General features: G+C 39.9%; 1 protein-coding gene and 1 long non-coding RNA gene across 3 annotated transcripts; one reads left to right on the top strand and one right to left on the bottom strand.

Moving 5' to 3' along the window:
- Positions 1–35,351: 35,351 nt before the first annotated feature.
- On the top strand, positions 35,352–120,034 carry DAPK1 (death associated protein kinase 1). Of its 2 annotated transcripts, XM_048291294.1 has the most exons (25): positions 35,352–35,506; positions 75,272–75,493; positions 85,987–86,125; positions 87,961–88,090; positions 88,376–88,424; positions 88,569–88,595; positions 89,021–89,173; positions 89,314–89,359; positions 91,021–91,110; positions 91,518–91,610; positions 93,183–93,302; positions 94,217–94,315; positions 95,119–95,217; positions 96,381–96,479; positions 97,859–98,056; positions 99,037–99,234; positions 102,562–102,660; positions 105,401–105,478; positions 107,507–107,729; positions 110,094–110,282; positions 112,079–112,276; positions 114,405–114,543; positions 115,439–115,559; positions 116,858–117,046; positions 117,646–120,034. In XM_048291294.1, the coding sequence occupies exons 1-25, from the start codon at positions 35,445–35,447 to the stop codon at positions 118,876–118,878; spliced, it is 4,293 nt and encodes a 1,430-aa protein (XP_048147251.1). In that variant the 5' UTR covers positions 35,352–35,444; the 3' UTR covers positions 118,879–120,034. The 2 variants fall into 2 exon arrangements, with proteins under 2 accessions (XP_048147251.1, XP_048147252.1); XM_048291295.1 differs by lacking the exon at positions 88,569–88,595 and having other exon boundaries at positions 35,360–35,506.
- Positions 120,035–125,363: 5,329 nt separating this feature from the next.
- LOC125320179 lies at positions 125,364–140,650 on the bottom strand. The gene is made up of 3 exons (XR_007201039.1): positions 140,565–140,650; positions 130,691–130,813; positions 125,364–125,597 (listed from the first exon to the last, which is right to left on the bottom strand). It is a non-coding gene; the product is annotated as an uncharacterized LOC125320179 (long non-coding RNA).
- Positions 140,651–144,179: the final 3,529 nt, after the last annotated feature.

Below are 144,179 nucleotides of genomic sequence, written 5' to 3'. Positions count from 1 at the left end.
TATCCTATATTAAAAACAGAATAATGAAACATAGTACAATATTTTATTCTGCTGAACATTTGATTCAAAAAGGTCGGTGGAATACTACATATGGTACCTTAGTGTGGCTCTGTGGAGCAAGAATTTCAGCTCAGGTAATCACCACCAAAATGAGTGAGTCTGATTCTATTCCTTCTCTACTGAAGGCAAAATTCCCATTAAGTAAACTTAATTAGCACCCAATGAAATTTTGTATCTTCTCTATGCTGATTTACATAACTTTTAAGTCTAGCTAGGGAACAGTAAGATAAACACTGAATGTGAATGAGCTAATAAGGGTGCTGCATGGGATCAGGAGTCAGTGAAGATAAACTTCACAAATTTGCCAATCTGTTTCTCTTAATGTCTGATATATTTTCTCCCTGGTTTTGGTTTGTTGTAGTAAAATCCCTGAACTTCAATATTTCAGTGTCTTACCTTTACCTCAGATGTGTTGGCAGAAATCTGCCTTTGGCCTGTTGAAAAGCAGTTGTGCCCTATTATGTGTGTCATGTTTTGGTAGACATTATCTACAAGGCTTACGTGCTGAATAATACTTCAGAAACTAAGGTGTTCTTGTTTCTGAATTGCTGTGTGCTCTGAACAATTACACTGGATGGTGTACATACAGGTCTCCTCTTCCTTCTCCTGATGCAGCAATTCTCAGCTGCAGGTCCTGGCACTCAGATGGGCCTGTGCTTCTAATGTGCAAGGATTCTCCACCAAGCTCCCTCAGTTGGGGGTAATTGAAGCTGCTCCTGGGGTCCCATCACTGTTAATACATTTTAATTGAGAATTGCTTTTTTTCCCACCTCCTTTTTTTCCATGTCCAACAGTAGTTTGCTCATAGTATCAGAGTGTTACATCTTGATCTTTTTCTTCTCTTCCCCCCAATTTCATGGAAACTGATTTAATGTAATTGCTTCCAAGTAACAGTGATTGAGAGAATGTCTAATATTACCATCATTAAAAGGAACATGTTCTTCATTATTACAAGAGGAAAACCCAAGGCTGTCTTTTAGCCCTGGAGAATTTAAACCACTTAAAATAAGGGTCAATTTGGTGGCTATGGAAACTGTAACTATTCCACTCTCTAAGAGAAGCGATGTACCAGGCTGTCAAGTTGGCTGGATAACTGCATCCTAATGCTTACCGTGCTTCATTAATGAAAGCAGAACAGAAGTGTAAGCCAGATGTGGGGGCATGTACTTTGGCAGTCTCTTCAAATGATAGCTATCTAAGAAGACAAGAACAGCAACACTTTTGATGCTATTTAAAAGTACTGTTCTTACAATGATCAATACATGAATTCAGGAATGAGCACTCTTGCTTAAGTGGTAGGGCAGTATGAGCATCCATGTCCATGAGTTGTCTGGATGTGTGCTACAGAAAGGGGTTTCATTAATCTTAGCAGAATACTGGATGTCATTTACAAAAAGCTGTGCTTTCATGTGAACGTGGAAATATGGGGTAGCATATTTATGCCTTATATTAAGTAAAAGTGAGTATCATGTTCTTTCACAGGTCAAAATAGAAACTGACAATCTGTCAGTTGTTTTTAATACTGGGGGGAGGTTTTACTTTTTTCTGTAAAACTTTAAAAGCTTTCCAAAACATTCTAAATGCATAATAGTTCTTTTCAGTAGTATCATTTTAATTTTCAAAACATAAAAATAACTTGTGAGGAGTTGGAAGTGCAAAAATAAGCTTTATTCTTCAATGTTAGTGCTCCCATGGACAAGATGACATGGTCTTTAACGTGCAAAGCGTAGCCATAAGACAATAACATGGAAATTGCAAAGGCGAGGGAGACCTTTCCAGTCTGTGGGAACTCCTCTTCCCATATTTGGTATTAACTCATACATGCAGGTACGTAGAACCCAAGGCCTCCCAACTCCACATTTTGATTTTAGAATATGCAGCCTCACTTTAGACATCTATTTGTTCAATCCACAATTAAATACATACTGGTCTTAGCCTTCCATGGCATGGGTTGTTCATAGCTCACTTTTAATGCCTGCAGAAGTTACTCATTGCTCTTAAATAAGAATCAAAGTACATGGAAAGTTCAGCAGCCCAGTGGTACCCAGGACAGGTGACCCAGGTGTGCTGGAGTGCTGGATGGCCTATGTCTCACTCCTTAGCAACACTTCATTAAGACAGACTTCTTCATTTTGGAGAATTACAAGTGCCACATTGATGCTTCAATGCTTCATTTGCTGTAAAGATGCTTCAAGTGGGCCTATTTCAAATAATCGATTTGATGTACGTAGGAAAACCATTTTTTTCTTGCACTATACTGTCTCTGTCAGGAATAAAGAGGCCGGTGGGTGGCAGAGCAGCACATCAAAGGGCAGGAATCAAGTAGCACTGGTGACGAATGGGGGAGCTCAGGCTGTAGCAGAAAGTCTCACATGAAACGTGATGCTTAAATGCATCTGTGTGTCCGGGATTCAGAGAAAATGGTACTTTGCACTGAGCATCCAGGTTGTCTTCATTATTCTAAAGACAGCTGCCTAATTTCTACATAAATTAGAATTTTTTAAGTATAACTCATGGTTTTAAGAGAATTTTCTTCTTTCCATGGTTTACCTGCTAATGTGACAAAGAGACAAGCGTAATAGTAAGTTTCCTAACAATCTAAGGCAGAAAAATACTGTGAGATACTGTTTAAGCTTCTGATGAGTTGTTGTATTCAGCATAGCATGAAGACCCCTCTCCAGAAGACTGTGCAGACAGTCTTGGATTTCTTTGTGCAGGGCAGAGTGGATTAAAGGTTTTCAGAAATATTGTCACTGGAGCATTAGATGTTAAATTAAGTACTGATTTCCATGAAATTATTTCAATTTTTGTGTTAAACTCTGATACTAGTTTTTATACACTCTCATCTATATAGCTGCAGAAGGGATATTTTTGGTGGAAATACATGTTTTTCACTGGTTAAAAAAATAACAAGCCCCTGCTCTAGCTTCAAAGCTTAAAATATAAGCATTTCTTTTCTATCTTTGCCACAGGCAACTGACTTCCTTCACCTCCCTAGTTCCATGGAAAATAATACCTTAAGTCACAGTTTGTCTTTTTCTTTCTTCCTCTTGCTTAAATACTTTTAGTTGTTCTTCCTACTGTTCTTTACCCTGAAATATGTGATACCTGGCAGTGTGTTTAGTAGCAGAAAGGAAGAAGTTCAGTAGAAAGACTGAACTGGATACATGTACCAGTCCGAAATGCTTTTTAAGGGAATGAGAAAAAGCACCTTTTCTTCCACAATTAAGATCATTTAACAGAGAAGTCTATTCTGGTTTGGAGGAAAATCAGTACTTAAGGAAGTAACAGAGCTACCTTTCTGCGGGGTGGAACACTGACATTGTCCTGAACTTTTCTGTGCAAAAAGTGAAGAACAGTATCTTTACCTTACCCTATACCTCTAGACAATTGCAGTACATAGGGTGCAGTTCTCAAAGCAAGACTGTCCACGTGCAAGTGGAAAATGCTACAAAAATTCCATTTGTAAACTAAATCATCCGTGAAAGCATGTCTTAGTAAAACAATTTCAGTAATGCTAAGGTGATTCTTACCCAAGATTTGTTTCTCAAGGTTGTTTCAGAACATGGAGGATACTAATTTTTTAATTTCCAGTGTCAGAACATGTCCATTTCTGGTAATCCGTGCATTGAGAAATCCACTTACAGAGATCATTGTGGCTAAAATACACAAGTGTTCTTGGAAAGCAGCTGTGCCATGCAAGTGTCTGCGCTATATATTTAAACTGTAACAGGAATTTCTAATTTCTCTGAAGTTCTCCTAAGGAATCATTATGAAATATGGAAACAGATTTTTCTGGTTTGAGATAAACAAGAATTATATATCAGATAGGAATCAGCAAAATAGTAAAAAATACTATTAAAACCCTAAGGATAATAATAAAAGATCTGTAGGTAGAACATCACATATTTTATCATACCATATTTATTATATTAATTTTCTGAAGGAAGACTGGATTGTATGACCTTGTCTGTTTCACACAGTTAGAGATGCAATGACAGCTCTGAGGGCAGAATTGCTGTGGAAGATCCTTAACAGAGCAATGAATGTTGATGACGAAAAAAGGGGACAGTCTAAAAAACATATATTGATATTGTTGCCTGGGCAGAAGTCTCCTTGTCACTCTTGACTGACAAACCAAGTGCACTAAGGCATGGCTGATTCATATCCAGTGGAAGGATGCTGTTTTAGAATAAGCAGGTCCCCCAAAGTCCTATGAGAAGGGAGACACAATTTGCTGGTTAAAAACCTACAGGGTCTGATCTGCAATTCAGCTAAAGAATTTTATGCCAACTGCTTTCACACTCTTAGCACAGTTAGCATACCTTACAATGAAGCACGTAAAGAAAGTAAGAGTGCAACCTGAAGCCAGAAAACAATATTATTTAGTATTGTTTATTTAGTAGTGCAATCACATTGAAAAGATTGACATAATAGAAATGTCCCCTCTAGTATACTGTGACTTAAAAATTATTTGTATATCATCAGCTGCTATTGCCAATGGCAAATATATGTTGTCATGACACTTCAGTTGTCCTTTTTCATTATCTTACTGCCTTTTGGTCATTTAAAGAACCTTCAATAAAAAAATAAACAAAAACAAGCTCTGTACCATAATAGCACACTACACTTCATAAATTTTGCACAAATATTCTTTGATTAACCCATACAGCAATTTTCAAAGACAAGTAATTACTTGTGTCATTTGTTATTCCAGAATGTGTCGAATCTGAGCAGAACATTTTAATTACTATCTGAGGCCTTCAGTCTCCAGTTTGCAGAATGTCCAGTTGTTGTATATCCAGTTTATCAAGACTGGAGATGCTCATAAAATGATTCTATACATTATATATTGGAAACTTAAGAAGTTTTGTATGTCATGCACCAAATGAGTGTGGAAGGCTGCCTATGATTTGTTTTAACTCTAGGTTATGAAAGCCAAGATATGAGCCCCATAATTCCTATAGCATTCTTGTGTGTATTTTGTCATCTTTCTGAGGACTAGCATTTTAACCTGTATTTTGTAAACTGAAAAAAAGAGCTCTCTTTCCAAAAGCAGAACAATAGCAGCTATAAAAAGTCTAAAACGTTCTTCACCTTAAATTTTAACCCTTAATAACCAGCACATACGGCTCTTCATTTCACCTTTCCTGTACTCTATCATATGAAATGCAGAGGATAAACAGAATTGCTTTTATATTACGTTTCAGTAAACTTACAGTAAGTTTCCCCAAGGCTGTTGGCTAGCCAGTCTGGAATATTAAAAATAAACTGCTGTGTGACACAGAGAACAGATTAAATAGCTTTTGTCAGCTAACAGTCTGCAGCTAAAGTCTGCTGCAGAGATCCAGATTTCTACTTGCAGAAAATAGTCGCTTGGATCTGGGCAGCAGGATTGAAAGGGACAACTGTGGAAAGAGCAATCTACAATTTTGGTAGCTGTTTCAAGAGCTGGGTTTTGTTTGTCAAACCAAGCCTAGTTTACATCTGCAGTAGTACATAAAATTGGCCAGGGACCATTCTGGCATTGAGGACAACAGGCATGGCTTGCCTTAAATCCTTACAGCTAAGCTCTTTTATTCTCTGGAGTAGTTTATCTTCATCTATGGGGTCCCTTCAGAGAAGTTAATGTCCTAATATATCCTTTGCCAAAATATTGCTTGGGAAAGGACTAGCTGGTGGCAGACAGCTCATGCCACTACCTAGACACACCTGCCCCAGCCTTGTTCTTTGTACTAAATTTGGGGCAGCTTTTTCACTCCAGTCCCACTCTGTATGTGAATATAGTATATAGAGTGGTTGCAGCATAGGATAGTGAATAAAATATAGTGTTCCTTTTTTTTTCTTTTACTTTTTTTTAAAATGTAAGCTAAAAGACCAAGTGTGAAAAGGAGCAACACCTACTAATCTTTCAATTTCTAACCTTTATAGTCAGACTGAATGTCACAAAAATGGCAACAAGAGCTTTTAAAAACATTTCCCCAGGGTAGGAGCTACTTGACTTTAAAGGGCAAGAGTGGATATCTTTTCCTATTAAAAATACTCAAGGCAATCTTGCACAATTTTAATAAATTAAATCAGAATCTTGTGAACATGCAGATGATTTCAGATGGGGATATGGGGTCCTGTGTACTAAATTCCAGCCCTCTGACAGTAGACATAGTTTCCTCACCTCTTCAGATCCTTAGAAATAGTCCCTAAATCTGCAAGACTAAAATACTGATAATAGAATAGAATAGAATATTATATTTCAGTTGGAATGGACCTAAACCAATCATCTAGTTCAACTGCTGACCAATTCAGGGCTGAACAAAAGTTAAGCAAATTATGAAGGGCCTCCTAAACACTGACAGGTTTGGGATATTAACCACCTCTTAAGGAAGCCTGTTCCAGTGTTTGACCACCCTCTTGGTAAAGAAATGGTTCCTGATGTCCAGTCTGAACCTCCCCTGATGCAGTTTGAACCATTCCCACATCTCCTGTTGCTGGATGCCAGGAAAATGCAAGCACTTCCTTCTGCATGTCACCTCCTCAGGAAGCTGTACAGAGCAATGAGGTCACCTCTCAGCCTCCTTCTCTCCAAACTAGACAAACCCAGAGCCCTCAGCTGCTCCTCACAAGATGTGTCTTCCAGCCCTTCCACCAGCTCTGCCGTCCTTCTCTGGACCATTCAAGGACCTTCCCGTCCTTCTCAAACTCTGGGGCCCTGCACAGCACACAGGACTCAGGGCGAGGCCGCACCACGGCTGCATCCAGCAGGATGATCCCGATCCCAGCTGGTGCTGCCGTGGCTGATGCAGCCGGGATGGGGTTTGCCCTCCTGGCTGCCCGGGCACACACTGCTGACTCACACTGAGCTGCTGCCCACCAGCACCCCCAGATCCCTTGCTGCAGGGCTGCTCTCCACACACTCCTCTCCCAGCTTATCCTTGTGCCCAGCTTTCCTGCGTCCCAGGGGCAGAATCTGTAATTGTTCTTGTTAACCTTCAAGCCACTGATAACTACCCAGTGCTCCAATCTATTCGCATCCCTCTGGAAGGCCTCTTGTCTCTGAATACAGTCAAAGAGCATCTCCTAGTTTAGTGTTGTCAGTAAATGGTGCATTCCACTCCTGCATCCAGATCATTGATAAACTTGTGCAACAGAACTGGTCCAGAATGAAGCCCTGAGGAATACCACTGGTGACAGCTCACCAGGCAGATGTAGCCCCACACACTACAGCCCCTGAAGTTCTGACATTCAGCCAGTTCTTCATCCAGAACACTGTATATCTGATCATCTCACAGCTGGACAACTTGTCCAGAAGAGTGCTGTGAGGGACAGTATCTAAGGCTTTACAATGATCTAGAAAAATTGCATCCACTAATGATGATGAAACACAATCAAATCATCTAGAGGCTTAGGAATGTATGACTACATTGTACTGACTTTTCAAAATTTTTTGAATTAGGAAAACAAAGAAATCCTCATTAATTCATTACTCATCATGTTTTGTTAGGTTTTTTTCTGATGTGCTGCAAGGAGTGTCTGGCAATGTTTTTACCTAGGTGCCTATCTTTCATGTGGTTTTTTCTCCAGGAGCTACTTACTATCTGGCTGTTCTTTCTTGGTTTTCACCTGTCTTACTGAGCAAACAGATGCTCTCAGCCAATCTAAACACTCAGAGCAAGATTTTTTTATTGGTGTTGGTGCTGAGAGGGGAGATTGTCTGTACCTGTGTCATTCAAGAATAGACAGGAGTTGATTTGATTTCAAACATTGCCTAAGACACTGTGATAACTGCCAAGAAAAAACGTATTTCTGCAGGAAATTAATCTTCACCCATTACATAATAGAAATGGCTTTTTTAGCCATTTCTAATGGACTTCCTTCATTGGCACTGTTCTCCATGCTTCCCTTTCATTTCTGACCAAGCTGTCAGAAACCTGCAGTTTTCTTTCATATTTGCTCTTCAGATAAGATTCCTGTTCTCCTATGTACTCCTCATTTGTAAAATAAATTCCCTGAGTAAAAGTAGGAGGTGATTAAGGTACTGATGAAAGAACGGCTTCAAAGTATAAATAGAAGCTTTTTTTATGTTACTCTGACCAACACACTAGAAACTTCTGGCAATATACATTTCAATAACATACCATAGCATCTGGTATATTCCTTTATATTTAAAGGAGCCATCATTCTCCACATGAAGCAGTCATATGAAAATTTGTGTCAGAAAATAAATTCAAGGCATTTTTCAATGCTTTTGGGATCTGCTCCAGAGCCCTGTTGCAAGGATTATGCTAAATAGGCCCAATAAAATGCTGAGAAAGAGAATCCAAGATCTAGAAGTGTTGATACAGAGTGTAATAGCAGCCCTGTATCAGTGATAAAAGAAACTATGCATGCAGTTGAAACAAGACATTCCTTAACATTGTTCTGTTGCTGATGTGTTTTCCACCTTTGCTAGGCCTTGTCTAACAAAAAATGGTGAATGCTTGAAATACTGCTCTTTTACTAAGCTCTCCCCAGCTTTCTCTTTTTAACCTAGGTTCTTCTGATATCTCGATCCTCTCTCATGAGATACACCACATGCCTGGAGAGGAAAAGCTACATAACAGCTCTGGCCCAGCACTTTCTAGTGGAGTCCGTGTGACACAGACTTTTCATGGCTGCAAGGCAGTGTGTTGCAGTTCTCTGTTGCTCTGGGTAGCCAAGCTGCCATATTGATATCTACTGCATTTGGCATTATCCACAGTACGGAAAAGAGGATGTGACCCTGCAAGTACCAGGATGACTCTGATAAAGGCCACCAATATTTCTATCTATCTGCAGCTTTCAAGAAATTAGATTGTATTCATGTGGGGTACAAGGAACCTTGTCAATCAAAAAGGCGAGGTTCTGAAGTGAGGTCAGAATGTATGATGGACGATGGCTCTATATTCAGAAGTACAGGAGATTGAACAGGAAATACAGAAAATTGAGAAACATATGCTATATTGGAGTACTTGTTTAGAGCAAGACAAAGGACTGTGGGTAAAGGGTATGGGGTCTGAGAGTAAAGTCTTATTTTGGGAAGATGCTGCATACATAGCTAGGGCTGATAAGGTAGTGTTTGCTTTTTTTCACAAGTATTTGTGCAAGTTACATGGCTTAGCAGTGAGGTTTGCTTGTCAGCAAGGAGGTAGCTCTTGAAAGGATTTTTCTTCTGTGAGGTTTTGTCTAACCTTCTTCCTATTGTTGTAATGCAAATCAGGAGGAGAGATGATGAGCCCTGCAGCCTGAAGCCCTGTAAAATCACAGCTGCTTTGTGAGAAAGTTATTTATGAAAAAGTTGTTTATGAAATGCAAAAATAGAACAGGGACAGTACAAATAGAAAGTAATGCTGTGTCCTTTAATTTCTATGAATATGCCTTCATGCTCAAGCTACATTTTCAACAGAAAGAGCAATTTGTACCATGTAGAGCAGAAGCACTTGTAATGAAAGCAAATTATTTGTATGGCTTTCATGTCTCTACAACATTAGACCTTTCTTCAACTTACATAACCTTACTCTTCCGAATTGCTTTCTGTCCAGGAGGGTTTTTCTGTAGCAGATCTGCCATGATAACAGTTTCTATTTATGTGTACAAAGAATTTAGTTTTTGTGATAATATCTCTTGAAGGCAAAGCACACACAGTGCTGGGGTATTTTTTTTCCATTTGCCTGTGTTTTTTAGCAATTAATAAGGTGCAGAGGGAAGTATGAGACTGGTAAGTCTTTAAGGAAGAAATCCCTCACCCAGTGAACATCTTAGTCTTTGCATATGTCTAGTAAATAACTAATTACAATATGAGTGGTAAGTTATGGTTGCAATTATATGTAGAAGAAAACTCCTTGTAGAATATTACAGAGAAACATCCAGGTAAAACAGGAACCTGTAACTCCATAAATAATTTTTTTTAAGCAATCAAGCCAAAATACCTAGCCAAGAGATGAGCAAATACGTGCCCGTGCCATGTGGTCACTCTAGACTTGGAAAAGTTAAAATTGGGCAAGAATACAAAGTTAAATGTTAATAAGGCACAACCGTAGTTACTGTTGCCGTGGTTTCTGCTCACGTCTCACGGCAAAGGCTTACAAGGCTTTCTCACCTCAAGGCATGCTGTGTCAGGATGGTCAGAGAACTGCTACTCTGGGATGCTGCCAGCCAGAAGCCTCTGCCACTTTGGTCTGTGTCACCCATCTTGTGAAATGACGCATTTCCATAAGGCCTGCTACTGGTGTTGATATTGTTAGGGAAAAAAACCCACTATCTTCAGAAGTTCCGCGTGATGGTTGACAATGTGATTCACCTTCTGTCATTGTTTTTTGTGCATCTTCTGTGCTTTACAAAACTAAATGTTTTCAACACCAGTTTGCAGTTACCCATGCCAGTGTACAACAGCCTCTAAAGTAAGGACAGGATTAAAAAACAAGAGCAGACCTCATCTAGTCTTTCAGGATGAAAAGACACAGATCAGGCAGTAATTACCAAGGTAATTACTTAACCCCTGCTTTGTGAGCTGGGTGAATGGGGACAGAGCCTAGTGTGCTAGCAGAGATCCATGCAAGGACATCCACCTAGCCAAGAACTTTTAACTGGCTTGAGAAGCACATTGCAGAAGCTGTTATGTCTGCCAGTGTTTCCAGCATGACACACTGAAAGCTGGACGTCCAGCCTAGTTTGTAGACAGTCTGCTCAGATCTCTGCACTGCCCTTCCCATGGCTTCTCATGGGGAGATGGAAGCAGGTTGTGGCTTCTCTGTGGTACTCCCCCACAACCTGATACATGCACAAACTTTTTCTTACTGGGCTGTATTCTAACTTTGTGTCTTTGTAATTTTGGCTTTCTGGCCTTCCAGAAAAAAAAAAAGGCTGGAAGGTCTAAGGTGTTACAAAGTTATTTAATCCATTTGTGTTTTTAAAAGAGTATTCTTACCTGCTAGTTGTTTTGTTGGGGTCTTCTTTGTGGAGTCAGTACTCTCTGTCAATATTAGTAAAGTGAATATGCTCCTCCTCCCTCATGTTACCAAGGTCTGACTTTGAAATACAACCTTGCTATAGGCAGGTGCAAACACACATTAATCAATCAGGCCAGTTTTTAGAGCCAGTACTTCCAGACTTTGATTTGTGTGGGACTGCTTCCTGGCTACTCTGGAGACTGGGCACTACGTAACAGAATTAATTTGTAGCACAGCACCTTTTATTTAATGTTACACTTCAACGAAAATGTTCATGAGCAAGCCACATATAAGTGTTTATTTGGATGCAAGTGAAAAGCTGAGAATTTTATGAGGAGAATTCAGGTGTGTAGGATGATGGAGTTTCCCTATTTAGATCATGGAATCATAGAATACCAGGTTTGGAAGGGACCTCAAGGTCCAACTTTTGGCAAATGCACAGTCTAGACAAGAGAGCCCAGCAACTTGCCCAGCTGAAAACTGTTCAGTGTTGGGGAATCCAACGCTTCCCTGGGAAGATTTTGTCAATGGCTGACCATTGTCATTGTGAAATTTTTTCCTCTTGTGTCATGTGTTGAAATCTCCCCCGGAGTAACTTGTACCTATTATGCCTTGCCTGTTCTGTGTGACTCCTTGTAAAAAGGAAGTCTCCATTTTCTTTGTAGCCAGTCCTTGAAATATTGGAACATTCCCTAATGCTGATGCATCTCTGGGAACAGATAGAACTGCAGCGCCTCTCTCACGACTAATTATAAAGCATGTCAGGAAACAAGGGATCTTCTTCTCTTGCGATATTAGCATGTGAGATTAAATAGGCACATTGCAAGGCAACTTTGGTTTTTGTAATCACATCACATTTTCTTACAATTTTCCAGGGGTTTTTTTATTTTTTTTTTTACTCAGCATCCTGGGTGTAAAATAAATATACCCAGCATCTTGTGTGACAAAACAGATACTCCATTATAAGTTGAGATATGGAAAGGAAGTGTTTCTCTACGTTCTTGTTGCCACAAATACTGTTCTCAGTATGGTGGTTACTATGGTCACCATCTTCTCTCTTAAAGAAAAGGAAAGTTAGTTAAAGAATACATTACTCAATATCCTCTGATAACTCTGCAGGCTGCAGGACAATGGCTGAGGAAGCAAGACATGGGACAGTGACAAATACAGCAAGAATTCTTAGAAGAGAAGGATTGCAAACGCAGGAGTTCTGGTTCTGTCCTATGCAATAACATGCTACATTTGTCAGCACTCATGCTGAACCACTGCTGTCTGCATAGCTGCTGACATACTTCCTGTCATGAGCTTGCATAGAGAGCAAACTTGCCTCTTGAACTTCTCTGGGAGTAAGAAAATTGTCTCTGCATTAATTGTGTATCTCAAAATAAGCTGATAAGCCCTTTGATGATGGTACAGGATATTGTTTCCAGGAGGAAGAAAATACAGTGTCTTGCCTACTTAAAAACTGAAGATCTGTGGTAATAAGGAAATACAAATAACTCTAAATCAGCCCTAATGTACTATCACTTTTCTGAAAAAACAATATTATAGGAAATTCACCATCATTCTAATTGAGGGAGACTGTTTTTCCTGAGAGCAGCTGCACTATGTGCACTTACAGACCAAAAGTACCCATATTCTATAGTTAAAAGATGCTACCAGCTTCATTCTTCATGAAAAGTGAACTTAACTGAACAGAAAAAAAAAGTATCTTTTCTCTCAAATATTTCCCTTTTTGCTATCAAAGAGTGCTGAAAAATCTCAGTGAACAACACTTGAACCTATGTAAAATGCCCCTACTAACAAATTTTTTAAAACTGTAGCTTGTGTTTTCCTGTATTTATGTGTGTAGTGGTTTGGCCCAAAATACTCATTACGTTTATCTTCTGTGAGATAAGAATTAGGAGAAATGCAAAGCAGGCACCAAACTTGAAAGAATATAAAGAAGTTTATTAACAGACATAAAAGAAGGAAAAGGGAAAAAAAAATTATACCACCTTCAGAACTCTCCTCCTCCCCCCACCTTCCTCCCTTCTCCCACTGACAATGTGAAAAGACAACCCTTAAGGTGTTCAGTCTGTTTACCATTTCCGTAATAACCTTGTTCAGTCCCTTTAGAAAGAGAAGTCTCTTCTTGCTCGTGCTATGAAAACATTATCACAACGAGACAGCCGCCCACTTCCAAATATTGTTCAGTCCATTTAGGAAGAGGAGTCTCTCTGCCTGCGTGTGAGTCCCTTCCCCCAACTTGCAGCTTTTCCTGCAACTGCTTTCGAGGGTCCACTCTTGAAACTTTTTGGGGTACAATTTTAAGGTTGAGCTGTTCAGAAACAAGAACAGAGGCCTTTCTCCTTCCCTGGGAGCAAAGGGTCTTCCTCATCTTCATCTTTAGGACTATCTCTGGGAGCATCTCTAGGAACTGAGGTTTCTCCTTTCCCATTTGGAGCAAAAGTCCTCATCGCTTCCATCTCTCCCTGTTCAAACTTCTCATGAAATTACAGCTGCGTCAGCATCTGCCTATCTCAGTGCAGGTGCTTTTGCTCACAAGTAAAAGTTGAACACTCCACCCCCCATATCTTCATGAAATTACAACGGGATACTCTGATATATCATAGCTTCACAACAGACTTTCAGCTTTACGCATCTCCTCTTTCTCTTCCCTCAGGATTTCAGCTCTTCACAGCACTAAAAGGGTTAATCTCACCTCGGCCTTGCAGCTGGAATGTTGCTTATCGAAGTGGAGAAGGGGGAGAGCCGAGCCACTCCGGCTGCTCACAGCCAGGCAGTGGGGGGGGTTCCACGGCTGGAACAGGCCCATGGCTCCAGGATGGCCGTGGCCCGGCCCGGCTTGGCCTGAGCAGGGCCTGGCTGGCCCCACTGGCCCCACACGGGGCCCACAGCCACCTGTCCCAGCACGGGAAATGAGAGAGAGCTTGGGGGGGAGTTTGTCTATTCTTAAGTGTGGATCACAGAGGCGGTCACAACTTTAAGTGGCCCAAAGTATTGTCCATATTCAAACTGGCCAGCTGATAGGTCCTGTCAGGTCATAGAGGAAGCTGTAAGAAGAACATCACTTCCGAGACTCTGCTTGCTAACCTATGACACTTGTGAACAATTTTCCTGAGACCACCAGTGTTTTACCTTGATTCCTTATAACTTGGGCAAACTGCAGGATTAGGAGTTGTCTGTCCATCTGAAAGCTATATCTACATCAAAGCAGATGTGCACTGCTTCATAAGTGACTGTAGCATACTGAAAAAAACAAACAAACAAGCAAAAATACCCAAAGGGAAAAAGCTGCTAGATTCTGCATTCTACAGTTTATTTGGGTTTTGGTTTCATGTTTTGGAAAGATCTAAACTTAGGAATATACATATAACTGTGTGGCCCAATACTCAGATCTTTTCAGACTTCCATTCCCAACTATTAGAGTTATACACCTGAAATGCATTGGAATGGGAATCTCGAACCCATAAGAGTAGAATAGGTCTAAAGAGAAGTAAATGGTATTTGGTAAGAAGTAAATGCTCCTCCATGGGAAGTTTGGAGGGAAGTAAGAATAAGCAATTTTTTGCCATTTGCCTACCACCAAAACGTTCTCTCTCAGAATCTTACACTTGTCATTGGAGAACAGGATGAGCTCAATTGACATGGCTCTTCTCCTTATTTCTTACCCACTAAGGCAGAAAATGTGTTTCATTCTTTTATAGCATTAAGTTTCCTTGCAAGTAATCTCCACAAGGATGGTATACAATGGTGAAGGAGAGTAAAATAGATCCTTTGATTCAGAAAGCAAAATCTCTTAATAAGACAGCCTGAGCAAGTTTCAAGGCCAGGTTGTGCCTTTCCCACTGCTAGCAATTGTCTCTCTTTTTATAAAAAATGCAGAACAACTGCAGGATTCCATCTCGTGTCAATAGGTAACGGTGAAGACAGAATATGATAAATATTTTCTTTAACAAGCTGTTGTCCTGGACCACATAAATGACTCTGATACTGTAATGTTAGGATTGCCTCAAAAGCAAGAAATGCGAGCAGGATGAGAGTTTCTGGAGAAGCAACCATCCTCCTTATATTGCACAATCTCAGCAAGCTGTATCTGGGGTATAGTTTCTTGGAAGTCAAACCAACTCATGCTAGTCCCATGACAGGATGGGGGTCAAGTGCCCCAAGCCAGCACTGGTAACCTTTGTTAGCCTGGATGCCAGTTAATAAACACATTAATTGGAGATCTCTCCTTTCTCTGCTCTTAGGTCTTCAAACTGCATTGCCACTTTGCTGCATTTAACCTGGAAAAACATAAATAACACTTTGAAACACAGTAGCATCTAGCAGTACCCAAACCCCTGGAAGTGTTCAAGGCCAGGTTGGATGCAGCTTTGAGCAGCCTGGTCTAGTGGGAGGTGTCCCTGCCCATGTCAGGGGTTGAAAATAGATGATCTTTAAGGTCCCTTTCAACCCAAACCATTCATGATTCTACTATATGAAGAGACATGCAGCTCCTGGAGAGAATCCAGTGGAAGAACACAAAGATAATTGTGGGACTGGAACATCTCTATTCAGAGGGAAGGCTGAGGGAGCTGAGCCTGTTCAGCCTCGAGAAGAGATGACTGAGAGGGGACCTTACTAATTCCTATCAGTATCTGAAGGGGGGGTGTCAAGAGGATGGATCCAGGCTCTCCTTGGCGGTGCCGAGCAATAGGACAAGAGGCAACAGGCACAAACTGATGCACAGGAAGTTCCAACTGGACATGAGGAAGGATTTCTTTACTGTGCAGGTGACCAAGCACTGGAGCAGATTGTCCAGAGAGGTTGTGGAATTTCCCCCACTGGAGATATTCAAGAACTGTCTGAATACAATCCTGTGCCATGTGCTCTGGAATGAGCCTGCTTGAGCAGGGAGGTTGGACCAGATGGTCCATTGTGGTCCACTCCAAACTTGCCCATTCTGTGATTCTGGGGCACACAGAGGGTTAACAAACCTGTAAATTAGGTTGATAGATTGCACTATCACTACAGCCTGGACAGCTGATTGTTTTCTGGTTCTCAGTCTTTTCCACTACACACATTTAAATAGGTCTTACACTTCCCTGTAACAGAGGTGGAGGCACTTTTTGATCACTGATAATTTCCCCAGGAGGAAGCAGAACATTTTTGGCATACAGAGTTATCTGTTTTTACACAGTTATGCAATTTAATTATTGACCATGACAGCATTTCTTTCAAGACCTTACCTTTCTTAGGTGGATTCACCTTCTCCAGCAGGATGATGTTTTGCTGTTTATTAAGAGGTGTTCTGCTAATCTGGGACAGAGGACTTCTTGAGTTTGGGCAGTGAGAGGCTAATGAGTGGCCCATTGTTTCTTATGGCTTCGGCTTCCTTTTCACCTCCTAAGAAACAAATGTATGTTTCAAAACATCTCCATGGACAAGTGTTCTATTGCCCTTTACCACTTTTCTGCTTCCTGTATCACATACTTTTTTCTTGAGCTCTTTTCAGTGCAGAAGGGTATGGTGACATCCCTTGTGATTCTCTTAAGTTCAGATCTATCACAAGATGATGGAGTGTAGAAATTTTGCTGTAAATAGAAAGGCACTGAGTTCACTGCTGGTGAATAACTTCGCAGTTGTTATCCCAAAACAACAACTAAGATTAGCTTTCACAGGAGGAAAGAACAGGCAGACTCACCACTAAAAAGCAAAGCTACTAATCAAAGGCAACTTTAGCAGCTTCCTCAGTGAGAAATGTTCTCTCCTGCTGGGACAGAATTACAGAACCTAACATAACCTACCTCATGTGGAAGTGAGCTCAATCTTACAGTCTGAACTGCACAGAAAGTAGAAGAAAATGTAGTGTAGAAAGTGTAGTCTAACTGAAGAGAGAAGGAAGCAGGAGTTCTGTGTTGGACTAAAGGATCTAAACTGTATAACTGAGCTACCTGTGGTGGTGGTTCCCCATAACTTCTAAGTACCCAGAATCAAATGATGAAAAGATTCAAGCCTAACTACAAGGAGAGGTGCTGTCTTAATAAAGCTCTGTTCTTGGGAGGAAAGGGTTAAAAGGGGAAGAATGGTGATGAGAATGGTGGATTCATTCAAGTGACCTACAGCTGGGAATGCCATGAGAATAACTGTGGGAAACCATATGTTTAACCTACTGCTGTTTATCCTCTATCTGGATGATAGATAGTTTGAAGAAGTAGAATTTCTGTGTAGAGATAACATAGGTGTTTACAGAGACCTGTAGGCCCTATCCCAGACATGCTTGAGCTCCCTGTTGGGAGAGAGATCAAAGCAGAGACCATAAAAAGCACAGGGAGATCACAGCATGGTGCTGAACTCCGCATGCGCAGGCCCTGGATAAACGGACACAGCAGCAGCCCTGCCGCCCGCTAGGATTGGACTGAGCCTGACAGTGCCGGTGCCCTCATTCTGTGTGTCTCTGCTGCCCAGCCTTGTTTCAGGATCCTCCAGTCAGCGAGGTAATGGAGTAAATCTATTCTTTGCATTTCAGCTGTGGTGGTTTTGGTTGCCCTGTCACCCGTGTGTGTTGATTCACACACCTGCGAACAGGTGTCAGGGGTCTGTTATCAGCAAATTTTCTCTAACAGACAGGACTCATGAACTCCCAGGTCTGGAAACAGGCAACAAACATAGTCTTGTTCTGGACAAGAAAGACTTTTCCAGCTCCATCCTTTCCACTCCTTCTCCCTACCTAACGAATGAAAGTAAGACACCTGTTTTGATGCGGCAAGGCTTTTTAGCTCTTTTCATAAGTTTTGAAATAAGAGTATTTCTGTTATTGCAGGCATTAGCTACACTATATCCACTAACAGCCACTCACAACAATCAAGAATAGGAAAGAACTGGAAATGGACATTACTGTCCCTCTTTCCTTATACAAGGTCCACTGGGGCCTTTTAAAACCAGTGGAGGAGTCTTTGTTGAGGATCTCAATGGCTAAAGTAGTCGAGAGGTAAATCCCGGCAACTATAGGTATGACTTCTGTTATTTTGTTCTTTTATCCAGGAACTATATGGGAAGGCCTTCTCTCTCTTATGGCCTGCAAACTGGGAACATACAGGAGAAACACCAGAAGTAATCTCTTATGTAGAGATCATGGTGTTAGCCATTGATCTTTTCTCTTCTGTTGGAGGTGCCAACTTCATCGATATATGAACAATTACATGAAAACCTGATGCTCCAATGTTTTTACTAATCTTCAAATGCTTAACTGAGGTTGCTCTTTGTGTCCTTTACAACTATATCTGAGGCAAGAGATTCCCCAAAAACTCTTTTGCTGTCAAAGCATATATAACCACTGTGGAAATCTGCTTCATTTGATGGATATGTTTTTGTTACCAACTTCCTGGGTACTATCTACTTTATTCAAGAGGCAACACTTTTTTTCCATGGTCCCATCACCATTACAAGCACCTGTTTGTCTCATTTCCATTTATCTGTCAGCTCCTGGGTTTCCTGTTAGAGTCATAAAGAGACAGGTTCTACAGTGTTCCCTCATTTTGTGATCAAGGACAGCAGCTTCATATAAGGCAAATAGGTTTTCACGACGTGTAAACAGATTACAACCTCAGAGTAACTGATAAATGTCAGGAAGAAACAAGGTCAGGTGTCTGATACTGCCAAGCACTGCAGGGTCACACTAATTAGTCCTGTTAACAGAGGAAATCAGAGGCCAGGAATTCATCATTGTCTTCTAGAAATAATGACTGGAAAGTAGAATTAAAATAGGAAAGGTCTCAACATCCTTTTTACTAGGATTTTCACAGAAAATGCAGACAGGTGCTTGTCAGTGATCTTTCTAATTCCTAGAATCACTGAAAAGAGGGAGAGGATGGCAGGCCAAGACTCAAAGTTCCTTGGTCCCAGATTTGATAGACCAAGAACAGTTCATAACTGATGGTCTAAGGCTAGAGGAAGGAAGCACAGGGCTGTACTAGGCTGCAGCTTTGGACCTGATCTGTGGGATCAGGCAGTGCACTGAGTCTCAGCTGCCTGAGACAGGGCCCAGGGGCTGGGAAGTGTTCAAGGCAGAAAGAGACTCTAACAACCAAAAATAGCAACCAAAGTAAAGGACAGGAAACCAAGCCAGATGAATAGATACAAGGGAAATAAACTGGGTGAGATGGAGATAAGAACAAATGTACTATAGAAATAAGAGAATAAATTTCAAAATAAAGGAGGGTTACACAGTGTTAGGCTCCTCTAGATAGTCCACCAATAATTCCAGAGAGAAGTCCCAGGAGAGTCAGCAAGGGCACCCTGTTCCTCCCTGGAAGACTTCTATCGTCTCTACCATTTCCTCACAATGCCCCTACCTTGTTGAGAAACAATACTGATAGTTCAGACTGTAAGGAACTGCAGCTTACCTGCCACAGCTCTCTACAATATTTGATAAATATAACTGATGCAGCAGATATAATAGACACCTCCACTCCATGTAGGTAAAATCATGTGAAAAAAATTTTCTTTTACCAGTTTCACATCAGGGTGAAGGAGAAAGAACTGCTAAAAAGTCTAGAGCTTTGACCATACCAGAGTGCTCAGCAGTAAAGTATGTTAGCATTTCCATGGAAGAAAAATAGTTGGTTCAGGCACAAGCACAGCATCACTCACATCTTTTACCTCTCTGTTAACTACACAAATGAAAGTGTGAGTACTGTAGAATGACAGGACTAATTTTTAACTACCCATAGCCCAACTCCTGAAATTCTGGAATTGAGGTTAATGTGTGCACATGCGGAGCCACCACCTATCTCTGCACAAGAATGCATGGACATTCTTTCTTGTAGCACTTACAAGAAGTTACATTTCTTCCCAGGTTCTGTAGTTATGATCTGAAATATTTTTTTCCCCTGGAATGATATTTTATGTCTGATCTTCATCTTTACTGTTAATTTCTGTTCCCCTGTAGTTTAGCTCTACTGTCTGTAGTATCAAAATTAGTTTATTGTCAAAGGCCATATTTTGAATTAGGATCAAAAATGTTCTGGTTCCCAGTAAAAGCAATTTTCATCTGGAGGATGAAGAACCCTGAGACTTTTTTGTGTCTACAGCACTCTTTGTCTGCAAAGTTATGAGCTTTTAAGTTAGCACTAGCTTTGTCTTTGCTGTAATATCTATGTTGCCATATGCCAGAATCAGTAATTTAAATTTTAAAAGTCTCTTCCATCTTATGAAAATATATAAGGTATTTAATGTAATATTCTCTCTGTTTTATTTCACAAAGTCAGTATGTTTTTGTTGCCCTACAGATAACCTGAAGATTTTAGTATGTGTTCTTCCTTCTCAGGCCAATACCATCTAAATGCAGTGGCTTTAAGAACTGGTGTTCTGGCTCCCGTCCAGAGCAGTGACAGCAGGTGTGACCAAGATGTCATGCTATTAGATACCATCTTACATCATTGCCGGGGCAGAAGGAAAGGCACTCTCGCTCCTCTGAGAGAAACGGTGGCCCTTTCTGATCAGGAGAGCAAGCATGGCCATGGTTGTGGCAAGGGTCCTTCCATCATTGTTTTTCATTTTCCTGGGCTTGGTGAGCACTTTCCATTTATATCAGCCTTTCTTTGTACACTTTTGCTATTAATATTGTTGCTGTAACTGTTCATTTTCTTATCCCATTGCTGTTTCCAGTATATTGTTCCTATCTCAACCTGTGATTTTCACATTTTTGTGCCTCCAGTTCTCAATTCTGTACCCCAGAGGGAGAGGGGGAAGGGGAAGTGTGGGGAGCAAATGAATAGCGTCTCGTTTTGGGAGAATCTCGGTGGGGGATGCTGAATTGAGGAGTTCTATTCGTAAACCATGACAACTGGTTATTTTACACTTTGAACAAATGTATGAACTAATACCAATGACAGAAGAGAAAATGAAATAAACAGAAATTTTTGGTTACCCTGTCTTGTCCTGCTTGGTCTCTCTGTGCATAGTTGGCATTGTGGTAGATTATCATTTCATAGGAAAACCGTTAATGAAAGCATTTTCTCTTGCACAGAAGTTTCAGAGCCAAATGGAAATGGTATCTTGACCAAAAGTTTTAAGACCAAGGAGTCATGCTGCCATTATTCTCCTACATAGACAGCATTGTCTTCCTGTGTTGCTATGTAAGAGCAAATTTCAACACCACCTTCTATGTGTTTACCTGCCAAAGCAGAGGGTAGAAAAAGCCTCACTGCATCAATTTCACCCCTTTGCTTTCTTGGTAGGCCCGATTTAAAGCAAAATCTCTGTTCCCTAATCCTACTGCACTGGTGAGGGAGGAAGTAGAGATTGGTGAGGGGTGTGTAGACCTGAGGTTCCCTTCTCCAACCTGAGAAGCTCATAAGCAAAGCAAATCGCTTACTGTCAAGTGCTACAGGAATTTTCCTTCTCTTGACTTATGTTCTCCTGAGCAGTACTCACACTCCTGACCTGGTGAGCACAAAGAAGAAGGCTAGCCATATGGCTTTACACCGTGCAGGCACAATAACTCCTTAAATTCCTTCTTATTCTTAGGAAAGCACATTTGGAAAGCATTGTTACAAGTGTTACATCTTTATTTTCTGTGCCATTGCAAAACCAAGCCTTTTCATTATTAAAGCTCAGTGTGCGCTAATGTCTGTACAGGCACCGAGCACAAACTGGTTCCCACCACAGCGGACTCCCCGTGACTCACACTGAAGCTGGTAGGACCACTTTGCAGTCCTTCTTTTCACTGCAGTGAGGAGTAGAAGGGCAGGACTCACATTGACAGTGGTTTTTATATAAACAAGCCTCAGAAACAAAGATCATCACTCATGGATGTTGCTATGATACCAGAATCATGTAGGCTCAGTGTCATTCAAGGGAGTGCAATCCCTGAATGTACTCTAGGGTTTCCTGCAGACAAAATTCCAGCGTTCATGCCGCAGTATTTATTAAAACCTACCAATCTAACAACATGTTCATTTACTGAACGCTAAACAATACTCAATGCTGAAATAGAGTAGCTGCACTATATAATGTGGATTATACCATTGTTTTGGAGTTAAAGACAAGAACGAGCATCCTATTTATCTTCTTTCTACCATGTTAAAGCTGTGATGACACCCCACTCATTCCACCTTTTTTCCCCTGTTATAGTGGCGCTGTTGGGTAAGTGCACCACTATAATGGGATTTAAGTTTTGGATTGTCTTGTGGTCCTAGAAGAATTACACCTTTGTAAGGCAGACTAAATAATAGCTTTTAGTAGTCCAATAAAATGATGGTGCTTGCTAATCCTTAGCATCTACTCCCAATCCCAATAGCTCAAAAACCAGCATTTAGGGGCAATTCCTATGGTGTTTAATAGGGAATGACAAGCTTTTGATGGAATGCTTAGAACAATCCAGAGAACACTATAACAGGGTAATGTAATTCTCCATTCACAGCTATTAGCGGCACTAAATTTCTGTGAAATCATTCTGGTTTCTTCCTTATTCAATAAGACTTTTCCATGGAAAAAACCTGCACACTTACTGCAGCCTACACAGATACAAGGCAGAGTATATCGGTATTGTTTAATAGGAGGTAAAATTGCTACTGTTCTGTTACATACAAGGTGGGAGGTCTCTGCTGCATAAATTCTGAGCTTTTGATATTCAACAAAAATCAGTTCATACTAAACACAATTTGTTTCAAAAAAAATTATAAGTTAGGCTTAACTAACAGCAACATAAAACTACTCCACAGTATTCACAGAGGTCTCTAATGATTATCAGCCTTAGAAGCACACAAAGAGTGGATTTATGCCTGCCATATATTATTGCTTAGGGCATAATAATAGCACAGGTGAATTTAGGTGCTTGTGGTTAGTACTTAAAAAAAAAAAGACAAGTACAACTCTGAAAAAAACAGCGTGAAGTTCTGTACAAACACATAGGAAAGCCATGCTCATTTTAAGCTCCATTAGCAACACAAAGGGATAGAGGAAGCTGATACTCCACTTGACAGTAGCAGCAGTGCCAAGGCTCGCTCACATCAGAGGGTCTGGGGTTCCTGCCAGAAGGCTTGCCAGCAGGAAAACTGGTAGTGGTGTTGTGAGAACAAGAAGAGCAAATAAATATTAAAAGCAGATACCAGGCCAAAAAAGCACATGAGGTTGTCCCTGTTCTTTATGCAGTAAGAACTCTGAGACCAATTTTTCCTTCTTCAGTGTCATGGACGTATAATTCAGTGCCTTTCCATCCAGATAAGAGTGTTCCAGTTTCTGTGAGCAGTAATTATGTGGCAGAATCTTTGTCTGCTGGACAGAATCCTTTGATTGCAAATTCATAATTTTTAGGCGAGACACTTGAGGAGAGAGTAAGAATTGGTCTCAGAAAATTTCTCAGCAGCACTGGTCCTTGAAGATGTTTTTTCTGGACAAAGGTTGACAGATCGCAATTTGCCCTAAAAGGACTTCCCTCTTTGCTCTATATTTTCATCTCAGGACACCTAACACATGCTAAGGTTTGTTTGCGGCCTTGTTTGCCAACAAAGATGAGGAAGTGGATGCTCCAGAGCTGTCTGAGTAAGGTCAATGCCAACCACAGGTTTCTGTATTCAACAACCACAGATCCCTTTATGCAACTCAGGTCCCCAACAGCTTTCTGAAATGGTCCAAAGGTGAGCAGTGCCTGCCAATCTAATCTGCTATAGATGTATGCTAACTATAGTGAAAATGTGGTACCTCGGTATTTCCACACCTCCCAGCCTCATAGGTGCTTCTAAACCAAGTTTTTAACAGAACAGCATCTTTGTCTCATCCTATTGGCACATTGGAGGGGAAAACCCCTTAGGGTCCTATCTCTGTGTTTAGCTTTGTATTCTGTCAAATTGAGTCCCTGATTCTTATTTGCTCTTCTCTGTTCTTGTTTTAATTTTGGATTTGATTTGTTTGTGTTTTGTACAAACTAGTCATACAGAGAGAAATTGCTTTGTTTGAATCAGTGTCTCTTGCTGTAGGTGTGCTTCTTTTCTTCACTAAATTTGTATTTTAACTATCAGTATTATTGTAGCTTGCAGAGGTTTTTGTTCACGGAGCTCAGAGTATCTCACAGCAGCTGCTACCTCTTTTGGAAGATCTGTGTCAGAAAAAAGGTGTGGAAAAAGATTGTTTTAATATTCTACAAAAAGCTTGCTGGTATTTCAAAATACGTGATCAATCTAATGAAAAAAAATTACACCTGATGTAGAGCGAAAATAGCGTCAAAATGAGTGTGCAATTGAAATTAACATAGTATCTGAGCAAAGAAACAGCAAATGTGATTTCCGTAGTGCAGGCATCAGGAAAATAGAGTGAGATGAGGCCTAAAGTCATGAAATGAAGACGTCTCAAAGGGAAAACAGTGGAGCAGATCTCCAGTACAGGCTAATCCTTAGCTCATCTAGCTAGGAGATCACAATGCTCATTTAAACCCTGAAGAGGGAAAGAAACCCAGAACTAGCCACTCGTCCCTGTATCATCAGCTTGTCTCCAGCAGGCAGAGTGGTGAACCCAGGGCTTTGGCAGACACTGAGACACTGCTGGCACAAAGCCATGCAGTATTAATCTGGCCTTCTGACAAAAGGCTTTACTTCTTCCTTTAGAGGGGTGATTAGCACTGTTCCTTTATTTAATGTTACTGCAAAGCTTTGACCTTTCTCACACAGAAAATGTAGAAAATTGTCTCCCCAAGCTCCTATTCACCATCTCAAGGTGCTGCAGTTCCTGAAGTGAAATGCTGCTGCCAGGGTGTCTTGTAATGGCTGTCAAAACCTACTTCAGTAGCTTTAACCAAAAGTAATTATTTTCATTAATTTTTTATCTGTATAGAATAGAAAATGGTGCCAGCCAAATCCTGACCTCAGTTACATCTTGTTATATCTGGAGGAACGCTTCAATTGCTGTAAAAGGAATGTATACTCTAAGTGGTCTATAGCCTGAACATCAAGAACATAAACAGGAATTTTGCTGTCACTTCACACCAAGTCAATAAAGCTAACACAACCATACTTTATTTCTTTTAAGAGAAATGTTAGTGGCCACAAACATTCATTTTTCATACTTACAAATATTCCTGTAACAATACAAATGAACAAAATACAAGCAAAGAGGGGAAAAGGGTTGTCAGAAATGTGATGTCTGCTTTTGTGATACTTTTGTATTGAATCCTATTTAAAAAAAAGAAAAAAGAAAAAAGAAAAAAGAAAAAAGAAAAAAAAATCTGTTCTTTGTTGCCATAGCAATAGATTCCCAGGGTGAAATTATATCATACTGCCTTTCTTGTAGGTTTCTGCTATGTGTTATCACCACCCACTCTCCTTCATTACAGTCAATAATCAGCAAAACCTCCCCACCCCCAGCCTTTATTCATCTGCATGTTTTGGGGTGGAGGACGTACTAGTTATTGTTTTGGCAGGTGTAGAGAAGCCAAGTGAATTCTCAGTGTGCTGAGGAAGCACAGGATGTGCTGCCTGAAATGTTTCCAGTCCAGTCCCCTTTGACAACGCCTGTGAGCAGCCGTCCATCCGCAGTCTAATATCTCGTCTGCACATGCACTAACTGCCGGTGTCAGCTCTACAGCACTGTACTGTGTCTCTTGGGTGGGATGGGAACAAGCGCCTACGCTAGCCTGACACTGCCAAAACAATGTCAAATGTGAAGTAGAGCCCCGATTTTCTTAGGTAAAGTGCTGTTGCATTAACTCAGTGTGTCAGCTTTCCCTTGCACCACAGCAACTTCAAAATTAACACCTCCATAGCAGACCAACAGGCCAAGAGGAGCTTGCAGAACACACTCCAAAGTCTGAACACTGGAACACAATGTAATCTAATTTTAACAGGCTTGTACTGGGAAAGAAAAAAAAAGCATCCTGGCTTCCATGTACTTATTCTGAAACAATGTACAATTTCCACTCTCGCGCTCAGTATCTAGCCCTGCATTTAACTGTATGGATATTTCTCCAAGACTGGATTCACACACGCCTTTTCTTTAGCACTAAATCCCCCCAAGTCAAAGTAAGTGGTTAAGTTAAACAGTTGATTCATGTTACATACTGACCTTGTTTAAATTTTCCTGGTTCCATTACTTTAGAGGACCAAACCAATTTATCATACTAATTAACAGCAGATGAAGACCTAGCCCTGCATGACTTTCTGACATTTAATATTACAGAATAATTTTCACTTCATTTGAAATAGAGGTTACTGTTCTCTGGTGTTTCTTCATGTTCTCACTACTCGCAAAAGGCAATGCAGCTGCAGATTTACTAAGGCCATTGAAGAGACACAAGCTTCCTCCTTCCTCCTCCTCTGGTCCCAATCCTTTTCCATTACCACTCCTTTTGCTCCAGAGTCAGAGGTCCTGGTTGTACAGCTGAGTCACCAACCCACCCACGTCCCTCACTTGGATTCAATGCGGTCTCTCCCCTTGAGCAATATTCATCATGTTTTAAATAGTAATTTCTAGTATTTAATCTGAATTTCTTCATATGTCTTTGTTGTTCTTTCATGTACCCTCACTAGATTTTTCTCTCATTCACAGACTGTACAATACCTTTGTTTTTTAAATACTGGTATGTAATGTTAAAAAAAAAAAGAGAAAGAGAAAGAAAAAGAGAAAGAGAAAGAGAAAGAGAAAGAGAAAGAGAAAGAGAAAGAAAAAAAGGAAGAGAAAGAAAAAGAGAAAGAAAAAGAGAAAGAAAAAGAGAAAGAAAAAGAAAAAGAAAAAGAAAAAGAAAAAGAAAAAGAAAAAGAAAAAGAAAAAGAAAAAGAAAAAGAAAAAGAAAAAGAAAAAGAAAAAGAAAAAGAAAAAAAAAGAAAAAGAAAAAGAAAAAAAGGTGCTTTGAAAGTGCTTTGCACAGTATTATGCATTAGGCCTTTGCAACGGCCTGATAGCTGAAGGTCATGTCTGCATGACAGAACTATTTCTCCTTGCCTGTCAGTTAAATTAGTTGCTGAATATGGTTTCAGGTACAGGACACATCATTGTTAATGCATGTCTCTGTTAATTCAAGAATAAGATGTTTTGAATGCTTACTTCCCATTTAGTAATTCTTTGTGGATACAATGGTATCTATTTGACCATATGAATAGTGTATAATTTTTGTAATGTGATTAGGAATTAATCATGATGCTACTTTTCTTCTGAGAATACTAGAATGACATTCTGTATTTTAATGGTGGACCCAAACTACTCCCTATGTCTTGAAGTTGGGGTGAGATTGTGGATTTGAAAAGCAGTCCCTTTATTTAAGCATGTAAGTTTGACTTTCACCCTTCATTCTACAGGATGCTGCACACTCAGGCGCTCTCCCAGCAGAATAATAAGAAACTCTCCAACCTGTACCTATGTAAGCGGTGTTTTACTCCACCAGATTAAGAGTTCTTGTTGTTATGTCTAGCATCTAGACCTCCAGACCTGCTTTGGTGAATCTGAGCTTCAGATTCCTGCAAGAAGTTTCCATGTTAATGGGGGACTGTGACAATCACTAATAAATAATAAAAAATATATTGGTTTTTGCAATACAGCAGTACCCCCTCTTGTCAGACCTGTTCTGTTTGTAGTGGACAAGCCTCTAGGGTACATGGAGAAGGAAAATCCTGGACTCAGGATATAAAATCCTACTGGCACTGTTGAATACGTAGGTATATGGCTGCTGCTTTTCCTTTGAAAATTGTACAGAAAGAAAATAATCACTAAAATATAGAACAATATATTGAACCCATCCATCCTAGTACCGGAACTCATTAAGTCACTTGTTCAGCTTTATTTGTGATACAATAATAAATCAATTTAAGGGATAAAATACTAAATTAATTGAAGTCATGCTGGAAAGGATTAATTCAGCTGAGTAAAATGGTTTTGACCCTCCTTTTAACACATTCTGAACTACACAACATGTGAAGTGCTCATTACTGGCCCTCAACATCACACATACAGACTGTCTTAATTTGGAAATTATTGTTTTGTCTCAGAGTCCTTCCTCCACCATTTTTACTCCCATCTTACCACCAGCAAAGAGGTGCTATGAGGTAAACTGCCAGACTACCTGATCCTCAGCAGGCTATTGTAATCATCCATAGCAAGGTAGGACATACTTACGTTGTGTTACTTTGAACTAACAATGCAACGAGGGGAAATAAAGTGGAGGGGGAGGGTCTGGGGAAACAAAATTCTGCAGGCAATGGCTGAGCATCACAGCCAGTACCACTTATACCAGGTAAACTTCAAAATCAACCTCAGAAACCAGAATTTCATCAGGACAGACTTTTTCCTATACCACAGGAAACTTCAACTGACTTGATTAGAGTATTTGAACAACATACAGCATCTCTTCATCAGCTCTCCAAGGTTATGTGTCGTTTACATAACGGAAGCCTCTTGTAGTTTTTTTCCATATCCTTTGGTTTGATGAGTCTGCCAATTTGCAGAAGTTTAGTTGTGCTTCTGCCTAGCTCTCTGCATGGCATACACACACAGACAAAAGCACTTGGCACAATCAGAGTGTGTCGTGGGCAGTACCTGGGCAAAGGAATCACACGCAGCGGAAACTGAGCACAAACTTCCAATTTCTCTCTTCAGAAATTAAGCACAATTGTTTTGTTGTCTGCTGTACACGTAAGCAAGATAGGCAGATGGAATGTATGAGCATGAAACATGCCAAACATGATTACTTTATCTCCCTAACATCCAGATGACAATTCTATACAACTCCTGTTTGTTGTAGATTCATGCTTAGGGTTGTTTTGTTTTCAGAAATGCCCAAATACACAGTGCAAATGCTGCAAAGCAGTCAAGCAGACAGCTTTTTTTTCATATGCCAATGATTGCACACATAGGCATTTCACAAATAGCTGGAGAGTGCTACTCCTTTAACACTCCACGTATAGCTTGTCAGGTTGCCAGGTAGCTGATGCATTCATTCCAGTTCATGATCTTCAAACTGCTGCCCCTGATTCCCCAGTATTTTGAGGAACCTGGATCATGTACTAATCCCACAAAAGAAGTCTCCCACACTTCTACCTTTAAATATCACCTGCTATATCTGTTCTGGTTTAGCACAATTCAAGTCTTGTGTTAGGATCTTTTCTCTAACAAAAATTCTGACAGGCACATGCAAGCACCAGTGTGAAGACTGAGTTTTGGATGAGTGTAGAGATTTTGAGATTCCCTTGGTAAATGTGCTTTCAAAACAGAAGACATAATAATGTTTCCTGTAGTAACAAGGTATTTAATGTGGACTCCACGGTGGTATATCTGTTATGCCAGACCTGCTGAGACAGGAAAAATCTCGGGCAGCAGTTAAAAGCATTAATGACTTTAAATCCAGATTTTCACAGTGCATCCTCAAAGGAAACACTATCATGTAGGTGTCTTGTCTCACAGTATCTGACAGAGACAGTCTTAGAGTCTAACTGGAACAAGGAGTTAAGTGTTAGGATAACATCTTTTTTCAGTCATCATCACCTACTTCAAGTCTGATACCATGCAATTCACACAGATCGTACAGACATTCTTCATGTATAGTTTAGTCATGTTTAGCTAAAAAAGAAAAAATATTTTCAGCAGCTAAATATGCATCCATGGTTTGGGGATTAAGCCCTATATCCAGCCTGCAGTTCCAATGCCTTATCTGTGAAATGATTACATTAAACACTACTCAGCATTTACTTCTAAGGATAAGGTTATGACCACCACATTACAGTACTGTGCCAAAGGAATTTGAACCACAGGTGGCTTTGGCAGGCAACGAGCTAAGGCCACGTGTCAGCAAGCACTTTTACCTTCTAACACCTGACATCAGCAGGAAAGTGGTGTGGGAAGTTTGGTGGATTATAGCACCAAAATAAACTGCCACAGGCACTATCCCACCGATCTCTTCTGCCCTTCACATGGCTTTCTCTAAAGCTGGTTCTCATCTATGGTGAGTACATGGAGTACCTGTTCCACATCTACAAGCGTAATTACTTTATCCCTAGTTGTTACAGAAGTGTAGGAAAGGATAATTAAAGGACCCAATGTTTGCAAGTTATTTGGGGGGCATTGAATGAAAGTCATTATATAAATTTAAGTTCCCTTATTTACTTTTTTTTTTACGTGTATGTGTACTTTGATTTCTTTGTTTCTGTACTGACTGGAATTGTAGAGCCTCTCTTACAAAAGGAAAAGAGAATAAATAGACAGAAAGATAGGACAGGAAATGCTGCCTCATCCTGTCATCCATTGCCCCGTGAAACTTACTGATCCGAGTAAATATGTTTTTGTTGTATCATATATTACTGATCGGTCGGATGAACTTTTATATTTCAAAGCTGAGTGGCAGGAAATCCAGTGCATATTGCATAAAAGTTGTTGCAAAGCTCATTGTTTTATCACAGCAAGTGTTATAAAATTTATTATTAAACAAGCATATCACAATACTGAGATGCCAATCAAGTTCAAGGTTTATAGTGCAATATACTGTACAAATAAGTCCCTCAATGTCCCTGTAAATTTCTTGAAGTAGCATGGGAATTAAAAAGGATTTCCAGCAAGTGCTTTCTTGACTTCTTTCAAATGTAAGTTTAGAATATTTTTTGGCCTGATTGAAGAAAATTTATGAAACATGCAGTTACATATTTGATTGGTGTCGTTTTTGTAGTAAATCAGACTCTTTGAGCTCAGAATTAAAAACTCAAAAAAACAAAAGATTTAGTCATGCTACTTTAGTACATATATATTTTTGTGTTCCAGAATATGTAATCCTATATGCAACACAAAGATGTACTATTAAAAGTTATATTTTAACTAAAGGTAAGAAAATACACATCTACCTTACTGAAATTATACATTAACACAATCTTTGTCAAAATGTTTTGACTTGGAGTAAACATTCTTTTCAGAAAGAAACAGTTCTGCCAAAAAATTTAAAATCAATCACTTGCAGATTATTTTCTCTTAAATAAACATACAATAACATAGAGACCAAACCTACATGTGACAATTATTGTAACTCAAAGGAATATAATTGCTATTTAGTCCTGATTTTGGTTAGTGATTATTCTTGGGTCATTTGTCAAAGGCTTTCATGGTCATAGTTCAGCTTCAGGGAAAAAGATACATCCACCGCAAATGTGAGCCTTCCTGTTTCCATCAACAGCTTGAGTTTTCAGTGGAGAAGAGCATGTGTTGGAGTATGTACGTGGTATGGGTCCCTGATGAATAAACACAAGTTGACAGATCCTAGGTTAGCTGTAAGTCTCTTGGGAGATGAAAAAGTTCTTTATCTTTTTTTTTTTTTCTGAGGAACCAACATAAATACCTAGACAATAAAAGAGGCACTAATCATTCTGAGATGCTTTCAGACCAGTGACGATGATAATTTTCTATGAACTTTGCTTCTATGTGTCTTCCAAAATACATCAATTAAATGAATTTTTGCAATTTTAAACAATGTAGTGTTTTGTTTACTGATTGAAATGCTAAGGATTTCTTTTTCCACCTAGAAAAACTTACTCTGCACCACTTAGCTGAGTCTAGTTATTGCACTAAAAGTACTGCCTTGTGAGGCTAGAGGTCCTAATTGTCAGCAGGACAATTTCAGGCCTTTGTGAGTCAGTGTTTTCAGCCTACTTTCTGAGAGATGTAAGACCTAATCACAAAAGTCACTGGCACATCTGGAGCAAAATTTCTAGGAAAAATGCTTTGAATTTACTAAAACTGAGTGGCTCTGTGACACCAACTGCCACCTTCCAATTATGATATCATCCCTGATGTCTATGATGGATAAGGAAGGGCAATTTTCGAGGGCAGTAACTAGACTGCTTTGTGAGAAACTAAAACAGGGATGAAAAAACTATGAATCAGCAGAGAGGATATCACACATAACCCAGGAAATTGCTTCTATAGTCATGTTGGAAACAAATGCTGATCTCTTAAAAAGAAAACTATACATGGAAGAAATAATAGCCAGCCTAAGTAATTTATGTTCTTTGCCATAATTAGGGTCTTACGTTATTAGGAGAGATGCATTACCCGGATGTCAGAAAGTAATCTGACAGTGATTTAAAAAAGATTTATCCTGAAACAATACACTTAATATGCCTCCTTGTCTGTTAACTTAGTGTAGAAAAGGCTGTATAGGCTCAGGAGCCAAGTGGCTGAAGAGTGCAATAAATCACTTGACTTGCAGAAACAATGTAGCTTTCTTTTCACTTAACACTGCTTAGGGTTACACACACTCTGCAAATTTGATTCTTTGTAATATTTACTGAGAAACAGAACACTTCCTTTTCAGCGCAACAAAATGGACATGAGACACTTTACGTAGTAACCTGGTAGGCACAAATCACTCCTTTGAAAACACATTTGTTGCTACTAATCTTGCTCCTGAGCCTCTTTGACACTGAAATAATCACTGTCACTCCTGATTTACAACGGTGTAAGTAAGGAGTTAATCTCACTTTAGTATTTCTGTTATATTACAATAAGTGAAAAAAACCACACTGGCTTGAAATCATGGAACCATGAAATCATGAAGATTCTGCTACCAAGTTTATTAGGGCTGGATTTCATCCAATGTGCTATTAAACCTGTAAGCATAAACCACAATCACAATTGGTGAATTATATTTGAGAGCAATTTAAAATTATTTATTCCATTTACTGTATGTACAATCCAATACAATTCTCATGAAAGTCAATGATCATTTTGAGGGCACAGAAATGGGACTGGGTTTTCAACTAGACTGTTACCAGACTGCAAGATGAGTGCCACCAGGAATGGGCAAGCCCTTAAAAAGTGGACTGCATCAGACAAAACCAGATGACTACTTCTCTGAAGAAACAGGAAGAGTGCTTCTGTTGGCAAACCTCTTCTTTTGTGCCTGTTTATACCATGGCATGGATGTGCCATTGTGGCTGTCTTCACTCAAGTAGCACGACTCCGCCTCATGCGTACAACATGGTGAGCTGTGCTGCTGCTGCTGCCACAAGAGTATTCAAACACAACTCTCAGGTCACTGAGGGGCCTGGACAACAGAATTCAGGCATCCCAGACCTAGATGGGCAGGTGACCGTTGCAAGATTTCCACCTTCTAATACAGTTTTTTAATGAAAGGGAAAAGAGAAATGTTCAAGCAATTCCTTTTTCTATTGTTCCTTTGTGTCTTGGTAATTATCTCAGTCATTATGTATTTATTCCAATGTGCATCTGCTTTATTTGAATCAATAGCAAAATTTCATTTGCTTCAAATGAAGCAGGGCTGGGACATAAAAGGTAACACTGAATTGCATGTTTGAGCACTGCTTGCAATATAAAGTACATAAAAGGTACAAAAACCATTACTCTTGTATGAGCTCAGGGCCCCCATAAAATATATCAAAATAAAGAAGTGAAAAACCTCTGAAGATTGAGTAGGGCTGGAGTGCTGGAATTTTCATGGGCTGGCTACACTGGTCATCCTCATTTTCAGCAAAGGAACAATCTCCAAAACCAAAAGGAACTTTTGAACCTGTACCCAGTGTTTGTTAAAAGCCTGGAGCTGTGTTGACAGCCTAAGCTGCGTGAGTAATGACTTTGAAAACCTGTTAAACATGTAGAAGATGGGCTGAAGAAAAGGCAGAGCATCCATACTCCTGCATCTTTGGCTATATATGAAAGAGGGGTGCATGGCTCTTAGTCTAAACTCAGGCTGAGATGCCACCATGCTGGCCTATTAGCAGGTTGCCTCATGTAACTTCACATCCAGCAAGCCATCCAAATACTGTCCCTTCAATTTACAGATGACCTCAGTGGAGGTGAAAAACCATTTTTGACACCTGCCCAAGGTCATGCTGTAACTCACTCAGAAAATATCAGAGATTCTGTACTGTACTTGTTGACCTGTACCTGAATGCTAGGCTCTTTCAAGTGCTAAATCAAGTAGGTGTGAAATCCTATGAGTGCATTGAACTTCCTTTTACCTTTGATGAGCAATTCTCCCTCTGAACATCTAAAAGTTCAGATGGAACTTAAAAGTTGCTCAGTTATCTGATATCATGCACCCTTTCAAGGCTGAACAAAATGGATGGGAGGAAAATAGAACTACTAGGAAAAACACTTGCCTCCAGAATATAATCAGTACTCAACTTGACAAGAGACCAATACACTACAGAAAACATAAAGCGCTGGGGAAGCTGAGCCGGAGAAGCAGCAGCAGCACTTAAGAGGACAGGAAACATCAAATATAAGGTGCAACACTCTGTAGAGAGAGTAGACTGTATCTTGTATTTTAAAAATAAGATAATACCTCCAAACAACACGTAAGCATTTGCTTTCTGAGGTGCCTGAGAGCGCTGCCAGCGGCAGAGGCTCCTTTCTCCGTGCGGGCCGGGAACACTCGGTGTGCCCGGGGTGGGCGCGTGTGCCAGGCTACAGCTGCCCTTCTGAGATGGGAGCTGCTGGCGCGGCCCGGGGCTCCGCACGGGGCGAGCGCCGGGGTGGGGACCGCTTTTTTGGTAGAGCAGGGCGCCAGCAGCGGGTGGCAGCAGCCGCCAGCCTCTCAGCTAGCCCGGCCCCAGCTCACCCTGCCCGGGGCGCGGGGCGGGCGGAGGCGCGGGCTGCGGGAGGGCGCGGCCGCCGGGCGCGCACACAATGGCCGTGCCGGGAGCCGCCCGCAGAGCCGCGCTGGGCGGGTCCCGCCACCGCGGGCTCGCCGTGCCGAGCCGTGCCGGGCCGTGCCGAGCGGGGAGGGGTGGGGCGAGCGCACCTGGCCGGGGCGAGCGGCGGCGGCGGCGGCGGGGCAGGGGCGGGAGGCCGCGGCGAGGGGCGGAGGGCGGCGCGGCGGGCGGGCCGCTGCTCATTGGCCGCGCGGCGACACCGCGAGTGCCTGCGCGCCGGCCGGGAGCGGCCGCGGCGCTGTCGCCGCTTCCCAGGGCGCGGAGCGGCGGGAGCCGTGGCAGCCGCAGGAGCGGCGGGAGGGTGAGCGGGTAAGCGGGTGGCGCCGCGCGAGGGGAGAACCGGTGCCGCTAGCCCCGGCCCGGCGGCGCGGAGGGGATCCCCCGCCTCGCCCGGCGTCGGGTTGCGGGGATGTCCGGGGGGGCTCCTGCCGCAGGCCTGGAGGCACGTCCCGGTTGACAGGGCAACGGAGCCACTGAGGAATGCAGCGGGCGGGCGGCTGGGCTCCGGTGGCCGCCAGGGCAGCTGGGGGCTGCCGCTGCCGGAGAAGGGGCGGGGGCGCCGGGAGCCGCTTTCTTCTCCCGGCGCTCGGGCAGGGGCAGGGGAGGTGCCCTTCGGCCCGCGGGTGCCGCTTCCTTCGCGGGTGAGGAGGGCGGGGAGCGCCCCCGGCGCCGGGAGGGACCGCGGGCAGGGGCGTTCACCTCCGCGCTCCTCCGCAGGGCGCGCAGCCGAGCGCGGGGCGGCTCCGGGGCGCTGGTGATGAGGGCGCCGAGCAGGGGCTGAAGCCGGCGGCGGGCGGCGACCATGACGGTGTTCCGGCAGGAGAACCTGGAGGAGCACTACGAGACGGGCGAGGACCTCGGCAGGTGGGTGCGGGCGGATGGAGCCGTGGCTGCTGAGCTCGGCGGGGCAAGGGGTGAGGACAGGCTCGCACCCGCGTTGCCATTCCACTTTGTCTGAGATGCCCGAAGATGGAAAAGGGCGTTGGATTTGAAGTTAGCGTGTCTTTGCCTTTTTAATACGGGTTTGATGAGATTTTTGGACAGGGGCAGTTCCTAAGTGGTGCCTGCTCAGATCGACGCCCTCCCGGGTGCTGTGCGGCGCGTAGGGGCGAAGCTGCTGCCGGCGGCGCAGCTGTGGCACTGCGAGGCTCGCTGCTGTTCGCCGGGCGGGGAACTGGAAACGGGCTGGGCTGAAAGGAGAGAAGTTTGCATTGTTCATAGTGTGAAGGACTACGTTTGTAGTGCGTGTTGGATTTTTCTTTAAGAACGGGATTAGAGAAGTGAGAGTAGTATTTTATCGATACTATTGTGGTGAAGATCACTGTCTGAGCATCGCTGTTGGAGATGGAAGTCGGATTAAGGGATGTGAGCAGAGTGCTGCAGATGCAGAGCTGCCTGCTTGAACCTTGATTCTTGAACGCTGTGTAGTTGTGAGCTCCTCCGAGCTCACACTATTAATCGTGCCTTGTTTTTTCAGTGCTTTCCGTGTTTTAAAACTGTTTAAACACTGGATTGTGTTACATGAGAGTCCTTTTCCTCTTCTTTGCCCCTTCTAGAAGTCAATGGCATTCTAGCAAACCAACATGGCAGAATCCTTTTCAAGTGTTCATCTTGGTGATTTCAAAGCATAGGATCAGTGTTCAATTAACACAGGGCATTCAGTATATATGGAGCAGATGCTCCCATATCTACCTGTGCATACCTTTCCAGTGAAGGGTCCAGTCATAGCAAATGTTGTGAACGAGGTGCTTGAATAGGCAGGAACTTAGAAATATTTCATGATTTCTTAAAATCAAAAAATAACCAAAACACCCAACCCACAACTAACCAACCAACCAAGAAGCCCCCCACATTATAAGAAAGTTAATTGCACTGTATTTCCAATAAACTTCATCCCATTTATATACAAGTTTGTTGATGTGACTTTGGCAATAAATATGTACTTCTGTGTCCACATAGTGTTCTGAGTTGGCATTTTCATACATCCAGAATGTGAAGTAATACTAATTTGCTGGATAACTTGATAGGAAGAAGTGTCATCATGCTAAAGCATAAGTTTGGATTTTGTGGTCTGAACTTTTTTTTTTTTTTTTTTTTTTTTTTTTTTTTTTTTAATGTAATATTGTTTTATTTGATTTCCATTCTTTGTGACAAGAATACATAGTGTTCCAAAATCAGGTTTAGGTTTCTGGACTATTAAAAATAAAACCATTGTTGTACTTACAGGTACTGATAAATGATTGACTTTATAGAAGAAAATGAAGACACAGATATATTGTGGGGTTTTAAGGTTCATCAGAGAGAAGACAATGTCAATATGCAAATTTAGAAAGTGTTAAGGTTTATGTAACTTCTCTTGTATTTTTTTTAAAGAGGGAGTGTCAGTGCAATGTTTGTTCCCTAATACATATTTATGAAATAGAGCAATTGCCCTTAGGCCAATTACATAAGAAATGTTTAAATACGTAGAGTTCTTTTCCAAATAAATGTTCTTTGCAAGTCACAAGCTCCAGAACACAGCAGTGGAGAGCAGGCATTTCATTTTTACAGTATGGGAAGTGCAAACACTGAAAACATTAGGTAGTAAAACAACAACCAAAAAGCCCAGAACAAATGGAGGGTTTCAAATTCGCAGAGTGTTAGGTAATGGCATTCAGTTTAAAAATGGTATCTTCATTTGATCACTTACCAACAGGGTATTACAACACTGAGGGGTTGATCCATCCAATGGCTATATAAGCTTGGCATGAAGTCTAAACTTGCCGTGTTTTATGAATTTTAAAGAATGTTAGAATCTACTCTAGTTTTCACTTGAAAAAGGGTAAAGGCATCTAAGAACCTCATCAATTTTATCTACATATGTGAGAAAATACCAGTGGATGGTAAAACATTGTGAAATGTTTGACAGGGCTTTTGCTTTAAAAATGGAATATAGTTACTTAAAAGGGCCAAAGCTTTCACTTCAGCATCACTTTAAGAAACCAGGATTATCCCAGTGTGAAATGTCGGCATAAAACCGTAAGAGTAAGCAAACCTCAAGAGGGTTGTTGTATGGTTTATTTCAGTGGTGTTTTAAACTTGTTTTTGAACTTCAATTTCTAGGGTTACACAAACTACTTTTTTGTAAATCTGTCACTTTCCATTCGTCACTACCCCTTAGCATGTTTCTGACGGTTAGGTTTACATATAAATGTAGTTACCCTGAGGCTCAAAACTCAAAAACCAGTGAATATTAAAAACACCTTTGACTTTAAAATTTCCTGTATTCATTTGGGCACACAAATTGTGAATTAATACTTCAAGCAATGATGAAAGTTTCCATTTTGCAAAATCAACTGATTTTTCTCCTTCTCTTGGAAAAATGCTTTTATTTCCTCTTACTTAGCTGCAGGCATGAAGCAAACAAGGTGAATTAATTAACAGGTGAGTTTTCATTGACAGAGTTGTGTTTGAATGAAAAGTTCCTAGGCCAACCTGCCTTTTGAGAGAGCTCAGTGAAGATGCAAATACTCAGGTATTTTAATAATCTGCACTGTTTTCCCTTGTAAATTATTTAAGTCTTTGTTACATTACAATACTTCTGACAGTCACTAGAATAAAAAATCATTTGAATAAGAAAGGTGTGTTGAAGAAAGCAAATGGGCTGTGTAAATTAAATTTTTGATGGAAAGCAGTAAAGGAGGTTTAAGTATTGCTTAGCGTAAAACCTGGGGTTGTTGGAAATAAGGAGAAGGGGATGATGGTGTTCCTGGACCAAAAAAAAAAAGTGTTCTCTAGTTTTCTGATATTTTACCATGCTTTTGCAGAAAAAGTAATAAACAATCACAGTCCTGTTACCGACATGTCTGAGTTTTGTTCTGGTCATTAGTTCGTTTTCATTTATGCCTAGGGAGAATTAGAAAAAAGAAATTTGGGATTGTGAATATGGATAGAATCATCCTTATTTATTTTTCTTGCGTGTACGTGATTTCCTCTGACAAGTTCATGGCTGTTCAGGTTGGTTTATCTTGAGATTTTGTACCAAAGCAGTCTTGTGAGACTTATGGATCTAATGCTATCTTTAGAACATATAAGAAGATTTCTCTTGATTAATGTATGCTGCATTGCATACACTTTTTTTTGTTTTCCATCTTAGAGATTTGAAATTACATGTGTTACTTGTTCAGATGCAGGCTACTTGCAGATGCGTTAAATAATCATCTAACCACGAAGTTTCAAGGGGTGGTAAACATTATCATGGAAGAGCAACAAATTTGCTAAAAGCTATTTTGTCATTTTAATTCTGCCTGCAGTTGCAGGTGGTGTGACTGCGCATTTTAAATACCCTGCTGCAGTGCTTTTACTTCAGTCTGCCCAAAAGTCAGGAATTCAAGTTCAGCAGTATTAAAAACCTTACTATGGTGAGCAAGCAAGTAAAGACCTTCAAAGCACATAAAAGTTTTCAAAGTATGTTTTTACCTCCCATGACTGGCCTTGCTTGGGAATTCATGCAGTATTGCTAGAAATGTGATGTTGCTTAAAAAATTTTAGGGAGAAGTAACTAAAGCTGTGTTATAAATACACACTGTGTTTGTCTGTGAGTTCCTGATTGTATAGACAGCTCCTTCTTCCTTCATCACCAACACCCACATTTGGTTTTTTTGGTTGTTTTATTTTCTTTCAAGCTTTCATGTGCTTTCTAAAAGAGATGCAGACTGCTATGGTAAAGTTTTGGAACTGAAGAATGGTATTTGCATTGCACTGTGGTTCACAATTTTTAGATTCTTCTTGATTCAGAAAGTAGGAAGAGGTATCTAACAATTTTGTATGTTAAGCTTATTTGGACCTGTTGGACTCACTAGGGGAACACTTGTAACTTGTTGAAGGAAAGCTACACTGAATCTTGCCAGTTTCAGAGACTGCTCTGTCTCTGCTTGGTAGCTCACTAAGCAGAGGTGCTAAGAGTAGAAAGCAGCAAGCTAACCCTGCTACCTAATGTACCCAATCTCTTAATCAGTTGTGAGAGAAAAATGCCTAGGATAACATGCTGAAGATGTTGATAACAGAGAATAGAGAGCTGTGCAAGTATGTATTTACATTCTGTAAAACGTTCCTCTACCTTTCAGAGTTGAGTGAAAAAAGATTATTTTTTAATTTTTCCCTGGAAAATTATCTCCATAGTAAGCAAGGAGTATGTAGGCTGAATATATAAATTTATATATGTGCATGAATGTATGTGTTTTTCGTTATTCAGATACCAGTTTTTGGTAGCACTGCTTTCTACAGCTGTGGAGGCTGTTTGTCATCTATCCAAACACCGTAACTGTAACTACATTGCACCTCTGTATTGGGAGAAAAGTAAAACCTCTGAAAAAAACCCAAATAAACTTGGATGGCAACTAGAATTTGACCTTTATGGCACTTTTCAGGCTTGACAACCTAAGCTAACCTTGCTGGCTATCTCATGTACTAAAATTGTGTCAGTATTATCAGGCTCTGTTGTGAGATTTATAGGATGTGAAACTCATTTCAGGTGATACTTCCTTTCAAAACAGTCACATTTAAAACCCATGACAACCATCTTTAATGATGTTATAGTGTAACATTTTTTCCTATGATCAGAAAGTCGTGTGGGGGAGGGGAAGGAGCAATGTGAAAGATGGCGTCATAAGGCTAAAACTGTTGCATGTAAGCTATAAAATTTTTAACTGTGGTACATTGAAATTTCCAGTTTCTGTTTCCTTGGGTTTTCTTGCTGTAAGTTCATCTCCATTGCTCCATTTTAAGCCATTGTTAACCTTCCTTCTCATACAGCAGTTAAGTGGTTAAACTCTGAAGAAGCAGAAGGTGCAGACCTCTGCGGTGCCATTTCCTGTGTTATTCATACAGGCACGGTGATAAATACTGCAAGTATGTAATTCACTGTTTTTATAACTACTTTATTCAGATTTTAGTAGTACATGATAATTAATTAAATTGCGTGGACTATATAAGTTTTTCAGGGAAAAGGACCTCACCTCAGAAGGAACTCTCAAAATGTTCACAACAAAGCCCCTATTTGACCAGGAAACCTATTTGATTGACGCCTTTGTATGCTCTTTTGTTTTTATTTGAAGAATTGAAAGTTGTAGAATTCAAATTACATCAAATAACCCTTTCTGTGCTGGTTGTGAACCATGTACATGTTTTATCAGTCTTGTCAGTCCTCAGAGGAGAAGTTGGTTGTTCCATGCTTTTCTGTAAGTCCTGGCTTTGGTGGCTGCATGGATATTGAAAAGGAAGGTTTCTTAACTGGAAAGCATGGTTGCAAAAATGATGCATCTCAAGTCACTTTGCCTTCCAGACATGCCTCAAAATGTTTCCTTTTCACAAATGCACAATAACCTGCAAGCTGCTGATGACGCAGGGTGCAAGAGCTGTCACCATACAGTGCCACTGGTGACAATTACTGCCGTATAAAATGTGCTGAGAGGTTTGCTTCGTGAAAAGCACAAGAAATGCTGATGCTTTTTTGGGTATAAGTTGGTCCTGCTTACTTTATTTCTCTCTCTGGGGGAAAAGAAGGACTGTTTTGTATGTCTTTTAAAATACAGTGTAATAAAAACTACAGCTTGCTGATTATTCTGTGCTTTCAGTTTAAATGCACAAATCTTTGTAAATCTAAACTCATCAGGAAGCAGATAAAAATGCTTGTCTGATTTTTCTTCTAGCCAGGCTCAGTGAGGCATGATCAGTACCAGAGCAGGCATGTTAGGGGCGTGCTGAAACTTCAATCTGTCCTTCCGGGCTTTCCTTCTGTGCTTATGGGGTTTTTTTGGTGTTTGTTTTTTTTCCTCCCCATTTTCTCCCTTTACAGGTGTTTGAGTATGTCAGTTTCTCTGCTGGAATTATGTGTACTGAACAGAAGTTGGCCCTTTTAGCCTAGGAAGGGGAGGCTGACACTGCCTTTTCATGAGAGCTTTGTTCAAAGCTCAGGCTGCAGAGTTGGTGGTTGAAAGGATCAGTATCTCTTTCCTCTGCTGTGTGTTTCTGTGTAGGTTGTTTTGTTTCAGGTTGGGTTCCTTTTATTAATGTAGTGCTGCTGTCAAAGGGGAAAAATACCCCACCTTATATCTAATTTATGGCAGATGAATACTCTCAGATCAGCTGAAAGCACTGAACATAAACCGACAACAAGGATGTTTAAGCTGGAAATTAGGAGAACTGTGGGTGGTGCAACAGTTCTGGAGTAATCATCATGAACGGTTGTTGCAGTTTGTCAGAGGTATTCAAAGCTGTACAAGGAGGAGATTGCGTGTTTCTTGTGAGACCCTGGCTTAATGTCCATGTGTCTTTCTGTTTTTAAATGGCTCGGTTAAAACAAACAAATTGTGCAACTTGTTGATACAACTTTATATTATGAAGAAATTATGCTGGTTAAAGCAGAGGCTCAGCAGCTTGTTTCCTGGATGGTAGTGGCTTTGTAGGAGCTCTGTCTCAAATAAAACTTGTTTCTCAAACTGTGTTTTGACCCCCTTGCAGGAAGATACGTGACACAAAGGAAGATTATACACTAAACCTGAACAGCATTCATTGACTTGCCACGCAGTATAGTAGGTCATACTTAACTGTGATGAGTTCATGGCTGAGATGGGTGAAGCTGAGAAAAGTGTAGACAAAGCCTAAAGATCTTCGAGCCTTTACTATTTTGTTGCATGTCTACCTTATGCAGTGAATTTTGGCATAACGTGTGAAATTTTGCAGAACTGGGTACAAAGTCCGGTGGCAAGCAGTCTAATATAGGTGATGTTGCTAAACTCTCAGATCTTGTCTAGGAGGTGATACAGGAGGAGTGGAGCCTGCACATTTTGGTCAGTTGTTGGGTGACATTCCTCTTGCTTTTGGTCCAGTTATGGACCAGACTAATGACAGAGATGAGTTGTAGGGGCAGGTATGCCTCCATATCCTTGCAAACCTTGCTACATCCTCCTTCACATGTTACTTGTGGGTCTTGTCCCTTCATTTCAAAGAGATTGCTGCTGTCTTTTTCTAAAGTGAAGAACAGATGCTAAGCTAAGGTGGTGAAGCTGTGGAAAGAAGCTTCTTAAGAAAGAAGACTTAAGGCTTCAGTACATTTAGCTTGCACCACTATGCTTGGAGTGGTATGATATTCTTAATATGCTGGAAAAATTAAAATGATGGGTGAAACAAAGAAACTTTGGAAACTACATTTACATTCACAGATGATTCTGCAGGCTGGAATTGAAAGGCTGCTTGCCTCAAGGAAAATGACCTTATGGGACCTGTTGAAATGAGACCAGTCTGAACAGGGAATCTAAATTGTATCAAGATTTAGCTTGTAACATTAAAGGAAAGAATTGCATGATACTGTTCTGGAAAAGGAGAAAGTTGATAAGGATACAGTCATTGTTGATATCTTAGATCAGTTTTAACACTCTTTCAAAGTTTCCAGGCATATTGCAGTCCTTGAAGATGTTGTCCTATTGTACTAAAAGTGCAGTATTATTGGCATGTCAGAGTTTTGTGGGTTTTTTTTGGTTGTGGCACACGTCCATGTTGGAGGGAATATCTTGTAATAGATGCATTTCACCCAGTCCCAGAATAGCTCACAGGGTTTAGGATTGCTGCAAAACACTACACTGAGTAATCCACATGGTGGTCTGCAGCCTTGTTCTCTTGATTTTAGAAGTTTAATTTCCTTCCCCTTATTCCCTCCTGTTTGTGCAAGCTGATGTGCCAAACCATTTCTGCTTCCAGAGGCAGTAGTGTTGAGGAGGAAGCATGGTTGTGTGGCTGCCCAGCCAATGTGAGTGCCTTGACCACCAGCAGCAGGGACCCTGTGCAGTGGTGTGCCACTCTACTAGAGCAGGTCTTCCCCAGTACTGTCTGCTTGCAGGTGCATGTCTCCATTTGTTATGAAGCTCAGATGGTCCTGCCTGTATTTAACAGAAAGAAAAATACCTTACTGGGTGGTTATGAACTTGTGGGGAAATGTCCAAAGTTTTGGAAATTTCATAGTCAGTGTAAATTATAACTGTCTTTACATACTGATTGAAAGGTGTAGTTTGAGATTTTTGTTTTGAATTATGCAGAGGAGTGAGGTTTTGGAAAGAATAAAAATTACTTGGGGCAATAGCATTTGTCTGTTCACTTCTTGCCTAAACAGGATGCTAAGAGCCTGTAACTGAACCTGTGTACTGGAAATATTTTATTTCCACTATGACTTTATTTGTCAGCAATTAATGGTGTGCTTCCAAATTTTCACAAGTTACTTGGAGTCCTGCTTTCTGCCTGGTATGTAAATTGGCTTCTGGGCTCTTGTACCTTTTCCTCAGTCTTCTCTCAAGTGTCAGTGGTTGTCCTAGCTTTAAGATACTGGCTAGGTGTGCCTGTAGAAGTATGCACTTAGAGTACCTGCTTTCATGCCATGGGAACTGATAGCAGAGGGACATTTTCCCCAGATCACAGTCTGTTGGACCTGTAGTGTTCTGAAGTTGTTATTCTTATGGGACAGAGAAAGGCTGTTCATTTTCTGGAATCTGGTGAGTTTTAACTGTCTGGTGCTTATAGAGAAGTGGTATGGAGACACTCATCTCTTCTCCCCTGTTGTCTCTGCTGAAGTTTTTAGAGAAGAGGACTGAACTGCACTGCTGATATGGTATTTCGTAATCCTGTATTTCTAAAGGAGACTAAGAAAGCCAATTCATAAAACTTCAAATCATGTGTGTCCTTTGTGGTGTGTGTTATTTGGCACTGTGCTTACTTTGCCTGGCTGTGTAGGTATAACTGAGTGCAGCTAACTTCTGTGTTAAGGGATAATGTTGTATTCTGATGTGGTTTACAATTAAGTTATTCTGCCAGGTTAAATTATTCTGCCAAGTTTAGTGGGTGACAAGGTGTGGGTTTTTCCCCCTTGTGTTGGTTTTGCACAGCCTGGTTTTTGGTAGCAGGGGGCCACAGAGGTGGCTTCTGTGAGAAGCTGCTGGAAGCTTCCACCATGTCCAGCAGAGCCAATCTCTGACGGCTTTGAAGATGGACAAGCTGCTGGCCAAAGCTGGGCCAATTAGAGAGATTGGTAACACCTCTGTGATAATGCATTTAAGAAGAAAATCAAAACAAAGTGCACAAGAGGAAGAGGTGCGAACATGTGAGGGAAACAAGGTCAGAGGAGAAGGAGGGGGAGGAGGTGCTCCAGGTGCTGGAGCCGAGATTCTTCTGTGGGCCGTAGTGAAGACCATGGTGAAGCAGCTGGGCCCCTGCAGCCCATGGGGATCCACAGGGAATGCAGAGATCCATCCACAGCCTGTGGGGGAGGTGCCTGTGCTGGAGAGGGTGGATGCCTGGAGGGGGCTGTGATCCAGTGGAAGACCCGGTGGAGAGAGGGGGTCCCTGCTTCCAGGCTGGAGCAGCCTGTCCTTGGAGGACTGCACCTCGTGGAAAGAGAGACCCACGGTGCAGCAGTTTTGGGAGGACTGTTTGCCCATGGGGGGAGTTCACACTGCAGCAGTTTTGGGAGAACTGTTGCTTGTAAGATTGGAGCCACACTGGAGAAGTTCACAGAGAACTGTCTCCTGTGGGAGGGACTCCATGACGCAACAGGGGAAGGATTTCTCTCCCTGCACAGCGGAAGAAAACCTTGGGTGACAAACTGACCAAACCCCCCCTGCCCTGTACCCTATGCTGTCAGTGGGAAGGAGAGAGGGGCTAGGGGAAAAAGGTGTTTTAAGGGCTTATTTTACTTCTCATTATTCTCCTCTGATTCTGTTAGCAATAAATTCACTTTGTATCTCCATGTTGAGCCTGTTTTGCCCTTGAAGTGTTTTCTCCCAGTCCTTATCTCAACTCATGAATGCTTCATTAATTTTTCTCTCCTTTGCTCAGCTGTGGCAGAGGAGGGTGAGTGAGTGACTTTCATGGGTGCCTGGTGTTTGGCCAGTGTCAAACCACAACACCTCGTTGTCCACAGGGGAAAATAATACGTGTGTGTGTGTCTTACTTGGGTCCTACAGCTTTGAGGCCAAGAACTCAACATTGAATAACTCCGTCAACAAGACCGGGAGTTTATTATTGTATAAGAAGAAAACAGTATATGAGAATCTTGAATGGTAACAAATTTTATCTTTCGATACCTCTCTTCTTGCTAACTCAGACTGCTTTGTTGGGACACTTGGCTCCTGTTACCTTTAAGGAAGCTGATGCAGATGTAATCCTAGAGATAGATATTTCAACTTCTCTCCTTCAGCTTCCTTTTTCTATTAGGGATTTTGTTTTGTTTGCTTTGGGTTTGTGTGCATGTGTTTGTGTTTTGTTGTGGTTTTTATTCCTTGCAAATACAGACTTCAAACATTTTGGTATGGAAGTGCTGACTTTGTTGGTATATTATCTGTCTGGCAGTTTTTTCTTATCTCCATGAGCAGGGCCATCTGCGTAGAATTGCCATTGATTCCCTGGGAAAGGAAAGCACATCAGGGAATGGCTCAGTTCCTTATGTCTCATCTTTTCTCATGGCTTTTTATTTGAAAGGGCCTTCTGATACTATTTACTTCACATTCTTGCCTAAAAGAAGGATATCTCTTTTCCTGGTTTTGCTGCCAGGTCTAACATTAGGTGAAGAACAAACCATTCCAGATTCCATCTTGCAAAGCTGGTCTTCTTCTGCTGCCTCTTTTGTTCCTCGAGAAAGAAACTTTTACATTATTGTTCTTCCTAAGGGTGTGTTAGTTCCTGGTCAGTGCTGCCCTGCCTGCCTGCAAGCCCACCCGGGGAGGCTAAGCCAGCCTAGTGCAAGGGTCAGAGAATGGGATGGTCCTGTTCCTCACCCACTGAGCGGCATTCTCCTGTGCTAGCACTGGCACCATCATGAGCACAGCCTGGAAATGGGAGGGAATTACAGACTGAGCTCCCCAAACTGGGTCATCGTGGGCATGTCAGACAAGGATCAGTGCCAGCCGCCAGCACAGCATGGGAATGCATGGCCAGTGGGATGGGGAAGTCTCTGTTTGTGACAGTTACTGGCTCAGCCTACTAAAGCACGCTGTAAAGCCTGAACCCTCTGTGCTCTGCATCAGCACCGTGCAGGTCTGGCCAGCTAAGACCTCGTGGAAGAGCTGCTCTGAACTGGGAAGCAAAACCTGACTGTGATTAACCCTGGACAATGAGACTGGTGACAGCACAGTCTGAGTATGTTTTCCTGTGGCAGCAGCCATAGGGTAGCCAGACAGAGGGGACAACTTGGATTTTTTTTTTTTTTTTTTTTTTTTTTTTTTTTTTTTTTTTTTTGATGCTCTAAATTCTGAGGTGCCCATGCTTGTGTTTGAGAGTGAATAGCTGTGAATAAAAGCTGAAGATGTGGGGAAGCAGACAATTACTTGGCTGTAAATAGTGGCTCATAAAACCATAATGTATATGGAAGTTACTAAGGCACTTAGCATGAGATTTGTGCTTGTGACACAAACTGCTTTTTTTGTAATGCTATATCATCTTAAAAATCTGCCTTTAAGTCATGGAAAAGCAGTATTTTCATCACTGGCTTAAGTGATGTGTTTACAGCTCGGTGAGTTTCTTATATATTTAGCTAGCATCAAGTTAATAATTGGAGGAGAAAATCCAGAACTTTTCTACAGAAAAAATTACTCTGACATCCTCTGTGGAGCATAAGGAGGTTGTTTCTCCTTATGTTCTAATACTAAAAGGTTAGTGACACACCTGTGGGTTTTAGTGATTCTTCATACCTGGAAGAAATAGAAAGTAACCAAACTTTAAATCCTTTCCACACCTTTAATATGTATAATTTCTAGGGAAAACTGATGTGTAACCTGTTGGGAGCTTTGCAGTCCATCCTCACTCCTGCTCTTAGTGATTAGATTTCATCCTTTTTCTAGCAAGTGTTTGACTGATCCATACTCCATGACTGTATTAAATTATTTTTTTCAAGTATACTGAAAAAAACATTTTCTTACACTAGCACTGTTTAATGTATTTAGCAGGTGCAGCTGAGCTGTAAAGGTGAGGAATTTCTGTGGTTTTATTTGTGGCCATTCAACACAGATACTTTCCAGAGTCAAAATCTGCATAGGAATGCTGCTTATAGGCACAGTGTTATTGCTCATTAAGATGATAGGTCATACACTACTAAACAGAGAATTTCTGAAAAGGTGAAATGAAGAAAGGCTGTTCGTTGTGATGAAAGAGTGGATGAGACAAGTGAGGTCTGATAAGCATTATCACTAGACTTTTCTTCCCTAAGCTGAAGGACAAACAGCCCCTTAGGAATGTTTCAGAACCCGTTGCTGAAAAGAGAAGCGTGTAACTCAAAACACTAGTTATGAAACAGCAGGAAGAACAGTCTTTAGCATCACCAAAATCAAATGTTTGTTCTGCTCTTATGTTTTAATATTCACACCAGTCTCCTGGTTTAAGATTTTATGAGCTAGTGATAACTGAGCTTTTATAATCAGTTCTAAGTCAGAGTTACGTCACATGTGTCTTTAAACATTTAGCTAGATTAACTTAAGATTTAATGTTAGTTGCTGAGTTGGTTTACAAATTTCATGAAAAGCCCAAAAGAAGGCGAAAATGAAGTACTAAATAACAGTAGAAGCATTAAGACTCTACTTAAGTGCTTGCAAGGTATAGTAAGTTCTGTATTTATATGGCTATGGTTAGGCATTGATTCTTAAAGTACCTGTATGTGTACATGTACTTTTTAATACCATGAATGGCAGTTGCTTGAAAATCTGTGGCTTTCTTTGCCTTATCTCCCCTTTTTTTTTTTTTTTTGGTGTTTTCCTTTATGTTATAGATGTAGTTATTACTTCAACTGCTTCCAAGTGTGAGTACTCAGCTTTTCATAGTATAAGATGTTTTCTGAAAAGGCTTTAGCAGATGTACATGTATTCAGACCAAATGGGTTTCTACAAGCTCTAGCCCAGGCATCATTAATAGGAAATGGCTGACATACAGCTGCCTTGGAAGTTTTGCAGCCATACACATTCCTCCAGCTTATACATTAAATACCACTACGTTTTGACATGGACTTCATATCAGTATTTTAAACTTCTGTGTCTATGAGTAGACTTTGGTTGGAAGTATTTTCTTGAGTGCTGTCCAGCTCTTCACGTTTTGTAGTTTGATAATCTCTGAAGTACTTTTGTTAAGGCATTTGACGCACAGGAACATCTCCGTTTTCACTTTCGTGTTGTTTTTACCATCCCCAAGTTTTACCCAGAATCATACATTAAGACTACTGCTGTTCAGACTGAGTTCACTCTCACACTGATTGTGTTCATCTTACATTTGTCATGTCACCACATTCAGTGAGTTATTATTGTTCCCACTGTTACTGCAAAGGAGCAGCTCCAAATTCCTCTAGAAGGGGTCAGTACTTTTTGCCTTTTAGCAATGCACATGTCAAGATTAGTGACTCAGAAGTGTCCCTTGAGAGAGAATCAAGAATACCAAGATTCACTCAATCTAACACTACATTTCCTTTTGTGAAAGTGGGAGAGACAGTGTGGTTGTGAAAGTGTGGTGTAGCACTGCTTTTCTCTTTATGCTGGAAAGCTAAGAGCTCTTGAGCTTTGCAGTATTGCTTAGTGTCATGTTAAAAAGAAAAATTAAAAAAAAAAATTAAACATACCATGGAGAAGACTGTAAAAATGACTCTCAGCTTCTCAAACTCTGTGTAGCGCCTGTGTGTCACATTGAACTATATTAGATAAACTTTAAAGTGAAATTTAATCCTATGGTCAAATGAATTCTCAACAAGGAATGATGGCAAAATGTTTATCTCCTGAGCAGTGAAAAGTATTACTGCACAGCCTTTAGATATTATGCTTTTGCTTACAAAAGAATAGCCAACAACTTTTTTTTTTTGCACCTTCCTTCCCCCCGATAATGTAATTGCTGTTCCTACTAGGCAGTAACTGGATTGGACAGCATAAAAATAGTGTCTGACCATTACTCACTGTTTTGTGTAAAGTTTCAGCAACGTTGATAACTTGCATTTCTTGTCTTGTCTACTGGCACAGTGACAAGTATGCATGTTTGGTGTTACCCAGACTGTACAAGTGACTGCTGGATAGATAATATTAAACTGGAGACAGAGCTGAATTGTTTATATACATACAGGAAGCAGGGAAGGTTTTGTCTCTGCCTGTCTAGTGTTTGCCTCTCACCCACCTATTCAACCATTCAAAGCACTAGAAAAAGCAGGAAAGAGAATTTAGTCTTTGGCTACTTCCAGAAAAATAATTCTGTCAATTTCTTACAGCCATGTGTAAAGCTGATAGTATGTCTCTGTTTTGTATCTGCAGTAATCCATGGGTTTCCAGGAGAACAGAGTTATCAAACCTTCAGTAATGCTTCCAGCTTTTTCAGTGTGCCTCTTCATCTGAACATCGGCTGTCAACATAGACCCAGAGTACTTTACTCATTCAAATTTGCATTCCAAAACCCAAATGTGAATATAAGAAAAAGAATCTGACGTCAGAATTCCTGCTTACCCAAAAGAATCTGTTTTTTAAAAAGAATTACAGAACTCTGTAAAAGCATGTAATATCTCTTTGTTCTAGTTAAAAGTAACAAAAATCTACTTATTTGCCTGACAACTAAGCCACATCAATCCATTGACAAAATAGTAATTTAGAATGAATAAGACAGTACTGGTGAGCACATGGATGTGAAGAAGTTCCTTTTTGTTTCTGTGTACAGCTTGTAACTTGGAACACTTTTTCTATTTGTACACAAGATGCCAGTTTTTCAGTGCCAAGAATGTTCTTTTCATACACTATAAAGTTCTAGCAACAGTGCAACTCCTCTTTCTGGCAAGGGCTTTGCATGTGCTTGAGAGTTAAATCCTTCTACTTCTTTTCTGCTTCATCTCCCCCGCATGCTTTAATTCCTAGACCTTCAGTTGCACTAAACTCATTTTCAAGAGCACAGTTTGACCTAATTGCTTAGCAGAGTATGATCATGGAGAAACCCATATATTGTCTGATAACCCTGTAGTCATTACTTCTTTAAAGTCATGTGCTCCTTTGAAAGAAGACCGCTTTGACTGGAAGGAGGGCTGTGTGCTGGTGCTCTCTGTGGAGGATTTAGCACCTGCAAGATCTTTCCTTTCTCATTCTTTCATAGTCTGAAATACCATTGCCATGCCACCTTTTCTTCTTGAAAAACCCTATGCTTCTTGCTGCATAGCACTTCAGAAAGACAAACTCCTGAATCTCTGCCTGTGTTTCTGCGCATTGTTTTTTATAAGGCTTATGTGCAGGCATCATGTAAATTTGAAATGCTCTCATGATTTGGACGTGGGTAACTGATAAGAGACCAGAAGTCAAAGTAAAGCAAGAGATGCAATAGCACCTATTAACCCCCTTGTTCTGAAAAGTTTCAAAGTACAGCAGCAAGCAAATGCAGGAGGAAGAGGGAGCATGATTGCCTCATGCCAGCAGTGCCTTCCTTAGCTGCACCTTGTTTCAAACCTTCAGGTCCCTTTTCAATACTGGTGGTACTTTCTGTCTAGCCTATCAGGGCGATGTCTTAAAAAACTTGAAGCTGTGTGCTGCTGTAGGGTGAAGCTTTCATCTGTTGAAACCAGTGTTACCTGCCCTTGTTCACTGCATTGATGACTGTGGGGCTTCACTGTGAAGAGTCTCTTAGCACACTTCTGGTTTAAGCTGTGTGTAATGGTAACATAAATGAGAGAGTCAAGTGAAGGAATGTTTTCTCTGCCTCCTTTGTAAGGCAGATGGAGATTGCTTTCAAGTTCCTTGTGTATGTCTATCTGTACTAAAACAAGCCACAAATTAAGTGGAGGCACAGGAGTTTTTCAATCTTACGGAGTAGCCTAGTGACAGGAAAATTCACTTGCTAAAATAAGACTTTCACTGTCAAGTGGGAAGTGTTTTAGGATTATTGAAGTTGATGATCTGCAAAGCATTGTGCAAGGAAGAACATCATTGTTTCCTAGCTGCTATTGGATTCATTTGCTAAATAAAATAATTGTGAGATACTAATTTTTATCTTTCCTTGGAGGATTGATTGTGCCTCTGTAGGAGATTTTGTCGTGTGAATCCTGCAGAATTCAAAGCAGGAGCTTTGACTGGTAGCACTTAATAGTATCTTTTATGCTGTCATCAGGGCTGCTTTTTGCAGGGAAAAAGAAAGCTGAGGTGGGAGAGCTCTTCTGACTGTCACTTTCAGTTGAAATCTAGTAAGCAAATGATATATATATTTTTTTAATGTGTTCCAGTATTAGACAGTTTTTCTGTCTTTTTTGTAACTTCTTTTTAAAAAAGTTAGGGACAATGACTGCATTGTAAGTGTCATGTGTGTATTGCATGCCATGTCTTTTCAAATTAATATTATTCATTTTATACAATTCTGTTGGTCTGTAATTGATGCTATAAAGTTTACAGCCCATGGCCCTTGAGCATACAACGTTAAGTACTCTAGTAGCAGGCCTTTTAGAAGTAATGAGAGGTAGAGGCAAGTGAGAATATATATTCGAGGGAGATGTGTTGCTGTTATCCCCAGAGAGACAGCGAAAATCACAACATAAGTCCATGTTGTAAGGTATGGCCGAAGTGACCTCATTTAATCACCCATAACCTTTACAGCATGGTCTGCAAAAGAGAAATTACATGATTGGCCTATTGACCCACCACCTCTCAAGGTGATAGGTTGAGCAGTTAAGACACCCATTTCCAAACATTATTCTCACAAGACTGAAAACAATTCTACTGTTCTCACAACAACCTGCAGGTGTAGAAATGGTTTACAGTCTCTCAAACTGTTGTCCATCCAGTTCTCATGAGAACGAAAGCTTTCACAGAGAAGCTGTGAGAAGCTGGATTTCTCTAGCTTCTCTCTTATGACAAAGAATAGTTTCACAGGAAAATTCCTCTGCTCCTGCCTTTTAGCATCCACAGTGATGACTCCCTTTTTTACTTAAAAATAAAGGTGGAGGGGAAGAGGACTGTGTGCCTGTTTCTAGAGACATGCAGGATGTATGGCAGTTGTATTTCTGTGCTTAGTTTTTCTTCCATTTTTACCCCACGTGTAAATTGTACTGTTATTGGCATGTTTTGAGATGTCTAGTGTTTAGTCAGCTGCACAAAATTACTTAATAATGAAGTTCTGCTCCTTCGCTCAATTCTCCTGTTCATTTGGGAGGACTATGAATTTTTAAATGACTTTTAACATGTTTCATTTGAGCACAACTTTATCTGCTAAATAATGTTATCTTTAATACTGTTTATGGCTGGCAGTTTTTCATAGATTCTCAAGCATGACCAGTAGCTGCCATAGAGAAAAAGAAGGCTCTTTGGAAACTGTTTTCCAGCTCAGTTAGACCTGGAACACTTGAAAAAGCAAGATAACATAATGTGATGTTTATTGGACTGAGAATTGAATCCACCCTGTAGGGAAGGGGATAAGGTTTATGGATATGGTTACTGTCACCTTGTTGGTAGTTATGAAATGTGCATGAGAGTGTTTAGGTTGTGGGTACCTGCATGGAGGTGGTTACTGCACATTTCTCAGACACATGATGTAGCCTTATGCTGGCCTTATGTAGCTTATAGTTATACTATAGGTATTTGTAATGGCTTGTCCTGTGTGGTGAGGAATAGGGTGCTTGCTTTAACAAAAGAAAAGAGCTGCAAGTTTCAGGTACTGCCTGGAGTGCTGGTCTTCACCTTAATTTTTCAGTAGCTTCCCTGTATTTCAAGATTGCACAGGGAAGAAACTGGTTAATCTTTGTAAAGCTCAGACTAGGTTGTTCAGTGCATTTGACAGCTTGTTTGAATGCGTAGCTTTTTTAAAATCAATTGTGTTCTACCCCTTGTTCTTCCTTCTCTTTCTTCCTCCTTGAATTAAGGTTCAGTTGTTTCTGTACACCATCAGAAGCAACACATCACTGCCTTCTGGTCTGTGTTGGATGTTATCTTTGCTTACATTTGCTTTTTGCCCTCTGCACTTTGGCAGCTATCCAAACTCAACATGATATTCACTTCCTGCTGCCTGTTGGATGTTTTTCTTGACTTTAACTCCAAGTGTCAAAATGTACCATGCTGTCCTTAATCACTCAATAAACACACAGGAGCTGAGATTTTCCAGGATGTTGAAAGGTTGAAAACATCTTCAGGTTTAGTCTGAAAGTATCTTCTTTGCCTGTGCTGTGCTATTAGCCTATTACTATTGTAACAAGCTCACCTTGGTACACGGTGAATTCTTGTCAGTTGACTTTTGTGGTTGCCTTTTTTTCTTAAAGTTATTATATCTGTTTTAACCAAAAGTTATTGAAATATAAAAAAAAAAAAATTAAAAAATCCAAGCCCCTCCCCCAAAACCTCAACTTAAAAATCAGTCACAAAACAATAATGAAGCTGGGATCATTATCATCAGAAGACATCTTACAGTGAATTTTTATGTCTATATTAATTTTTAAATTGCTAATTATTAATATTTATCTTGGTTATGCATATCTAACTGATGGAAAATTTCATTTCTCTGTAAACATTTAGAATTTTTATTCTGAAAATTGGACAGTAACTTTTTTTATAGGGTAGGAAGATGCTGAGAAAAGAATTTGTGTAAATATCTTAAAATTTTTCATATTCATATGCATTTCATATTTTTTACATGCTTTTGAGAGGTCTCTAAAGGTCCATTTACAATCTCTTCTTTGCCATTTGCAGTAGCTGCATTGCTTTTAAGCAATGTTTGAGATGAGCATTTCATTGTGGTTTTGGTTAGAGGAGGTTACTCTGAATCTGACTGAAGAACTATTTCAGAGATTGAGCTATAAAGTGGCCTTTGGATCTGCTCATAATGAAGCAAATCTTGAATTAATCACTTTTTTCCTTTGGAGACACCAAAGTCGGTCCTGCATACGACATCACTATTGTCTGTACAAGCTTTCCTGCTGAAGTTCCCAAGCATTCAAGCTGCACATCAATACTTCTATGAGATGAGAAGATGACATAGTAAAGGGGTATCTTTATTATATTTTGTATTTCTATTGGATTTCATGTTACAGGGACAGCTGTGGGGTTTGACTATTCTGCTCACTTGAAAAGGCCTCCACAGCCATTGCAAGGTGGCCCCTTTGTTTGTTTTCTGTGGAATTTGGGTATAACTTGTCAACAATGAAAGTTGATGAAAATATGTGGAGTTGACTTTGTACTTTTTAACATAGGTGGTTTGATGCTACTGCTGTAAAATTAGTGTAACAAAGTGTAGTGTTTCCAGTTCTGTCCTCTCAGCTTCATAGTTCAGGGAGAAAATCATCTACAGGGAAAATTTTCTGACCTGTTTTGCATATTCTGTCAGTCTTAATTTAAAACCATGAGCTGATATTTGATTTTAGGTGATCCATCTCTGTAACTCTCCTATATAAAAAATCAAATTTAATGTTTCCATAATGGTATCCCAAATGTAGTGAACTAGCTATAATTCATTTCACTTTTGTTTCTTAACCTGAGAGTAATTAATTTTCTGTGGTTGGAAGAAACTGAGCAGCCTGGGCTGCAGTGACCATGCACTGGTGGAGTTTGCAGCTCTAAGGGATACAGGTCAAGTAAAGGAGCCAAGTGAACCTCCTGAACTTCAGGAAAGCAGACTTCTAGCTCTTTAGGGAGATATTCAGTGGACACTTCTGGGGGACTGCCCAGATGAACAAGGGAGTGGAACAGAGCTGGCAGATCTCTAAGGAAGTCTTCCACAGAGCACAAGAGCTGGCTAATCCCCAGGAGCAAGAAATAGGGCAAGGAAGGCAAGAGACCAGCATGGCTGAGTAGGGAACTAGTGGTCAAACTAAAGGGAATGAATCAAATGCAGAGGCAGTAGAAACAAGGACAGGTGAGCTGGAAAGAGCACAGCAATGAAGTTCAGTTGCGTAGGAATGGGGTGAGAAAGGCTGAGGCGTACTGTCCCTGATAAACAATGCTGGCAAACTGGTGAGAAAGGATGAGGAGAAGGCTGAGGTACTCAACAATTTTTTTGCCTCAATATTCAGTGGCAACCTTCCTTCCTTCACCTCTTGAGTCTGTGGATAGCAGGACAGGGACTGAGGGAACAAAGTTGCTCCCACTATAAATAAAGATCTGGTTCTGGACCATCTGAGGAACCTAAACATACATAAATCCATGGGACCTGATGAGATGCACTCCAGAGTCCTGAGGGAATTGGCTGATGTAGTTGCAAAGCCACTCTTCATGATATTTGAAAAGTCATGGCAGTCAGGGGAAATCCAAGATGAGTGGAAAAGGGGAAGCATTGCACTCATCTTTAAAACGGGTAGAAAGGAGGACCCTAGGAACTACTGACCTGTTAGCATCATCTCTGTGCCTGGAAAGATCATGGAACAGATCCTCCTGGATGCTGTGCTAAGGTACATGGAGGACCGGGAAGTGACTCAAGCCAGCATGACTTTACCAAGGGCAGGTTCTGCCTGACCAACCCAGTGGTGTTCTGTGATGGAGTGACTACATCAGTGGACAAGGGAAAGCCTACAGATATAATTTATCTGGACTTCTGTAAAGCCTTTGACCCCACAACATCCTTCTCTAAATTGGAGAGAAATGGATAAAAAACTGGTTGGAGGTGCTAATCCAGAGGATAGTGGTCAACAGGTCAGAGTCCCAATGGATATCATTGACAAGTGGTGTCTCTGGGGGTCCGTACTGGGACCAACTCTTATTTAACATCTTCATTAATGACACAAAGGAATCAAGAGCACCCTCAGCAAATTTGCAGGTGACATCAAGCTGAGTGGTGCTGTTGACACACCTGAAGAACAGGAGGCCATCCAGAGGCACATGGACAAGCTCAAGATCCGGGCCCATGGGAATCTCATGAGATTTAACAAGACCAAGTGCAAGGTGCTGTACCTAGATCAGGGCAACTTCCGGTACCAACACAGGCTGGGGGATGAACAGATGGAGAGCAGCCCTGGGGAGAAGGACTTGGGGGTGTGTGGGCAGCAGGGCCAGGGAGGGGATTCTGCCCCTCTGCTCTGCTCTGGTGAGACCCCACCTGGAACAATGCATCCATCTCTGGGGTCCCAGCATGGGAAGCACTTCAATCTTTTGGAGTCCAGAGGAGAGGAAAAGCAAGAATTAGGATTGTTCAGCCTGGAGAAGGCTTTGGGGTGACCTAATTTCAGTCTTCCTGTACCTGAAGGGAGTCTACAAGAAAGATGGAGTGAGACTTTTTACAAAATCGTGTAGTGACAGGACAAGGGAGAATGGCTTCAAACTAAGAGAAGGTTTAGATTAGATACTAGGCACAAACTCTTTGCTGTGAGGGTGGTGAGGCGCTGGAGTAGGTTGCCCAGAGAAGTTGTGGATGCCCCATCCCTGGAAGTGTTCAAGGCCAGGCTGGATGAGGCTCTGAGCAACCTGGTCTAGTGGGAGTTGTTCCTGCCAATTTTAGGGGGCTTGGAGCTAAATGATCTTTAAAGTCCCTTCCAACTGAGGCCATTCTATGATTCTGTGACTTTTAGGAAGAGTACAAAGCAACATTGGCATGAAGAACTTTAGCTCATTGCTATTTCATCCTAGGACATGTGGTAGCACTTCCTGCCATGCCTTGTGTGAACAGGGTTTGGGGTTTTCTTAATTATCTTTTAAGGTGAATCATTGAGCCTTAATGGTTAGAAGTAAACCTTATTTTGTGAGATCAGTTTAAGAAGAGATATGACAACAGGAAGAAGTAGCTGGGCATGCAGGGGTTAAGTAGGGTATGCACCAATATTTTTGTACCAGCTTCACTTCTAGACAGAGAAGGAACATGTTAGAGGCCCTTTCCACAATGCCATATGCTGCAGAATTGTCACTGTGCTAGCAATCTAGCCCAACAAATGTTTATGATGCTAATACGGAAATTAATTCAACTGCATTGTGGAAAAATACTATTTTGGGAGGACTATGAGTGTAAAAATTATAAATTGATAATAAATTGCATAGAGAAGCCTCATATTGTTCTCAACAGTACTACTTTTTACACTAATTTTATGCACTCTCCTGATTTACTTTAGATATTTGTTTAATGTATGGCCTACATAGGCTTTAACTTTGGAGCAGATCTTTAAAATGCAAAAGAGCTACAATCAACCTATTTTTTGAAGTTCTGGTGGTACTACTCTGGTGGTGTTGACTGAAGTTTATTCCTTCTGCTAGTCATGTGGCAGGTGGGGAAAAGAGTCTCAGCATTATAGCATGCAAAATCATGTGAGGCCAGAAAAAGTGACTATGTCATGGTGACTGCCTGGTTTCCATGTGATTGTCAGTTTCCTGTAGCATTTGCAGAAGAGGGCAGTGACCCTGTTCTTGCAGTTGTGAGAACACTGTGTCTGTGCTTAGGTAATGCTAGTGGTTCACATTTGCAGCCTGCTCAGCATGTTATCTTTCATGTGGGTGCCGCTTCAAGCCCTTCTGTCATCTAGTTTGATCTTATTATGTTCCCATCTCTGATAAACTGTCTTCTTTTAGCCCCATGCTGAAATGGTTGTGTGCAGGGTTGTCTTACAGCTGGCTGGTACCTTTCCCCATGCAGCGGCTACTGCATTACATCTTCCAAAGGGACCTGGATTTTTGAGGAACCTTTGTTGGGAGGTGTTTATACTCATTGTTAAGTCAATTTATATTTGCATCTGTGACAAAGGTTGTATCTGGCTGTTTGCAGCAATGCCTGTGCTTACCCTGTTCACTCTCAGGGGGAAGCCTAGACTCACACACGTATTGGGATTTCAGCTTGTTTACTCAAATGTTCTTTGCCTCACAGTTTGAGATAAACTTTCTCTGATGCTGAAGTTTGGTTTGGTTTGTTTTTGATGTTTTTTATATCCATGCTTTGACAAAACTTTCAAAAAGAGCAATAAATATCTGCAGTTGTACATAGTGAATGCATTGAGAATGGCAGTGAATTTAAGCCTAAAGGCTGTTTATAAAACAGCTGAGACTCACTGGTGGTGTTGCCAAGACAATGAAAATTAATTCAGAAGCTTTTCTGACTCTTTGTGTGATTGTACAGTTTCAGAAAGGAAGGTGTTGGAGGATTCCCTATTCCATTTGACTGATTTTCATGTCAAGCCTACAAGTTGATTTTTGACTGCCAACTCTGCAGTAGTGTACTTGCAGCAGCTGAGCTGTACACTTGCAGCAGCTGAGCTCAGCTCTCTGCCTGTCACCACCAACACAGTATCACTTCTGCCAGCTAGACAGTCTTATGGTTACACTTGGAGTAACACCTATGCAAACCCATTAATTGCTAGAAAAATTTCACTGCTGTCACTCTAGGAAACAGGAAGAGAGCAGTCTGTATTTTCTGGCAGTCTTTTTTTGTTTTGCCTCTGAAAACTCGTTTTCCTTCCGGCACATTGTTGGCGTTCAGCCACAACAAAGCTGTGAGGCCAAAGCAGCTCTTGCTGTGAGAGAAACACCTGACCTGTGAGGAGAAGGAAGAATTTGACATGCAATTGTTGCTCTGCAGATGCAAACTTAGGTGCCACCAGGTTTTCTGGGCAGTCTACCAAGATCATGAGTGTCTTCCATTAGTTTTTTTGTGGCTACCAAGGAGTAGCCACATGGCTGCTCATAGCTGATCAGAGTAAATGTACTGCACAGGTTGCCATAACAGTGACAGACAGTCCATCCTGAATCATGAATTGCACGCCAGCACACTTGCCTTCCTGACATGTTGTGAGGCACTTTACTTCCAAGCACAAGACAGTCAAGGGCACTTAAGAAACCAAGACATTCTGGGAGCCTAGTCTTGCTTTCTTTGGGCAAATGGGGAATGTCTTTTTGGCTCCAGACTCCCAAACTACGTAACAACAAAGCTGATCCCCTGTTGTGGGAGGTGTGTGCCACCTGGCATCGAGGGCCGTGGTCTCAGTGGCCTGCTGCACCCTGGGCTCTTGCCAGCCAAATTCTTCATTGCATTCTGTGGTGCATGCTGGGCTCTCAGCAGTTGTCCCAGCAGGAGGGAGTGATCCAGGGGTGATACTGACCTCATCTGCGCATTGTCTCCCATCCACCAGTAGCTGGGCCTGCCTCAGGACCCCCAGCTCCGCCAGAGGGATGCTGCTTCATCAGCTCCTTATCACTGCGGGGAAGAAGCAACAATTTCTGGCATCTAGCATCTTGGAACTTTGTGAAATTGACTGAGCAGCCAAAGTAGTTTCAGAAACATGGTGTTGTAGAGGGATAGCAGGATTCTGGTTTGAGTTTTGCATGCTGAATAGCTGAGAAGTCCAAAGTGGCGTTCAGGCAGGTTACTGAGACACTGTTAATAGGAAGGGAGCCATCCTGCAAAATACTGAGCTGTCTCCTGGCTTCGTGAAGCTACGTTTGAGTGCTGACTTCCTGACAAGTAGCTACTGCTGCCTTCTCCAGCTGGGCAGGAGAACCTTATGGGAGGTGAAACAAGGAGATGCTACTTGCCACGCTCTGTCTTCAGCAGCACAGGTTTTCTTACCCAGTATAATAAATCCTTCTTAAAAGACCTCTTTCCCTAGAATAAAAATGACTATTAAAATTTGTTGTTCTTCATCAAATTATTTTGCAAGGTCATTTGTGGCAAATGTACTACCACACTGGTCTCTTTCTGGTAGTTCCTCATTGACATTTCCCTGTGTAAAGAGCTAAGAGAAACCTCCCAACAGAGCGATTTTTTTTTTTTTTGACATTTTAACATGAAAAAGAACAAAATGAAGCTTGTCACCAGGGGAGAGCACATTGTGCTGGCCTCCCTGAGGCAATTTGTATTGGACTGGAAAGCTGATGGCTGGCAGTAGGAAAGGCAGGCTGCTTACAGTAGTGGCACAGGGGGTCTGTGCAGAAAGCAGTCCAGAGGCACATGGTCGTCTGACTTAGTGTTTTTATTAGGGAGTTGGGCTTCTGTGAAAGAAGCAATAGCAGTCCCTGCTAAGGGAAACCTTGCTGCAGGTAGTGTTTCAAGTAGATGAAACTTACACAGATAAAAGTTGCTTAATGACAGAAAAAGGAAGGAAATGCATAAATGGGATTTGTGTTCTCAAGGCCAAAATAAAATGCCTTTGTGAACTGGGTTTGTAACAAAAAATTCAGCAAAATTAATTACATCTTTGTTGGCATTAGTGGAGCTTGTGTAATTTCTATGTGTTTCCTTTGTTAAGGAGGCAACAGATAAAAGAAAATTTCTGGAATATGTGCTGTTTAATTTTGAAACTCTTAAGCTTAAAAGTCTGTGTCTAGAAAATCAAAGATCGAAGTAGGCTGTGGTTTGGGAAATGAAATATTTCAGGATTGTTTGTCTCTTATTTGCATGTGCACAACTATGTAGTAACTACAACAAATATATCTTCCATAAAGCAGACTGTCAATTGTGGGCAACTTTTTTTTAGTTGGAATACCATATACTACAGGAACATCTGACCAAAGCTTTCCAAAGACAATTGTTGATTGTCTTTGGAATTGCTAGATTGACTTGCTAGGTCATAAGCTCTATTTTTCCTTTAAGGAAAGGGGTTGGAGAGAGTTACACGGATTTGGCTAGAAGTTGGCTATATAAAAAGAAAAATAAAATTCTTGTCACTGTCTTTTCTCCCCCCTCCAGCTATTGCATCTGTACTATGCTCTCAGATTGGACAGCATACAAGTGCTGCAGTCTTCTCTGTCTTCAGAGTTCGATCTAGATGCATGCAGTAAACCAAAGAAAAATTATTTTAGTGTGTTTTTGGATAATTGTGCCATTTAGTTCATTTGTGGTGAGACTGTTGATAAAGAGAGGAAGTAAAAAAACCTAAAGCTAACCTAAAGGAGTTATATGTACCTCTTCAGAAGACTAGTGGATTGAAATTAGAAAAGAAATGTGAAACTTCAGATATAATAGAATTTCAGTGAGTGAAATATCTTGGCAAATACAGGAGCTTCAGATGGTTTGTACTTTAAATCGGGCAGTACTTAAAATGAACTGACTTGGACCCAAAAGCAAATGGGTAGGTAAATGTCCAAGAATTTCCCACTGAAATACTGTTGCTTAAGGAACAGAATTTTTTTTTTTTATACATGTGAGATGGGGAGGATGGGGGGTGGGGAGGCAGATAGTTTCTATATTGACACTAGTTATACAGCAAGAGTTGTAGATTAATCCTTTTGTCCATGCTGCAGATTGATACTGCATGTAACTGCATTATGTGCCGTCTGCCGCTTAACTGTTAAGTTAGTCTTTCTGCATATATGCTTTTAAATTTATTTCATTAAAAGACTTCTAACAAGTGCAATTAAGCTATCTAAATAAAAGGGAGTAAATAACCTTGAAAGCAGCAGAATTGTATTTTTAATGAGGTATGTAGAAGCTTCAAATTAATAACTCAAATTACTGTTTATTCCTTTTTTTGTAGATTAAAGGCTTTGTTTAAAGCTGTGTGTGTTAACTTGAACATGCAATGAGTCCATCCATTTCATACATCCATAGCTGAGAACTTAATAGGTTCTGAAGAGCTGTTTCTGTCCAAATACTGAATAAGCCCTACTGAGCATTAAAAGTGTGTGAACATCATGTGCAGCACTCTGTTTAATCCAGAACAGAAGCATAATTGTCAGGGTGGTTTGGGTTTGGTTGGGTTTTTTTCAGTTATGTTTTTGGCATGCTTTGCCATTTTATTGCAAAGGTGAGCTAGGTAAATTGGAAGGAAAGCAAGTGTCAAGCAGAGAACATAGTATAGGTAGCAAGCGGGTGATTTGAAGAAGGGCATCTCTCCTGGAAGAGACTTTGTGGGAGGTACTGATTCATTTATTTAACTGAGCTTCAAGATCTGAGTACCTGGCCACCCTGCTGGAGTCAGGTGAACGTGTAAGGACAGGAGGAGCAGTAAAGATGAGAGCAGAGGTGGAAGGAATGAGGAGAAATTTGTAATTTTTCCAAGCTTCGGACAACAATGGCTTGAAGACCGAGATTTAGTGAGGTACAAGAGAAGATGGACTTACTTGCAAGTGCTGAAGCTGCAGGTGAAGGTGGAGGTTATAAAAATCTGGAACTGAGACAACTGAGTGAGGAAAATAAATACAGGGAGCTGACACTGGTGAAAATCATGCGAAGGAAAGCTTTGTGTTGTATTAAAAGAGCACAGTGAATGGGATGAAGAGGACCGAAGGTGGTAAACACCAGAGATAAACAGCCAATGAAACCATACAGCTTTTATTCAAAAGTTAGTTTTAAGAAAAAGTGAAAGGCAAACAAGTGGTGTTTCATTTGTATTGCAGAATTTTGACCAAGAAAGGCTACAAACCATACAGCAAAAGAAATGGAGCACATTACACAGTGTCGGGTCAGTTGCCACAGCAGCCAGAGAGAACAAGTCTAGTGTATCCTATGGATTGTAACCAGGAAACCCAGTCACTACCACGGGGGGAGAAAGGACAAGAGAGTGAATACTAGAGGTGCTACGCTCCAAACTCTTCTGAATCTTGGACTTGTCAGGTTTTAGTTTTATTGATCCCTCTTTTATTGAATATGAAAATTATAAAGGTTATTTTTAATGTGATAAGAAATTTGAAGACAATTTGGGAAAACAGAAATTAAATTAATTTTACAATTATCTAAATGGAGGGAAACTGAGTCATTGGAAGTTTTTCATGAAAAATCAATAAAAATGTTAACCTGAATTTAAGACTAAATAATAAAGTATATAGGAACACAACATTTAGGCAGCAATAAAGGTTAAGCTTAAGGACTGATGAGAGGATTAAAGATGCATCTTTCTTGCACAGCATTTTCTTCTGAGCAGGTGGTTTCCAAAGGATTTAGTGAAATTTCTGTTACATTATTAAATCATTACCTGCCAATTTGAGTTTATGGATGTTAACTCTTATTTAAAGTCCTGGTAAACTTTATTGTCTAATATTTTTAAACAATTACGAAATGCCTTTATAAGCCTTGACTGTCTCACAATTACTGCTTTGTGTGGCAGTTCAGTTTAGATAGTAAATATTTGTTGAAATATGCATATATTGGAAAACAGAGCTTTCCATTCTTTGCTGTAACTCCCATATTCTTCTTCCTCATTCTTTTGAACAATAGTATCTTTAGAGATAAATTTGAGTTCAATGCAAATAAAGTCTTCAGAGGTGATGTTTTTATGGTTTGTTTATATTAAATTTCCAATACATGTTTCTGTTTTAATGCTTTGTTGTAATTTAATATATTTGCCTTTATTTTGGCAATTGAAAGGGTCTTAAACATTAATAATGTTCATAGAATCGTGCAATATGCTGAGTTGGAAATGACCTATCAGGATCATTGAATCATACTCCCAGGCCTGCACAAGACATCTGCAAGAAACACACCATATGCCTGAGGGTTGTCCAAATGCTTCTGGAACTCTGTCAGGCTGGTGCTGTGACCACTGCCCTGGGGAGCCTGTTCCAGTGCCCAACCACCCTCCTGATACCCGACCTAAACCTCCCCTGATACAACTTCAGGCCATTCCCTTGGGTTCTGTCACTGGTCACCACAGAGAAGAGATCAGTGTCTGCCCCATCTCTTCTCCTCATGAGGAAGTTGAAGACTGCAATAAGGTCTGTCCTTAATCTTCTCCAGGCTGAACAGACCAAGTGACCTCAGCTCCTCATCATTCAGCTCCCCCTCAAGGCCCTTCACCATCATCATAGCCCACATTTGGACACTCTCTAATAGCTGAATGTCTTTCTTATATTGTGGTTGAACATCATTTGCTTGTTCCCGTTCTGTAATGCCAGGCTGTATACTGACAGAGAGAGTTGCAGCTGTTCAGCTTCAAAAAGAGAAGGTTCTGAGGGGACCTTACAGCAGCCTTTCAATACCTGAAGGGGGCCTAGAGGAAGGCTGGAGAGGGATTTTTCACAAGGGCATGTAGTGACAAAACAAGAGGAATGGCTTTGAACTGACAGAAAGAATGCTTAAAAGTAGATATTAGGAAGAAATTCTTTCCTGTGAGGGTGATGAGGCACTGGAACTGGTTGCCCAGAGAAGTTGTGAATGCCCTATCCATGGAAGTGCTCAATGCCAATTTGCATGGAGCTTTGTGCAGTTGGGTTTAGTGGGAGGTGTCCCTGCCTATTGCAGGTCAGTTGGAACTCAATCTTTAAGGTCCCTTCTAACCCAACTGTTTTGTGGTTCTATTAATGTGTGATGCATCATGACTCAAATACTTACCTAAACATTCCTTTAGAGTGGTGAAGCAAACCACAATTCAGCCACAATTAAATACCAAGGAGGTGGACTACATAAGGAAAATACAAATAGCTTCTGTATTGAGCTGTGAATCAACACAGACAGGTGACGGGGCAACCAAAACCACCACAGCTGAAATGCAAAGAATGGATTTACTCCATTACCTCGCTGACTGGAGGATCCTGAAACAAGGCTGGGCAGCAGAGACACACAGAATGAGGGCACCGGCACTGTCAGGCTCAGTCCAATCCTAGCGGGCGGCAGGGCTGCTGCTGTGTCCGTTTATCCAGGGCCTGCGCATGCGGAGTTCAGCACCATGCTGTGATCTCCCTGTGCTTTTTATGGTCTCTGCTTTGATCTCTCTCCCAGCAGGGAGCTCAAGCATGTCTGGGATAGGGCCTACAGGTCTCTGTAAACACCTATGTTATCTCTACACAGAAATTCTACTTCCCCAGACAGATAGAGGATAAACAGCAGTAGGTTAAACATATGGTTTCCCACACCGTTATTCTCCAGGCCTTGAGCAAGTCCACCGTCTCCCAGCTTGAGCAAGTCCACCGTCTTCCTTGCCATTCTTTCTCTTTTAACCCCTTCCTCTGAACACAAGCAGAACTTATATCACTGTTTGTTCAAGTGTTTTCATAACTTCTTTCACATTGAATCACACATCTCTGAATTTACTTTTCATAATTCCTTCCACTCTTCTCCCCATCCCAAGGTCCCATGCCAACGCTTGGGAATCACACTGAGCAGATATACATGCAGCTACATGGGGAGAATTGGTGTAACGCAGTCAGAACACCGAATTTCACTGAAATCCTGTTCAGTTTCAAGCTGTGAATTGAAACAGAGCCATTTTTAAAAGGAAAAAAATGTGAAGGCACTCTCCTTGGGTAAAAGAGAGGACTGCATTCTTATCTGGTTACATAGCAGCCATACTTGGCAAGGGCTTTGCATTAGCCTTCAGACAAACTACACCAGCGGGATGCAAATATTACAGGCATTTTGACTTTTAATTTCTTTTTCATGGTGCTATGTTTCTAATTAAAACCCTTTTCAAGGACAGAAACTCATTTACTTCTTATGATAAAATATATCAAATATCTGTTCACTTCACAATATAGTGTGTATAAAACAAAACATCATCCATTCATATTTTAATCGTGTTTTTAAAATCCTCATAGTAATGTATATAGAGATACTGTGCATATTTATATGTACGCAGAGAGTGGCTGAAGCTTACGCTTGGTTCTACTTCATGAAATTCAGCCTAATCATCGCGAGACTGCATTTTTTTCTAAGCTTCTTATTTCTAAATGTGAAGAATTATTCAGTCATCTGCAGTTGATGTTTACTGCCAAATTGCTGATACACGGGAACCACTTTCCCTCATCTCTGCGTGATGGACTGTACTAGTTAATAACTGCTTTTCAGCTCAAAAACAGGTGTGTGCATGCATTCACGCTCCAACAGTTTAGCTTGTTTGACATTAAGTATGTTGGAAAAACTTTATCGTGGTTCTCTTAGTAGAATAAGAAAATCCCAAGCAGATCAGCCCCTTTCCTTTGGGTTGGAAAGTTGTACAGGCATGCTTGGTCTTACTCTCAACATAGAGGTACGGTACATAGCCGTCTTTCTTCATCCCCTCTTCTCTGAGTCACCAGAGCCATCTGATTAATCTGCTCCTGCTTAACTAATTACTGTACTGAGGAGCTGTGTTCAGTGAGATGTGATCTTGACCAAATCCATAAATGGATAGACGGTCTCCATAGGGAGCTTTGGCAATGACAGGCACTTGCCTTTTTAGAGGTGTGGCACAGAAAGCAGTTTAATTCTATGATAAACCATCCTCACAGTATGGAATTAAAACACTTTGTAGAAGTCAGTACTGCATACACATGCATATCTGTACACAGACAAAGTAATAGTCTTCTGTCTTTTCATCTCTTTCTCTCTCCCTCCCCACCTCCAATATAACTATTCTTCTAAAATTTTCCATACACTACTTGGAACAATACAATGCATTTAAGAATTAATAATAAACAACAGTAAAAAATGTGTATTTTTCTGAGATACCTTATTTAGATCTGTCATACATTTTTTTATCATGCTGTTATGTCCTCCCTTAGGACTACTGGCTCTTCTGGGTATCTGAGAAAACAGTGAAGAAAATCACTTTTCTGTAGGCTTACCAAACATCTAGAGAAGTCTGTTAGCAACATAATGAAATTACAGAAATAGGCAGAGCAACAGAAACCTACAATTTCATCAGTGTTATGTGCTGAGGTTGACAGCACAAGAGGATTTCTGCAGGAGATAAATACATAGCTAAAAGGCATGATGATGTGTTTTTAAATTAACCAAACCACAAAAATATGAGGCACAAGCTTTAAAATGCTGGAGAAAAGAATAGATTGGACAAATGCTCTACTTCTCCGTGTCTGTTTTCAGCTGTAATAGAGTTAGTTTTCTTCTTAGAAACTTAGTAGTTCGCACAGTGCTGTGGTTTGGATTTAGCCTGAGGATAATGTTGGTAACACACTGAGGTTTCAGTTGCTGCTCAGTAGTGACTACCCTAAGGCAAGAACTTTTCAGCTTCCCATGCTCTGCTAGCCAGCAGGTGCACAAGAAGCTGGGAGGGTCTGCTCAGCCACGACAGCTGACCCAAACTGGCCAAAGGAATATTCCATACAATGAGAATCATACCCAGTATATAATCCAGGGGGAGTTTTTCCGTAAGAGAGGGGCAGTCATTGCTGGGGGACGGATTTGGGCATTGGTGAGTGTGTGCTGAGCAGCTGTATTGTGCACTGCTTCCCTCTCTTGGGTTTTATTCCTCTCTCTCTCTCTCACCCTCTCCTTTCCATTGCTATTGTTATTGTGATTGGTATTATTAGTTTGTTTTTTTTTTTTTTACGTCATTGCAGCTATTAAACTGTTCTTATCTTAACCCTTGAGTTTTAAATTTTTTTCCTGATTCTCCTCCCCTTCACACCATGGAGGGGCTGGGAAGTGGTACTTGATTTCCAGCTGGGGTTAAATCACAGCACCATAATTCTTTATTTTCTGGTCCATCATGCAATCTGACTTCAGTTACACAAAGTTGTGGTAGGTAGTTCAGTCTATAAATACTCTTAAAAACTGAACTTACCCCACTGCTTCTTACACTGCTTTGAAAACTCAAATTCTGACTGCTTCATGTTGTCATCTGTTATGGATACTATCAAAGTGCTTCTACAAATTTAATTAAAAAGATAACAGTTACACTGTTCCAACTGTCTTTGAATAGGTAGTACAACAGAAGTTCCAATTGATCTGTAGAGATAAGAAAAGTATCTAAATAAATTATACAGTAATAATAGAGTTCATTTTGAAAGTTGGGGGTTTTTTTTGCTTAAAATATTTTGTAAAGGAAGAAATTTTTTTTATACTTCATGTATTTTGGTAAAACAACTTTAAATGAAATATTTGATGTATTCATAGTGAAGGATAATCAAACTTAGCATCACATACATTGAGTCACTATGGTTGGAATCACAGTACTTTTGGAACTTTTGGGAAAAAAATAATTCTAAGTCAAAAATAAAGAAAAATAATTTAAAAGAGGTGGAGTTTATAAGTGTGTAAATTCATCTGTGCATAACAAGGAATTTGGAAATTGGGAATTATCAGAACTCAGAAATACCAGGTGTCAGTACATTTGCATTTTTTATAAATCTGATTTTCCCCTTTGCTTCCCCTTCCATGCTGTTGTTCTTTTTGTCTTTGCTGCTTTTCCAAAATAATTCTAAGTAAAGTGTATCAGCATGCATTATATTGATGGGTGTAAATTGCAACTTTGTTTTAACCCCGCATCTGTTGGAAATGTACTGCACAATTGCCCAACACAATTACTTTCCTGCCTGTATAGTTGCAGCACTCAACTTTTTATAGTTTTTACAGTCAAGTCTAGTTTTCTATACTAGTAGTACTTGAAAAAGCCAGTTCTTAACAGTGATCTCTGTGGTCCACCATCAGATTCCAGCTGGTTTATTCTTCTGCTTAGTCACTCACATATAATTTGAGGAGTATTTTTTCTTTAGCTTAAATGCTGTATCATGTTTAACTCCTCTTTTTTTGCTTTAATACTGCATTTTTCATTTGACTCCCAAAAATACTACTTCTGTTATGCTATGGCCACCATGCCGGTTCCTGTAACAAGTGTTTATGTGCAGCCTGAAACAAGTTTATGGTGATCAATAGGCTTCAGGTGCTTCCAGCTCCTTCTCCTACCAGGTATATAGATGCTGATCCTTCATATTACCAAGTAGTCAAGTACTTTGAGTGCTGCCACTTGGACTCAGTGTGGACTGTGAAAATGCATTTGCTCACCACGACCACAAAGCAGACAGCTCCACTACCAACTGAAAGGTGTGTGTCTGTGTCAGCACTGGAAGTGCAAACTTGTTACTTATATTGAAAACTGCTTTTTCAGAGCTGTTAAAATTGAAAAATATTGATATAAATAGACTAATAATCTGTTCCGTTTCCATGTATCTTTCCTGGATCTTTCAGCTGTCCTGTGATGTTCTCATCTTCATATTCTTTGTTATTTCTTTTCAGAGCTCTCCAGTACTTGGAGAGCTGGCAGATAAATAGCATTTCTAGCATTCTCTCAGCTTCTGTGCTAGAGAATTAAACACTGTGGGGCAAGAGAAGGAGCACAAATATGGTGAGCACTGTACTCTGACTTTCCTACTTTCAGAGTCTAAACAAATATGGTAGGACCTCATCAGTCAGTCCTGCAGCCATTCCTTACCTGCCTGTACTGTTTAGTTAACTGCAAAATTAAAAATGTGATTTGGGAAAAGAGCCTTTATGTTCTACAACATTCCCTCTGTGGGAAAAAGAAGATAAGTGCATGCATACTTGGAGAAACTGCCTGAAAAGAAGCCTTGTTTTAGACTATCCCAATTTCTTTATCTGTCAAGATAAATGAAGATTTTTTTTCTTGCATGCAGAATGCTGGTAACTGACACTAAAGCTGCTATTCCATACAACAGTATTCCAAGACAACAGGCTGTCTTTTTAGTGTGCTACTAATGAAAGACAACTGCTCCCCAGTCGCATTTTCATGTAGTACTCTATTATCATGTCAACCAAGACTTACCCCGATTTTGCAAGACCATAAAGAAGAGAGAGGAAGGCAGAGAAAAAGTTTGTGTCCAAACTGTCTTTGCAGCTAAGCTGAAAATATTACTTTTCTTTCTTTGGAAGGTAGAGAGGGACTTAATGTAGCTATAGCCCTTCACAGTTTGTGGACAAGTCTTCCTCTTCTTTGGAAAAACTTGGATACTGCTGCCTCACCAGCAAGTCTCGGGAGAGCTAACCTTATTAGCAGAAGCAGGTCAGATGCCTTTGGTGACAGACAGGGCTAACGGATAGCTGTGGTTATTGATGGAGCTGACTGATGCTGGGATGCTGCTGGGGCTGCACATCCCCTGCTCCACTGGTCTTCCCTGCAGCAGATCTCTGAGGAAAGACAGAAGTGTGTACAGTATGCTAGTAGGTGTTCCGTTGGAGAAAACAAGTAGTTCTCTCGTTAAGTTGCAGTTTCTTTCACAGGCTAATCTAATAGTATTATGTAAATTTCTGTTGGATTAGTATAATTTTAAAAAGGGAAGTAGTCAAACAAATAGTAGAAGTAGTTGAATCTCAGTACATTGTGTTTTCAGAGTTCTGTACTGAACACCAAATTTTTAAATAGGAAAAAAGTGCCTGCATGTCAGAAACATACTCAAGCATCCTATTCCTCTGATGGCAATTTAATGCCTTTTCCTTACTCCTATTTCCCACTCCCATTAAACTTTGGAATGCAGAAGATGGCATGAAAAATTGCCCCATTCTTGACCTGTTGTGGCAATAACTACTAGAAAATTGGTCCCTGGCAGTTACTTGGACAGTTGACCAACTCTGTGTCCAGCTTAGAACTCTTTCAATGGTTTCTTGGGGCAAGAATTTTACTCCTCACAGAAGAAACTAGCCAGGAAGGGCTGGAGCAGACCGCTGGGAGTGGGAGGGAATACAGAGTGTCAGCCACCCCTAATCACTGTCATCATCCTTGTGGAAAAAATGAAAGGACTTTTTTGTGGTTTCCCTTTGATTCTAAACCAGCTGCCTCTGTATTTAAAACATTCCTTAATTCATGCTAATGAGTAGTTGTTTTGTGATCCCATTAAGCCAGGACCAATAAAGGTTGACATATAGGTGTTTTATTGGTGCTTCCATCCCATATCTGCATAACTTTTGCTTATACATATATTTATTTTAAAGGGCAGTGTGTCTCATGATGTAAAAAGGATGCAGAAATGTCATGATTAGGTAATGGGTAAGTACTTGTTCTGAAGTGAGTCTGAAAAATCACTGGATGTGGAGGTATGCCAAGTGTCCCAAAAAGAGCAGGTTTAGGGTAGTAATTAAGTGCTGGTTGAGTAAGAATTACAAGATCACAAAACAAATTACTATTATTAGCAGAAGTATTTGTTCTTACATCAAGCTGTCATCCTGCCTTACTGTTTAACCTGATTCTGCCACGTGAAAAAAAATGATGTCAGATACTTTATTAAATGTGAATTTGTGATTTACTTAGGGGAGAGAGTGCAGGGTGGTTGGTGTAATTTTCTCCTAAAATGGCAGTCATTTTTTGACTCCATGCACTTTAAATCTAACCTACAAAAGCAAGAGATCTTAAAAAACTAAAGGGCTTTTCTGGCTTTGAAGATGCTGTATGAATGAATGCTGAATCTGAAAATTTGGGATCTGTGGGAGGATATTACTGGATATTCTATGAATGTTCTATGCCTGTTCAAAGCTGGTTTATACCAGCTTGTTGCTGCAGTTCTACAAGGGGAAGCCCAGTAAATACCCTTCGATTTATACATTTCCTCTGCTTTTAAAAGAGGAGTTTAGAGAGAGTTGTAAAATGGTGTGGCTTAGGGATCCCAGGCATGAAACAGCCCCTTTGATTGCAGCTTAAGTGTGATCTGCGTGTACAGTGTTTAATAATAAACAGCTAATTGTGCAGTTATGTGCTGAATAAATACCACAACAGCAACAATAAGAAGGTTATTTGGTGTATAACTGACACTTACTCAAGATACTTGTTAGTTGATAACTTTCTTGCAATCTTAAGCAGTGTCACAGATTTTTGGAGCCTCACATCCTATTAACTGTGGATGAGACCAGTCTTTAAAGTTATGTGGTTTTAAACAATGTAGTGGACTTCTGCTAACACTTTTATATTGAATAGTGATAGATCAGGGCATCCTTCCAACAGGTTGTTGTGGACAGAAAATAGTGAAAGACTGAAAAAACAAATTGTATATCTCAGAAGAGAAAGAGAGAGGAGATCTACTTGTCTTACGCAGCCCCCTTTGTTCCAGTAGGTCAACCTCATGCTGTAACATCATAGTTGATTCCTTGCCAAAATAAGATTAAACAGTCTTAGCCTTAAAGGCATCAGAAGCATGAAATGGCTTTGGGGAATAATGTAATTCAGATATGAATAATACCATGGAAAAATCATCAACACAGACAACTCTTAATCCCCACCAACTTTTATAATTAAATCTTCTCAGATATCAGAATATATTGTATGTCTGTGTAGTTCAGATTTATGTTTTTGCTTTTTTACTCCAGAGCTGATGTTAGATGTAGTTTTGGTTTTAATATTATATTTTGGGGTTTGTTGTTTCTGGGTTTGTTTAATTTGTACTGTAGGGCCTGGGGGTGGGACAGGGGTGTTAGGGGTTGGGTAGGGGGGAGGGTAGTTTCTTTTTTGTTTTGTTTTGTAGATTTTCTATAATGCAGTAGCTTTTTCTAAACTTACAGACTGAGCATTGGTAAGAAAGTGGTTAGCCATGCAGCATTCAAGCCTATGGATGAATCATAAGCAGAAATATTTTTCTTCCTATATCAGGCATCTAGACTTCTAGCCTGAAAGCCAGCCAGGTGGTCAAAAGACAACAGCAGCTTTTGACTTCCTTGTAGTCCATGAGCTTGAGTTTGGAGTTGTGATGGTGTGTACATCTGTCTACTGCTCCACTTTGTAGTGTCTCTGAAGCTGTGAATTTTCTGGGAAACTGACTGCTTTTTAAATAAAGCTTTGTATCTCTGTGGAGATGTGCATGCTGTGGGGAAGAGTGTGAGACAATCACTTGCTTTTCCCCCTGGAAGCAAGAGCCACAAAGGCTGTGTTTTCAATTCAGCTGTGAAAATACCTCTACTCTGGCACTCCAAAATTGCTCATACCTTGGAGATCAAACTCAGAGGCACTGTTGCAGGAAACGTTTTTGCAAAATTGGACTGAATCAGGCAGAGAAGGCTGGTGAACCTTAGGACATCTTGTCTAGCTCTCTGCTGCCAGTTTAGGCTGACACAGGTATTCCAGTGGTCTTTCCCTTTCAGTCACATATGATTGTCTTACATGTTAAAGAGCATCTCTGATTACACTATCAGACTGAGTCCAGGCAAGTGAAGCAGGTCTTCAAGCCTGTGTGTGATAGAGGATATGGTGTGATCTGAAGCGCTGCTCTGTCCACTGCAGTTTGTAATAATATTGTGGGGGTCCCCATACGGTAAATCCGATCCTTGAAAACTTTGTGCGGAATTGGGAGCAGGTGGCATTTAAGGCAAAGTTATTTTTCACACAACATAACATCTTCTCACAAGTTCATGAATTGATTTCATTAAACAGTGAAGAATGAAACTTGAATGGTGATCATAATACTGGAATAAATATAAACCTCAGCTTAAGACTGTTGACTTAAGACTTCTCTCAAAGCTTACTTCTCTCACTACCCATGGCTGTATTCAAAGGTTTCCCAGCTGGTGGTGCCTACTCTAGAGTGTCTTTCTAGGAGTTCATAGGAGAGGTCCTGTCTTTGCCCGGCCTTCTATGAGTGACAGTCATTTAGCCTTGCCCAACTGCATGTCCCAGTTCAAGACAAGTTTGTCACTCAGGATACTGTGTAGGGTCAGAGTAGTAATGGTGGCATGAAATGAGTAGATCTGAATGTTATACAGCTGTTTGAGTAGCCAAATCTACTAGGGCTAGCTCTGTTCTAAGTCTGGTTTAAAGAACAGCTTTTCTTCAGTTAACAGCGTGGGCTAGCTTTGAAAACTGTTCTCATTAGTATCATTCTGTAATTCTATGATTCCTTCATATGGTGAAAAAAGCAGGAACAGAATTTCTAGAGAATCCTCAGCGAGAGATTAGGGAAACTTAAAAGAAAAACCTGTTCTTGCTTTAACTCAACATTGGACTCCCGGAGATATCTGATCGAGATCAGCATGTACATCTAGCAATAGCAGGCTTGTACATCAGTGATAGTGTGCTGGAGTCAGCAGCTTCCTGGAGTTTCTTCTGGTTTGTAAGACAAACACAGGTTTTTGTTTCTCAATGCCTCAGTACTCTTCTCATCTTCAAACTTGTATTTAACAGGATGATACAGTAACAGTTGATGCTTTGAGAGGCTACCTAAATACAGACTAGACAGGAATAAGGGAATAAAGGTAGGTATTTATTTGAAGGGCCTTCAAAGGTACCCCCTGGGGAGCCAGAGGCTACTGCCAAAATGGACCCCAATGTGGACGACAGGTCATGAGCTCTTCACACTTTTATAGGTTTGGTTCATTTGCATATCAGGGTTAATTCTCCAATTAAAGCTTCAGTTTAATGATGTAATTTCCCCTCAGCTTGCCCTGCCCTTTAGAGGCTTTTGGTTTACTTATTTCAGGCCTAGGACAGTCTGAGTGTCCTTGGAGAGCAGGCCTGGAGAGGCTTTGTTATGTCTACCTGGCATGAGAGAACAGCAGCTAACAGGCCACAAGAAACTTCAGAGTTACACACTAAGCAGTACAGGACTTGAAAGATATGAAAGTTAAAACCTAAGGCATTGCAATAATTCTTGATACTACTGTATTTAGTCAGTGCTTTAAAAATCTAAAGCAGTGTCATGAAACTGTTTTGTTTTAAAAACTTTTTAAAAAACAAACGAGGATAGAATAAAGTGAATATTGACAAATCATATAGATTGTAAGAAACTACAAATTCTCCCACCTGCAGAAGAAAAAATGCTCAACATGCATATGGAAGGAGAAATCCAGAAACCATTACTTTTGTCCAGGAATCCCCAGTAATCAAAAATCCAGTGGTCCTCACTGATAAGGTGTTACCTTTTACTTACAGACATGGTGAAATGTGTACATTTGTGTGATACAAAAGCCATATATTAAATTACCTTTCCTGTCTCTTCTAGGTTTTTTTCAGATATTGTTCTAGATGGCATAAAAAGGGGCAATATACTTTAGTCAAGCAGAGTTAAAAGCTGATTTCCCCCACCACAGTAAACAGGCTTCTCTTAACTCTGAATTTTCTTGAACTGAACACTCATCATCTATTTTTTTTAGTGGGCAGTTTGCCGTAGTGAAAAAATGCCGGGAGAAAAGCACCGGTCAGCAGTTTGCAGCAAAATTCATCAAGAAAAGGAGAACGAAATCCAGCCGCCGTGGAGTGAGCCGGGAAGACATCGAGCGAGAAGTTGGCATACTAAAAGAGATTCGACATCCTAATGTGATTACGCTTCATGATGTCTATGAGAACAAAACAGATGTCATTCTTATTCTGGAACTGTAAGTAACTCTAGAGACCCATGAAGGAGTAGCAGAATATTTGTTTCTTTGTTTTTCAAAAGCAGACACTTTGAGAATTGCAGTGATTTAATGGAAGTTCCTTATCACCCTAAAAGAAAATAGACAATAGCCTTAGAAATCTTCATTTCTAAGTCAGTGTTGTAGCTTCCTGATTTCTACATATATTTTTCACTCTGAATGCACTACAAAGTTTTTAAAAAAAAATCAGCATCTTTAGGATTTTTTTTTTCTGATTGTTACTTTAATCACTGTTGGTGTTACAGATCCAGAAGAATAGCCTGGAACTAAATAAATTAATTTGAAGATAAGAGCAGAGAAAAATAGAGATTCCAAGTGAAGATTAATTTAGCAAATTTTACTGTGTTCTATATTGGTGTAAAGTAGCCTCAGTGAATGCTTTTTCTCTTTTTCTAATGCACGTAGAACAGAATCTTCCCAGTTCTCTCTTGCTGAAATGAGAACTGAACTTTAACATTGTTTCATACTGGTTTAGTTCCCAATTTTTCATCCAACGTCATTGCTAATAGAGTGAAGTAAATATGTCAGCAGAGACTACTTCTGCATTTTTTCAAGTCTGGTTTCCAGTTCCTCAAAGACTGCAATTGTAGGAGCTAAGCGTTACTCCCTTGTTAAGAGTTTGTCAGTGCCTTCTGCTGGAATGTGCATGTCTTTACATAGATTGCATGCCTGGCACTTTACTATTGCCATACTTGTTCTGTATTGGTTAACCATGCTTTACAGTTAGTATTTCATGCCAGCAGAAGTCTTGGTACCAGAATCTTTGTGCCTTTTTCATGGCTGTTTATGTGTTTTTTCTTGTGTAGGTTATGTCTTTCTGTTTACTAGCTTTGATAAATGGTATTTCCACTTACCTTATAAAGATACTTCAGTTTTGCATGGTTTCAGTAACCTGTAGGTTTACAGTATAGATTTGAAAAGAAACCTGGGAAGTAACTTTTGGAGTTACTTCTTTTCTATGGTCTATATATGCATGATAATACTTTGTTATGTTTATGCAAACATATTTTTACACTTCTAGTCCAGCATATGATGGTTTATTGTAATAGTTGTAGTCTGGCTTGGTTTTTTAGTTCCAGTTGTACACACTAGCATTAATTTGCCAGATTTGGATAATTTAAACAAGTCTTTTTTTCCAAACTAAATTATCATCCTGTATAACGTAGAAGTTCTTTATATTCTTACTCCTTCTGGGTTTTGCTCAGAATTCTTTGAAGTGTGACGTGAATACATGGCAAAATTAGTGTGATGCTTCTTCCTCTCCCCACTTGATACTAAGTCTCACGTTCTCTTGCCCTATAACCTTACTGTCAGAGTATTGTTGCTTCTGCAGCTCTTCTGCTCTGTAATCTGTCCAGATGAAATCAGGCCAGTGTCTGTACCTGAAAGCTGTGAGGGAGACTTGGTAATCAAAACAGTGGTAGGAGGAATGGGACTATTCCACCCACCCCCACTTTGCACATGGAATGGGAGCCCTTTTGGCAGAAGGGTTGCTGCGTGTGTCAGTATGTCCCCACTACTGTCCATTGAGCAGAAGAATGACAATCTGCATATTTCATAAACTTGATGGCATGAAGCTCAGCAAATTATTTGCATTGCAATTTAGGTAATTGTTTTATGAGGCCAGCAATCCATATGTTGTTTCAATCAGAGATTTTTTTTTTTCACTTTTCCAAACTGCTTTATGAGTCTTTCAAGTTGAAGAAGTGCTATTTTGGATATGACAAAGGTAATGCATTTATTTATTTAGACAGTTGAAGAGGAAAAGATGACATTAGCAATCGCTTTGTAAACTTGAATATGCTAACTGCTACAAAGTTTTGTAGTTCTCAAAATCACCATGATGTTACATAAAGCTATTGAAAAGACAGGATTGTCATTTTAATCGCATGCTTAGGCATTAAATATGTAATCCTTTTTCTCTAATGTTCTAATATTCACATTTTGCCTAGGGACCTACCCTCCTGACAGTCTTTGTTCTTACAGAACTATTTCATACGAACAGAGGTAAAGCTGCGATCTCATTAAATAACCTGTTTTGCTATCCTCAGAATCTATCCTAAGTGTCCATTTTCCATTCTGATTAGAACATAGTATATCTCCTGGCACTTGTGTTCTGTTCTGACTACAATAATGATGCAGTATACCACACAGAGACACAATTTTGTATAACTGAGCAATTGCAGCTGCCCTTTTGTTGCCATGTGTCAACATGCACAGTCCCAGGGCAACAGGGTCTATGGCCTGTTCACTACTGATTTTTATTTTCTGCTTCAGCAAGAGCTTTGCCATATTGCGTACAGCCTCCTAGATATTTTTCTGCCATACTAAATGGCGGTTTCTTAGAGGTAAGCAATTGACTGGAGAAGGGGGAATGGCATCAAACTGAAAGATGGTAGACTCGGATTGGATATTAAGAAATTCTTTACAGTGAGTGTGGTGAGGCACTGGAGCAGGTTGCCCAGAGAAGTTCTGGATCTCCATTCCTGGAAGTGCTCAAGTCCAGGTTGGATGGAGCTCTGAGCAATGTGTTCTAGTGGGAGGTGACCCTGCCCATGGCAGGGGAATTGGAACTTGATGATCTTTAAGGTCCCTTCCAACACAAACCATTCTATGATTCTATTCAAGGTCATGATTTATATGCAGGAATAGGTGGGCAGTTGGTCAATTATTGCAATGGCAAGGTAGGTCCTCACAGCACGGAATACAAAACAGAGTGGCTATATCCACATAGGTGTTTGGAATTTTTTCTTTCAACTACCTTATATCAGGAAACTGATCTACCAAAAAACCCAAGTTCTATGAAACATTTAATTTATGAAACTTTCAAAACCAAACCCTTCCTTAAAAGATTCAGCAGCCATGCACAAGCGTGAGATGTCCTTGAAGAGCCTTACTTAATTACAGTCTTTTGGTATATTTAGAGCATTCAGACATATTTTCATAACTCTAGGTCTTAGGTGTCTCCTTTCTTGACTTGGAAATAACCTTTTAAATTCCCACTCTGTGGACTCTGTCATCGTCTTGAAAGGAGTCTTATGCATATTACATACAAACTGGAAACCACTGTCTTTTCCTCATCTAACTTAAAACCTTAATAGTTTTCTTATTTTTCCTTTTATCACACAAATAATGGAATTAGTCAGAATTTCACAGTACTTTTTTCTATCCAGCTGCAGCAATTAGAGTCTGTTATAAGTTAGCAGTACTAAGATATTTCTAGTGAGCTCTGCTGAAGCCATCATTTTTTCAGGCTTCGCAGGCTAGAAAACACAGATGTCTCTGCACAGTGATAATTATTTTCTTTCCTCAAGCATGTTTTGCACCTACTTGGTTCCCCTTTTTCTGGCCTTGGATGCATAATTTCTGTCTTCCATTTTATTTTCTCTTTCACTTTATTATGTCTTTATTTAGACTGCAGACATAAACTATACTAATTTTTTGGTTCTTTGTGGTGCCTTGGTTATGGTTTATTGCTGCAACACAAAGAATAAATATTTTCATCCTATATTCTATAGTATTTTCTTAGAATTCACAAAAACAATGCAGGTAGTCTCTTTTTTAAAAATGTCTTGATAGCAATACCTGACTCCTTTCACTTGGAAGCTGTGGATGGAGTTAGGTTTTCATACTTTTCTCTGCAAAGAACATAACTTCATTTCTGAATTTGAAAGCTTAAGATGGTTAGCTCTTGTCACATAGTTCTGAGTGATGATTATCTGTTTTACATATTTTTAATAAATAGAAAGCTTTGAAAGTACTAGAGTGAAATGACATTAACTTAGAAGCATTTGTACGTTAAATACTAGGATTTATGCTTCATTTGAAAGCATAAACTTTCTTTTAAACTTAGTCCTATGCACCCCATTGTCTCCAAGTTTCTACTTTGTTGGTAGCTTCATATTACTAACCAAAACAGAACAGTGCAAGGAGAGGATGATACATCCCTGTATAAAAAATTATGACCATTTCATTAGTTGATCATTGAAGAGTAAATAACAGCAAATAATTATGAACTCTTTAAATTCCTCTTCTATCTTATTGGGGCTTTAATTTAACTGTTTACAGTTATGCTCTGGAAGAGAGTTATAGCCTGTCTTCCAGAGAAGCTTGAAGTCATCACAGGGTTTCTTTATTTTTCAGCTGTCTTTTGGTTGACATACCTCTGAGATTTTTGTTAACTTTACCTGTAAGTAAATAAGAAAGTTATTCTCCAGTAGCTTTGCACCAAAATTTGAAAGGAGGATTAAATGTTTTGTGCTTCTGGGATGTAACAAGAGGTTAGAAAACCCTGTGACACTAATTTGTAGATCTTGTGCCCCCTTTGGATTTCAAAATCCTAGATTCCAGGCCCACAGATAGATGCACAGAGAATACGTAGCCAGGTTAGAACAAAGGCTTGACAGGGCTGAAAGAACAGGCTCAGAGCCTATGTGACTCTGCCACACACTGAGCACATCTTGAAGGGAGAGTTGGTTTCTATGTGCTGCAGTCCCTGAGCAAAATGCTTGTCCCTCTTCTTTGCTAAACCTGAATGCTCCTCATACATTAAATCTGAATGTTGTGGATGAGATCAAAATACTAAGGCACTCTGCTGGGCCAAAGTAACCAGCTGCTGTATCCAGACGCCGGGCACTTAAGGAACTTCAGTGATGGAAACCTATATACCAGCAGTGTTTGCATGCAGGAAAGATTCACAGGAGTGTTCAGGCTTCCCCCTTAGTGGGACTTAACTGCTTAAGTTATAGTCCAGGTTTTGATATGTGTGTTCTGGCTGGGCAATGAGGCCAATGCTTCTTGTTCGGTATAATTGAAGAATTTAGGCACACTAAAGAGAGGATTTCATGACAGTTAGTGTCTCTAATAGAAGCTGGACAAATGAAAATGAAAAGGCATGGTGATGCTGTAACATGTCTAGCTGATAGAGAAAAATTGAAGTGCAGTGTTGTTCAGCCAGTCGGTAATTTAATGAGCTAGCAGCCCTGTTCTGCTCTTTCAAAATGTTTGGTACACTTTGTACTTCTGAGGAGTGGGTTGGTAACTGCACAATTCATAAAGGCAGTGAAATGAAGTCAAATGTAAACCCCCTTATTCTTACATAAAAAGAAGTAATAATATATGAATCTAGTCTTGGGCTGACAACTGCATAACTGGCTGTCATACAATACACATTTGACCACAGAATAGGGAAAACATTTCTTTTACAAGCTGACAGAATAAATGTTTGGACTAGAGAAGAATTTAGATAATTTATCAAATTGATTCTGTTTTAAAACTGGAATAAATTGATAGCGTGCTTCTTTGCCTTAGTTTATGTTGTTTTGAAATCTAAGCAAGATAAATGTTTCTTCAAGGGGCTTGGGCCTAGATTTTGGGGTTTGTTTTTAGATTTTTAAATCCATTAGGAATCCTTAGATAATAATTAATTATCATTTAGGTGCTATTGCATAATAAGCAGTGTGATCATAGCATATGACTGAGTCATTAAGAGGTGACCACGCTGACTTTGAAGGTTAATTGATTCTAAGTTCCCTGGGTAGGTTCCCATAATGACTTCCTCTGAGATCTGGCGATAGTTCTGTTTCATGGTTAAGAAAGCCTGGCAATTTGCAAAAGCACTATCCAGAAATCTTTTTTCCATGGGCGTGATGTATTTTCTTTCCCAGAGGGAGGTGTGTGGGTTGCAATCACATCTGTCAGCCTTCCTTTGGGAAGGCTGGGAAATGCTTTTACCACTATTGCATTTTATAAGAAAGAATGAAGTCAACTGAAAGCTTTAATTTACTTCTCTCATTTCAGGAAAGCTAGCACTTCTGCCTAGAAATATCAGTGAAATAACACATACCAGATTTGCTCTTAGTGAAAATGTTTATACAAAATACTTCTAAAAACATGTGCTCTGCTACTTTAAAACAATATAAAAGCTCATGTTATAACAATTAAAATAGATTTTCTCAGCGCTTATGACTTTCTGTGTTATACATGGTCAATAGTACATTAGAATTAGGTAGGACTAAGATGTGACTGCCGTAAAGCACAATTTTATTGAACATGATATTTGAACAACATATTATGACTGCAAAATTATTACTTCATTTAATGTAAACAGAAAGTTTTTATACAGCAATGCTAAAAAATGAATGCTTTAAAGGAAAACAGTATGTGAAGATGAACATGGAGGCTTTGCAGTCATGAAGGAATTTAGCTGTGACTTAACTTGTAATCAAGTTTCTCTGTCAATCTGAATGGGTATAGGTTGCTGTCCATCCTTTACTTACTAGTATTTTGGCAGTTAGAGTTGTCTTAGGGCACAGAGGAACGGGTCAGGAAGCTGTCTGGTAATTCCTCCCAGCAAACAGAGGAATGGAACAGAACGAAGCTCTGTGCTTCCTGGGGATACCGGGTAGAGATACTTCAAAGTCCTGTACAGGAAGAAGCACTGGTGCTTGGCGAACCTCTAGCCTCCACTCCCCTCAGGAAGCATCTTTCTCCATCTGGTGGTTGGGGGCAGCAGCCTTTTAGATGTTGGCTGTGTGGGCTGCTCTGTAGAGGACCAAAGGTGGGCTGGGAGCAAGTTTGTGTGGCTTGGGAAACCCATGCAATGGTCTGGTTTCAGTCAGGTTTCAGCAGAGAGTTTGTGCATCAGCAACCCCAAAGCCAATTTAGAAAAAAGGGCCTGTTGTAATGGAGGTGGAAACAGTGTACTTGGTAGAAGATGATGTTCAAAAAGACCAGCCAAAAGGGCTGATGTATGGAATTACCTGTGCTTTCTTCTTTAGATTAACACTGGTTCTGTGTGTGAGATGGGATGTACACAGGTTCCTTGGTGGTATGGGGCTCTCTGCTTGCCTTCTGGTTCCACTCTTAAAGGTGACTCTGGGTTACTAAAATGTGCAGTGTTTGTGTATTGTGGGACTGTGTTACACTGGCTGAGGCACAGGACTAGACTTGAAAACTCAACAGCATTTTAGGACGCTTGTGAAGGCTGCAGTAGCTTACACAGCCAGTGTCTTTACTGGCTTCTTCTAACCCATTTCATCATCTGTTATATCTGGAAGTCTAGTCAAGATCATCTAGTTATTCTACATATATAATCCAATTACAAAATCTGTGAAACCATGCTCTGCTGATAAATCTGAGGACATTGTAATTCAGTCAATTAATTGTGGAAGTCAAACTTATAAAGGATGTTGAGTGTGGACCTGTATTAACCCTCCATGACTCACTTGAAGATTGCCTTGCAGTGACACAATGGATTTTTGTGTGCCGGTGGTAGTATAGCTTAATATCAGACCTTCCTGAGTCAGCAAAATGGTAAGGAATAAGTAGTCTCCTGAAGAGCATGAAGAGGAAGCTGAAAAACACAACCTCCCATGGGGACATGGGTCACTGCCTTACATGTGTGAGAAGGGCCTCCCTAGAGGTTGCTGGGTGCAGAGGGACCTTTCTGGGAAGCCAGGTGTTTCTGAGCTTCCAGGTGAAGCTTTTTATGCATGCTAGTATAACCTTTTACTCATCATTGCTATAAAAACCCTTTTCTCTCATGCCTTATGTCCCTACCAGTAGAAGTAAACAGCAGGAGCAGCTAGATGGGCACTGTGCTTGCCAGCTATGGCAGCACACCAGGGGAGAACACGGGTTTCTGAGCTCGCCCCCACAGCTGAGGAGTTACCAGCAGGAGAATTCACAGTGGCCCCCTCTCTGAGGTGAACCCACGCAGGATCTCCTCCTAGACATCAAGAGTGAGATGTGTAATATGAGGGGGCACACCAAAGTCCCACAGACCAGAGGTACAGCTGCTTCTGGAACAACACTTTGAGTGCATTACAGCCCATCCCTCCTCACTCGCCTACTCATTCAGCAAGAGCTGCCAAGTCACTTAGGGTGGCAGTACTTAAGAATCACACAAAGAAGCACACAACAGATTGGAAAAATCTACCACTTTTTCTAATGAACTTCCAGTTTTAAAAAAGAAAAAAGCATTTTGAGCTTCTTTGACCCTCAGTTTCGAGATTTGCAAGCACTAGGTATATTACCTGTGAAATACAGATAACATTTTATTGCACACAATTACAAGGCTTATGATATGTCATTAAAGAAATGTCACTACAATTAACCTGTAGCAAAGACAGAAGAGTAGTACTCAGCAGTACAGAATCTGAATAATTCCAGATAAAAAGAAGCTGAAGAAGCTCTTTCCATTTTACAAATGCAGATATCTCTAAAAGTTGCAAACCTTGGGAATTAAATCTTTCTTTTGGGTCTATAAGGAATGTGTACAATCAGTGATAATCATAGATGACTATTAAGTTTCACAGACTGCATATCTTTAAAATGCCAACAGGAGTAAGAGCGAGCTTTACCGGCCATAAAGCATGACACCACCTGTGTGACACTGTCACAGTCTGAGACTGCAGGGCGGGCAGCACAGTACTTGGAGAGGGCATTGCTGCAAATGCCTGCCTGAGTACTTCTCTTGTATTTGTGATTGCTGATGACTGACTTAAGCACCAGCAGGAGCTTTTGCTGTTTCACAGGGTTTTGAGCTGGGTGAAAAGCAGGACCAGATGCAGTCTTTTGGTGCAGTCTTACAGGCTCTTCCTCAGCTGAGGATCCATCTTCTCTGGTTCCCCAAACTGCGATAGCTAGCCCAGTGCCAAACCATGCTGAAGGCATTCAGGTGATGGGTTTTGCTGTGGCTGCTGTAGCCACAGTGAGTCTGCCTGCTCCATGTGGCATGGCTGTGCTCCAGTTTACAGCCTCTCAACAACTGCAGCCAAAATCCACTTGTAAACACATGGAAGCAAGCTTCACGTGATGCTAAGGCCTTTAGTCCAATAACTGGAAATGAATGTCACCGTTCAGTGCAGTGCTGCAGAGATACAGACATTAGCCTGAAAATATTTTCTTTTTTTTTTAATTCAGAAGCAAACAATGAGAGAATATGCATGTGTGTCCATTTGTAAGATGCTTCTGACCAGTCTCTGTAAAATAACAAGTTGGATTTAATCATTAGGAACTCCATCTTAATGTCTATACAACCACAAAAATTTATTAAAATGGCCTCGTCCTTCCAGTCTATAATTCTTATATTTTAATGGCACTTTGTTTCAATAATTGCTTTCATGCAGAAAATATTACAAGACAAATAATACCCAAAACAATACTCTCATTATTGTCTAGGCAGCTCAATGAAAGCTTCAAGAACTCATTAAAATACACTTTTCATGCAATTTGCATTACAATAATGCAGATCAAGTCTCTTAAAAAGTAGACATGATAAAGAAGTCAAATGTATTTCCAGAAATTTGCCCAAACTATTTGCCTATTGTTATATGTTAATTGCTGCCTCATGTTTCATAATCAGAACTTTAAATTGTGAACAGATTTTTTTTTTCCCCTGCAGAAAAGCAATAAAAATTAGGGTCCACTTTCTGAATTTGTTTAATATCATTACAATGCAAATTACAGGGGGTATTATGACCATTTTTGCAATCTGTAAGGCATTTCTAAGTAATACCCCTGCTTTCACAGATGGGAAAAGTATTTTGTCACAGTGAGCAGTCATCTCCTTATATGTCCTTCAGCTGAAAGGTGTTTTTCTGTTATTTAGGAATAGCTGTAGTTCTGTTTCTTATCACTTCAGTATCTCTTTATGCTGTTGACTGAGTCAAGAGCTGCTTGACGGAGCTGAGAAGAGGGTCATCTTCTCTTTATTCTTCTCTGTCTCTCAAATGGAAAAATCCAGATGTGCTTATGTACCCTCTCATACCTCTTTTCTTTCTGCTGTGCAGCTAGAACACTTACTAGAAACAGTCTTAAGGGCTTTTCATTGTAGAAAAAGTTAGAGTACAAATACATGTTAGAGTACAAATACAATATAGGTGCTGCTTGTAATACAGTATTCAAAGAACAGAAAATATTTTTGAATAGTTGAATGCTCTGAGGAGTTTAGAAACTAAATAGTAGGACAGCTGCCAATAGATATTTCAAAATAAGCTTTAAATTTTGTATTTTTCAATGAGGGTGTAGAAATCTAATGTTTTACTGATATGAGCCAATTCATGTTTTATTTTCTAGCTAATGTAATGTGTTATTAAAACATTAGTATGTTTTGGGTCTCGTTACTTCATATTTAATTTTATTCTTTTAAATGTGCATAGAGAGTAGGAGGCCTTCATTTAAATTCGGATACTGTCAAACATGTTTGTTTGGGTTTTCTAAACTTTTTTTGGTCTAAAAGTAAGACTCTTTTTACCGTATTCTTTTCAGGGGGAGGGAGGGAATAACTAACTCTTTTGGGTGTTGAATTAAGTAATTTTCATCATCTTTTCTGATATTTGCAACCTTTGAAGCATCTGGATCCTTGTCAAGGCTGGTTAGAGGACAGCTATGCTAAAAGGAACACACTGGTTAAAACAAGGTTGTCAATAACTCTGCTTCTGTTCTCCAAGTGTTGCAGGTGGGGAGCTCTTCGACTTCTTAGCTGAAAAAGAATCTCTCACAGAGGAGGAAGCTACAGAATTTCTCAAGCAGATACTTAATGGTGTTCAGTATCTCCACTCTCTGCAAATTGCCCACTTTGATCTTAAGGTGTGTTGAACAGATGAAAACAGCTGTAAGCAATATCCATTAAAGCCCTCTGTAATTCTAGCCACAAATCAGTCATCATGCAGATCTTGGCCACAGTTTTGTTTTGCTAGCTTATGTAGATAGGGGAAAGCTCAGCCATTGGAAAGAAGTTACTGAACTGTAAATAGTTCCCGTCTGTTCCCAACGTAAGATTCTTCCGGGGAAATGGCAACTTCTGACAAAACTAAACCATTCTGAGAAAACAAACCTGAAATAAAAATGAGGATTGTGATTTTTTTTTTTTTTTGAATGTGAATGGGATCTGGGCGAAACATTCTTTTTTAATTGGGGGGAACGTTTTTGGCACTTAATTGAAACTGCACTAAGTACAAGGATTGTTGTGGAGCAGGCAGCAGATTCTTTCCTCTTCTGTCTTTTTCCCTTTTGTGGCTTTTTTGTTCGTTTTCAGAAAAGCTGTTAATTGCATCCTTTTGGTAATGAAAGCAGAGCTTTTTGTATTTAAACTCAGCAACTGCTTTTTAATGTTTCAATTTCAGGATCTTCCCCCTCCCCCCCACCGTAAGATTTTTTTTTCAAAGGTAGACAACTAAACATTCCCTGAAGCCTGCTGAAATGGGCAGCTATGTCTATAAGAGAAAAAGGAGGCATGATTATTTCATTACAATTGAAATATGGTTCAGAAAGGGGGATGAGGTAGGGAAGGGAATGGATTTCAGGTTAAGCATACCTTTTCCAGTTTCATCCTTATCAGCTCAGTAATATATTTGGTCTTCGTATGACAGTCAGCAAGAAAAAAAATTGTAAAGCTAGAAAGGAATGTATTTTTGAGTATGAAATATGAATTTTTGCCAATGTGTTTGTAATTGAACAAGTCATCCTTGGATACACTAGATACCAAAAACTTGTGTGTTAAAGTGGGCAGCAATGTGCAGACCAATAAATATGCAATAGAAATGCAGGAAGGAAATAAAGAAAATTACATTTGCACGTATCAGGTCCTGTGACTGGGAAAGAAAGGTGAAAGAAGGGTGATAATGAAGAACTGTCCTTAATGACTCCAGAAGCCCTTAACACTCTGAATAGGATGGATGTAGGTACAGGACCTCTTCAGAGCACACCAGCTTATGGACGACAGGATATGGAGTCTAAGTAGCTGGTTCTGTGTGCTCGCAAAGTGATGCAGTGTAGAAACAGGACCCTTTGCTGATAATCCTGACATTTCATCTTCTTTGTTCTGGTTTTGCAGAGCTTTGGTGTAAAGTAATATAAAGTCCATATTTCAAAATAAGCTAGAAAAGATGGAGAACCTTCTCTTTTTCTCTTTTTTTTAAGTGTGTTGAGCCTTAAAATCTGGGAGCTGGACCACTCCAGAAGTTTCCCTGGAACATCCAAAAGCAAGAAGATACACCTCCCTGATTGCTTACGTGGTGTGAAAGAAACCTCTTTCAGGGACTATAGTTTATAGCGGTTTGTTACCTGCAAGCTCCCAGCAGTGCTGGAATGGCTGTAGCACAGGGCGTGTCACCTTTACTGGGGACAGTGTGTTTCTCTTAGGGTCAGTCCACATGAAAACTGCAATTCTGATATCTACAAGAAGTAAAATCTTGGCCTTGTGGAAATCACAGCGCTTCCATATGAACATGAAATCCTGATTTACGGTAGTGAACTTCTAGCATATGATGGATCATAATAGGAAAAGACAGGATTTTTCCACCTAAAACACAATTCAGGGGTCTAAAGGAGGTAAAGAGAAATGTTCAGTGCTGAAGAATACTGGTCCACAGTTCGTACCTATGTGTAATCTCTCTTTCTTTCCCCCTTCCTCCTTCTCAAAGCCTGAAAACATAATGTTGTTGGACAGGAATGTACCGAAGCCTCGAATCAAGATTATTGACTTTGGTTTAGCACACAAAATTGACTTTGGAAATGAATTCAAAAACATCTTCGGAACGCCAGAGTTTGTTGGTAAGAAAACTGTTGTTTCTTCAAACTATTCTTTTTCAGTCTGTGAAAGAGTGTTAGTGGCTTATCTTGGCTTGGCTGATTTACAGATTTTGAAATTTTTTGTGTAATTTGTGACATTTTGAAATTTAAATAAGCAATTTGTAGTGTTTGATTTCAAATTAGACTTGCATTAAGGTGTTTTTATCTATCAGCATCTTAGCTTATTATCTCTGACATACATAGACTCAGAGTGAGACTTACATCTGTTCTTTGACTAGGTACTTATCTTGCTGCTTTTTCCTTTAGCTCCTGAAATAGTAAATTATGAGCCTCTTGGTCTTGAAGCAGATATGTGGTAAGTTATTGGATCTTACTTGAAATAAGTCTCTCATGATTATGCTTATGTTCTAACCTTTTTTTTCTCTCCTCTCTCTCTCTTTCCATCTATTTTCCTCTCCTCTTCCTCATCCTTTTTCTGTTTGTTTTACCTTCAATCCAGGAGCATTGGTGTAATAACTTATATTCTGTAAGTACCAAAAATCTATGGGTGTTTCTTGAAAATGCTGTTGTTTTTTAATTCTGATTCTATCCTCTGGGGTTTTGGTCATGTCTGTACAAATAATACCATTCTGATTGCACATCATGATTCAAGTTGTATGATCATGAAAGCAGTAGTTTAATTATTGAAAGAATTGCCATTAATCAGCATTGATGAAGCATGGGAAACTGTCTTCAAATCTGTAGGTGATGTTCCTACAACTATATCTTAACCAGTATTCTTTGAAATTACAGCACAGTTTTTTGCCCTGCTACATCACATCTTCGTGAAAGTACATTTGCAGCATTAAAACAGACAAGAAAAATGTTATTTCCTACTGTTATTTGATCTTAGAGGGTTGAAGCAGCAGTGCTACAACATGTAATAAGAGGAATGTACTATCTTTCTTGCAGTCTAAGTGGTGCATCTCCATTTCTTGGAGAAACCAAACAGGAAACGTTGGCAAATGTGTCTGCTGTGAATTATGAATTTGAAGAAGAATTCTTTAGTAATACCAGTGCCCTAGCTAAAGACTTTATACGAAGACTTCTAGTCAAGGATCCAAAGTGAGTTGTTTTTCTTGTGTGTGGCAGTTACATCTCTAATATTTCAAATTACATTATATTTTGAGATGTTAGTTTAATAAACATAAAACAGTATGTATTTTTTAATATCTGAAACAGTTCTATTTTTTATTCTCTTAAAGGAAAAGAATGACTATTCAAGACAGTTTGCTGCATCCTTGGATCAAGGTTAGCATGCCATTCATTCTCTGTTGTCCTGCTTTTAATCATTCTTCATTTCATACTTTTCAAGTTTCCTTAACGTGGAAAATTGTCATAATTGTTTAATGTAACTTACTGTTTTGGAAAGCTGTCTGTATGAAAGCTAACATATGCAGAATGTGGGCTCCATTAATATCCACTCCGTGTGAGTTAGCAGTTGGGAAGTAGCCAACTATGGGAATTAAACTCATGCTCAGACAGAGAAGCTAATCTTCAGAGAGCATTGCCCTGACAAAGATACAGTCTCTGAAACCAGTCCAATTCCCACTAAGTTTTCTTCTTCTAATGCCCTTATTTAGACTGGGAAAAAAGAGTAATCTCTCTTCTGTCCTTTCCTTTTAGACTGAAGAGAGCAGTTGATGTGGGTTGGTGGTCCACTTCCTTCTTCAGTGTTTCAGTGTTTGGTTTGGATTGACCCATTGTGAAGCTGCTAGGTTGAGAGGGAGAAAATGGCACCTATCATTCTTCTTAATGTGTGTAGTAGTACCTGGCAGTTAATTTTTTTAATTCCGTATCACATTCTGATTATGAGCAGTAAACCCATTCAGTGCCATTGATTTCCCAGTATGTGGGGATGCCCAGTGGGTATCTGATCCCATTCCACTTCCCAGAGAATCAGTTAGCAGAATATTTATCTGTGCCACAACTGCTTCAGTTCACAGTACAACATCTGAGGGCAGGCATTTCTACATCAATTTGCCAAACTACAAACTTGACCATGCTTTGCTGACTTTTTGCTGAGGTAATCTGAAATAGTTGAAATGTGTGGAACATACTGACATGATATTTTAAACCACTAAAGCAAGCAAGGTTGTCTCTCTTGGACCAAGGTCCACACTCATGCAAAGTGACAGGTTGTTTTGTATCCTATTATTTTGTTTTATACCTTAATTTCCAGGCATTTGATTCCCACTTCACTGGTCATATCCTCTTTTCCCCTTTTCCACCACTATCTTCACCTGCATTTCCGTGGCAGGGAAGGTGGAAACTATTTCGTTTCTAACTCAAGCCTTTCCATGATCTGTGATATATATATATATATCTCCATAAAAATTATTTTAAGAATGGGATCATAAGATGCAAAATTTGGTATGCTTCACTAGTCATTAGTACTTAGTTTTAGCCTATGAAAAATTTGAAAGGATGCAGGCTTAGAGCTTGCTGCACTGGTAGGTGGGATGTGATTTTGTTTGGGGAGGGGGTAATTGTTCAGCAGCATCCAGGTAAATACACTGAGACTACAACAAAGATTGTCTGCATTTAAAATCAGTCAGGAAATTTTCCCAGAAGACAGGATTTATCTTGGAAATCAAATGCCTCTATCAGGGAGGGAGGTGGAGGACAAGGCTGAATGTTCTGATGTTTGAAGGGGTATTTTGTTTAAAATGTAGAAGCACATTTTGGTATTGCTTTCTTAGGTCTGGATTTCCCTTATGGCATTTTCTTAAGAAATTTCATCTCTATGCCACACTAGACTGTGAATATTAAAATTATGTGCTTACAATTATTATTACAGTATGATTGCAGTACTATTATTATGTAAGTGGAAGTCATCGCTGAGGGACAGAGTCTTACCTGCAGAAATCGTGGGATTTTTTAGAATGGCTTTATTTTCTTTTTGCTTATAGCCGAAAGACACCCAGCAAGCACTCAGCAGAAAAGCTTCTGCAGTGAATATGGAGAAATTCAAAAAGTTTGCAGCACGACGAAAATGGAAAGTAAGTCATTCAATGACACATCAAAATGTTGGTGACATACAAATGAAGTAGCATTACCTGTTCCAGGGAAAGGTCAGTGCATTTAAGAGTGGAAAAGAAGAAAGAAGAAACAAAATCTTCCATCGCTGGGAATAAATTAAGTGCTTGAGTATGGTAGTATGGGAGAGGACTTCTTTGTTAATGATATGCATACAAATGCTTGTGTGTGGATGGTTTGCTTTGTGCTTCTGCTGGATTATAAATAACAAAAGAAGTTGAAGATTCAAATTCAATATAAAAAGGAGATGGGGGTGTTGAAGTCAAAATTCACATTGTTTTGCCAAGTCCTTTAAAATCTCTGCAATAACATCCTATCAGAATTTTCTAATTTTTTTACATATAGCTTTTTTCTTATTATTTTTATAAAGCAATCAGTGCGCTTAATTTCCTTGTGCCAAAGATTATCAAGATCTTTCTTGTCCAGAAGTAGCATGAGTGTCGCTAGAAGTGATGATACTCTGGTAAGTGTATATATATTTAGAATGCTTGATCATATATGAACTTCGCCAGTTTCTAACTAACAGAAATATTAGGCTCTTGAAAATTTGCATAATTAACTAATCTCATAAGTAGATTTTAAGACTACAGAGGGCAGTTATCCATAGTTTGATCTTCTGCATCTTGAAACTTTGAAATTGAACTTATCATGCTGAGGCTGATAGCTGGTGTCAAAAATTTGTTTCTTGATTTTGAAGTTTGACTCATGAGGATTTTTTTTTACTGTAACAATTATATGGTGAAAAAGTGTCATCTGAATTTTACTCATCATTTACATCATCATTGTGTAGACTAAAATAATATTCCTTATATTCCACTTTTTTCCACCGAACATTCAAAATCATTGAGACCCTCTTAGATCCAGTGAATGCTAGACAGCAGTGTCTCAACAAGCAGTTATTTAAGGAGGAGACTTTAGAGTTGGCCAGTATTCAGTTTGTGGTGTTAGATACAACTAGAGTTGAGTAGTTAGGAGTGATTGCTCTATGTTTTGTAATTGCAAATGCTTGTAAATCCAAAAGCATTCTTCTTAGCTTACTCTACAATTTTTAATACATGCTTCACAAATTCCCTGTGATCAGCAAGGAATGTGTGTTAATATGTTTAGAGCTGGGGAATATCATCTTTTCTGTGCATTAATAGGATCAAACTTCAAAAATTCTGCAAAGCCCTTTTTATGCATTCAGTCTTCCCTCCTGTGCAACTCCATGCTCGTGTTTCCACTTATTCTCCTCTTATCTTTTGGCTTCTGTGCTCTTTGTTCTCCTCCTCTTGTTCTCCTTTCCCTACCCACCACCCCCCCCACCTCAGCTATCTGTATGCCTTTTAACACTGGATCAGCATTTCACACCTGTGTTCCAGCAGAAAGGATTATTGCCCACTGTTAGTGTCCTAAAAAAATCTGAAACCTCAGAAGAGAGGAGTTAAGAGCAAACCAAATAATGGGCTCTGTGAATTTCAGTTCTTTGAAATTCTAGTGCATAGGAGAAAAATAAAGTTACACTTGCAGAGGTATCTAGGCTCATTACTTGCGTTCTAGATTTTTAACTGATCTATTTGAATAGATGAAAGCTTGGGCCAAAGTACCTCTCCTGTGCCATATTTCTGGATGGCACAAAACCTGATACTTCAGTTGGTATTAGTGCGCCTCTTCACATAGAATTAATTTCATTTTAGGCAAGTATTGCTTCAATTGAAACCTATCATCTATTTTTCCTATGAGGAAAAAAAAATACACCTAACAAAAGAATTCTATGTGGAATCTCAGTGAGTAATAGGTTTGTGTGTGAAGAAGAGGGAAGCATATTTTACTAGGAAAAGTGGGGGGGGGGGGGTTGGTGTGGGTTTTCAAATAACATACATACATGCTAGCTATATGCTTCATGGAAGATTACAACTTGCAGCTGAAGCACTCTTTTACAAAAATAACATTTCAAAAAAATTAGGTTTTCTTTTTTTTTGATGTCTTGGCAGCTGTTTAGATAGGGATTTTTCTTAAAGCTAACAATTTTTCTTCTTTCGCATTTAATTGCAAGGACGAGGAAGATTCTTTTGTGATGAAAGCTATTATTCATGCCATCAATGATGACAATGTTCCTGGATTACAGCACCTTCTGGGATCTCTGACAAATTATGATGTCAATCAACCCAACAAGGTAGTGTGGGTCTGTGTTGAGGTGTGAGGTGTGTGGGGGACTAGCTATCACCCTGTTGGGGAGAGCAGTGTGGCTGTAAAATAGAAATGTAACACCTGAAATGAAGACAAGGGAATGGGAAGTAATTCTGCCTTTTTTCTAGGAGAAATTTTAATGTGCTTTGTGTTCAGTCTTCTCAAGATACATTAAAATGGAGCCCAAAATGGGATTTTTTGCCTAGGCCTTTCAAATGTATAGCTCAAATGTATTGTCAGGAACAGTGATGTATGAAATATCAGCCTTTGCTCTCAGTTGCAGTTGCTGTTTCTTGTGGCAGATGAGGATGGCAGAATACCTAGGAATAACCAGACTGCCAAATCTGACTTTACAAAGCATTGTTAGAAACAGAAGTTGAAAACTGCAGAGTTGCAAGTTGTCACACTTTTTTGCACGGTTATAGTGACCGTCATTACCAAGTACTTTCAGAAATATTCATGAAGAGCAGTAGAGAAGTGAAATGTATGTTATTTTACTGTGATGGGGTCTTGAACCATTTAAGAAATCACTGTATTTTTTGTTTTAATGGGCAGTCCAATTTAACTTTCCAAAATGTTGCTGATGGCTTGTGTCTGAGCTGCAAAGAGATTGCAAAGGGGGACGTTCTTGCCAAATGAGGCTAATGAGAGCCTAACTATATTCCTGATTTTAAAAGCATAAATTTAATGTGTGATATATCATAAATTCATCTCAAAAATACAGAAAATGGCAATAAATTTTTTTGAATAAAGGGATAAATTATTTTCATACAATATTTCCTGAAGACTTAATTTGAAAGTGGAAATCCAGAAATGCTATTTGATACCTGCCTTCTATTCTACTGTTTTCTTAATCCTTCAAAAATTAATTTATCATTCTTGCTTGTATTTCATTGTTAGCATGGAACACCTCCACTACTGATTGCTGCCGGCTGTGGAAACATTCAGATGCTTCAGTTGCTTTTAAAGCGTGGATCTCGTATTGATGTTCAAGATAAGGTTGGGTTTCTGCTTTGTCAACTGCTCTTTTTAAGTTTTTTTTGTACAGTTAGCAGGAGACAAGTAGTTCAGACCAAGCGGTATTGGAAATTAAAAACTACTCTGAGCTGTAGATCCTGTTTTCTGTCTTCACAGCAAAAACATAAAAGCAAGTCTTTAGCAATTTCCTTTGTTATTAATACATATCCTCTGATTTTCATCACTTTATTAGCTGAAATAATTTGAATGATACTAATCTTAAAATGTAGTTCACGCTTACAAAACCACATCAATTAGTTCAAATTAGTGATTGCCCTAAAACACAATGGTGAACTTTATTTAATATAGAGTATTAATAGATAAATGAATATTTTAGCCATGGGGAATATTGCAACTAAAATTCATATTTGATGGAGGATGTGCTTTGCAACAAGCTTTTTTTCCAAATGTGCTGTAACAATTAATTTATAACGAACTTGAAGAACTGTCTGCTTCTCCATCTAATATATGGTAAAGTAAGCAGAAGAAAGGTTTTTATCTCATGACTGTTCTTTCCAAAGAACTCCCTAACAAGGGAGAAGAGGATTAATCTTGCAAAGAGTTAGTAATCCTGTTAATCATCCTTGCATAGAGAGGTTTTTGTTGTCACTGTCGGTATGTGGGGTTGTTCAACCAATTTTAATTTTTTTTTTAAGTGTTCATATAAGTTTGAGTACCTTTTCAGTGTGTCTGTGTACAGCTAAGTGCACATATACCTCAGCTGAAAATCTGGAATCAGGATTTTAACTTGGTCAATAACATCTGAAATGAAATATTTTTGACAGGCTGGATCTAATGCAATCTATTGGGCTTCACGACATGGTCATGTAGAAACGCTGAAATTTCTCAGTGATAATGAATGTCCTTTGGATATTAAGGATAAGGTAAGAAAATAAGTCCTTTTTCACACAGAGGGCCTTTTCCTATAACTTTATCTTAGCAAAGAGAGGGTATTTCAATTGGAATAGTTTTCAGCTGTGCCATAATTCCAAAATTTGACTGGCTTTTTTAGTGTGGTTTTCTAAGTTGACACATAGGGCCGTGATAACAGAGCTTTGAAGTAGCTGGATGTACTGATTATTTTCTTGACAAATGTTAGCCAAGTGTGCATGTTAAATGTGGTGAGTACATGGTGGGTAGGTGGGGAAGTACAAACCTAAATTAATTTTCACTTGAAGACTTGATTTCTCATTGGAACTCAGGATGAAATCGTGATTTGGTTTTTCATTCCTCTTGATTGAAAATCACATTCGTCTGACAAGTAAATTTGACTGTTATTAAGTTGAGTATAAGGAAGCCTAACAATTTATAGCTGATGAGCACTTACCTTGTCTTCAGCAATGTTATTTGAGCAACATATGCCCTAGAAACTAGTTGCTGTTAAATTTTTATACTGTAGCAATGATTTTATACTGGCCAAAGCTCCAGTACAGAAGCAATTATACTTGTGAAACACAGTTTGCTTTGTTGAGGAAACTAATGCAAGGCAAGGTACAGTAGGAAAATTGTTGTTTGACTCCTGATAAGGCTACTAGGTAAGAGGTTACTCCCTTAATAAAAATACCGTTTCTGCTTTATGTAATTTCAAAGCAGAAAGTGTTGCAAATAGTTAGACATAGTAACCAAAATGTGCCAGGGTACACAAAGGTGTTAGGCCAGCTCTTCATACTTGAATATATAGGGCGGGGAGGGGTGCGTATGGAACTATTATGAATAGAAATGGGTCATCTGTTTCAACACAATGCACACACAGCTTCCTCCTCATATTGCTCAGAAATCCCATTTTGGCTGTGATCTGGAACAAATAAAGCAGGAAAATAAGTTCTGGAAAGAGAAAGCCTTTGAAGAAATAACCTACCTGCCAGGTGTTGGTGTGTCTGACACGTACAACCAGTTTGTAAGCTCTGCTGACGGAGCTGTGTGGCTGGGCTACGGAGAGGGAGGAGTATCCTGTGCAGGATTCAAGGCATTCAGGCTGTACATGGTGTACAGGCAGTGTATATCAGGGGGTGACACATTACATTGGCATGTTCTCCTGTAATTGCAGTCCGGGGAGACCGCTCTCCACGTGGCAGCTCGGTATGGGCATGTGGATGTGGTTCAGTTTCTCTGTAGCATTGGCTCCAATCCAAACTTTCAAGACAAGGTGAGTCATGAGCACTGTCTGCATTTTTTCAACAAATAGGCTTTATATAAGTGGTCAGAACTTCAAGTCTTCCCTTTAGCCTCTAGCATGTTTGCAAACGAGAATTACCGAGGTTTTGATAGCTCTTAACAGATAAAGACTCTGAAAAACCGCGAGAACCAGCCTGTGCTATAAGACACAGGTTCTCTCAAAAATGAAAGCTTAAAGGTGGAGAAACAACTCCATGAAGCTGTGGATGGTGGTGTGTGCTCTGTGAGTTCAGCTAAAGATTTTTATTAGTTTTTGCCTTGAATTCTGCTTGATTTTAGCAGTCACAGAACTTTTCTGCAGTGTCAAGGACTCATTTTTGAAAATGAGAGGGCTCAGGAGGGTTTTTTTAAAGGTCTGAACTCTTGTAAGAAAACAAGGAAGAGAAGGCTTAATAGAAAAAGAAAATCCATTATTTGACTCTGTATGCGAGTTCCACAAGCCTCCCCAAGTGCTGCGTCCTCTAGGACTTCCATTTTATTGTTTGAGCAGCCCTAGTCTGAGGGAGGACAGAACATGCTCTTTGTCTATTTCTTTACACTCAGATTTTTACAGAAACTGTGAATACAGTCCAAGTCCTCTACTACTATCAGCCTCAATTGTCTCCTTTTTGATATTTGCCAGGTACAGAAAGGATATCCTATTTCTTAGAATTTGATAGAGCTGGTTCTTTAGTGGGTTTTAATTCTCTCTGCTTTTTCAGTGGGCTACTTTCAGCATGTTTTTATGAAACATTTGAGGTTTTTAATGGTGTTCCACATAACTGCTCTGACATACAGTGAATTGAAGTTGAATGTTTTGAAGTTTCCTGGGTTCAAGCAAAAAGCAAATTAGTACTTCAGTCGCAACTGAACTCCAAACGCAAACAGTTTCAAAGGCTTGTTGTGATGTGTCTTTAAAGGACTCAGGTTTCTGAGTACCTTCATTCCTAGAACACTGGGATATGCTTCTGAACACGGTAAGCAGAGTGACCTGCCTCAAATTGCAAGTCTAGTGGGATTTGCATCTCTGTGGTGATCAATCTGTTTTAAACACTGGATTAGTCTCAGCACACAGGATATAGAAGTTGTTTGTGAACAAGGGTCTGTTTTCAAGTGAGAGAGCCTCAGGAGCACAGATAGATTTAAAGTAGGATTGCTGACACACAAGGTACCATAACCACTTGTATGTCAGCTGAAGTTATTCTTGCTTTTAGAATGTCAGCATTAGAAATTATAACATCTTTTTATAGGACTTACTTAGTAGACTGTCTTTTTTTTTTTTTCCATACCATCTTTTTGTCTTTTTAAGTGGGGGAATTGTTCTTCCTTGAGTTTGGTTCAGTATTATTTTTTGATTTTCCATGTCAATAGGAAGAAGAAACCCCACTGCATTGCGCTGCTTGGCACGGCTACTACTCTGTTGCCAAAGCACTCTGTGAAGCAGGCTGCAATGTGAACATTAAAAACAAAGAAGGGGAGACCCCACTCCTGACGGCATCTGCTAGGGGTTACCATGATATTGTGGAATGCTTGGCAGAACACAGGGCTGACCTTCATGCAACAGACAAGGTTAGTTATGTCCGGAGACCACAGGGACGTATCTCTCAATTGCTTCATTTGAGTGCTGCAAGTCAGCATTGTTTCCACAATGCAAATTTTCATAGCAGTTTGCACAGAGCCCATTGATGGCTGCAATAGTCTTTAAAGTTGTCCACTGATGGTTATTATTCCATGATTGGGTTTTTGCTGATCCATTATTTCCTTCTCAGTTATCATCTCATGAGTAACACTCTTTGAAAAATGGCAGGAACATCAGGTTCTGTAATTTGCAACAAGCTGTTAACTTCAGAGAAAAAGATGGATTTGCTGTTGGTCTTTGATTCCTATGGGTTGGATAAATCACACCCATTTCCAATAAGAACTATTTAAAAATATTACTCTAGTTGATTCAGAATCAGTTTTTGTCTTTCATGATGTAATCCAAATAAATAAATTTAGAATTTCATTGCTTGTATTTTTGGCGTGGCTGGCCTTTTCACTACCTTTATTGCTAATATTAACAAAATAGTTATTAAAGTAAGTTCAGAAAAAGGTTTTCTAAAATAATTAAATTGTTTTTTCCAGTTACATTGTCTCTTTAAGTTGTTCCACAGAGAGTAAGCTCTATCTTTAAAGTTACTGATCACAAAGCAGATTGCATGAATTTGCATAACTAACTTCTGTCTAGTAAACACTAGAGTTTGCACTATTCAGCTGGTTGTTACAGTTGATCACTGTCCTGCCTCCTAGGAAAGCTGTTAGAAGAGAATGTGTATTTGTATTTCATCTGTTCCACTGCAAAGACCAGTGGCTTAATAGAAATTTGCTTTCATCTCATGGATTATTTGTTTTGACAGATATGGTGCATCTCCCTACCTCCACCTTCAAATTAAAAACTATTGTGATTCTTGAAGCAAGGAGATGCACCCTGTTACTTGAGATGATTGTGACTTTGCTAAATGTTTTGATTTTTAGCATTATTGATCTTACAAGCTGTCTTTTGATTTCAGGATGGTCATATAGCCCTGCACCTTGCTGTAAGAAGATGTCAAATAGAAGTAGTTAAAACTCTCATAAGTCAAGGATGTTTTGTAGATTTCCAAGACAGACATGGCAACACTCCCTTACATGTGGCCTGCAAAGATGGGAATGTGCCTATTGTGATGGCTCTCTGTGAAGCAAGTTGTAGTTTGGATGTCACTAATAAGGTAAATGGAATATGGATGCTGAACTACGTTGTTTATTAGCTCACCTGTTGCATTCGATGACCTTTTCAAATTCTCTAATATGAAAAAGTCTTTTCTTTGATTCTTCTATCTCTTAAAGTGGCCAAAAGCAAAGTATTAAATTACTCACCTCACAGAATTACCACAGTTTGTTTCAGTTGAATAGATTATTAAAGATACATGAAGGAAGAACCCAGATGAATTATCACAGTATATTTTGCCAACCTTCTTCCCTAGCCATATAGCTTCGCTTTATGCAGATTACATCTAGGTGCAAAAGAATAGACGAAATGCATTGCAGCTGGCTTTGATTTCATATGTAACATTAATTCATATGTCATACACAGAATTGAAGACTGGTACATTTTCTGCTACAATGTTGTAACGCTAAAAGTATTGATTGCAATGATTATTGGTAGATGAATGGCAGCTAAAAATGCAAATAATCTGTAGCTGGTATAAGCACTTTCCAAAAAGAATATTTCATTACCTGTCCCTTAATTTCGAGACACTAGTTCCTTTTTTTTTGCTTCTGTTGTGCTCATGCTGCAGTGTATGAGATAACTAAACATAATGCCCTATGGGCTTATGTTATGGCTTTTCTCCTAAAGATCTTTAAGAGAAAAGTGAGCTGTTCCAGGAAACTTTCTTTGGATAGTTTGAATATGTCAAGATCAGCCACTGAACTCTGCTGACAGACTGTGGTGCTTAGGGCTTGATATTTAGCTCTGACTGTCGTCCTCTGCCCTATTTAAGTTTTATATATGCCACAAAGTTTGAAAGTTACTTATAGGAATCTTTATGTCACTATCTGCAATTTATTTGATTCAGGTATTTTAGCTTCTTCATGTTTTTTTCTGGTAAAGTACATATTCTCATATTCTAGCAATAAGACTTTGCTAGTTAGCACTTCTATTTATTACCAAAGCACTTACATTGTATTAGCCAGGTAAAGAAAATGATCATGTTTTTTGGCATGAGGATTGTCCAGTGCAATCACTTTTGGTTTCAACAATAAAATCATCAACTGTCAAATGAAAAAAATTAAAACAATGAGCTCCTCTGCTTCTCATTTTAAATCTGATTGACCAGGCAATGAAATCCAGATCCAAAGATAAGAGCACATTTTAGTGGAGTTAATGGACTACGAGGCTGTCACCCTCTTTCCTAATGGAGAATGCTGAACTGGGATCACCACCAGCATGCTGTAGAAAAAATAATCAGCCTTCAAATATTCAGTGGCTGTGAGAACATGGTTACAGAAGCTATGGTTGTAGTTATTGTTTTGTTAATCTTTTAGGAGTAATGTATCCTGCGGAGATTTTTAGAGTGCCCTTTATTTGAATGGTGACCTTGAGTGTTATCAAATAGAGAATCTTAATTTCTACCTCTCATCTTCAGAAGCAAACCCTGTATTAACAGAGCATTAACAAAATTACCTGCTGTCCTTCGTCCAAACATCTGGCTTTGTTCCACATACGTGTAATATTGATTGAAGGCACTGTTTGTTTCTTTCACAGATTCAGTGCAGTAGAACATCACATGCATTTATTTAGAAGCATAGAATCACAGAAGCATTTAGGTTGAAAAATAACTACAATATCAGAGTCCAGCTATTCACCCAGCACTGTGAAGTCTACCACTAAACCATGTCCCTAATTGCCACATCTATATGACTTAAATACCTCCAGAAATGGTCACTCCACCACTTCCCTGAGCAGCCCATTCCAGAGCTTGACAACCCTTTTTGTGAAGAAATTTTTCCTGATAGCCAATCTAAATCTCCTCTGGCACAACTTGAGGCCATCTCCTGTAGTCCTATCACTTGTTTCATGGCAGAATAAACCAGCCCCCAGCTCACTACACCCTCCTTTTAGGCAGTTGTAGAGATTGACTAGGCCTCTCCCAAGCCTCCTTTTCTCCAGGCTAAACACCCCCAGCTCCCTCAGCTGCTCCTGATAGGATTTGTGCTCCAGACCCTTCACCATCTCCATTCCCTTTTTCTGGCCATGCTTCAGCACCTCAATGTCCTTCTTGTCATGAGGAGCCAAAAACTGGAGGTGTGGCCTGACCAGTGCCGAGTACAGGGGGACAATCGCTGCCCTGGACCTGCTGGCCACACTGTAATACAAGCAGGATGCTACTTGAGTTGAGGTGTTGGGTATGGAGGAGCCTGAGCATCTTTTCACCTTCCAGTTGTCAGAAATTTAGTTGGCTTTGCTCTCAAATGCTCTTTCAAGAAGTAGTTTTATGAGTTTGTTTCTGACTGTAGACAGGAAGAACAGTATTGAAAGCCTAAAAATGTGAAGTAATAGCAGCAGAGATAATACCAGAAGAGAATAAATTGTAATTTTTTTAACAGTAGCTCTGAACATGAAAACAGAAGAGAACGTCATGAGGACCTGTTGTCAGTGAAGAGACTCATGGAAAAAAGAAAAAACTGGGAAAGCAATACTGTACAGCCCTTCCCTCTTCACTGAAAAAATATAATACTTCATGCTGACTTCTTTCATTCATTCCTTTTATTTCTTTGGATGAAAGGGGGAGACTGCAGATATGTAATCTTCAGTAGTACTTGGATTGAAATAGAACCCAGAGTTCTAAAGGTTAAGGAATTAGTGTTGTTCATATTTAATTAAGTAAAAAGGCAATTAAATTTTCTGGAATTAAAAAGACATTCTCAAATATAGCCAAAAAAACTAAAGAATTCCTCCACAGTTGTGAAGGATTTGGCTATAAAATTGTTTCCCCATTTTTTAAATAGTCGTCTAGCCTTTGGTTTTAATTGCACTTTCAGCAGTTGTACTTAAGCTGCTATCAAAAGTACTTTTTCTTGCAGTTTTTTGTATCACAGTGTCCCTCAGTGGTAGGGAGGAGAAGAGAGATCCAACGGGCAGGAATTGTGCAGCAAGATTCCTTTATTTAATTATTTCACAAACTCCTTTATAGACTTTTTTCTTCATAGTCTAATTGGACAAAGGATCAGCCACCCCTTGGGGTGATTGGCTAAAATCCTAAAACATCCATTGTCAAAATATTTTTCTACTGTACCATAAACAAAGCTTTGCAAGGCCACAGGTGTTCATAGCTTATAGAACTCTGCTAATATCTTCCGTGAGAGAGAAAAGTATCTCACGGGAGTGGAAAGAAGCAAGAGAAATTCTTGCTAGCTGCATATGGTATCCACATTTTTGCAAAACCTTTTCTGTGTATCAGTATGTATAATTGTGTAATACGTCTGATTATTAGTCATAAAATTTGAAGTGAAGTTCTTTGACTAATGTAATGACACTTCTTTCCTCATGTTAGTATGGAAGAACACCTTTACACCTGGCAGCAAACAATGGCATTCTTGACATTGTCCGGTTCCTGTGTCTTACCGGTGCCAATGTAGAAGCATTAACCTCTGTAAGTATTGAGAGATGCTGTTCTTCTTCTTTTATGCATGATAGTAGAAAACAAACTCAGAGACAGGTGTAGGAAAAGGACATTACGTTTTGAAATTAGAAAAAAAAGGCTGTTGTATGTTATACAATGGGAATGGTATTTGCTTTATCTCTCTTGTCTACTTGTTCCCTTCTTGCAACTGAATTTGGAGCTGATTACGGTACAGTACAGCTACCACTTCATCTAACCTAATAATTTCTTCACCTAAGAATTACTTGTATCATTATGCTTTCTATAAGCACAATGAGTCACTGTCATTAAGATTTGTCATTTCACATCACATTTGAGAAAAGTACAAATACATTGTATGTATCTTAAATATTTTTCTTGCATTAAGGGGTTAAAAGTTTCTGGTTTTATGGTGGGAGTTGTGTGGTTTAATGGATGAGTGAACTAGCATGCGAATATCCTTGTAAACTAAATCATTCATGTCAGATCAGCCAGCACCACTGCTTCCAGTTAGTAACACTGAAGACATTTTCATTCTCAGTAAGGTGAGAAGCATCCTCCTAATGACATATCCACAGCAGGACTGAAGTGTCCTTCGTCATACACACGATAAATTATAGACATCATACACACAATTACATGTGTTTTGAACAAACTAACCATGTTTTCTATTCAGATCCAGTGGATCGTTTTACATTGCTACTCATTGTAACCAATGTATTCTGCTTAGAAATAACTATTGCTCTGTATGAGGAAGACATGTTGTATTAGATTTTAGTTGAGTCCTCAGTTTTCAGAGTTCTTTCCCTAAGCAATTTTTCCTGAGATGGCTGAAATGGAGAGGAAAAAGGAGAAAACTTCTGTATCGTTTGCTTTACCCATTTGGTAGAAAATACAAAATTTTATGTTGTTTTCCTCAGATTTAGTACTGCAGTTTTTTCTTTTAAGCACAGATCTTATGTAGCAGGAGAATGCCAATAAACTTGGAGTTGTGGCTTAAACAAGTTTAGCACCTAATTGCTTTTTGATAGCTATTGGATTGTATATTGCCATGTCCCCTATTAATAATAATGAAATGTGCATGCAGTGGACTCGGTAGGATGCTCTACAGATTTCCTTTGTTGCCTGTTTTTTGTCTTTTTTGTCTGTTCATTACATCCCACTGTGTATACATACTTGCACTACTATGTACAGTAGAGATGAGATAAAATGAAAGGGTGGTAGGGGAATTCTTGAGCTGTTGCTCTTCGTTTATGTCAAGACAGCTGTGTTGGTATAATTGCCCATGTGGACACTGTCCTTCCAAGATAAAGGTACATTTTGTCTCTTTAGTTTAGGTCAGTTTGAAGGACATAGCAAAATAAATAGTGCTGATACTAAATCTAGCAGGGGTAGTAGACTGAATGTATGGAACCATCCATTATTCCAACAGCGTGGTGGCAGAGAGAAGGAAAAGGAGGAGGGGACCAGAGGAACTTGCATGTTGTGATTTTAATATTTCAGTTTTGCATTGGTTTGCTAGAGGGATATTAAACTGTTCTGAAAACTCTATTAACAGCTCTTTCTGAGCCAGTGCAGTAGAATTAATAGCCTTTTTCTTCTTTCACTGGGCATTTCTGAGGAGCTAACTTTTCCAACCCCATTAAGTAACTGGGCTGTATTATGAAGTCCTTGCTTCCTTTCTGGGATAAAGCCCATTTTATGACTAGTTTGATTTTTAATTTGATTGCATGGATGGTGTTAAGTGACCTTAGAAAACCTTCCACTCCTGGAGTATACAATCATTTCAAATGTTTGAAAATTGCCCCAAAAAATCTGTTGTGCTTACATGCTAACTGGCACCATGTTGTTGGATTCTCCTTATGGAAGTTTCTAAACCAACTTTAAAATTGTCAGATAGAGTAAAAATTTTGGATGTAGATACTTGCAAATGCCACTTGAACTCAGGATCAGCTCTTGCAGGCTTTCTGATCTGCAACACAGGGAGCCAGTCAGCAATTTTGATGAAATATTACCAGTAGGTGTAAAATACGCTTTCATGGATCCTGTAACCAAGCCCTTTTCATATGTCAGTTTTGCTTACATATTACTATACCAGTGTGTAGATACTCTGTACTTTTCAGGAAAGCTTGAATAGGAAAATAACTTGCTATTTTGCTTGTGGATGTATTTTCTAATTCTCTTATCTGAGATAGTGAAATAAGCTAAGTACTCCTTAATTAGTTACCTCTTACCAAAATTTAAAGCAACACAATAGCATAATGTAGCTTTAAGAGTCAAAGTAGTGGGCAATTTTTCTTTTAGTGTTTTTAATATTAAACTGCTGATCTGTAAAACATAGATAACTAAATGACAAGACCATAATGCTGAAGGCAGCTTTGCTTCTCCTTTTTAACTCGCTGATGCAATTTAAACTGCATCCCTTACAAATTTCTTGCTTTCTGGAATCCTCCAGTGGCTGATATGCCACTGTCAGTCTTTATCCATTGGTAAATAACCACTCACTTGCTATTCATGTGAGTCAATATGCTGATGTGTCCCTTCTTTGTGAACTTTTAAATCTATTCAGTGGACAATATCTAGAAATCACTATCATCCTCTAATTGGTGAGAAGAGAAATTGAATTCAGGGGGAGGAGTGTTGATTTTGCTCTCAGACTCTGAATTCAAAGTATCTTGCTACAGTGGCATCCAGATGCCCATCTGTAAAAGAAAAAGGAAGGAACTGCTGCTAATAATTTGTGTTTTAACAGGATGGGAAAACAGCAGAAGATCTCGCCAGAGCAGAGCAGCATGAGCATGTAGCCAGTCTGCTTGCAAGACTTAAAAAGGTTGGGAATGCATGAATTTTAACTGTGGTTTTCATCAAAGCTATTCTAAAAGCTGTTGCAAAATTCCTTACTGCAATGGTGTCTTTTTTTTCTTTTTCCTTTTTATATTTTTAATTTTAAATTATGCCATCAATTAAAGCAAATATGTACATATTAAAGAAGCTGGCTAAGCTAGTCTGCACCACTGATTTATATCTATCAGTCTCTGACAGTGCCTAGCAAAGCATCTAAGGTGTTTATTTAAAAAAAAACTATTAAGAATTAGCACATCCCCCAAGATGACTTATTTCCTCACCATCACCATTTCACTTAGATTAAGGTTACAAAGGATGGGGGGTTTGTGCCCCTTATGAAAATGTTAATACTGTATGGAAAAGTTGCATAAGTTCTCAATGTCATCTTTTAATTCTGCAGTTTCAGTATATCCAAATGTCTTGCCAACTAGAACAAAAAGCTGACCTGGGCTTGTGAGGCGGTGTGTCTGACACATTTGATACAGACTGATTAGTCAGATAGGCAGCATCACTCATGCTGGGAAGGTTGAGTGGCTACTTGCCTGGAGATTACAGGCAAGAGCCAGACCAATTAAAATAATCCTGTTACAATTATAATGTTGAGTCTATGATTGGAGAAACTGAAATAAATTACCATTTCTGTTGCTAGTAGAAGATGGTGCACACCATGTATTGCCAAGGTGGAAGTAGAATCATGTCCTTTAGGCCTGCCAACAGGATTGTAAACTACATATGTGTGAAGATGTGAGAAAGCGTAAAGTTCAGACATCCTTTGCAATGACAGCTTTTGTAAATGTTTGTCATAATAGGCTCCATTTTGCATAGTTACATCCCCACACCAAACTCTTATCTCTTGTGTCTGCATGCAAGCAGGTAAATTTGTGATTCAGTCATGATGTAAATATGAAAATAAAACAAATTGACCTAGAACAGAAGAAGAAGGTCAGATAGATGTATTTTGAAAGAAATATTAGTAAACTGTAGTTCACTTCTTGATAGTGGAATATACATTGCTGAAGGTCTGTCTCTATATATGTGGGGAAAATGCATGGTGATCATAAACTTCACTAGACTATACTTTGTGACAGAGAATCTGATCAATTGAAATTTTAAAATTTTATCTAACCACTGAAAGTATTCTAGTACTACTTAAAATGGTCAGTATAATCTAGTACAGAACATACCTTACACTTATTTTTGGTGCTTGTGAAGTATTTTGCCTCTAATACAGACAGATGAAGAACCTACTATCATAGTGGCTCTTGTGGAGGATTCAGTATTAGCTGTAACAGTGCAGTGTTACTAAATAAATGCTTGCTAGTGAGGAAGGAACTAAATTTTATGCACAACTGTTTCTGTCAAACTTCTCAGCTCAGTTGCTGCATGCTTATAATTCGGGGGGCTCATCCTATGTGTAAATTAGGTGCAAATGCAGAACAACAGAGCCTCTCTCTCAGCTCCAAACGGGGAAATGAAGAAAGGGAAGATGAATCTACTAGTTACTTTGCTCTCCCACTTTTCTGCTTTCTCCTTGTTTCCTTAAAATTCACCCAACCATGAGAAGCACAGAAAAAGTTTATGTAAAGAAGAGAAGAAATGCACACTGAATTGTTGTATTGCTCAGGTGATAGGTGTCACAGCAAAATTCTTCAGTGCTGCATGTATACTCTGTAAGCGTATGTATATTGGTTAACCTTCTGAGACTGCTGGGTTAGGAGAATGGGTACTGAAAGAGGCTAGTTTTGATGCCTTTGCCCTCTCCACTGGGGGTCAGAAGAATTCCATTCTGATTCCATCGCTGATGTTGAGCCTGAAGATGTGCAGTTTTCATAAAATATCAAGGTGGCTCCTGAGAGTGAGCACAAAACCATCCTGTCTGCCAGTCCAGTAACTGATGGCTTGCATGATGAACACCAGTCTGGCAAGAAAGTATATCTAAACCCCATGCTGAATGTGTTGGGAGGAAGACGTTCCCTGCCACATGTTGTGATTTCTTCTTCATGTTGAATTTTAGGATATGCACCGGGGGCTTTTTATCCAGCAGCTGAGGCACACACAGAATCCACAGCCCCGGATCAAACTGAAGTTGTTTGGACACTCTGGTGCTGGGAAAACCACCCTTGTGGAGTCTCTGAAGTGTGGCCTGTTACGAAGCTTTTTCCGAAGACGTAGGCCTAGGCTCTCCTCCACAAACTCCAGCAGATTCCCCCCATCCCCTTTGTCTTCCAAACCTTCAGGTATGGTTTTGAGCCATAATGTTCGTATGAGAAAAGAGTTTCCTCTTAATCTCTAAGCTCCTAAGAAAAAGCTGTTGGCTGCACTGCAAAAGACAGGACAGCCTTAGCATGTAAGAAACAAAAGAAAAGGGGAGAGGGATTGATTTCTCTGTGCATAGGCTTGTACCTAAAGTAGAAGAAGAGGACCAGCACGTGTGAAGAATATATGAGTAGTTAAGGTTTTGTTTGCTTACACGCTGCATAAGTGAACTTGCAGAGTGGAGGACAGGACTTGTAAATACTGCTTTTTATTTTTCACAAAAAGTCCTAGGCTGCAAACATCAGTGTCATTAATAGCTTCTTTTTTGCTGGAGGAACTGCAAAATTGAAACAGTTGCTGCATCTTTATGTGATTTTGAAGTAATAGCAGGATTCAGAGCTGCTTCTGATGCCTTGGAGTGCTTTTCCTTAAGGTACAGGATGAATTAGCCCAGTTAGAGGTGTCTAAAATTGTCTCCAAACACGGTGAAAATAAATGAAAGCTTTCTAAACTGAAGTAAATATTTGCAAATATTAGGGAATAGATTGCTCATGTAGAACCAGTTGGCGTGTGCAAAGTGGGAAGAGCTACAAGGTGTGGAGAAACTAGCTAGGTTTACACTTGAGCATGTGCCCACTTTTGGAAGGACCCACAGGGGTACAGTGGAAAGACCAGTGAACTGTTTGTCCAGGTCCCTTTTCTAATGCTGGGTGCCTACACAATGTACACAAGCTAAGCATGTTGAGGAGCTCAAGTTTAAATTGATGTTTAGAAGTCGTGTTACTGTGTAAGTTTTAGATGGGGCCAGGCTTGCCTTTTTTAAAAAAAAAAGCCTTTTGGATAATACTTGCAGGTTTGGATTTTGTTCATAATTTTTATGTAATGTTAGAACAGTGCTAGTAGTAGTTTTGATCTCTGCTTTCTCTCTACTCACCTGAGGAAGCTCTAGAGCATTCAAAGAGTGGCTTGGCAAGGCAAGATCCATGCCACAGAGATTGTTATTGCATTTGATGTTTACTTAACACAAAGGCCTCACATCTGTGATAACAGAAAGAAGAACTTGATTAAATTAACCAATTAAAAGTTCTTGATTTATTTATCTTAATTTATTGTGTCATACAAAGGGGGATAAGTCACTCAAGGAATATCAGTTCCTGGAGGCAGTACAGGAAGGTTTTGACTGAAAAAGATTTTTTTGTGATAGTTTGTAACAGAACCAAAGGAGAAGTGTTATGTGCTCACACCATCATAAAATCAGAAAGACTGCCAGTCACATAGGCAAATCAGTGTAGAAATAAAGATGAATTTGAAGCATGCCCTTGAAAAGAGCTTACCGAGATATAAAGCCAGAAAGTTGTGCAGTCCTATACATACAAAGCTACTATGGTGTTATTTTAACATTTGGAGGTTTGGTTTTTGCTTCTTTCAGTATATGTTCTTTTGGGATGTAAATCATTATATAGCATGTAAATTATGTTATGGGTTGAGTGACATAATCAGAAAAATATTTAAATCAGCACAATTTGATCTATACTTGATGACATGATTTGTTTGTTTATGTGTTTGTTTAAATTCTGTAAAAATAGGTGTGCGAATTCACCAAATATTTATTTACAAGAGCCCAAAGATTTAAAATATTACATTAGGAGATCAAACACGAAACTATAATTTTACAGCTAACAGGTAATATCTTTGTACTGTAAAACCCAAATATTAGAATTTGCTAACTAGTGGAGGAACGAAATTTTTATCCACTAGATGGTGCAAGTCAGTTTAAAAGCCCTTTTGTTTCTCATTTGCACTCTGGGAATCTGAATAAACATGAAATCTAAAAATTGCTTATCAGTAAAATAGTTTCGGTTAAGGGTCTGCTTTTCTCCCCCACCACCCCAGAGACACTTGTTACACAGTGATACTTTCTGATACTTTTACAGGAATCAATAATATGAATATGTGACATTTCCATGCCAATAATAATAGGTCATGCAATGAAATTGTAGCCCTTAGCTAAAAAAAAAAAAAAAAGGCAATATAGCTTTGCAACATAGAACTTTAATTATTGAAACCTTTCATACCCATAAAATTCAGTCTTTCTCTATGCTTCCCACTCAGAGGTATATCTGTTAATGGACATAAGTGCTTTATAGGATCATTCTAATATTTTCCTTTTAATCATTCAGAATAAGGATGTAGTTGTGTATGCCCACAGCTTCATAGACATCTCCTTTCTTTGAAGAGCACTTTGGGTTTTTTAATCTGCTTTTATGGCTTGCATACTTGTTTTGAAGTGATCTGGTTGTGATTTTCACATGGTTTGTAATCTCATTTTCCTTTCCCTGACCCAGTTTCAGTAAGTATTACGAATCTTTATCCCGGTTGTGAAAATGTCAGCGTGAGAAGCCGTAGTATGATGTTTGAGCCAGGCCTGACCAAAGGCATGTTAGAAACTTTCGTATCACCTGCTCATCACTCTCACTTCTCTTCTGATGACCAGTCCACCAAGGCCATTGACATCCAGAATGCCTGCTTGCATGGTAAGAAGAGCCCTGGGCTGGGATGCTTTAGTGCTGCAGGAGAGTTAATGCCATTTTACTTGTTTTTTAAAATAAAAATGGGGGGAAAAGTCTGACTTGGTATAGTAGTGACTGTGTTTGACAATTCAATGCTGGTGGGATATAATTTGTTTAAGGAGAAAGTAAATCTGCCTGAAGTTCTGTAGCTGCTGTAATATACATTTTAATCACTCATGTCACATCTTTATAGTATTACGTAGAAACTTTTTTGAGGTAAGTGGAAGAGTAGAAAAGAGGGATTGGTATGACAGGAGCAGGTTGGCAAAGTAGCCAACCATACTACTAGTATGAAGGCTTCTTCACTTATACTATATGTCATCTGGAGATTTTATCAGATTTAGTCTGGCCCATTTAGTCCTCACCATTTAACTATATTCCCAACTATGCAAAGGACATACTGTTTTCACCCCATGACATGGCTGGAGCATATTTGGTGAGCCCTGGAGCTCATCAGTTATTGTGAGTGGAGCTTCTGATTTCATTTCTTTTTTTGCAAGGAAGCTAACTGCTCTGCAGTTGAAGCCAGTTAGCAGTAAGAGGGGTCAATCACAGAAGGTGTTGTAAGTACACACGGCTTTTGACTCTGAGATCACACAAGTGGTGCTTATACTCCACCAGCCATACTAATCATCATTTATATAGGTGGTCAAATCTCTTCTTCATAAGGAAAATGTTTTGCGTGCCTTAGCAGCTGCAATTTTGAAGCTGAGTTAGTATTAATCAAGAGTTTATTTTGGAGACAGAAACCTGCTTATGAGTGCACAGTAATGAAATGAAATGACAGAACAATTATCCTAGATGCTGAAGAGTTTGCCAAGTAGCTAAAGCTTGTTCTTTGTGCAGGCTAATTTCTTCCTTCAGTATAATTTGAAACCCAGTCAAATTTTGCAGTGAAACAGAGTTGTGCCACGGACTCTCAGAAGGACTTTCTTTTCTTTCTCTGTGCTGTCTTGATACAGAATAAAGTGTACACACAGGTGACCTCTGAATATCTGTACTCATAACAGCAGGTTGGAGTTTTCTGACTTCTCTCCTTCTAGAATTTTGAGGTGCATCTTAATCACAATCTGTTTAATTAGAGGTAGTACAAGTGTGGCAGACATCAGTCACCCTAATCAGATGGTGCATCTGGGAACTGCAGCATACTAACACTTTTCTCACCCAAAGCTAAAGGAGGTGGCAAAAAGAAGCATGGAGCTCTTGGAATCCTTACCATGGCGATTGTTCAGCCCTGATTTACCAACACAATGCGAATAGTAAAATTCGGCAAAGCAAAGTGGCTTCTTTGAGAATGTGCTTCAGCAGTTTCTAAAATTAGTGGTGGCATGTTAAGAAGAAAAATTAATAAAAATATTAAGCTTTTTTGAGGTGAACAGGAAAAGAATGGGAGCCATTATTTTTGATTTTCAAGGCAATTACAAGATCTGCTGCTGTTGTTCAAGGCAAAGCTCAATTTAATTGCATAAGACTGCATGCATTTAACACAGTTACTTACATATGGCATCCAGCTAAATGTCCTAGAGAAGGAATGTGAGAGAGGAACAGATTTTGAGGGTCCAACTGCTAAGCCTCTGAAACTGACTGAAACTTGTTCCCTTTGATCATGATTGCATTTTCAGTCTTGCTTTCTCACATGCATACAGTTTATCTTTGCAAAACTTTAAATCAGATTAACTGTTTTGTTTGTCTTTCCATGGCCAGATGTTTCATGCTTACTGGTGAAGTGTGATCTCTTCATCTGTTTGTCTGTTTTTCAGGAGTTGGTGATTTCAGCATCTGGGAATTCTCTGGGAACCCTGTGTACTTCTGCTGTTACGATTATTTTGCTGCCAATGATCACACTGCAATTCACATAGTGCTTTTTAGTCTTGAGGAGCCTTATGAAATCCAATTAAACCAAGTGACCTTTTGGCTCAATTTCCTGAAATCATTGGTCCCAGTTGAGGAGCCAATAGGTATGTTCCTCTGCCTGTTAATGAAGTATTGAGGTCTGTAGAATAAAGCTTCTGTGCAACTGTGTACATCGTCTGTGTTGGGTGTCTTCATCCCCACGTATTCAAACAAACTTTACATAAGGTTTCTTGGAAAAAGGGAATTTAACTGTGGAAGAAGCTGGAAGAGTTGCATACACCACTTAGTTCAATTAAAAAGGGTCACAAAGTACAGTGCATATCTTGTGGCACTGGGGATTTACATTTGTACATGGCAGATGAAGTTTTATGTCAGATAAGCTGCCAAGAGAGGGCTGGAACCATTCAAAACACAAAAAAAAAAACCCCAAAAAGTTTAGACACACTGCTTAAATTCCTCTTATATCTAGCCCCCAATTAGCAGTGTTTTCAGCATAAATTAGTCTTGTCAGTGACAACAGAACAGGAACAGTATTATGAAACAGCATTACCCTTCAGTATGTGCAACTTTCATGTGTTTAACTAGAGTTGTATTTGGACTTCAAATATGATAACTTTCTGGTGCTGATGCACAGAAATCAGTATTTCTTGTAAATTTCACATATTCTTCAATTTTGCACCGGTTTTAAGTAATTCTACTTGTTTTATATTCAGGCTTACTGAAAGTTACTTGGCGGGCAAACAAATTAACATTTAGTAACATTTTTCTTAAAAGGTCTGGTAACTCAGGTGTATATACAGTAACTTGTAACTTGTTTGCATTTGTATCTGAGTATTGGTCTGCAGACTGTGACAGTTTCTTGGACTAACACACTTCTGACACATGTCTTGGTTCCATGATCTGAAAGATTATTCCAGCCAGTGGATCTAACTCAGCACTAAAGGACATTTGTAACAACGCTAGAGATTCACCAGACAAATGTATTAAATACTTAACATTGTGCAAAGAGTTGTTTTGTCTCTCTTTCTGTGTTCTGCTTGTTTCTGTACGCATTATCTCAGGCACACAATGAGCCAAGGCCAACCCTTGGTTTTCAGTTCAGGCATCGGCATGCTTTTATTTTCTATTTTAGATTAAATTACAAGGTTACTAATATCAGCATTTGGATCTAACCAACAATAAATTACCTGTGAAAGTTAAAGCTCAGAAATTTGCAAAAAGGTATCAAAGCTGCAAATACAGCTAATTTGCAATTGCTGAAAGCTTTTCACAGCTCCTCACTCTAGCAAGGAAACATAGTTCTTGGTTCAACAGAGTCAGAAATCTCAGTTAATTTTTTCTTCTTGCTTATCTGATTATCAGCATTATTCAGCTACTTCACTTAAAAAAAAAAGATAATTACAAAACACTTGCTATGCAGAGATTTGGGGAATTGTGGCTTTTTATGAATTAAAAGATTGTGTGAGCTCTTAGTTGATGAGAACGGAGCAGTGTTGTAAGCATATTTCTCACATGTGAAGATTTTTTAAGGCTAGAAGAGCAGGATTAGGTGTACTGGCTCTTAAAATTAGTCTAATGATGTCTTTCCTTTTCTGCAATATGAGTTTAAGAAAAGATTGAAAACTCTGTGTTCCGTACTGTCACCTCATTCATGCCATTTGTATCTTTCTTTCTTTCTCATTCTTTTTCATGGTTTCTGCCAGGCTTTCCTACTTAACTCTCACTTAAGTGAGAGGTCATTTTTTGTGTAAGTACTGCAAAATAGCATTCATATCAACATATGAATATTGTAGACATTTTGTGTTCTTACAATCCTCTTTTCTGCACCTGTAGTATAAAGGACCATCCAAAGATTATGCAAAACCCTTTCAAGAAGCTGTTGTTTCTAATTATTTTTTCCTCATGCTGTCATAGTTTGTAGTTAGTAGCAATATCATTAGTGCTATTGATTATTGTTTTTATTAAACCAATAAAGTACCACAATATAAATGTATCTGATGTTATTCAAGTAGTCTAGCTATTAAAATTGGGCCTTATATAGACAGTCCTATACGCAGATAACTGCCAGAGCACCGGCAGCTACACTGTTAATGGCTATGCTTAGAGTTGGTAAATCACTACAAAAGTGATTGGTATGAAAAATGTAAAATGCATTTCTGCTTTCCTGGCTCAGTATCAGCGATCTCCGTAGGCATGCCTCATAGTGAGGGAGTCCTCTTGCTTCTCTTCTAGCATTTGGTGGGAAGCTGAAGAGTCCCCTGCGTGTTGTTTTGGTTGCCACACATGCTGACATAGTGAATCTGCCTCGGCCTGTTGGGGGAGAGTTCTGGTATGACAAAGACATCTCCTTGTTGAAGGAAATTAGGAACAGGTAAGTGGGAAGTATATTTATACATAGCACTTAAACATGCTAATTGGAAAGAAAAAATACTAAAATGCATTGGAATATGTAAAAGGTTTTCATATAGCTTTATGATATTATGGTATTTTGAATAAGTTCAGGAAGCCTATATTGTGCTAAAATTGAAACATACACCAATAGTACAGTGAGTAAGCTGCCCTGAGCTAAAATGAGCCCAGTGGTGTCAAAATTAATTGTAGCATAGGCAGTCTCACCCTGTAAACACTGGGCTACATCCAAAGACCCATTCCAGCTTTCCATCTAACATCTTGGTGCTCAGGTTTTGCCCTGGTCTCAGAAAAGTAGACAGTTTGCAGCTAAAAACTCTGGATGCAAAAGAGGAAACTTTATCAGAGAACTACCCTTAGCTCTGAACTGATGTAGGATAGGTATGAAAAAAACTTAAATGAGGCCTGGAAGTACTCTACAAACCCTACATGGTTTGCAAAAAGCTGGACTTTATGGAGTCACACAAGGTGACAAGGTCATCCAAGAGGTATTGAGAGGTTAGGGAAACTTCTAGAATTCTTCAGCAAATGTCTGGAGCATTTGCTAATGGTAGATGGAAATAGGGAATTTTTCATGAACATACTATTGTTTAAAGTAACAATACCTTATATGCAGAGTGGAAAATGCAGAGCATTTAAGTGGGAACACTGGGTGTGAGAAACCATCCAAACCTGTGAGTATAGACACTTTTCTGGGTTGCACAAGAAACAGATGTAGGAATTCCAGCACAGTGGGGGGGGAGGGGGGAGGAAGGCAGGAGGGGCAGTATCTTAATCAATTGAAAAGACTGAAGTACAATTGTATTAAGAAATAAACTGGATTTGGGGCTAAGTTAATAAGAATTTTTTTCTTTTAGATTTGGAAATGATTTGCAAATTTCAGAAAAGTTATTTGTCCTGGATGCTGGAGCATCTGGGTCTAAAGATATGAAGCTTCTTCGAAATCATTTGCAAGAAACAAGAAGCCAGATAATTTCTGTAAGTAGTGCCCTATGGTCTGGGTTGGATCAGCCAAAATGTGAACATCTTGTGTAATAATCTTCTGTAAATTTCAAACTTGGAACAATGAAGCATACAGAAAACACTGTTGTTCCAATTTTCTATCAGCATACTCGACAGGTCTTGTGATAAACAAACCCTTGAAATCAAAGATTCAGTCAGTATTTAGAAAATAGTAGCTGTTTTGACCAGGTGACCAAAATACTCTCTGTTGAAAGGAAACAATTTGAGATTTCAGTTCAAAGTCATAATTTTCTTTTTTGATTGGCAGCTATTGGATTCCAGCATAGTATTATAGAGAAACAGAGAAACATATTATAAATATATTTCAGGAAAGTAAGTTTTTCATTAAAAACCCACCAGACTAGAACAGTTTTCTCAGCTGTTAGAAAGACAATTCCAAATATAGATATGTAAACTGAATCTGTATTAACTTTTGACTGCATTTTTAAATTGAAAAATACTGCTTCAGTTGTATCTGTATGTGTAGGTATATGCATGTGAGACTAAAGGTAAAGTGTAGCCATGGTTTGATATTATCACCATGAATCCATGGAGACTTCCATACTAAGAACTAAGAAATTTTTGTAGCCTGTGCTAAATGGATTAATATTATGTTACACACTAACAAGATTTTCTGCAGCTACTTTGGAAATGCATTTTTTTGAAATTGATTAAGAGTGTATGTATTACTGAGTTAATTCTGTGGGTTGAGGAAAATACTTGGATTTATGCAAAATTCAGCCTATTTTACATTCCTGATGGTCTCTTGATTTTATAAGCTTTTCTTCTCTACGAAAACTTTATTTTAGCTATGGTCACTAGCATGAAATCTGAAGGGGTTTACTGCATAAGAAGTGGAGGCTGTGGCTTGAGAATGTGGGGAGAAGGCATCATGTCTAAGGCAATCAATACATCAAAGTACCATTTTTGCTTCTTATTTAGTACTCCTCCGTCTCATCTTTTAAGTAAATTGGTACTGTACAGATATTGATGAGCACAGATTCTAAATAAATCCTGATAATTTAAGAAATAAACATTAATTTACAGATCTATGAGGGCAACTCATGGTGATATTTGGAAAATTTGCTTATTTCAGTGAAAAACTGGTTTCTGCAATTCACTTTTTTAAGGAAAGGTAGATAGACTTTATGGCAAGAGAATGCCAGATGAAAGAGTAAGGGTCCAGCACAAAGGAACTCTTTAGATCCATTAGACCTCCATTAAAAAAAAATAGTACACTATTCTCAAATGGATGTTTTCTGTGCTTTTCTAAGACTTGCCCACCTATGACTCACCTGTGTGAAAAAATAATCTCCACACTGCCTTCATGGAGAAAAATTAATGGACCCAACCAGCTGATGTCCTTGCAGCAGTTTGTTTATGATGTACAGGAACACCTTAATCCCCTAGCAAACGAAAATGACCTACGGCATATTGCACAGCAGTTGCATAGCATAGGAGAAGTAAGTATTTTTATGTAAATTCCATCTCTTTATTTGCAAGATATTGTTCTGGTAGAATATTGCTTTATGAGTTTAAGCAGATGTCTAAAGTTGTTTGGTTTTTTTCTCTTCCTCTTAAGACATAAGTAGAGACTGCTTATTAACGCTTTCTGTTATCATTATGTCTTGTGGCTTCCATTTTGTTCAACATAACCTCTTTGAGACAGGAATAATTAGTTTATTGCTACAGTTGTAAGAATATAAAATACCCAGAAAGGATCACTATGTTATTACCTTCAATGAAGTGTTCACTGCATATGAGAGATTTATATGTGTCCATTAGAAATTGAATAGTAGGATAACAGCTTTGCATAAACAGCTTGCAAGGCATGACTAGGCTTTCCAGCTGTTAGGCTCTAATGGTTTCATTACTAGTGGAAAACAACAGCAAGATCTGGTTTTTGTTCTGAGTACTTGCCATATATTTAAATGCACTGTTTGCTTTTTCCTGTGAGCAGTGTTAATCAAGTTATGGGGTCAGTCTGTTAGGAAGGCAAGAACTTCGGCTATTATTTTGTACTTCACAGGATATAAACAGTAACTTTCATATTTATAAACAGATTAACATTATGCAGAGTGAAACTGTCCAAGATGTTGTGCTTCTGGATCCTCGCTGGCTCTGTTCTAATGTTCTTGGAAAAATCCTGTCAGTGGAGAACCCAAAAGCCCTCCATCACTATAGAGGTCGGTACACTATAGAGGACATCCAGCGTCTGGTGACAGATAGTGACGTGGAAGAACTGATACAGATTTTGGATGCCATGGATATTTGTGCAAGGGACCTTAGCAGTGGAGCAATGGTGGATATTCCTGCTCTCATAAAGACTGACAATCTCCACAGGTCTTGGACAGATGAGGAGGATGAAGTGCTGATTTATGGTGGTGTTCGAATAGTTCCTGTGGAACATCTTACCCCATTTCCTTGTGGAATTTTTCATAAAGTTCAGGTGAATCTCTGCAGGTGGATTCATCAGCAGAGCACAGAGGGAGATGCTGATATACGTTTGTGGGTAAACGGATCAAAGATTATGAATCGTGGAGCTGAGCTTTTAGTGCTGCTGGTCAACCATGGGCAGGGTATAGAGGTTCAAGTTAGAGGACTGGAAACAGAGAAGATCAAGTGCTGTTTACTTCTGGATTCTGTGTGCAGCACCATTGATAACTTAATAGCCACCACCTTACCAGGTCTTCTGACTGGGAAATATTACCTTAGTCCTCAGCAGCTGAGGGAACATCATGAGCCAGTAATGGTCTACCAGCCTAGAGACTTTTTCCGTGCACAGAGTCAAAAGGAGACATCATTAACTAACACTATGGGGGGATATAAAGAGAGCTTTAGCAGTATACTTTGTTTTGGGTGTCTTGATGTTTACTCCCAGGGAAGCCTAGGAATGGATATCCATGTTTCTGATCTGAATCTACTCACCAGGAGAAAACTAAGCCGACTTTTGGATCCACCTGATCCAATGGGCAAAGATTGGTGCCTTCTGGCCATGAACCTGGGCCTCCCTGATCTTGTTGCAAAGTACAATACAAATAATGGAACACAAAATTACTTTCTCTCAAGCCCAGTCCATGCCCTTCTGCAGGAATGGAGTAATGCACCTGACAGCACTGTAGGCATACTAATGTCTAAACTGAGGGAATTAGGTCGCAGAGATGCAGCAGATTTCTTACTGAAGGCATCTTCTGTATTCAAAATAAATTTAGATGCTAATGGTCAAGAGGCTTATGCTTCCAGTTGCAACAGTGGCACATCTTATAACTCGATTAGTTCTGTAGTGTCACGGTAAGAGGAGGTGTTTTGCATGGGCATCCTTTCAAAGCGCAGAAAGGATAAAAGATACTGCATAAAAGTTACAATGCATACTAATTTATGAGATTTTGGATCAAAGGATCCTTTTCTGGCACCACCTTTTTTGTTCATAAACTTTCTACTCCTAACTGTGAATTGTTGCTCTTTATTAAAAAGACTGCTGTACTTCTGGTGGTTTAAAACTATTTCTGATAGAGAATGTGCTGCTTAATACTGCCATTTCAACTGGAAAGTCTTAACTTTTGGATTATGTACTGCAACTGTTTTATATAATTCTCCCCATAAAAGGTAGGGAGAGGAATAGCACATAGTACCTTTTACGTGTGTTTCTTACATTTGTTTTTTTCCCTTCCACTGTGTCCTCTGCTTAACATTTTTTTATATTTGTAAGGAGAGAAATCCACCATTTGTGGTCAATATGACCAAATTTAAGCGCATTGTTTTTAGCTGAAAAAGTGAGTGCCTTTTGCAGAAGGGAGAGTGCAGTTGATTTGAATGACCCTGCTGGAGTTTAAAGAACATGCTACCTCTGTTTCACTTAAATTGTCTGCATGCTTATCATTGCAAGTGGTGCTTGCCTGTTAATTTTTCCTGCACTTCTAAGACATTGGTGATGACTCATGCAGAGCATTCTTGTGCCAGTACTATACATATAGACATGTGATACCTAATCAACTTCAATTACAGTCAAATCATAATGTGAAAATCTCTTAAACTTGCCAATTATCATGCTTCGTTATTTCCATGCACCTCAGGTAAAAGTTCATATCATTATAGAGTTCAAAAACCACAAGTGTTGAATACTGCAGAATAATATTGTCTAGCTGTCAGTTGTAATTTGTGTATAACAAAGGTTTTCTACTATTAGATCCTGCATTACTTACTTCCTGTACTTGAAAACTTTGATGGGGATAAAAAAAAAAAGGAAGCAAGGTTTCTTGCAGTGATAACTTTAAAATTGATATGAGGGAATATGACCCATTCTCTGTTCTAAAAAGCATGTAATTTTCATGGTGCGATATGTGTTTGTTTATATATATTGTATGTATATATATTAAGACTATTTTTTCCCTAATCTAACAATGTAGTAAATTTTAAAGGATTTTTCTACAAATAAACTGTTGCTTGTTGCATCCTTGTTGATCACATTGTGTTGATGAAGGGTATCAAAACTTCTCTTTTCTTTACAGTCACAATTGTGGAGAGGCAATGCCTGCCATCTGAAGTTCTGGGAACCTCCTGTTTGACTTCAGGGGGATTTCTTAGTAAGCTGCAGGAATGTTTATGTATTTTTTTTTTTACTGCAGAGGTGGTCCCTGTGCATGCAGAGAGATCTGCATTCGTTTCAGCAAATGGCAAGCCGAAGCAGTTTGCTACATAGCTTTTCCTTTGTGGTTTTTCATAATGGAAACCAACACAGCAAATGTGAGACTATCATCAGGAATCCTCCAGATAATACTGTGCTGCAGAGGGAGAGGACACTTGTGCTGCAATAATGGTCCTTTACATTAAATATCCCCTCATCACACAAGGGACTGTGCTGGTGCTGCTTATTTAAAATCTCAGCATCACTCTCTGTTAGCTGCACAGTCTTGGTATGGCACTCTATGCAGGCAGCTTAGCACAATACCTCTGCCCTGTGTATGCTGCAAAGGATTTAAGCAAGGTGTTCTTAAAATGCTAGTTGCTGTTTCCCCCTGCCTTTCCTTGCCTATTTTACTCTTACTTCATTAAATCTTTCCCCAGGTCCCGGCTATTGCTGGGCTCTATAGTTAACCATTCTTTTAAAGTCTAGTCCTCAGTAAGAAGTATAGTTTATGAGCAGTCCTACCCTGAGCTGTCTGTGTTTTGATATTCTGCCACTGACAAACTGTGTTCAGAATCTCCCACCACTGCTCAAAGCAGCTCAGTGCAGAGCCCAGCTCCATGCAGCCTGTGTGTACCTCTGTCAATTAATGGCCACTATCATTCTTCACCTTCCAGCTGTAGACATTTTTAGTACTTTTGTCAGATTCTGATAAGTGGAGGGGTCTTTCTCATGTCAAAAAACTTACTGGGTTTCTACCCGAAAAGGTTCCTCCCCTGCCCACCTCCCCAGATGCTTTATGCGCACTTGAGATGCGTGGTCAACTTACCAACACTCATTAACTACTCCTTTTGCTTTCTTTTTGTTTTTCCCTTCCCAACAGCATGTTCCTCACGGTTTCTTGCTTCCATTTACTCTAAAATGCAGCCCTGGGAGTATAAATTACTTAGTGGACTCTATGATGAACCTTTGACTAGCAGTCACAGCCTATTGCATCATTTACAGGTTTTGTGGTAAATAGTCTCAGGAAAGTGAATCACAGTCATAGGATAGCTTTGGATTCTTTTCTTCTAAATCCTGTGCTACTGACCAAGAAAAGACAATTTTTTTTCCTAGATGACAATTTCGGGATTAAAAAAAAGGCTAACCAAGTGTTACAATCCCTTCTGTCGCTTCACTTTTATTAATTCCATGTTTTATTTTGTGAATGCAACTAGAAGGAGAACTTCATTCTACAGTTTTAAGAAATGTGTTTAAGAAATGCACAGATCCTGCCCTGACTCACTCCAAAAATGGAGAAAATGCAGGTCTTTGAAAGGTCAAAAAAGTTCAGTCATATGTGTACAGAGTGTATAGTTTATGCAAGGAACATGGTAAGCTTAGCTCCTGACAGTGAAATAACTGAAGCTGGATACTAACCATCTTTGTAGCTTCAGACAAGAGCTGCAGAAACATAACACTGAGGATAAAGCAATGAGTGACAATTTTAATTTTGTCTTCAAAATCCATAATATAGACAAACTCTCAAGTTTGCTGCTCAAGGCCAAGATGCATTACAGATTACCTTGCAGTTTAGAAAAGTGTTCTACTGACACCCAGATTCAAATTTTGAAGAAATTTTCAGAAGAAGATAGGGTAGAAGCAAACACCTTGGTGCAGGCCATTTTTCCAATGATTTCTCCCCAGCATGCAGCAGCATGCATCGAATAAAAGAAGTGCTTCACGTTGCTATTTTTATTGCGTGTTACTGGTTGTACTGTCTTTGTAAGTTTTGTTGCTGACCTGACTGGTGAGTTTGGAAAGTAACAAGAGATCAGTGGCTACATGCAAGTGATTTGCTAACCTGAATAGTGAGTTTGGAAAGCCACAAGAGATCAGTGGTTACATGCAAATGATTTTAAGGTGGGCCAAGGGCATCCAGACGTGGCCTCGAGTGGAGGTGGATATATATGACTTCTCACCTTAAAAGGGTGAGGAGACAAGGGTAAGATGGAGACAGCCAGAGGTTTTAGGATCTTTGGAATTCAAGTGATTGAGAAAGACTTATGAAACTACAAGAGTTTAGAAACTCCCGAATGTCACATGCTTGACAGAGCCAGGAGGTTCAGAAAGGAGCCAGTTTCCTAAATAGTCAGGTCTTTACAGAGAGCAACAGTGAAGTTGTTAGAGCTGGCTGTGCTGCAAGCCAATTCCAGGTCCTAAACCTCTGTTGGCTGTGTTCCTCCCTCAAAGGAGAAATTACCTCCTTAATTAATTGCAACCTTTTTATTGCAGAGATGCTGTGTTGCAGCATTGCTGTTTAAAACAGGTGCCTCGATTTGAGTTGCATCACTATTTCAGCTTTGCCAATGAAATGGGGAGTAATGCCCAAGTTGTAACTCTAAAGAACGTAAATGAAGCATGCTGTTGGCTAAGTCTGAGGAGATGGAGCAGTACATCTTTGAAGGTGGCCTGAAAGCACTCTGCAAAATATTAAAATTTATTTCCATTTGATTTTTTATTTGTTAAACTCAGTCCACTGGGTCACACACACACACAAAAAGACATCGAAAGTTCATTCCTGTTTCTTTTCAGGCACTGTCTGACTAGAAGACAAGGTAATGGGTGGAAAAGAGAAAGAAAATCAGTTTTCAACAGTTCCTAAGGTACTTGCTTTCCAAAAGGGTTACAGCCAACCCACTCAGACTTTGCAGGTTAAAGTATTTGGGTCTTCAGAAGTCAGATGAGCGGTATATAGAAGGGAACTGATGGTATTCCTCTGTATGGAACAGTGGGACCATCAGCTATGCTGCCTCAAAGCCAGATGAGGATCTCAGTGGAGCTGGTTCAGTTTTGCATTAAAGAAGCTGACCTAGCATTTTTGCACTACCCAGACTACTTTGGGTGAGGTCCAGATCCAGCACATGCATATTTAAAGATCATTTTTCAGAAAGCAATTATGTTGCTGAGTCAGTTGGATGTATCTTAAAATTCACTGGCCTGTGCCGAGAGAAGGCAAACCTGGACCATCTTGCCCAAACTCTGGCTCCTGCTGACACCAAGCCTAGGACACCTACACTGCCAATATGCACTCACATACCCTAGGCAGAGAGGAAAACTAAGAAGAATTTAGAGCAGGGTGATAAGGGGTCTCACACAGGAGCAAATGCTTGAACATGCTGCACATCTCATATGGATTTCTTGGCAAAGAGGTGCTGACAGCCTGAGCCCACACATACTCCTCCTGCAGAAATGTAGCACCTGCTGCAATGGTGCAATGCATTTCTGGTGGCTCTGTGTCCAGGCTCATGAATCCACACTCTGTTGGATCTGCAGGATTCAGAGTGCAGCTCGGTGAGGTCTCTTCCCTATGGATTCAGGCATGGTCACAGTTGAGTGTAATGCACCTGGAGAAGCTCTGGGCTACGCGTTGGAAATATTGTCAGGATGCTTCTGCTGCACCTCAGCAATTGAAGCTGGAGGGCTGTGGGAGAGGGTTGGAATTTGCATGAGTAAGGACTAAGTGAGACACCAGCATGTGGTGCACAGGGAGGGGAGGCTGAAGTTGTACTTTTCAAAACTGCTACCAGAGAAACATGGGAGAGAGGGGAGGGCTCTTGCATTAGAGGTGTTAGACTGCTGATGTTAAAAGACGGCATGCATATGACTCTTTGAGTCATCTTGTGCTTCACTTTTTGTGCTGCTCATTGCATTGCAAAATCTACTTTTTTAGCCTGGCCACTAAGAAGTATAGTTTGACTAGTCTATTACCCATGAAAGATGAATCAGCCTCAATTTCAGACCCCCTACACAAGACTGCTTACAAGTCAAAATAGATGTAGCAATCAGCTAAGCAAAAGGAGCGCAAAGAGAAGGTCAGCAGTGAATCCTGCTATCACTAAATTTACCTACAAAGCACTATAACTTTGCATCATTTTTAGGTCTTTCTATTGGTTGCAAGTGTGAGAAAAAAAATACTCTGCAGAGTGCTGACTGTACTCAATTACTGCTAAGCCAAAACTTTTATTACTGGAAAAATAAAGGGTACAAGTCTGGAATTTCGTGCCAAAGGCAATGTGTCAGTGCGTATGAAAGCCAGGGTCAGGTCCAGGTGAGTTGGTTTGGAAAGTCCTACTTTCCTAAGTCTATAGTATGGATTATTTCATCATTCCTAAGGTATATATCTGCAGAAGAAGCAGGAAAGATATTTCTTTAGAGGTGTTTCCCAATAACACCTGATAGCTAGGACTAGACTCAGATTTGGTTATACTTAAGAAATTTACCACCATCCTCTACAACTAGAACACTTCAAAAGAAAATTTTCTACAGACCCCTGCATTTTATGTTGGCAGCTGGAGAATGTTGTAACAATTAACCTTGAAAACATTGAAGGACGTGAGTCACCATAACCAAATTAGCATCAGATAGGATGGGCTAAATTTCCTCATTTGCTCAGTCAGAAGGAAATATCACTTGCAGTTGCTAGACCTGGTAGTCAAGTACCAGTACTGGTTTCAGAGGAAACTTAAGGCCTCACCTGAAGTGTCAATCTGCTTACAGAGGTTCAGAAAGGAGCTGCATGAATGTTTAAACTGATGGATTAACACAGTTTCCATGTAGGCTTCAAGAACTGAATCAAGGTCCAAAGCTTGCAAGTGCTACTGGGAAGAGGAGGATCTCCAGGCCTTTTTATCCCAGGTAATAACACCTGGATAAGAAGTGTTTTGCAAAGCACTTACTGCTACCATCCCAGGAAAATACAGAAAGGAACCTAATCTACTGGTGTGAATTTGGGTCTACAGGACAGATATTAATGGATGAATACAAAGGTACCATGTGACTTCCCATTTGCCATTCATTCTCCAAGACATACTGTTGGTTTGTACTTAGCAAAACAGGGAGAATATTTTTCAGCAGAAGGTGAAGCAGAGTTACAGGAAGAACCACTTCCCCAGCTGTGACTTAGCACCATGCAGTTGTCCTATTTCTTACTATCATGGCTAGGAAAGTGCTACAGAACTCCCACAGCCACCAAAGAAAAGCATGCCAGGGAGAAATTCTGGCTTTTTTTATACATTCTTCTTCAGTAAGGATGTTCAGTTATTTAAACATTCAGTCTTCCGTGCTAGCATAGTATTTTCACAATTCCCTTACCAGACCCACCTTTCTGCTTTAAATTACTCACTGCAGGGAAGAATGCTACATCACTCGTGAAAGGCTGTCTGTGGCACCAGGTGAGCCAGGCGTTGCATGGAAGGAGAGCACAGGTCAAAGCGAATGCATGGGGTGGTTGTTAGATAAACATGATGGTCCCAGGGCCTCTTTCTACCATCACTTCAACCATGTACCCAACTCCAGCAAAATTCAGCTGTGCAGTGTGGATATGATCTCTGAATTTCCCATGGATATACCTGTAAATACCAAAAATGGCATCTGGTGAAGAGAATAGAGGTGCAACTGTTTTATGTTTTTATTTATGGTGTGCTAGACTTAAAGCATTTTTCACATTCCACCAGGGAGCTCAAGAGCAGACTTCATAATCACAAAGGGATCTCACTAAACTCAAGTTTGATGTTCATCTGTACTTGTACAACTGCATTAAGCACTAAGGGGAGCATTTCTGACTCTTTCAGTGTTCATTGGACTATACCTTTTCATTTCCAGAAGTGAAGCCAATTTATATAAAATTGCTAGAAGCCACTTTTCAGCAAATATTTATCATCGTCATCTCTGATGCACATTGTTTTTAGGATGTTGTTTCAATGAAATCTCCAAAAGAAAAGTTTTCTCCAATGGAAAAACATAATCTTTGGCAGAAATTTTCCATAATCTCCTAAGAGAAACTTCTGCCAACTGTTACTTTGACTGGTAAGTGAAGTAATATCCAAATAGTTTCTGTTGTTAGAAGAATTAGTTTCAAAATCTGGTAGAAAAAACTCCTGTAATCCACTATCCATCTGGAACCACAACTCCTTTTTACACATCTACATAGCAATACCACAGCGTAGTCCTGACTTCAGTGTGCCTTTGCATTACAGACAGAAGTTGTTGTGGTTTAACACCAACAGGAAATTAAACCCAAATAAACCACTCCCTTATCCCCAAAACTTCCAGTAAGGGAGGGACAAAAGCAGAGGCTATGGGCTGAGATAACAATTTTCTCAATGCAAAAAGCAATGGAATAAGAAACGCACAATAACAACAAAATGAATACAAAAAGTATACAAAGAGAGAGGGTGTTTTACCCACAAAAATGTATTCACCCTCAGGAACACAAACAAGATGGCGGACCCCAGACAAAGGCAATATGGCAACCTTCCCCTGCCCTGCACCTGCCAAGTACAAGGGCCAAGAGGATGGCGGGGCTCCCACAGGCAGTGTTTCCCAACACCTTCCCTCTGGAGAGGGGGAGGCAAAATGACATCCTTCTGCTAGGGTGCCTGGGTTTTCCTGCCGAAGCCACGATGTGGGAGGTGTAGAGGAACAACCTGGCCAGGCCCCCTGCCGCGCTCAGTCAGGCCCCTCCCTGCCACCAGGGCAGGGTGAAGGAAGGCTATTACCGCAGGCCTGGGCCCTAGGGGATATCACCGTGTCCCGCAGCCATAGGGAGGAGGAGGAGAGAAGATCCAGCAGGCAGGAATTGTGCAGCAAGATTGACTGATTTAATTATTTTACAAACTCTTTTATAGACTTTTTTCTTCATAGTCTAATTGGACAAAGGATCAGCCACCCCTTGGGGTGATTGGCTAAAATCCTAAAACATCCGTTGTCAAAATATTTTTCTACTATACCATAAACAAGGCTTTGCAAGGTTGCAGGTGGCTTAGTTGTTTACATTCCCTGCTACCTCTTCTGTAAGAGAGAAAAGTCTCTCACAGACTTAGAAAATAGCAAGAAAATCCTTGCTAGCAGCATTTTTGTATCTACAGAAGGCCACCTTCCCTAACAGGAATTTACAGCCCTGCATCCACGCATACACAGCACGTACGAAGACTGTTATGCCACTGCAACCTTATTATTAACATCCACCAGGCCCAGAGCCACATTTTGCATGAACTAAAGCCAATTTCCATTTGTAGCTTGGAGAAACTGATCTGCAGACCTAATCACAGCCAACTCGGGCTTACATTTCTCTGCCTGTGCTGAGGTTAACCTCAAAAAGTAAAGTGTGCAAACAGTGCTAATGACAATTTTGGGAAGCAGTAGGATCAGGTGCAAATACAGTAATTTCAGTTGTAACAAGGAGCTGTTTGTATTCTTTTTCTGCAACTTCCAGTTTTAAAATTTATCTGCCAAGTCAATTCATTTGTCTTTTTCAAATCTAGGAAATGAAATGAAGTATGGAAATCTTGTAGTGTAAGTGATTTTGGCTATATTGTGAAACAAGACAACTAAGAAACTGGGCTGGAATTGCGCAATGTAAACATTGTCCAAGAGCAGTCTTCCACACCAACAGAGAAACTGATTTCTGCCTCCTCTGCTTGGTACAAGTGTTTCCTGTGTATGCCCAAGCAAAAGACTTCCTACTGTGGACCAGAGGGTGCTCCCCAACACTTAAAAATCCCAGCTGGAGACACACTGTGTCATGTTCGTAATTCAGACAAGGCCTTCATTACCACTGCCAACAACAGGGATTTCTTGAGTGCTCTGTTGCCATCAGGCAGGGTGTGGTGCAAGGTTATTAAACATCCTCTGCCACTTAGTTTTCATCTGACACATGCTTAATTGTGAGGATGTCCTTCCTCTTATTAGTGTTTGAATCAGTCCCACGGTTGATGAGAAATGTTGGCTAAATCATGTAATACAGTAAAAAGTATTTAAAGCCACAGCCATAGTATTATGGTAGAGGCAAGTTCAGATGACATGTTATCTCCTCACATTTCCCAGCATTAGCCAGGAAGAGCACTGTCGTATTCCTGATGGGCAGAGATGCAGTAGTTGACATGACAAAGGGACTGGCCTGGATGCCCCTGTGGAGGGCGGAGGGCTGCAGTGTAAGCCATAAGTAAGGGAGACTTTATTCAATGTTCTCTGTCATCTCCTGCTATTTTTATTAATTATATGGAAGGAGACTGGTGATAAAGGTAGAATGGGAATGTGAAAAAGAAGGAAATGTGTGAAATGAGTGGGTTTTGACCTTGTCGAATGGTTGGGAATATTATTTACTAGTAGATGTTGATCGAAGGTGCAGTGTTCAGATGCCAAGGACTGAAATTAGAGTCTAGGGTCAAAAAAAGGATGATGTTCTTGCACAAGGAACAAGTTCCACAAGCTGTATCATAAATAGCATAGTCCTTCCTTCCAGCTTTTAGTCCACCAAATTACAGAGACAGTTTCAAATCTGAGAAGCCAAATGTGCTCCTCCTAACCTCTGCTCCCTGAAGCCTACCTGTGATTGCCAGCTCCAACAAACCAAGTAATAAAACACTTTGGGGAGTGGGAATGGAATAATTAAGTGTTGAAACAATCAGACTAGAAAACAGCATTCACCTTTGTGACACATCTACGCTGCTTTCTGCAGGGAGCAGAGACAGTTTTAAATGGCAGCTGGAGGCAATGACAAGTCCTCTTCGTTACTCACCATGATGCAGAGAGTCTTGGGAATGGGAGGCCCTCGTTTATCTGTAGTCAAGGTAAACAAGGCACCTGGAAAATAAGCCACTCTTTCTAAAGCCAGCCCATGTTCTGGTATGGTTTCCTGGAGAGCCCTGTACGTCCAGTTCTGACAGAGTCCCTTTAGATTGATTGCAAGAGGGAGTCTAATTCTGCCAGCTTAGTAAATGCTCTGTTCAGCTTACCTAAGTTGGCTTGTAAAAGAAGCATGGTTAGAGGTTAGTGGGAAACTGTAAACAAAACTAAGCATGTAGCAGCTAACATAACTACAGGGTTGAGGCAGAGAGGAGCAGGTGCTCTTCTGGATGATAGCCACAGTTCAAAGCCTTAGTCCATGTGTTTTGATCGGGAGACTGCTGGCAACTGATCAACAAATGTGACCAAGGCTGACGTCTCCTGTTTGGAGGGTAGTTGGTGTGTGAGAGTGCATGTGTGTTTACAGCTAGAGTCAGGACAGATGACAGGGGTTAGGTACTCTGTTGCAGCAACTTTCTGTACTTGTCATGTTTTGCTTTTATTTACTTTTTAGTTTTACTTTAGTCCAGAATATTTTGGCAAAAATGGAGAGAGAATAATAGAGAGTTTATATCTGATATGTACATGCTAGGCTAGGTGTATTAGATTCTGGTTGGTGTGAATCTCTGCCTAGCTTTCCACAGAAGAGATTTTAACCAAGTTCTGCCATTAGTCAGCCCTCTAGTCTCAACACTGTAAATTTTGATGGTCCATTTTTCCTGAGCTTCTTAAACTAATCTAAAGCCGTGTTTCACTAAAAGGGAAAGACCTGTCCTGTCCACCCTTGCTTTTCAGTCTTTCACACTAGTACCTGGCATGCTCAGCCAGTTCAGCTCACTCATCCAGCAGGAAGCTGTCACTTGGCTTTTGAGGGCATTGTTTGCAGCCCAATGAACTTGCTGCTACAGCTTAGAGCAGAAATGAGAATTGACAGTAGAGGGAGGGGCCAGAATGTCTCTTTTTCAGCGCTAATCCTGGTTCAAATCAGCCTGAATTGCTTGATAAACCACATCCATAAATAGTTTCAAACTCTGTTAAGGTGTGACTCCAGTATTTGTTTTAGCTAAAAGTATTTCCATAAGCTCTGGTTAAACTGTCTAGATGACAGCGGCCCTTGGCAGAAACTAAAACAGTCCTCTACTCACCACTTCCAGGGAAACAGCAACTATCCCAAATGCAGAAACACTAGCAGATGTGAGCTGGGAGAGTTTGTACTATGGAGAATGTTTAACCAGAAAGGCAAGCCCTGAGACCAACAGCACCTGTTCTGGAGAGGACAGCACAGTAAATGCAGCACTGTGGGATTGACCTTTCCTGACTCAGTGCCCTCCCTTCAGTACTAGGTTACTCCTGTTAGCAAATATAGAGTGACATCCACAGCCCTTTCCTTCTCTCCTCAGGCTGTCTGGGTACAGCTAATTCTGGTTCATCTGGTGATGAAGGCACGGTTAGTACTGAAGAAAGGAAAAGGAAGTTTGCTGTGCTCCTGCCTGTGCCACAGTGGCACTGCTGAAGTCACAGAGTCCATCCTTGACCCAGCCCTCTGTGGTGTGCTGACAGTTTATAGTCCTGCCCTGCCTGCAAGGGCTGGGATGCAGTTCAGCTCAGGCAATGTTTCTAAAACTAGTTCAAGTCTCAGAGCTGCAAAAGCTCTTGAGCTTTCAAAAGACCATTACTTTTGCTAAGTTCCTAAGAGCTGTATAGGGTATGCTGGTCCTCCAGCCCTGTCACAGAGGTGCAGATGTAAGCCATTACCCATCTCAACAGGACCTGGGCTTTACATGCTGCAACAAAACAAGAACTGGGAGGAGAGAGGCTAGATAGAGGTGTGGATGGAAAGGCACAGAACATGAAGAAGAAATGTGGTACTACTCACCATTAAACATTTTTGAGCAAAACTCAAACATTAGTGTGTCATCTGTCCCACTTCATCTCTTTCATCATACCTATCAGATATTTTCAGTCTATTGGTTTTTGGATTTGTTGCTTTCCTTTCAGTCTGAAAAGAAAGGGGAAAAAATGCATGCTGTTATAGATAGGCAGCAGCTGCTGCAAATGTTGCAGCTAAACCAATATAATGAGCAAGGTTAATTTTAAATTCAAAGTACTATTACAAAGCAAGACTCAATTTTCCATTTCTTGCACACCCAATACCACTGATGGTTTCAAGACCTGAGTCTACATGACTCTGGGAAAACATTAATAAAACAAACCAACAAATCATGCCAGTTCTGTCAGTGAGTCAGAAAGCATTTTCCTGTATTTGAAAAAACCCTGATGAATTTAAGGGCTGTTCTGTGATCCTGCTTCTGAAGAACGGTCTTCATTTAATCTGTTCGCTCTTCACCCTCAAAGAAGCAGGGCTTGCCATGCTGTGGCTGGCACATGGCCCCAGTTGTCTGCAGGGGCCATGCTCCAGAAACAGCCTTGCAAGAAAGGCACCACCCTGAAGCTAGAGCAGCGGTATCAGCTTGGACCCGGATACCAGGTCAAGTGTGACCAAGGATTAAGGCATTGCTTTTGGATGGTGGGTTTCCCAGGTATTGCAGCTGGATACCAGACTGTGGACAATATCGCAGCTAAACTGTTTCTGTAGATCAGGGTGAACTCTGAGTGGTCCACATTTTCTCAATGAAGAAGTTACAGCACCCCTCACCATTTGACCCTGCTCGCTGGGAAGTGGGTGTTTTTTGTGTAACAGTATCAGCTGCAGACTTATCAATGATGCAGCCTCCTCACAATTCTCCCTGTCCCAGGATGTTTTCTGCACCGTGGGGAAGATGTGCAGATTGGGAAAGTCACACTTCGTGTGAATGGAGGATGGTATTAATTTTGACAACTTCCAGAGTCTTTGAGTCTCTAAGTAGTACATGTATTAAAAAGGAGTACAGAAAGCTATTTATAATTCTATTTCCCTGTATGTTTTGTCTTTTATTTACTGTGTATGGAAACTGCATTAATTTATCAGGGCTTTGGAAATATGTATTTTTGAATTATTTCCTCTTCATGTATAAAGCAAATGTACAGACTCATCAAAATAAATAAGTACAAAGGACTGGGCTGTGCTATGGAGAAAAGCTGTACAGTTCTGGACAGGCAAAAGATCTGTCATTGCTTCAGATGTGGGTAACAGTGGCCTTTACACCTGCTTCCAAAGTGCAGAGGTATTACCACAGGCCTGGTTCCTATGGTATATCACCGTGTCCCGCAGCCATAGGGAGGAGGAGGAGAGAAGATCCAGCAGGCAGGAATTGTGCAGCAAGATTGATTGATTTAATTATTTTACAAACTCTTTTATAGACTTTTTTCTTCATAGTCTAATTGGACAAAGGATCAGCCACCCCTTGGGGTGATTGGCTAAAATCCTAAAACATCCGTTGTCAAAATATTTTTCTACTATACCATAAACAAGACTTTCCAAGGTTGCAGGTGGCTTGGTTGTTTACATTCCCTGCTACCTCTTCTGTGAGAGAGAAAAGTCTCTCACGGACTTAGAAAATAGCAAGAAAATCCTTGCTAGCAACATTTTTGTATCTACACAGAGGTACAACTTTTACCTCTCCAGCAATTAAAAAAATACACTAGCTAGGATATGAGATGCATGTGCATTGACTTAAAAGACAGAAACCTGAAATGGAAATGAAGAGAAACAAAAATTCCTTCAAGTGGAAAATTAGAGACAGGTGAGAAGGGCAAAATGTAAGCAAGCAGGTTTCCCACAGTCAGCAATTCTTCCAGGCTTTATATTAGTCATTTTTCTGTTTAAAAAACTGGGGTTTTTTTCTTATTTTTTCCTGCTTAAATGTTTAAGGGTGTTTTCTTTAAACTGTTCAAAACTAACTTCAATAGTTGAATACAGGGAAAAACCAAGAGAATGTGTAGTGCTAAGCAGAGGAGTCACCCAACCAGCCTGTGTGAAGATACTTCCCTGCACAAGTATTTTATGTAGGAAAAACCACTAAGTACCTTTGAGGACTAAAATGAGAAGTCCAAATGTTGAAGATTTTGATGGAAGCAAAGATCTTCTTGGAGGAAATAATCTGTAGACTCTCCCTTTCCTGATCTCATTTTCCCCTGCTAAGACAGCCAGTACGTTTTCACTAACTAGGTTTTTATCAATATTATTAGGGCAGGAGAGGGAGTACAGTCCCAAATTCTGAAGCTGAGTTTCTGTAAAGAAATAGGAACCTGGCTTTTTGACTCCCTCAAAAGAGCTGTTTTTGCAGTGTTACAACATGCAACTCTCGCTGGTGTCCACTGGAATTTGATGAGTTTCTAAAAGCTGCCTTTCAACAATAACCAGGCATACAAAGCATCTGTGATGTCTTCCTGGCTGTAGCAGTTTGTTTATCAGTAGTACAGAGAGAATAACATGCCTGTATCTCTCTGTAAGGAGGCTTCCAGGAGCTGCCTGCAGCTTACAGACACAGACAGACACTGTTGCTGGCTCTCTAGCATAGACAGAGGTAAGAAAGTTCAGTCATGTCATCAAGGAAGAGTGGGAGGCATTGTAAGGGACTTTCTGAGAGCATTCTCAAAGGGCTCTAATGGGTATATGCCAGCTAAGAGTTTCTTGCAATTGCAATTGTCACATAAAAGAGAAGAGAGACTGCAACTGAACAGAGACAGGCAACTGTGCAAACCCTAGTCTGTTGTGAGTCAGTTACAAGCAGCATGCATCTGGCAGTGTAAAGATGCTTCCAGCCACCTCTTACACAAGTCCTGCTCTAAGTAAATGCAGTCCTAGAGCCAAGAGCAGCTTTGACGCTTGCTTGCTTGCTCATTATTAAACATTAGAATAGTATTTGCTGCTGCTTCTATCCTAAAAGTCATCCAGACTAGAACTGCAGGTGCTGCACTTTGGTATGAATCATAGCGTAAATATTGCCACAGTCACTGCTTGTCACAAACAGGTTTATTTCAAAATGACCATTGCCACATTCCTCCTTTGTCTGGCTGTTCTACAATTCTTCCTCGATTCCTGTCAGCCCACTTGCCGTTGGGAGGTGAGAGAGATGGTCTTTTTTTGTCTCTCATCACCCTTGGAGGCACAATCTGTACAATTCACCCGTGAAAGAAGGTGAGGGCTCTCTCCTCTGACCATTCCATAAGATAAACAAATATGCTGATTTCACACAGTCTTTTTTTTTTTTTTTTTTTTTTTTTGCAATATAACCACAAATCTATTACATCCGATTTCCTGCACAGCCTGTGTGCAATGCATTCTGGTAAAATAAGGGGAGGTGTCTGGTGCAGGGAGATCCTGGAGTGCACTGCTGCACTGACTCAAGTCTGCCTGGGGACACAGCATTGCACAATCGTCAAACTGCATAGCACAACTTGCCCTGACCCCATCTCCTCCCCTCTCTCACCTCCAGTCTGTCTGTACAGGGGCTTCTGGGGAGGTAGAGAGGGCATTGCAGCAGGAGGGACACATCTCTCATCAGACCTTCAGCCATCCCACTGTCCTTTTGCAACATCGTGCCTTCAGGCTATCTGTCAGCCTGAGGGTAAGAATTCGGTAAACAAGAGCACAAATCAAAAACCAACATTGTGACCTATTTAATGGGAAAAAGACTATGTCAACCCAAGCTACTGGCAAAACTTGTTTCATTGCTATAGCTGCTAGCCAGGTAAGTCATGTGTGGGCACATGCATTTGAAGTCACCGTGCTAGCAGGGCTCCTGCTCCACACTTTTAAATGTCCTTGTAAAGGCTTGGTTGGATGGGAATGTATCTAGGCACATGCTATTTCTGCAGCAGCAAGAAGAGACTGGGAGTTATTTCTCAAAGGGAAAGCATAATGCCTTTCTTGATCAAGCAGTCTGGGTACCGTATGGGTACCATGTGAGTGGTGTGTGGTTGTCCCAAAGAAGGCACTATGGAGGACACTGTTCTCCACTCTATCTTCTGCTGCATGCTTTCAGTTACCTCCTTCATGTAGATAGATAGCTGGGCAACAACTTGAGAAGAAGCCAAGCAAAGGTTTGCAGGGATGTTTACAGCACAGGGGATGACTTTTTAGTCAAAGAGAAGGGGGACAGGCAACAAACCAAACACATCTATTCCAGTCTGAGGAAGCTCCAAAGAAATCAAATTGTTCCAGTGACAAAAAAAACTCTACAGAGATGGTAAGACAAGAAAGCATAAAGCAAGGCTCAAGGACAAGTGGGGAAAAAAAGAAAAAAGAGCCATAACAAGGCCTCTGTAATACAGCAGCTTTGATCTTCTGCCCTAACCCTGCTAGTTTCCATGTACAAGTAATGTGACTGCTAATCTTCTGCTAATCTTATCTCTGAGTAGCATAGCTTCATCAACTCTGCCTGAAGAAAATGCTCAGCTTGTGATGCTTAGAACATTCTCCTCCACACATCAACAAGCACACATATTTCTCTCCACAGTGCAAATAACTTTTAACAGAAGAAACCAGGAGGGATTGGAGGAGATTCCTTCTGTCATGAAACACGTGGTATACAAACAGCAACACCACCACCATAGATTCACTGTATTCAAGCCCTCAGTTTGGACCCTTTGGACACTGGAGATACATATATATAAATATAACTATGAAATATTGCTGTAACACTTGTACAGGTGTGAAACAAAACACTAATGATCTTTATATACTTCATTGCAGAAAGTAACCCTGGAAAAAACTGCTGTGTGGTCTTCACAGTAGCTTTGGGGAAGGAAGAAAATTTCTTAACAGTTCCACTTGGCCTCCATAGCATAACATTCGCTTACACAACTCTGAGAAATTTGTTATTTTCTCAAGTCAGGTGTCAAAAAATGTCAAGTTACTCTCCATTTAGTCCTCCGAGAAATACTGTCTTAAATTATACACTCTTCAAAAGACACTTCATTCAGTAGAGTGCATTTATGTGCCCTATAATTAGTTTTTTATTTTAGTCTTCCTGAAATTTAGTGCTACAGTGCTGGGAAAAAAAATGATGCAGTGCATTACAAGTGCATAAAAGACTTAGTGTTATCAGCTATTCCCTGAGCAGAAAAAATTAATTCTTCCATCCCACTGAAGCAGACAACTTAGGTGTTAAGGGCTTAGTCCTGCAAACATTTTAAAGTGTGTGTGTGTAGTTTATTCATGTGAGTGAATTGACAGAATTATATGAGACCACCTCTGTGGATAATAATACAAGGCATGGTTTTTCTTCAGAACTGGCATGACTGAAGGTTCCAGCCATTTGTTGAAGAAATGCCATCTATAGAAATGGGATAGTGTTCTATTTTTAAAATGTGTACTGAATAATGGACTACTCAGGCAATGTATTGACCTTTTGTGATGATTCTTTCATCCTAACTGCTTTTCTAAGATGCTTTCTTAGGAAAACAATTGATGTTTATTATCATTGTTGGTTCCTGTTACTGATGAGAAGCACATTGTCACACCTTACTTGGCAGTGACAGGATGCTCAATTTTTAGTGATTTCACTTACCCCAGAAGACTTCACCTAATTAGAAACAGTCAAACGGAAAAGCAAAACTCATCCTGCCTTTGCCTCCTCCTTTGTCTGTAGGATGCCTGCTTGCAGTACAAAGTCTTGAGTTCTGTAGACAAGGATATTGCACTGCCTGTTTGCTTCAACACACTTCACTTTCTTTACAAAAGAAGCACAGGTAGGAATTGCTCTTCTTAGCTACAATTCATCATTCCAAGAATCTACCAGGCTTCGGTAATAACACGGAGGTAGCTGTGGGATCTTCCACAAGTAAATGAGACAGAAGCTGTGGAGATAGATGTCAACATGGATGGCAGAAGAAGTAGTGTGAGGGCAGAACCAATGAATTTTCATTATTGTTGGGGCTCTCTTTTGTCTCCTGTTCATTCTTTTCTCTCTATATCTCTTCCCATCCTCACTGAGCAAGTGAAAGCTGTGCCACAGATTGAAGCTGTAGATGCTCAGATTGGGGAACACTGCAGTGCAGCTGCCAAGCACTGGTTTATAGCAGCTGTAGTCTCCCTGGCTTTCCCCCAGCAGAGGCTCTGGTTTGGTTTTCTTCTCTCCTATCAAAAAGCTGCCTTCCAGGAAAGTTGGAGATTTCTCCCTTTCACATCTGACTTGTGATGGCTAATGTCTTCAAAAGATATAGAAGGGAAATAGACACATGGATGACGTCGTGCCCTAGGTCTGATATTCTCTAGGGGGAAAAAACAAACAGAAGGTACTGATGGTCTGACTAAGGGAGTGGGAGCAGGACAAGTGTGAATCTCACCATTTATTCTGCATTGCCTACCTAATGGAACTCTTACTCGCACACTTTCAGCTCAGCCTACGTAAGGATGCATGGTAAGGCACTGTGTGCTTCACTATGATTCATGTGAAACTTGAATATTTTCTTGAATTCAAAAGCTGTTTGAGAAATGTGAGGTAACCCTAGTGGTTCCCAGAACCGGTGGGAGAGAGGAACAAAATGGAAACATGGGGAAAACAGGCAACAAGCAAGTGAATTATGCATATACACAACTGCAAGTACATAACTGAAGGTAAGGATAAGGTTGTCCAGGGACCTGAGGATAAAACTGTTCCTTCATGATATTTCTCCCTTGCTCAGGATTCATAAAGAGCCACTCACAGCCCTACTATCTGCAGTCTTATAAAAAAAACACTCACTGCACCCTGCAGCTGAGCATCTGTGAATTATGCTCTAGTATGTGAGAACAAGTAAGAAGTATCCTCTTAGACTTCTCTGCATGAGGAGGAGAACAGCAAAAAGTCAGCCAAGACCTCACCGGTCCATGATATTTCTAGACTGCTATTTTCTCCTTCAAGCCTGTAGTTAATTCAGGATGCAGAACTACATCTGAGCTGAATTGAATTACAAATCATTGATGAATTCTTGTTGTCTTTCCAGTGTTTTGCATAAAATAAATGGTTCAGGCCCTTTTCAAAGAACATACTAGCAATTTATCATAAAAAAAAAAAAAATCAGTTTGAGAATTGGCTTTCATCTTCTGCCACTAAAGTTTGGGCAGTGCTGCAGTGACATATATGCTGATTTGTAATCCCAAAAAATTTGTTTCTGCAACCAGGCTCTAGCTAGGAAAACATGTAGAAACAAGTCTTGACAGCTGTGTGAAGGTTTTACAGAGACACTGGTCCTGAATTATTTTCAGGCTTGATCCCTTATTCCCTCACAGGTCTTGGTTAACAAAGCATTGTTAGTTAATGTTTGTGGAAGAGGAAGGTATTTAAACAATGCAAAATAGTGCCTTTAGTAGTGATATCATTACAGTGAGGTATTTTATTATCTCTTTTTTATTTTGTTTTGATTATCTTCAGTCAAGATCTAGCCAAAACCGTACAATGTGCATTAACACAATATCTAGGGTGGCTGCTGACCTCTGCTTCTCTCAAAGGATAGTGATAAGGTAAGGCTAACACTTAATGAAATCAAATTTTACAGAGTGAATGGTCTTGGTGATAAAGCTTAGGGGCGGGGGGAGGAAGAACTTATTTTTTGCTGGTTTTATTTTGAAGAATTTGAGGCGTAAAAGAGCATATAAAGGACTATGAACTGACTTGATGGGTGTAAGAGAAAAGTTGTGGGAAACGTTAAAAAATCCCATATATTCTGCTTAGCAACTCTGTCCTTTGTCTGTCTTAATTTTCACTCTGCATGAGGAGCCATCAGTACACAACCTTAGTCATCTGAGGGAAGATTAGGAGAAGGACTACTGGCAGCAGAGGGGCCCACGTCTGAGGAGATGAACTTCTATCTCACTGAGGTTACCACAGGAGGAGCAAATAACCTCAGTGGCACTGGATTTGTACAGGATCATCAGACAGGCACAAAACTTGCCTCGAGTCCAGGTGAAAAGGACATGTTACGGAGCTAAAACATGAAGACACATCCATGCTAGACATTCTGGTACCATTTAAAACATGTTTATATCAATTCGAGTTTGAAAGCTAACATGAAAAGCCAGACAGTTGTCTAAGTCAGAATTTTCTAAACTATTTCTTAAAGACTTTTTTTGATGACGCTTTGATTTAATGTTTCCAGTCCCCTTCAGACAAACAAGGCAACTGAAGACTTGCAAACTGGGCAATAGGCAGTGTAGTTCTTAAATGTGGCCAAATACAGAAAGAAAATTTGCACTGAAACCTGCAGCAAGGAAAGCCTTTGTTAACAGACACGGTAGCTGGAGCAGACTGCATTCACCCTGGCAAAGCCCTTAAACACAGCCTCTGTTTTGAGCAGTTATTTGTTTAGCCAAAAAACAAAGTCCTTAAAAAAAAAGTCAGCTGGGGGAGAGGAAACAGCCGGCAGTCTGTTTGGATTGCAGTGTGTGCTCAAGTGTCTGCCCTTCATGCTAATGGGATGGCTTGGGACCACTATCAGGGGGCAGTAGAGCAGAAGGCAGCCCAGGTACACAGCATCGGGAAAGCTGCTGAACAAAGGGGTTTCACCACATTTCCAGCCATGGGCAAAGGCCAAATTTTTGCATTAAATCATGGATATGGTCAGTAATGAGTTGTTTGCAGGCCGGTGTGTAAAATAGCTTACTTAGCTAATATCCAAGTCTGACTTTGAGCGATAGAGCTCAGGGAGGGAGGAATCTACAGGTAGAGGACACTGACCTGTGAATGGTGAGGCTTGGCTTGAGCAGGTCCCAATATTAGGCAGCTGGGCCACAGTCCAGCACAGCTGTAAGCTACTGTAGGCTGGTGCCACGACCACTCCAGGTCAGCCCACTTTTCTGGTAATGCACACACACCAAGGGATAGCCTGCTACAAGAGCAGAGGAAAACTCTGGTGACAAGGATGAGAACTGTATGAATATTGTGTCAGTCATTCACTGTGCTCTTCTTCAAGCCCAAGGGCAAGGTCTAGTAAAATCCCTGTGGATGTTTCCATATGGAGCAAGAGGAAATTGCACAAGCTTATATATAGCTGCTCATGAGACAAGTTTAAGAAGCAGAGTTCAGCCCTCAGCTCTACAGCTGCTGCAGTATGTATGGCCTCGTCACGGAGCCATCAAGACACTGCTGTGATGTGAAACAGTTTCCTAAAATATCTTGTTTCATGCTGGCCACTAACTAAATCAGCTTCACCTCCAGCTGAATGTCCTCTTGCACACACTCACTTTCAGTGGCAAATGAACAACCAGTGCAGAAGTCACTTGCCTTCTGCTGTGCTGTCCTGAAGCTTGTGGCATACATTTAGGATGCCTCATGGGCTGAGGCTGATCAAAGGAGAGATCAAAAGAAATTCTGCTCTACTGATAGTGAGAAGATTCCGATCAAGAAGGTCCTTGGTGGCCATAAAAGTTCTATAAAAGACCTGGTGTAGTGTGTCTGCCACAGGGATTAAGCAGTTATTAAAATATTTGAAATAATAATGTAAATCTGACAGCATTTGCCAGCCTCCTGGGGATCAGTGGGCTGAGAATGCTTCAAGTGAATCTCAGAGACAGACACGGCAATGCTCATGTCACTCATTTATATCATATATGTGTTAGTGTTCCCCAAACTAGGTAACCCTTGCATTTATCTAGACTGGTAGAAATAGAAAAAAAGATGTGATGCGTTATGATTTACCATGGCTAATCGTGGCATTGAAGAGCCTACAGTGATTTGTTCATAGTCGTTCATTTGATTGCAGTGGCCACAACTGCACATTACTGCTTCTTCTTTCTTCAGTCTTTCTGTTTGTAAAGCAGGAATAACAGCAGGTCTGAGTCACCACTGCTCTTACCCCAAAAGCACATGCACTTATTTTGCTCTTACCTGATTTTCAGGAAAACAAACTTTAGACCCAGACCCGTATTTGATTGTTTCAATAGCCTCTCTCCTCTTCTGCAAGCAGCTTTTGTTTAACCTTCTCTCACATGATCTGTTAATGAAGCCCAGCCTGTAACTTTTAAGTTTAAAAATAATTCCTCACCTCACTCACAGTCTCTAAGCTTATCATGGGAAAAGCTTTCCAGCATGTCAGCTTGCCCTTTAGACACTACTGCTCCAAGAACAACAGGAGACAGACAGATTTGTCTTTCATGCTATGCAACTGTTTACAATGGCTTGCAGAAATACAAACATCTTAGTCAAATACTAAACGATTTATACTTCTCTGAACTTTATTACTGTTTCCCTCTCAAAATAGAAATGTTGGATCATTGTTTAAAACAAAATGTGGTTTCAAATAAAATAGTATGTGAAATCCTCCCCACACCTTCTTTGAAATCTGTTAAAATGCTTTCACTGTGATCTGTAGAGTACAGATGGGCAGTAAGAAAGTGATCTTGGTCAGAGGAACTTTGCAATACAGACTGGTTTTACAACTTCCAGCTTGTTAGAATAAAATTTTAAATTAGGAGAGTCAGGAAATGGTAAGTACTTTTGAGTATTTTTTTTTAATGTCCTTCTTAGTATAAGAAGGAAAAAACACCAATTACCTTAAAATTTTAAAGAAACATCAATAAAATGTGAAAATTATTCTATATTTGTGAACTTCTACATCAACAATTCAAGATGACACTTCCCTGCATACTCCCACTATTTCCCCCAGTTAGCTTTCAAAATCACAAATCTCCCAAAACACAGAAATTACTACCTGTCAGAAATCAGGAGGAGACCCTGAGTAATGAATGAGGAATCAATCAAATTGAAGTTTAAAATTTTAAGTATGTGAGTTACACCATGGTCAAAGCTTCAAAGCTGACTTCAAACATGACTCAGTATTTAACCTCTATGAAAAAAAAAATAATGTAAAAGAAAAAAGAAAACAAAAGAACTCTTTTTTCCCCCCCACACATACAAAAAAATACCTTCATCAAAAAGCCTCACAGAAACAGAATACTGCTTTTGAGAAACCCTAGCCCTGAAGTAATGGAGGATCCCCACCCAGTCTTTCTTGCAAGGCAAGCAATCCCTTGCATCATTTCCCAACTCCTGTGACTAGGTAAGACATTGAGATGCAAACGAAGTCGTCTCTGCCTTGTGGACCAGCAGAGAAGCTGGAATGCGGTTTCTTATCTAGCACTTGGGTGAGGAAATGGTGATTCTGGAGATCACAAGACCGCTGAAAACAAAGAAGTGTTTCAGAAGGATTGTGTCACTGTTCCTCAGCCATCTCCCAGGTCTTCAGAACACTCAGAGAACCCTATCTGGGCTCCCTTGAAGAAAGTGCTGCTTCCTTTTCTAACCAAATAATGATCCAGCTAACCTCATTATGGGTTATGCTCCAGCTGAAGCAGTTTGAATCTTGTATTTTGCTAGAGGGAATCCAAAACAAAGATTCTTAAGAGGTTACTTATGAACGAACATTGTTAATCCCAGAGGGACATTATAAACTCCAGAGCCACCTCAGATCTGTGGAGAGGAATGCCTAGGCCAAAGAGAAAGCTGGTTATTTTCATGGAACTGCATATAAGAAGAGAAACTGCTCGTGTTTATTTGGCATGCTCAAATCAATTTAGGTTAAAAATATCTGCAGTTTCTAAAACTTTTCTGACTGTGCCACTAATAATGAATATTAAAGCAAGCAGCATAGGGATATCCCTACTGCAATTGTCTTCTCACATCCTCCCAGCTTTCTGAAGTAGTCACTCCAGTTTTGGAAATTTACTGTGCTTTTTTCCTTCAAGAAGAATTTCGCCATAAGGTAGAAGAAAATCGTGATTATTTTTTAGAAAAGAAAGTTGGCCTGTATTTTTTAAAGTTTCATTTTCCTAAAGACAAATATGACTGGCATTTCTTACACACAAACCAGACTCTGGGATGAAAATCAGCACAGTGTTCTCTGCAATATAACTGTGATTTTCTAAGCTGGATAAGTTTTTGGCTAAACAGAAGTACATATGAGACTTTAATTTTTAAATTTGTTTTTTCTTTTTTTCTTTTTTTTCTTTTTTTTTTTCTTTTTTTTGGTACCATCTAATAGAAGCTGGTCAGTGAAAGCTTGCTATGAAATACAATAATTTGCACTTTAGGCTATATAACATTTTAAAGTACATCTTGACTGAGACCATGCTCCTTTAGAAGTCTATTCTTATGCCATAGTGTAGTAGGGTGAAATGACAGAAACTAGATTGTAAGCTATACGACTTTAATGTTCATATAAACAAACGTTCACAGTCACGGCTTTTTAAGTAAGCAAGTTCAATATTTTTATTTCAGGAATAAAAATCCTGAGTTTAGTCTCAATAGTAATGCAAAAATCCATCCAACACTTTGACTAAATAAAATAAATGTCCTACCTTTGCTCTTTAGATAACATGGCACACAAACAAACTACTTGTTTTTACTTCAGTTAAGATCATGGCTCATGAGTTACCTTGAGATTGCTGGTCTGGGGGAGCTGCTTGTGCTCACAGCTTGCTTGTCACAGTTGAGTGTGACATAGCTTATTCTGTTTACGTTGCTCAGATGTTTTTCACATATTTCCAGCCTCCTGTAGCTTGGCAAGTCAATTGCCATTACAAAGGAGCTTAGCTTTTCTGATTGCTGGGTTGTCTTCTGGCGGATGCAGATTGGTTCCTTCCTCTGTGTACTTGTACCAGGAGAACAAAGAAGGGCAAGGATTTTGAAGTACCAAAAAAGTTTCAAAATCCTGGATTCAAATAAGTAGATTGGTTCCAAAGGGAGAGCATTGTGCTGCACACTTGCAATGTGATGAGATCTGTCCCTGGAGATTCAATGCTGAATTGACTCATCAGCTTCAGAGGCAACACACTGCTATGCAAGTTCTTTGCACTATTTAGAAATGCATGGCCTGCGTTATCTGGTAACTTGTAGGGCCTAATAGCTACAGTGCAGCTGGCAAACTTTTGGCTGTTGCAATAGTGACATGATTAGTTATTAAAAGGTGGTGTTCCGGCGTCTTGGAAGAGTGGTATGCCTTTGGCAAAAGAGCTGGAGTTTTGCATATGTAGAGTTCCTCAAAAGCTGGGGTTTTTTTCAAAGCAATTTCAAAAGTTATCCTCTGAAATGGGGAGATTTAAAGTAATGGACAAGTATCTTCCTTCAAAGTTTTGATCTTTGGATTATTGCAGACAGAACTCTGACTACTGTGATTAGCATGGCTAGCTAGGTCTCCTCTGAACTGAGGAGGCATCAGCTGAGCTTTTAAGCAGAAGAACTGAAGGAGCTCTTGATTTCACTCCTCTCTGCTAACCTAGGGGTGCATTGCTCAGCCCTCACAGAGATGTTTTCAATTGAGCAAAGGCTACTGTGGCTGGTGTGGCTGCAGCATAAGAGTTTGATGGAAAATTATTTCTATGAGTATCTGCCCAGTTATTAACTGTAACTTCTGCCACTGACCCTCTGTTCACTTTAGCAGACCATCACCACGCTGGGCTTACAGTTTGGCTTGTGAACATATCGTGGTGCACAGACAGAAGCAGT

The sequence above is a fragment of the Corvus hawaiiensis genome, chromosome Z (genome assembly GCF_020740725.1).
Source record: "Corvus hawaiiensis isolate bCorHaw1 chromosome Z, bCorHaw1.pri.cur, whole genome shotgun sequence".
In the NCBI taxonomy this organism is placed as follows: domain Eukaryota; kingdom Metazoa; phylum Chordata; class Aves; order Passeriformes; family Corvidae; genus Corvus; species Corvus hawaiiensis.
This window is presented reverse-complemented; position numbering and strand designations above follow the sequence as displayed.

Coding starts and splice junctions, on each gene's coding strand:
- DAPK1 (XM_048291294.1), top strand. CDS start 35,445: ATGACGGTGTTCCGGCAGGAGAACCTGGAGGAGCACTACGAGACGGGC. Junction 105,479..107,506: donor TGCTTGCAAGACTTAAAAAG/GTTGGGAATGCA, acceptor GTTGAATTTTAG/GATATGCACCGGGGGCTTTT. Junction 117,047..117,645: donor AGTTGCATAGCATAGGAGAA/GTAAGTATTTTT, acceptor ATTTATAAACAG/ATTAACATTATGCAGAGTGA.